The following is a 131389-nucleotide window of genomic DNA, read 5'->3' as shown; positions in this document are numbered from 1 at the left end:
GCCGTTTAAGATTACTAGATTACAGATGTGACATAATATCCAATAGCCTGAGTGTAGCCGTTTAAAATTACTAGATTACAGATGTGACATAATATCCGATAGTGTAGCCGTTTAAGATTACTAGATTACAGATGTGACATAATATCCGATAGTGTGGCCGTTTAAGATTACTAGATTACAGATGTGACATAATATCCGATAGTGTGGCCGTTTAAGATTACTAGATTACATACAGCTGTGACATAATAACCGATAGTGTGGCCGTTTAAAATTACTAGATTACAGATGTTACATAATATCCGATAGTGTAGCCGTTTAAGATTACTAGATTACAGATGTGACATAACATCCGATAGTGTAGCCGTTTAAAATTACTAGATTACAGATGTGACATAATATCCGATAGTGTAGCCGTTTAAGATTACTAGATTACAGATGTGACATAATATCCGATAGTGTGGCCGTTTAAGATTACTAGATTACAGATGTGACATAATATCCGATAGTAAAGCCGTTTAAAATTACTAGATTACAGATGTGACATAATATCCGATAGTGTAGCCGTTTAAGATTACTAGATTACAGATGTGACATAATATCCGATAGTGTAGCCGTTTAAGATTACTAGATTACAGATGTGACATAATATCCGATAGTGTGGCCGTTTAAAATTACTAGATTACAGATGTGACATAATATCCGATAGTGTAGCCGTTTAAGATTACTAGATTACAGATGTGACATAATATCCGATAGCCTGAGTGTAGCCGTTTAAAATTACTAGATTACAGATGTGACATAATATCCGATAGTGTAGCCGTTTAAAATTACTAGATTACAGATGTGACATAATATCCGATAGTGTAGCCGTTTAAGATTACTAGATTACAGATGTGACATAATATCCGATAGTGTGGCCGTTTAAGATTACTAGATTACATACAGCTGTGACATAATATCCGATAGTGTGGCCGTTTAAAAGTACTAGATTACAGATGTGACATAATATCCGATAGTGTAGCCGTTTAAGATTACTAGATTACAGATGTGACATAATATCGGATAGCCTGAGTGTAGCCGTTTAAAATTACTAGATTACAGATGTGACATAATATCCGATAGTGTAGCCGTTTAAGATTACTAGATTACAGATGTGACATAATATCCGATAGTGTGGCCGTTTAAGATTACTAGATTACAGATGTGACATAATATCCGATAGTGTGGCCGTTTAAGATTACTAGATTACAGATGTGACATAATATCCGATAGTGTAGCCGTTTAAGATTACTAGATTACAGATGTGACATAATATCCGATAGCCTGAGTGTAGCCGTTTAAAATTACTAGATTACAGATGTGACATAATATCCGATAGTGTAGCCGTTTAAAATTACTAGATTACAGATGTGACATAATATCCGATAGTGTGGCCGTTTAAGATTACTAGATTACATACAGCTGTGACATAATAACCGATAGTGTGGCCGTTTAAAATTACTAGATTACAGATGTTACATAATATCCGATAGTGTAGCCGTTTAAGATTACTAGATTACAGATGTGACATAATATCCGATAGTGTAGCCGTTTAAAATTACTAGATTACAGATGTGACATAATATCCGATAGTGTAGCCGTTTAAGATTACTAGATTACAGATGTGACATAATATCCGATAGTGTGGCCGTTTAAGATTACTAGATTACAGATGTGACATAATATCCGATAGTGTGGCCGTTTAAGATTACTAGATTACAGATGTGACATAATATCCGATAGTGTGGCCGTTTATAAGTACTAGATTACAGATGTGACATAATATCCGATAGTGTAGCCGTTTAAGATTACTAGATTACAGATGTGACATAATATCGGATAGCCTGAGTGTAGCCGTTTAAAATTACTAGATTACAGATGTGACATAATATCCGATAGTGTAGCCGTTTAAGATTACTAGATTACAGATGTGACATAATATCCGATAGTGTGGCCGTTTAAGATTACTAGATTACAGATGTGACATAATATCCGATAGTGTGGCCGTTTAAGATTACTAGATTACAGCTGTGACATAATATCCGATAGTGTGGCCGTTTAAGATTACTAGATTACATACAGCTGTGACATAATAACCGATAGTGTGGCCGTTTAAAATTACTAGATTACAGATGTTACATAATATCCGATAGTGTAGCCGTTTAAGATTACTAGATTACAGATGTGACATAATATCCGATAGTGTAGCCGTTTAAAATTACTAGATTACAGATGTGACATAATATCCGATAGTGTAGCCGTTTAAGATTACTAGATTACAGATGTGACATAATATCCGATAGTGTGGCCGTTTAAGATTACTAGATTACAGATGTGACATAATATCCGATAGTAAAGCCGTTTAAAATTACTAGATTACAGATGTGACATAATATCCGATAGTGTAGCCGTTTAAGATTACTAGATTACAGATGTGACATAATATCCGATAGTGTAGCCGTTTAAGATTACTAGATTACAGATGTGACATAATATCCGATAGTGTGGCCGTTTAAAATTACTAGATTACAGATGTGACATAATATCCGATAGCGTAGCCGTTTAAGATTACTAGATTACAGATGTGACATAATATCCGATAGCCTGAGTGTAGCCGTTTAAAATTACTAGATTACAGATGTGACATAATATCCGATAGTGTAGCCGTTTAAAATTACTAGATTACAGATGTGACATAATATCCGATAGTGTAGCCGTTTAAGATTACTAGATTACAGATGTGACATAATATCCGATAGTGTGGCCGTTTAAGATTACTAGATTACATACAGCTGTGACATAATATCCGATAGTGTGGCCGTTTAAAAGTACTAGATTACAGAGGTGACATAATATCCGATAGTGTAGCCGTTTAAGATTACTAGATTACAGATGTGACATAATATCGGATAGCCTGAGTGTAGCCGTTTAAAATTACTAGATTACAGATGTGACATAATATCCGATAGTGTAGCCGTTTAAGATTACTAGATTACAGATGTGACATAATATCCGATAGTGTGGCCGTTTAAGATTACTAGATTACAGATGTGACATAATATCCGATAGTGTGGCCGTTTAAGATTACTAGATTACAGCTGTGACATAATATCCGATAGTGTGGCCGTTTAAGATTACTAGATTACATACAGCTGTGACATAATAACCGATAGTGTGGCCGTTTAAAATTACTAGATTACAGATGTTACATAATATCCGATAGTGTAGCCGTTTAAGATTACTAGATTACAGATGTGACATAATATCCGATAGTGTAGCCGTTTAAAATTACTAGATTACAGATGTGACATAATATCCGATAGTGTAGCCGTTTAAGATTACTAGATTACAGATGTGACATAATATCCGATAGTGTGGCCGTTTAAGATTACTAGAATACAGATGTGACATAATATCCGATAGTAAAGCCGTTTAAAATTACTAGATTACAGATGTGACATAATATCCGATAGTGTAGCCGTTTAAGATTACTAGATTACAGATGTGACATAATATCCGATAGTGTAGCCGTTTAAGATTACTAGATTACAGATGTGACATAATATCCGATAGTGTGGCCGTTTAAAATTACTAGATTACAGATGTGACATAATATCCGATAGTGTAGCCGTTTAAGATTACTAGATTACAGATGTGACATAATATCCGATAGTGTGGCCGTTTAAGATTACTAGATTACATACAGCTGTGACATAATATCCGATAGTGTGGCCGTTTAAGATTACTAGATTACAGCTGTGACATAATATCCGATAGTGTGGCCGTTTAAGATTACTAGATTACATACAGCTGTGACATAATAACCGATAGTGTGGCCGTTTAAAATTACTAGATTACAGATGTTACATAATATCCGATAGTGTAGCCGTTTAAGATTACTAGATTACAGATGTGACATAATATCCGATAGTGTAGCCGTTTAAAATTACTAGATTACAGATGTGACATAATATCCGATAGTGTAGCCGTTTAAGATTACTAGATTACAGATGTGACATAATATCCGATAGTGTGGCCGTTTAAGATTACTAGATTACAGATGTGACATAATATCCGATAGTAAAGCCGTTTAAAATTACTAGATTACAGATGTGACATAATATCCGATAGTGTAGCCGTTTAAGATTACTAGATTACAGATGTGACATAATATCCGATAGTGTAGCCGTTTAAGATTACTAGATTACAGATGTGACATAATATCCGATAGTGTGGCCGTTTAAAATTACTAGATTACAGATGTGACATAATATCCGATAGCGTAGCCGTTTAAGATTACTAGATTACAGATGTGACATAATATCCGATAGCCTGAGTGTAGCCGTTTAAAATTACTAGATTACAGATGTGACATAATATCCGATAGTGTAGCCGTTTAAAATTACTAGATTACAGATGTGACATAATATCCGATAGTGTAGCCGTTTAAGATTACTAGATTACAGATGTGACATAATATCCGATAGTGTGGCCGTTTAAGATTACTAGATTACATACAGCTGTGACATAATATCCGATAGTGTGGCCGTTTAAAAGTACTAGATTACAGAGGTGACATAATATCCGATAGTGTAGCCGTTTAAGATTACTAGATTACAGATGTGACATAATATCGGATAGCCTGAGTGTAGCCGTTTAAAATTACTAGATTACAGATGTGACATAATATCCGATAGTGTAGCCGTTTAAGATTACTAGATTACAGATGTGACATAATATCCGATAGTGTGGCCGTTTAAGATTACTAGATTACAGATGTGACATAATATCCGATAGTGTGGCCGTTTAAGATTACTAGATTACAGCTGTGACATAATATCCGATAGTGTGGCCGTTTAAGATTACTAGATTACATACAGCTGTGACATAATAACCGATAGTGTGGCCGTTTAAAATTACTAGATTACAGATGTTACATAATATCCGATAGTGTAGCCGTTTAAGATTACTAGATTACAGATGTGACATAATATCCGATAGTGTAGCCGTTTAAAATTACTAGATTACAGATGTGACATAATATCCGATAGTGTAGCCGTTTAAGATTACTAGATTACAGATGTGACATAATATCCGATAGTGTGGCCGTTTAAGATTACTAGATTACAGATGTGACATAATATCCGATAGTAAAGCCGTTTAAAATTACTAGATTACAGATGTGACATAATATCCGATAGTGTAGCCGTTTAAGATTACTAGATTACAGATGTGACATAATATCCGATAGTGTAGCCGTTTAAGATTACTAGATTACAGATGTGACATAATATCCGATAGTGTGGCCGTTTAAAATTACTAGATTACAGATGTGACATAATATCCGATAGTGTAGCCGTTTAAGATTACTAGATTACAGATGTGACATAATATCCGATAGTGTGGCCGTTTAAGATTACTAGATTACATACAGCTGTGACATAATATCCGATAGTGTGGCCGTTTAAAAGTACTAGATTACAGATGTGACATAATATCCGATAGTGTAGCCGTTTAAGATTACTAGATTACAGATGTGACATAATATCCGATAGCCTGAGTGTAGCCGTTTAAAATTACTAGATTACAGATGTGACATAATATCCGATAGTGTAGCCGTTTAAGATTACTAGATTACAGATGTGACATAATATCCGATAGTGTGGCCGTTTAAGATTACTAGATTACAGATGTGACATAATATCCGATAGTGTGGCCGTTTAAGATTACTAGATTACAGCTGTGACATAATATCCGATAGTGTGGCCGTTTAAGATTACTAGATTACATACAGCTGTGACATAATAACCGATAGTGTGGCCGTTTAAAATTACTAGATTACAGATGTTACATAATATCCGATAGTGTAGCCGTTTAAGATTACTAGATTACAGATGTGACATAATATCCGATAGTGTAGCCGTTTAAAATTACTAGATTACAGATGTGACATAATATCCGATAGTGTAGCCGTTTAAGATTACTAGATTACAGATGTGACATAATATCCGATAGTGTGGCCGTTTAAAAGTACTAGATTACAGATGTGACATAATATCCGATAGTGTAGCCGTTTAAGATTACTAGATTACAGATGTGACATAATATCCGATAGTGTAGCCGTTTAAGATTACTAGATTACAGCTGTGACATAATATCCGATAGTGTGGCCGTTTAAGATTACTAGATTACATACAGCTGTGACATAATAACCGATAGTGTGGCCGTTTAAAATTACTAGATTACAGATGTTACATAATATCCGATAGTGTAGCCGTTTAAGATTACTAGATTACAGATGTGACATAATATCCGATAGTGTAGCCGTTTAAGATTACTAGATTACAGATGTGACATAATATCCGATAGTGTGGCCGTTTAAGATTACTAGATTACAGATGTGACATAATATCCGATAGTGTAGCCGTTTAAGATTACTAGATTACAGATGTGACATAATATCCGATAGTGTAGCCGTTTAAGATTACTAGATTACAGATGTGACATAATATCCGATAGCCTGAGTGTAGCCGTTTAAAATTACTAGATTACAGATGTGACATAATATCCGATAGTGTAGCCGTTTAAGATTACTAGATTACAGATGTGACATAATATCCGATAGTGTAGCCGTTTAAGATTACTAGATTACAGATGTGACATAATATCCGATAGTGTGGCCGTTTAAAAGTACTAGATTACAGATGTGACATAATATCCGATAGTGTAGCCGTTTAAGATTACTAGATTACAGATGTGACATAATATCCGATAGTGTGGCCGTTTAAGATTACTAGATTACAGCTGTGACATAATATCCGATAGTGTGGCCGTTTAAGATTACTAGATTACATACAGCTGTGACATAATAACCGATAGTGTGGCCGTTTAAAATTACTAGATTACAGATGTTACATAATATCCGATAGTGTAGCCGTTTAAGATTACTAGATTACAGATGTGACATAATATCCGATAGTGTAGCCGTTTAAAATTACTAGATTACAGATGTGACATAATATCCGATAGTGTAGCCGTTTAAGATTACTAGATTACAGATGTGACATAATATCCGATAGTGTGGCCGTTTAAGATTACTAGATTACAGATGTGACATAATATCCGATAGTGTGGCCGTTTAAAATTACTAGATTACAGATGTGACATAATATCCGATAGTGTAGCCGTTTAAGATTACTAGATTACAGATGTGACATAATATCCGATAGCGTGAGTGTAGCCGTTTAAAATTACTAGATTACAGATGTGACATAATATCCGATAGTGTAGCCGTTTAAGATTACTAGATTACAGATGTGACATAATATCCGATAGTGTAGCCGTTTAAGATTACTAGATTACAGATGTGACATAATATCCGATAGTGTGGCCGTTTAAAAGTACTAGATTACAGATGTGACATAATATCCGATAGTGTAGCCGTTTAAGATTACTAGATTACAGATGTGACATAATATCCGATAGTGTGGCCGTTTAAGATTACTAGATTACAGGTGTGACATAATATCCGATAGTGTAGCCGTTTAAGATTACTAGATTACAGATGTGACATAATATCCGATAGTGTAGCCGTTTAAGATTACTAGATTACAGATGTGACATAATATCCGATAGTGTAGCCGTTTAAGATTACTAGATTACAGATGTGACATAATATCCGATAGTGTGGCCGTTTAAAAGTACTAGATTACAGATGTGACATAATATCCGATAGTGTAGCCGTTTAAGATTACTAGATTACAGATGTGACATAATATCCGATAGCCTGAGTGTAGCCGTTTAAAATTACTAGATTACAGATGTGACATAATATCCGATAGTGTGGCCGTTTAAAAGTTCTAGATTACAGATGTGACATAATATCCGATAGTGTAGCCGTTTAAGATTACTAGATTACAGATGTGACATAATATCCGATAGCCTGAGTGTAGCCGTTTAAGATTACTAGATTACAGATGTGACATAATATCCGATAGTGTGGCCGTTTAAGATTACTAGATTACAGATGTGACATAATATCCGATAGTGTGGCCGTTTAAGATTACTAGATTACATACAGCTGTGACATAATATCCGATAGTGTGGCCGTTTAAAAGTACTAGATTACAGATGTGACATAATATCCGATAGTGTAGCCGTTTAAGATTACTAGATTACAGATGTGACATAATATCCGATAGCCTGAGTGTAGCCGTTTAAAATTACTAGATTACAGATGTGACATAATATCCGATAGTGTAGCCGTTTAAGATTACTAGATTACAGATGTGACATAATATCCGATAGCCTGAGTGTAGCCGTTTAAAATTACTAGATTACAGATGTGACATAATATCCGATAGTGTAGCCGTTTAAGATTACTAGATTACAGATGTGACATAATATCCGATAGTGTAGCCGTTTAAGATTACTAGATTACAGATGTGACATAATATCCGATAGTGTGGCCGTTTAAAAGTACTAGATTACAGATGTGACATAATATCCGATAGTGTAGCCGTTTAAGATTACTAGATTACAGATGTGACATAATATCCGATAGTGTGGCCGTTTAAGATTACTAGATTACAGCTGTGACATAATATCCGATAGTGTGGCCGTTTAAGATTACTAGATTACATACAGCTGTGACATAATAACCGATAGTGTAGCCGTTTAAGATTACTAGATTACAGATGTGACATAATATCCGATAGTGTGGCCGTTTAAAAGTACTAGATTACAGATGTGACATAATATCCGATAGTGTAGCCGTTTAAGATTACTAGATTACAGATGTGACATAATATCCGATAGCCTGAGTGTAGCCGTTTAAAATTACTAGATTACAGATGTGACATAATATCCGATAGTGTAGCCGTTTAAGATTACTAGATTACAGATGTGACATAATATCCGATAGTGTGGCCGTTTAAGATTACTAGATTACAGATGTGACATAATATCCGATAGTGTGGCCGTTTAAGATTACTAGATTACAGCTGTGACATAATATCCGATAGTGTGGCCGTTTAAGATTACTAGATTACATACAGCTGTGACATAATAACCGATAGTGTGGCCGTTTAAAATTACTAGATTACAGATGTTACATAATATCCGATAGTGTAGCCGTTTAAGATTACTAGATTACAGATGTGACATAATATCCGATAGTGTAGCCGTTTAAAATTACTAGATTACAGATGTGACATAATATCCGATAGTGTAGCCGTTTAAGATTACTAGATTACAGATGTGACATAATATCCGATAGTGTGGCCGTTTAAAAGTACTAGATTACAGATGTGACATAATATCCGATAGTGTAGCCGTTTAAGATTACTAGATTACAGATGTGACATAATATCCGATAGTGTAGCCGTTTAAGATTACTAGATTACAGCTGTGACATAATATCCGATAGTGTGGCCGTTTAAGATTACTAGATTACATACAGCTGTGACATAATAACCGATAGTGTGGCCGTTTAAAATTACTAGATTACAGATGTTACATAATATCCGATAGTGTAGCCGTTTAAGATTACTAGATTACAGATGTGACATAATATCCGATAGTGTAGCCGTTTAAGATTACTAGATTACAGATGTGACATAATATCCGATAGTGTGGCCGTTTAAGATTACTAGATTACAGATGTGACATAATATCCGATAGTGTAGCCGTTTAAGATTACTAGATTACAGATGTGACATAATATCCGATAGTGTAGCCGTTTAAGATTACTAGATTACAGATGTGACATAATATCCGATAGCCTGAGTGTAGCCGTTTAAAATTACTAGATTACAGATGTGACATAATATCCGATAGTGTAGCCGTTTAAGATTACTAGATTACAGATGTGACATAATATCCGATAGTGTAGCCGTTTAAGATTACTAGATTACAGATGTGACATAATATCCGATAGTGTGGCCGTTTAAAAGTACTAGATTACAGATGTGACATAATATCCGATAGTGTAGCCGTTTAAGATTACTAGATTACAGATGTGACATAATATCCGATAGTGTGGCCGTTTAAGATTACTAGATTACAGCTGTGACATAATATCCGATAGTGTGGCCGTTTAAGATTACTAGATTACATACAGCTGTGACATAATAACCGATAGTGTGGCCGTTTAAAATTACTAGATTACAGATGTTACATAATATCCGATAGTGTAGCCGTTTAAGATTACTAGATTACAGATGTGACATAATATCCGATAGTGTAGCCGTTTAAAATAACTAGATTACAGATGTGACATAATATCCGATAGTGTAGCCGTTTAAGATTACTAGATTACAGATGTGACATAATATCCGATAGTGTGGCCGTTTAAGATTACTAGATTACAGATGTGACATAATATCCGATAGTGTGGCCGTTTAAAATTACTAGATTACAGATGTGACATAATATCCGATAGTGTAGCCGTTTAAGATTACTAGATTACAGATGTGACATAATATCCGATAGCGTGAGTGTAGCCGTTTAAAATTACTAGATTACAGATGTGACATAATATCCGATAGTGTAGCCGTTTAAGATTACTAGATTACAGATGTGACATAATATCCGATAGTGTAGCCGTTTAAGATTACTAGATTACAGATGTGACATAATATCCGATAGTGTGGCCGTTTAAAAGTACTAGATTACAGATGTGACATAATATCCGATAGTGTAGCCGTTTAAGATTACTAGATTACAGATGTGACATAATATCCGATAGTGTGGCCGTTTAAGATTACTAGATTACAGGTGTGACATAATATCCGATAGTGTAGCCGTTTAAGATTACTAGATTACAGATGTGACATAATATCCGATAGTGTAGCCGTTTAAGATTACTAGATTACAGATGTGACATAATATCCGATAGTGTAGCCGTTTAAGATTACTAGATTACAGATGTGACATAATATCCGATAGTGTGGCCGTTTAAAAGTACTAGATTACAGATGTGACATAATATCCGATAGTGTAGCCGTTTAAGATTACTAGATTACAGATGTGACATAATATCCGATAGCCTGAGTGTAGCCGTTTAAAATTACTAGATTACAGATGTGACATAATATCCGATAGTGTGGCCGTTTAAAAGTTCTAGATTACAGATGTGACATAATATCCGATAGTGTAGCCGTTTAAGATTACTAGATTACAGATGTGACATAATATCCGATAGCCTGAGTGTAGCCGTTTAAGATTACTAGATTACAGATGTGACATAATATCCGATAGTGTGGCCGTTTAAGATTACTAGATTACAGATGTGACATAATATCCGATAGTGTGGCCGTTTAAGATTACTAGATTACATACAGCTGTGACATAATATCCGATAGTGTGGCCGTTTAAAAGTACTAGATTACAGATGTGACATAATATCCGATAGTGTAGCCGTTTAAGATTACTAGATTACAGATGTGACATAATATCCGATAGCCTGAGTGTAGCCGTTTAAAATTACTAGATTACAGATGTGACATAATATCCGATAGTGTAGCCGTTTAAGATTACTAGATTACAGATGTGACATAATATCCGATAGCCTGAGTGTAGCCGTTTAAAATTACTAGATTACAGATGTGACATAATATCCGATAGTGTAGCCGTTTAAGATTACTAGATTACAGATGTGACATAATATCCGATAGTGTAGCCGTTTAAGATTACTAGATTACAGATGTGACATAATATCCGATAGTGTGGCCGTTTAAAAAGTACTAGATTACAGATGTGACATAATATCCGATAGTGTAGCCGTTTAAGATTACTAGATTACAGATGTGACATAATATCCGATAGTGTGGCCGTTTAAGATTACTAGATTACAGCTGTGACATAATATCCGATAGTGTGGCCGTTTAAGATTACTAGATTACATACAGCTGTGACATAATAACCGATAGTGTAGCCGTTTAAGATTACTAGATTACAGATGTGACATAATATCCGATAGTGTGGCCGTTTAAAAGTACTAGATTACAGATGTGACATAATATCCGATAGTGTAGCCGTTTAAGATTACTAGATTACAGATGTGACATAATATCCGATAGTGTGGCCGTTTAAGATTACTAGATTACAGCTGTGACATAATATCCGATAGTGTGGCCGTTTAAGATTACTAGATTACATACAGCTGTGACATAATAACCGATAGTGTGGCCGTTTAAAATTACTAGATTACAGATGTTACATAATATCCGATAGTGTAGCCGTTTAAGATTACTAGATTACAGATGTGACATAATATCCGATAGTGTAGCCGTTTAAAATTACTAGATTACAGATGTGACATAATATCCGATAGTGTAGCCGTTTAAGATTACTAGATTACAGATGTGACATAATATCCGATAGTGTGGCCGTTTAAGATTACTAGATTACAGATGTGACATAATATCCGATAGTGTGGCCGTTTAAAATTACTAGATTACAGATGTGACATAATATCCGATAGTGTAGCCGTTTAAGATTACTAGATTACAGATGTGACATAATATCCGATAGCGTGAGTGTAGCCGTTTAAAATTACTAGATTACAGATGTGACATAATATCCGATAGTGTAGCCGTTTAAGATTACTAGATTACAGATGTGACATAATATCCGATAGTGTAGCCGTTTAAGATTACTAGATTACAGATGTGACATAATATCCGATAGTGTGGCCGTTTAAAAGTACTAGATTACAGATGTGACATAATATCCGATAGTGTAGCCGTTTAAGATTACTAGATTACAGATGTGACATAATATCCGATAGTGTGGCCGTTTAAGATTACTAGATTACAGCTGTGACATAATATCCGATAGTGTGGCCGTTTAAGATTACTAGATTACATACAGCTGTGACATAATAACCGATAGTGTGGCCGTTTAAAATTACTAGATTACAGATGTTACATAATATCCGATAGTGTAGCCGTTTAAGATTACTAGATTACAGATGTGACATAATATCCGATAGTGTAGCCGTTTAAAATTACTAGATTACAGATGTGACATAATATCCGATAGTGTAGCCGTTTAAGATTACTAGATTACAGATGTGACATAATATCCGATAGTGTGGCCGTTTAAGATTACTAGATTACAGATGTGACATAATATCCGATAGTGTGGCCGTTTAAAATTACTAGATTACAGATGTGACATAATATCCGATAGTGTAGCCGTTTAAGATTACTAGATTACAGATGTGACATAATATCCGATAGCGTGAGTGTAGCCGTTTAAAATTACTAGATTACAGATGTGACATAATATCCGATAGTGTAGCCGTTTAAGATTACTAGATTACAGATGTGACATAATATCCGATAGTGTAGCCGTTTAAGATTACTAGATTACAGATGTGACATAATATCCGATAGTGTGGCCGTTTAAAAGTACTAGATTACAGATGTGACATAATATCCGATAGTGTAGCCGTTTAAGATTACTAGATTACAGATGTGACATAATATCCGATAGTGTGGCCGTTTAAGATTACTAGATTACAGGTGTGACATAATATCCGATAGTGTAGCCGTTTAAGATTACTAGATTACAGATGTGACATAATATCCGATAGTGTAGCCGTTTAAGATTACTAGATTACAGATGTGACATAATATCCGATAGTGTAGCCGTTTAAGATGACTAGATTACAGATGTGACATAATATCCGATAGTGTGGCCGTTTAAAAGTACTAGATTACAGATGTGACATAATATCCGATAGTGTAGCCGTTTAAGATTACTAGATTACAGATGTGACATAATATCCGATAGCCTGAGTGTAGCCGTTTAAAATTACTAGATTACAGATGTGACATAATATCCGATAGTGTGGCCGTTTAAAAGTACTAGATTACAGATGTGACATAATATCCGATAGTGTAGCCGTTTAAGATTACTAGATTACAGATGTGACATAATATCCGATAGCCTGAGTGTAGCCGTTTAAAATTACTAGATTACAGATGTGACATAATATCCGATAGTGTAGCCGTTTAAAATTACTAGATTACAGATGTGACATAATATCCGATAGTGTAGCCGTTTAAGATTACTAGATTACAGATGTGACATAATATCCGATAGTGTGGCCGTTTAAGATTACTAGATTACATACAGCTGTGACATAATATCCGATAGTGTGGCCGTTTAAAAGTACTAGATTACAGATATGACATAATATCCGATAGTGTAGCCGTTTAAGATTCCTAGATTACAGATGTGACATAATATCCGATAGCCTGAGTGTAGCCGTTTAAAATTACTAGATTACAGATGTGACATAATATCCGATAGTGTAGCCGTTTAAGATTACTAGATTACAGATGTGACATAATATCCGATAGTGTGGCCGTTTAAGATTACTAGATTACAGCTGTGACATAATATCCGATAGTGTGGCCGTTTAAGATTACTAGATTACATACAGCTGTGACATAATAACCGATAGTGTGGCCGTTTAAAATTACTAGATTACAGATGTTACATAATATCCGATAGTGTAGCCGTTTAAGATTACTAGATTACAGATGTGACATAATATCCGATAGTGTAGCCGTTTAAAATTACTAGATTACAGATGTGACATAATATCCGATAGTGTAGCCGTTTAAGATTACTAGATTACAGATGTGACATAATATCCGATAGTGTAGCCGTTTAAGATTACTAGATTACAGATGTGACATAATATCCGATAGTGTAGCCGTTTAAAATTACTAGATTACAGATGTGACATAATATCCGATAGTGTAGCCATTTAAGATTACTAGATTACAGATGTGACATAATATCCGATAGTGTGGCCGTTTAAAATTACTAGATTACAGATGTGACATAATATCCGATAGTGTAGCCGTTTAAGATTACTAGATTACAGATGTGACATAATATCTGATAGTGTGGCCGTTTAAAAGTACTAGATTACAGATGTGACATAATATCCGATAGTGTAGCCGTTTAAGATTACTAGATTACAGATGTGACATAATATCCGATAGTGTGGCCGTTTAAGATTACTAGATTACAGGTGTGACATAATATCCGATAGTGTAGCCGTTTAAGATTACTAGATTACAGATGTGACATAATATCCGATAGTGTAGCCATTTAAGATTACTAGATTACAGATGTGACATAATATCCGATAGTGTAGCCGTTTAAGATTACTAGATTACAGATGTGACATAATATCCGATAGTGTGGCCGTTTAAAAGTACTAGATTACAGATGTGACATAATATCCGATAGTGTGGCCGTTTAAGATTACTAGATTACAGATGTGACATAATATCCGATAGCCTGAGTGTAGCCGTTTAAAATTACTAGATTACAGATGTGACATAATATCCGATAGTGTGGCCGTTTAAAAGTACTAGATTACAGATGTGACATAATATCCGATAGTGTAGCCGTTTAAGATTACTAGATTACAGATGTGACATAATATCCGATAGCCTGAGTGTAGCCGTTTAAAATTACTAGATTACAGATGTGACATAATATCCGATAGTGTAGCCGTTTAAAATTACTAGATTACAGATGTGACATAATATCCGATAGTGTAGCCGTTTAAGATTACTAGATTACAGATGTGACATAATATCCGATAGTGTGGCCGTTTAAGATTACTAGATTACATACAGCTGTGACATAATATCCGATAGTGTGGCCGTTTAAAAGTACTAGATTACAGATGTGACATAATATCCGATAGTGTAGCCGTTTAAGATTACTAGATTACAGATGTGACATAATATCCGATAGCCTGAGTGTAGCCGTTTAAAATTACTAGATTACAGATGTGACATAATATCCGATAGTGTAGCCGTTTAAGATTACTAGATTACAGATGTGACATAATATCCGATAGCCTGAGTGAAGCCGTTTAAAATTACTAGATTACAGATGTGACATAATATCCGATAGTGTAGCCGTTTAAGATTACTAGATTACAGATGTGACATAATATCCGATAGTGTAGCCGTTTAAGATTACTAGATTACAGATGTGACATAATATCCGATAGTGTGGCCGTTTAAAAGTACTAGATTACAGATGTGACATAATATCCGATAGTGTAGCCGTTTAAGATTACTAGATTACAGATGTGACATAATATCCGATAGTGTGGCCGTTTAAGATTACTAGATTACAGCTGTGACATAATATCCGATAGTGTGGCCGTTTAAGATTACTTGATTACATACAGCTGTGACATAATAACCGATAGTGTGGCCGTTTAAAATTACTAGATTACAGATGTTACATAATATCCGATAGTGTAGCCGTTTAAGATTACTAGATTACAGATGTGACATAATATCCGATAGTGTAGCCGTTTAAAATTACTAGATTACAGATGTGACATAATATCCGATAGTGTAGCCGTTTAAGATTACTAGATTACAGATGTGACATAATATCCGATAGTGTGGCCGTTTAAGATTACTAGATTACAGATGTGACATAATATCCGATAGTGTGGCCGTTTAAAATTACTAGATTACAGATGTGACATAATATCCGATAGTGTAGCCGTTTAAGATTACTAGATTACAGATGTGACATAATATCCGATAGCGTGAGTGTAGCCGTTTAAAATTACTAGATTACAGATGTGACATAATATCCGATAGTGTAGCCGTTTAAGATTACTAGATTACAGATGTGACATAATATCCGATAGTGTAGCCGTTTAAGATTACTAGATTACAGATGTGACATAATATCCGATAGTGTGGCCGTTTAAAAGTACTAGATTACAGATGTGACATAATATCCGATAGTGTAGCCGTTTAAGATTACTAGATTACAGATATGACATAATATCCGATAGTGTGGCCGTTTAAGATTACTAGATTACAGGTGTGACATAATATCCGATAGTGTAGCCGTTTAAGATTACTAGATTACAGATGTGACATAATATCCGATAGTGTAGCCGTTTAAGATTACTAGATTACAGATGTGACATAATATCCGATAGTGTAGCCGTTTAAGATTACTAGATTACAGATGTGACATAATATCCGATAGTGTGGCCGTTTAAAAGTACTAGATTACAGATGTGACATAATATCCGATAGTGTAGCCGTTTAAGATTACTAGATTACAGATGTGACATAATATCCGATAGCCTGAGTGTAGCCGTTTAAAATTACTAGATTACAGATGTGACATAATATCCGATAGTGTAGCCGTTTAAAATTACTAGATTACAGATGTGACATAATATCCGATAGTGTAGCCGTTTAAGATTACTAGATTACAGATGTGACATAATATCCGATAGTGTGGCCGTTTAAGATTACTAGATTACATACAGCTGTGACATAATATCCGATAGTGTGGCCGTTTAAAAGTACTAGATTACAGATGTGACATAATATCCGATAGTGTAGCCGTTTAAGATTACTAGATTACAGATGTGACATAATATCCGATAGCCTGAGTGTAGCCGTTTAAAATTACTAGATTACAGATGTGACATAATATCCGATAGTGTAGCCGTTTAAGATTACTAGATTACAGATGTGACATAATATCCGATAGTGTGGCCGTTTAAGATTACTAGATTACAGCTGTGACATAATATCCGATAGTGTGGCCGTTTAAGATTACTAGATTACATACAGCTGTGACATAATAACCGATAGTGTGGCCGTTTAAAATTACTAGATTACAGATGTTACATAATATCCGATAGTGTAGCCGTTTAAGATTACTAGATTACAGATGTGACATAATATCCGATAGTGTAGCCGTTTAAAATTACTAGATTACAGATGTGACATAATATCCGATAGTGTAGCCGTTTAAGATTACTAGATTACAGATGTGACATAATATCCGATAGTGTAGCCGTTTAAGATTACTAGATTACAGATGTGACATAATATCCGATAGTGTAGCCGTTTAAAATTACTAGATTACAGATGTGACATAATATCCGATAGTGTAGCCGTTTAAGATTACTAGATTACAGATGTGACATAATATCCGATAGTGTGGCCGTTTAAAAGTACTAGATTACAGATGTGACATAATATCCGATAGTGTAGCCGTTTAAGATTACTAGATTACAGATGTGACATAATATCCGATAGCCTGAGTGTAGCCGTTTAAAATTACTAGATTACAGATGTGACATAATATCCGATAGTGTAGCCGTTTAAAATTACTAGATTACAGATGTGACATAATATCCGATAGTGTAGCCGTTTAAGATTACTAGATTACAGATGTGACATAATATCCGATAGTGTGGCCGTTTAAGATTACTAGATTACATACAGCTGTGACATAATATCCGATAGTGTAGCCGTTTAAGATTACTAGATTACAGATGTGACATAATATCCGATAGCCTGAGTGTAGCCGTTTAAAATTACTAGATTACAGATGTGACATAATATCCGATAGTGTAGCCGTTTAAGATTACTAGATTACAGATGTGACATAATATCCGATAGTGTGGCCGTTTAAAATTACTAGATTACAGATGTGACATAATATCCGATAGTGTGGCCGTTTAAAATTACTAGATTACAGATGTGACATAATATCCGATAGTGTGGCCGTTTAAGATTACAACAACGTATTAAAAAAACAGGATGCGGTACAGTCGAGTCAGTCGGCAATAGTTTAACTATTTACGCGTCTCGCGCTTTACGATGACATTGACGCAATTACTCACTTTGGTTTCACTCTTTGCCGTCCAATTAAGTAGAGCTGCAGGATACTTGAATGCTCTTAAATTACTGGTCTGGCATTATACCGTCTGACATGTCATCTTATCAGACCCATTACAACGATTAACATATGTTTAATTAATACCACAGTCATCACAGTTCATAACACACAAGTAACAAACACGTGACCATGTTTGAATTCATGTTTTATTTCACAGCTGACATGTCTATACGTTATATATTGAAATATACGCTCAGTATTTATATATAAATCAATAAACTGCTTATCTGTGGTAATATTGACTAACTTATGAATAAGAAAATCATAAACTTAAAACCTCGCCCAGTAATAAGTAAAAGTTTGGCTAACTGTTAATTGAACATTGAGTTATAATTTGTGGGTGGCGTCTAAAATATGGGCGTGGTCATTTTTGTAACACGATGTTTTCGTAACTCCAACAACTCAGCATCTCTAACCACATTAATGCTAAATTATAAACATGATGTCAACTCGTACGCTGGTTACGTTATTGGGATTATAAACAGAGGCGGTGGCACGACATTTTGCATGAGGGACGAGATCTGAAATCTAGACCCTCTGAAACGCTATTTCCTGCATTTTGAGGGGGAAATTTTGCTGACACAAATGGTTTCAGCTTGATTGGAGGGGGGTGACGCCCCCAACATTTTTCGGGTGGGCGACTGCCCCCTATTCTGTTCCGCCGCCACTGATAAAAAACAAACGAAAACAATGCACAAAATGTTTGGCTGTATTAACATTGCGTGTGTGTACACCAGGACAGATTTCTAGCTATCCTGATTCTGCTGCCCTCTGCGGCGTATGTCGGAATGTCGGTAGAAGCTTTCTCATAATTGTTTGTAGCGTTGCTCATAAATTACAGGAAAATGTTAATTAATTTATTTATTATGTACAACCATAGAGCTAAAGCTCCATGCTAACGACATATTTACGTATGTTACAGTAGCGTATTTTAAGAAAAATCGCCAAATATTATTCAAAACTTCCATGAAAACCAATGGTAAAAACAAAAATGCAAAATCTCTATATTAGTCAGGGACACAATTTATTGCAAAATGAAAACATCCTGTGTACGAATATTTTCATAATGAGTAAAGTTTAATTATGGGGTATAAATAAATGTTATTTGTAATATTTGACCTTTGACATATAAAGTATTATTATACATCTGTAAGTTACAGCGTGCTGTAATTTTGTGGCATTGCACTGCGTATTTTCATCCTACCAGGAATTGGGAGGAAAAGATGTATAATAATAAGGTTAGGACGAGGATACCGCAAAGTATGCACTCAGACAGTACGCCGTCACATCGACATCCGCTGCGCGTCCGTCGATACTCCCGCTGTACTGTCTTCGTGAATACTTTTCGGTGTCCTCGTAAAAACCTGATAGTATGTGCCATATACTAAATGCAATTACGATATTCGCAAGATAACATTTTTGTTAATTGTGTCGAGAAGGTTGCGAAATAGTATTCGAAACCGCGTTGCATGACGGGATTTTAGGCTGTCCAAATTTTAAATAAATTACTCTCTGAACAGCGAATTCTAATACGTATACTCGTGAACGCCGTAACTACTAATTTCGATTTTTAGCTCATTTTACTACATATGTTAAAGACCAACACCTCTTTGAAACAGAAATAGAAATTGCAACTAATAGTCTAATTTAGTCCCACGGTTATTGCCATGTCGTTAAAATCGTCTAAAATAGCAATTTTCTTTTATTGATGATTTGAAAAGACTCTTTTTGAAGCTTGTTACACGTTACACGCCTTGAAGTAACGAGAATTGCTGCGACTTGATAATTCATCTAATGTGTATTTTTTTGACATCAGTTCACATGATCCAATGTTATCTACAAAATTGAAACTGATACATGTATGATGCGATAGACAGCGATGGGCACATTGTATCATACTGCCTTCAGTGAATGTCTGTAATATTGCACTGTTAGTCATCGCCAAACCATACTCGCCTTCTTGATGAAATAACGCGTATCTGTAACCACTAGAACGGAATACATCAGATTTGCCTGCAAGGCAAATATAACAAAAGATTAGATGTGGCGTCAATAGATCTTCTTACTTCGATATTTAAGATATGGGCAACTGGCGCCTCTACACCTTCGCTGTTGAAATATGGCCTACCGTAGTCATTACCCCGTGTTTTTTTAGTATAATTCCTGCCGGAGTGTCTAACCAGTGACTTTGAGGGTATGCATAGCCTCTACCTGATGGTATTCAAGATATGCCTTACCATAACCTCGATTATTCATTTGATACTGCCACCACAAATACATTAAAATAAAATATGAAACAATGTCAGGTATCAATATCACAAGCATAAGTAATGGTGAATACAATATATGACGCATAAAGAACTTTCGACTACGCGTGTGTAACATAAACCTCCGACTAGACATAGGTAACATAAACCTCCGACTACGCATATGTAACACAAACCTCCGACTACGCATATGTAACATAAACCTCCGACTACACATATGTAACTTAAACCTCCGACTACGGATATGTAACATAAACCTCCGACTACACATATGTAACATAAACCTTCGACTTCGCATGTGTAACATAAACCTCCGACTAGACATAGGTAACATAAACATCCGACTACGCATATGTAACATAAACATCCGACTACGCATATGTAACATAAACCTCCGACTAGACATAGGTAATATAAACCTCCGACTACACATATGTAACATAAACCTCCGACTAGACATAGGTAACATAAACCTCCGACTACGCATATGTAACACAACCCTCCGACTACGCATATGTAACATAAACCTGCGACTAGACATAGGTAACATAAACCTCCGACTACGCATATGTAACACAAACCTCCGACTACGCATATGTAACATAAACCTCCGACAACACATATGTAACATAAACATCCGACTACGCATATGTAACATAAACCTACGACTACGCATGTGTAACATAAACCTCCGACTAGACATAGGTAACATAAACATCCGACTACGCATATGTAACATAAACATCCGACTACGCATATGTAACATAAACCTCCGACTAGACATAGGTAACATAAACCTCCGACTACGCATATGTAACATAAACCTCCGACTACGCATATGTAACATAAACCTCCGACTACGCATATGTAACATAAACCTCCGACTACGCATATGTAACATAAACATCCGACTACGCATATGTAACATAAACCTCCGACTACGCATATGTAACATAAACCTCCGACTACGCATATGTAACATAAACCTCCGACTACGCATATGTAACATAAACCTCCGACTAGACATAGGTAACATAAACATCCGACTACGCATATGTAACATAAACATCCGACTACGCATATGTAACATAAACCTCCGACTAGACATAGGTAACATAAACCTCCGACTACGCATATGTAACATAAACCTCCGACTACGCATGTGTAACATAAACCTCCGACTAGACATAGGTAACATAAACATCCGACTACGCATATGTAACATAAACATCCGACTACGCATATGTAACATAAACCTCCGACTAGACATAGGTAACATAAACCTCCGACTACGCATATGTAACATAAACCTCCGACTACGCATGTGTAACATAAACCTCCGACTACGCATATGTAACATAAACCTCCGACTACGCATATGTAACATAAACATCCGACTACGCATATGTAACATAAACCTCCGACTACGCATATGTAACATAAACCTCCGACTACGCATATGTAACATAAACCTCCGACTACACATATGTAACATAAACCTCCGACTACGCATATGTAACATAAACCTCCGACTACAAATTGGAAACATAAACCTCCTACTACGCATATGTAACAGAAACCTCCGACTACGCATATGTAACATAAACCTCCGACTAGACATAGGAAACATAAACCTCCGACTACGCATATGTAACACAAACCTCCGACTACGCATATGTAACATAAACCTCCGACTAGACATAGGTAACACAAACCTCCGACTACGCATAGGTAACATAAACATCCGACTACGCATATGTAACATAAACATCCGACTACGCATATGTAACATAAACCTCCGACTAGACATAGGTAATATAAACCTCCGACTACACATATGTAACATAAACCTCCGACTAGACATAGGTAACATAAACCTCCGACTACGCATATGTAACACAACCCTCCGACTACGCATATGTAACATAAACCTGCGACTAGACATAGGTAACATAAACCTCCGACTACGCATATGTAACATAAACCTCCGACTACGCATATGTAACATAAACCTCCGACTAAAAATTGGAAACATAAACCTCCGACTACGCATATGTAACACAAACCTCCGACTACGCATATGTAACATAAACCTCCGACTAGACATAGGTAACATAAACCTCCGACTACGCATATGTAACACAAACCTCCGACTACGCATATGTAACATAAACCTCCGACTAGACATAGGTAACATAAACCTCCGACTACGCATATGTAACATTAATCTCCGACTAGACATAGGTAACATAAACCTCCGACTACGCATATGTAACATAAACCTCCGACTAGACATAGGTAACATAAACCTCCGACTACGCATATGTAACACAAACCTCCGACTACGCATATGTAACATAAACCTCCGACTAGACATAGGTAACACAAACCTCCGACTACGCATATGTAACATAAACCTCCGACTACAAATTGGAAACATAAACCTCCGACTACGCATATGTAACACAAACCTCCGACTACGCATATGTAACATAAACCTCCGACTAGACATAGGTAACATAAACCTCCGACTACGCATATGTAACACAAACCTCCGACTACGCATATGTAACATAAACCTCCGACTACAAATTGGAAACATAAACCTCCGACTACGCATATGTAACACAAACCTCCGACTACGCATATGTAACATAAACCTCCGACTAGACATAGGTAACATAAACCTCCGACTACGCATATGTAACATAAACCTCCGACTAGACATAGGTAACATAAACCTCCGACTACACATATGTAACATAAACCTCCGACTACACATATGTAACATAAACCTCCGACTACACATATGTAACATAAACCTCCGACTACGCGTGTGTAACATAAACCTCCGACTAGACATAGGTAACATAAACCTCCGACTACGCATATGTAACACAAACCTCCGACTACGCATATGTAACATAAACCTCCGACTACACATATGTAACATAAAACCTCCGACTACACATATGTAACATAAACCTCCGACTACGCATGTGTAACATAAACCTCCGACTAGACATAGGTAACATAAACATCCGACTACGCATATGTAACATAAACCTCCGACTAGACATAGGTAACATAAACCTCCGACTACGCATATGTAACATAAACCTCCAACTAGACATAGGTAACATAAACCTCCGACTACGCATATGTAACACAAACCTCCGACTACGCATATGTAACATAAACCTCCGACTACACATAGGAAACATAAACCTCCGACTACGCATATGTAACACAAACCTCCGACTACGCACATGTAACATAAACCTCCGACTAGACATAGGTAACATAAACCTCCGACTACGCATATGTAACATAAACCTCCGACTACACATAGGAAACATAAACCTCCGACTACGCATATGTAACACAACCCTCCGACTACGCATATGTAACATAAACCTGCGACTAGACATAGGTAACATAAACCTCCGACTACGCATATGTAACACAAACCTCCGACTACGGATATGTAACATAAACCTCCGACTACACATATGTAACATAAACCTCCGACTACGCATATGTAACATAAACCTCCGACTACGCATATGTAACATAAACCTCCGACTACGCATATGTAACATAAACCTCCGACTAGACATAGGTAACAAAAACCTCCGACTACGCATATGTAACATAAACCTCCGACTACACATAGGAAACATAAACCTCCGACTACGCATAAGTAACACAAACCTCCGACTACGCATATGAAACATAAACCTCCGACTAGACATTTTGTATGAAAACATTCTCTCCCATTCCGTTAATGTGTCCGTTTTGTATAAAACATTCTCTCCCATTCCGTTAATGTGTCCGTTTTGTATGAACACATTCTTTCCCATTCCGTTAATGTGTCCGTTTTGTATAAAAACATTCTCTCCCATTCCGTTAATGTGTCCGTTTAGCATGAAAACATTCTCTCCCATTCCGTTAATGTGTCCGTTTTGTATAAAACATTCTCTCACATTCCGTTAATGTGTCTGTTTTGTATGAAAACATTCTCACACATTCCGTTAATGTGTCTGTTTTGTATGAAAACATTCTCTCACATTCAGTTAATGTGTCCGTTTTGTATAAAACATTCTCTCCCATTCCGTTAATGTGTCCGTTTTGTATGAAAACATTCTCTCACATTCCGTTAATGTGTCCGTTTTGTATGAAAACATTCTCTCCCATTCCGTTAATGTGTCCGTTTTCTATGAAACATTCTCTCCCATACCGTTAATGTGTCCGTTTTGTATGAAAACTTTCTCTCCCATTCCGTTAATGTGTCCGTTTTGTATGAAAACATTCTTTCCTATTCCGTTAATGTTTCCGTTTTGTATGAAAACATTCTCTCCCATTCCGTTAATGTGTCCGTTTTGTATGAAAACATCCTCTCCCATTCCGTAAATGTGTCCCTTTTATATGAAAACATTCTCTCCCATTCCGTTAATGTGTCTGTTTTGTATGAAAACATTCTCCCACATTCCGTTAATGTGTCCGTTTTGTATGAAAACATTCTCCACATTCCGTTAATGTGTCCGTTTTGTATGAAAACATTCTCCCACATTCCGTTAATGTGTCCGTTTTGTATGAAAACATTCTTTTCCATTCCGTTAATGTGTCTGTTTTGTATGAAACATTCTCTCCCATTCCGTTAATGTGTCCGTTTTGTATGAAACATTCTCTCCCATTCCGTTAACGTGTCCGTTTTGTATGAAAACATTTTCTCCCATTCCGTTAATGTGTCCGTTTTGTATGAAAACATCCTCTCCCATTCCGTTAATGTGTCCGTTTTGTATGAAAACATTCTCTCCCATTCCGTTAATGTGTTCGTTTTGTATGAAAACATTCTCTCTCATTCCGTTAATGTTTCCGTTTTGTAGGAAAACATTCTCTCTCATTCCGTTAATGTTTCCGTTTTGTATGAAATACTTCTCTCCCATTCCGTTAATGTGTCCGTTTTGTATAAAACATTCTCTCCCATTCCGTTAATGTGTCCGTTTTGTATGAAAACTTTCTCTCCCATTCCGTTAATGTGTCTGATTCGTATGAAAACATCCTCTCCCATTCCGTTAATGTGTCCGTTTTGTATGAAAACATTCTCTCACATTCCGTTAATGTGTCCGTTTTGTATGAAAACATCCTCTCCCATTCCGTTAATGTGTCCGTTTTGTATGAAAACATTCTCTCCCATTCCGTTAATGTGTCCGTTTTGTATGAAAATGTTCTCTCCCATTCCGTTAATGTGTCCGTTTTGTATGAAAACATTCTCTCCCATTCCGTTAATGTGTTCGTTTTGTATGAAAACATTCTCTCCTATTCCGTTAATGTGTCCGTTTTGTATGAAAACATTCTGTCCCATTCCGTTAATGCGTCCGTTTTGTATGAAAACATTCTCTCCCATTCCGTTAATGTGTCCGTTTTATATGAAAACATTCTCTCCCATTCCGTTAATGTGTCCGTTTTGTATGAAAACATTCTCTCCCATTCCGTTAATGTGTCCGTTTTCTATGAAAACATTCTCTTCCATTCCGTTAATGTGTCCGTTTTGTATAAAACATTCTGTCCCATTCCGTTAATGTGTCCGTTTTGTATAAAAACATTCTCTCCCATTCCGTTAATGTGTCCGTTTTGTATAAAACATTCTCTCCCATTCCGTTAATGTGTCCGTTTTGTATAAAAACATTCTCTCCCATTCCGTTAATGTGTCCGTTGTGTATGAAACATTCTCTCCCATTCCGTTAATGTGTCCGTTTGTATGAAAACATTCTCTTCCATTCCGTTAATGTGTCCGTTTTGTATAAAACATTCTCTCCCATTCCGTTAATGTGTCCGTTTTGTATAAAATCATTCTCCGCCATTCCGTTAATGTGTCCGTTTTGTATGAAAACATTCTCTCCCATTCCGTTAATGTGTCCGTTTTGTATGAAAACATTCTCTCCCATTCCGTTAATGTGTCCGTTTTGTATAAAACATTCTCGACCACTCCGTTAATGCGTCCGTTTTATATGAAAACATTCTCTCCCATTCCGTCAATGTGTCCGTTTGTATGAAAACATTCTCTACCATTCCGTTAATGTGTCTGTTTTGTATGAAACATTCTCTCCCATTCACTCACATTCCGTTAATGTGTCCGTTTTGTATGGAAACATTCTCTCCCATTCCATTAATTTGTCCGTTTAGTATGAAAACATTCTCTCACATTCCGTTAATGTGTCTGTTTTGTATAAAAACATTCTCCCACATTCCGTTAATGTGTCCGTTTTGTATGAAAACATTCTGTCCCATTCCGTTAATGCGTCCGTTTTGTATGAAAACATTCTCTCCCATTCCGTTAATGTGTCCGCTTTATATGAAAACATTCTCTCCCATTCCGTTAATGTGTCCGTTTTGTATGAAAACATTCTCTCCCATTCCGTTAATGTGTCCGTTTTCTATGAAAACATTCTGTCACATTCCGTTAATGTGTCCGTTTTGTATAAAACATTCTCTTCCATTCCGTTAATGTGTCCGTTTTGTATAAAACATTCTCTCCCATTCCGTTAATGTGTCCGTTTTGTATAAAAACATTCTCTCCCATTCCGTTAATGTGTCCGTTTTGTATAAAACATTCTCTCCCATTCCGTTAATGTGTCCGTTTTGTATAAAAACATTCTCTCCCATTCCGTCAATGTGTCCGTTTTGTATAAAACATTCTCTCCCATTCCTTTAATGTGTCCGTTTGTATGAAAACATTCTCTTCCATTCCGTTAATGTGTCCGTTTTGTATAAAACATTCTCTCCCATTCCGTTAATGTGTCCGTTTTGTATAAAAACATTCTCTCCCATTCCGTTAATGTGTCCGTTTTCTATAAAACATTCTCTCCCATTCCGTTAATGTGTCCGTTTTGTATAAAAACATTCTCTCCCATTCCGTTAATGTGTCCGTTGTGTATGAAACATTCTCTCCCATTCCGTTAATGTGTCCGTTTGTATGAAAACATTCTCTTCCATTCCGTTAATGTGTCCGTTTTGTATAAAACATTCTCTCCCATTCCGTTAATGTGTCCGTTTTGTATAAAATCATTCTCCGCCATTCCGTTAATGTGTCCGTTTTGTATGAGAACATTCTCTCCCATTCCGTTAATGTGTCCGTTTTGTATGAAAACATTCTCTCCCATTCCGTTAATGTGTCCGTTTTGTATAAAACATTCTCGACCACTCCGTTAATGCGTCCGTTTTATATGAAAACATTCTCTCCCATTCCGTCAATGTGTCCGTTTGTATGAAAACATTCTCTACCATTCCGTTAATGTGTCTGTTTTGTATGAAACATTCTCTCCCATTCACTCACATTCCGTTAATGTGTCCGTTTTGTATGGAAACATTCTCTCCCATTCCATTAATTTGTCCGTTTAGTATGAAAACATTCTCTCACATTCCGTTAATGTGTCTGTTTTGTATGAAAACATTCTCCCACATTCCGTTAATGTGTCCGTTTTATATGAAAACATTCTCTCCCATTCCGTTAATGTGTCTGTTTTATATGAAAACATTCTTCCACATTCCGTTAATGTGTCCGTTTTGTATGAAAACATTTTTTCCCATTCCGTTAATGTGTCCGTTTTGTATGAAAACATTCTCTCCCATTCCGTTAATGTGTCTGCTTTGTATGAAAACATTCTCTCCCATTCCGTTAATGTGTCTGTTTTATATGAAAACATTCTTCCACATTCCGTTAATGTGTCCGTTTTGTATGAAAACATTTTTTCCCATTCCGTTAATGTGTCCGTTTTGTATGAAAACATTCTCACACATTCCGTTAATGTGTCCGTTTTATTTGAAAACATTCTCTCCCATTCCGTTAATGTGTCCGTTTTGAATGAACATTCTCTCACATTCCGTTAATGTGTCTGTTTTGAATGAAACATTCTCTCACATTCCGTTAATGTGTCCGTTTTGTATGAAAACATTCTCTCCCATTCCGTTAATGTGTCCGTTTTGTATGAAAACATTCTCTCCCATTCCGTTAATGTGTCCGTTTTGTATGAAAACATTCTCTCCTATTCCGTTAATGTGTCTGTTTTATATGAAAACATGCTCTCCTATTCCGTTAATGTGTCTGTTTTATATGAAAACATTCTCTCCCATTCCGTTAATGTGTCTGTTTTATATGAAAATATTCTCTCCCATTCCGTTAATGTGTCCGCTTTGTATGAAAACATTCTCTCCCATTCCGTTAATATGTCCGTTTTGTATAAAACATTCTCTCCCATTCCGTTAATGTGTCCGTTTTGTATGAAAACATTCTCTCCCATTCCGTTAATGTGTCTGTTTTATATGAAAACATTCTCTCCCATTCCGTTAATGTGTCTGTTTTATATGAAAACATTCTCTCCCATTCCGTAAATGTGTCTGTTTTATAAGAAAACATTCTCTCCCATTCCGTTAATGTGTCTGTTTTATATGAAAACATTCTCTCCCATTCCGTTAATGTGTCCGTTTTGCATGAAAACATTCTTTCCCATTCCGTTAATGCGTCCGTTTTGTATGAAAACATTCTCTCCCATTCCGTTAATGTGTCCGCTTTGTATGAAAACATTCTCTCCCATTCCGTAAATGTGTCCCTTTTATATGAAAACATTCTCTCCCATTCCGTTAATGTGTCTGTTTTGTATGAAAACATTCTCCCACATTCCGTTAATGTGTCCGTTTTGTATAAAACATTCTCCCACATTCCGTTAATGTGTCTGTTTTGTATGAAAACATTCTCTCACATTCCGTTAATGTGTCCGTTTTGTATGAAAACATTCTCTCCCATTCCGTTAATGTGTCCGCTTTGTATGAAAACATTCTCTCCCATTCCGTTAATATGTCCGTTTTGTATAAAACATTCTCTCCCATTCCGTAAATGTGTCCCTTTTATATGAAAACATTCTCTCCCATTCCGTTAATGTGTCTGTTTTGTATGAAAACATTCTCCCACATTCCGTTAATGTGTCCGTTTTGTATGAAAACATTCTCCCACATTCCGTTAATGTGTCCGTTTTGTATGAAAACATTCTCCCACATTCCGTCAATGTGTCAGTTTTGTATGAAAACATTCTTTCGCATTCCGTTAATGTGTCCGTTTTGTATAAAACATTCTCTCCCATTCCGTTAATGTGTCCGTTTTATATGAAAACATTCTGTCACATTCCGTTAATGTGTCCGTTTTGTATAAAACATTCTCTCCCATTCCGTTAATGTGTCCGTTTTGTATAAAACATTCTCTCCCATTCCGTTAATATGTCAATTTTGTATGAAACATTCTGTCACATTCCGTTAATATGTCAATTTTGTATGAAACATTCTCTCCCATTCCGTTAATGTGTCCGTTTTGTATGAAACATTCTCTCCCTTTCCGTTAATATGTCAATTTTGTATGAAACATTCTCTCCCATTCCGTTAATGTGTCCGTTTTGTATGAAAACATTCTCTCCCATTCCGTTAATGTGGCCGTTTTGTAAGAAACATTCTCTCCCATTCCGTTAATGTGTCCGTTTTGTATGAAACATTCTCTCCCATTCCGTTAATGTGTCTGTTTTGTATGAAACATTCTCTCCCATTCCGTTAATGTGGCCCATTAAACCATCATCAACGTCCCTTAAAAGCGTGCACAAGAAAAAGCCAAATGTTAGCATGTATCAATGCTGTCTTGGAACTTTGATACAAAGTGAACTTTCGTGTGTAGTGAGACTGAAGCCAATCTAGTTCTCATGAGATTACGGAGTTATATTCATGTATCAAATTTGCAAGATGTTCGAGATAGTGCCTAAGGGGATAGAATTGTAGAAAGAAGAATAGTGTGCATTATCTGATATTAATCGAATTACCTTATAGTAACGTCCAGATCTGTATAAACACATTAAAAGTATTAACTTATGATTATGATAAATACGCGAAAAACAAAGGTCAAATATAGCTGCAATTTACATACTACACGTTATTAGTACCATACTAGTATGTTATTTAAGTTTTAGAAGATAATGTATGCATCTAGTGTAACCTACCGATATCATCAAACAACAAATCTAAGTTATTTTTGACCAAATAGAATTACACCAATATATTACATAAACATCTTTATCATCGTTTTTTAACATATGATATAGATAAAAAGCAACTTTTTGAAGGCCAAGTTCAGAATGCCATTGTCGATCGGATCGCACAATATAACACACAATTGCTTAATGTTTATTCACCATAATATATCATACATATAATCTCATTTATACATTGAATCATTAACCATAACAATGAAATTAACTAATTAACATATGAACTATAATAACTGTTATTATCTACTCAGCCCAAGAATGATATAAGTGATTTGATAAATTATATAAATGATCATAGATTGGTTGTTATATATATGTGGTTACTTCCATTAATAAACATGAGTGATAAGGATTGAAAACAAATGTTTACAATCATAAAAGATAAGCTCGAAAATAAACTAAACCTGTAAAACCCATCAACATATCATTATTTTTAATAAATATGAGAGATAAGAATTGAAAACAAATGTTAACAATCAGAAAAAACGTAACCAAAAACATAAACTGGAATTGTAAAACCCATCACCAAGAATGTAATACCTTTGAATTATACATGTAAGAATAATCTATAATAAAACGAGAATGTAATACTACATTTCACATTAAATTGTTATGTAATAAACCATGTATCGCATTAGCAACAATAGAGGCAATAAACCTTGAACATGATACACCGTAATCAAATATGGAAAATAATTTCGATTTCAAAAAAAGTATTGATATCACGAAAGGGAACTTTTATGATAAGCACATTCAAATACAATTATTTTCTCAGATCAACAAGTATTTTAGCTATATAACGTTTTTCTGGGGGGGGGGCTGGTTTAATCAAACATCCGACTGATAATATCCCACTCTTATACGAAAAATATAATAAAACATACGCATTAATCCCCATTGACAGAGCTGTATATAGTTTTGAAATATTATTATAATGCATATATATTAATATTCACTGTCCGTTTGATTATTTGAAAATTATTAACGTTTATTTACCGGTACATGTTCCCGTACTTCCCAGTATCCAGCCGTCATTGCAGCTACAAACCCCATTCATACAAATGCCATTAACACAATCGCTGTCACCTGTGCAACCTGTACAAAAAAAACGAAATGATGTCATATATACGATTTAAAGTTAGTTTCATTGGAGATTCAGATAGTAAATAATTAAGCTTGCATTAGTTTTTAGCTTTTTTTTTTCAAATTGCTAAATAGTTGAATGAGTTGCAGAATACAATCCCAATAAATAGCAAAGGTAATGACACGAAGCGAATACAATTCCAATAGATGGAAAAGATAATGACACGAAGCGAATACAATTTCAATAGATGGCAAAGATAATGGCACGAAACGAATACAATTTCAATAGATGGCAAAGATAATGACACGAAACGAATACAATTTCAATAGATGGCAAAGATAATGGCACGAAACGAATACAATTTCAATAGATGGCAAAGATAATGACACGAAACGAATACAATTTCAATAGATGGCAAAGATAATGACACGAAACGAATACAATTTCAATAGATGGCAAAGATAATGACACGAAGTGAATACAATTCCAATAGATGGCAAAGATAATGACACGAAGTGAATACAATTTCAATAGATGGCAAAGATAATGACACGAAACGAATACAATTTCAATAGATGGCAAAGATAATGACACGAAGCGAATACAATTTCAATAGATGGCAAATATAATGACACGAAACGAATACAATTTCAATAGATGGCAAAGATAGTGACACGAAACGAATACAATTTCAATAGATGGCAAAGATAGTGACACGAAACGAATACAATTTCAATAGATGGCAAAGATAATGACACGAAACGAATACAATTTCAATAGATGGCAAAGATAATGACACAAAACGAATACAATTTCAATAGATGGCAAAGATAATGACACGAAGCGAATACAATTTCAATAGATGGCAAAAATAGTGACACGAAACGAATACAATTTCAATAGATGGCAAAGATAATGACACGAAACGAATACAATTTCAATAGATGGCAAAGATAATGACACGAAATGAATACAATTTCAATAGATGGCAAAGATAATGACACGAAGCGAATACAATTTCAATAGATGGCAAAGATAGTGACACGAAACGAATACAATTTCAATAGATGGCAAAGATAATGACACGAAACGAATACAATTTCAATAGATGGCAAAGATAATGGCACGAAACGAATACAATTTCAATAGATGGCAAAGATAATGACACGAAACGAATACAATTTCAATAGATGGCAAAGATAATGACACGAAGTGAATACAATTCCAATAGATGGCAAAGATAATGACACGAAGTGAATACAATTTCAATAGATGGCAAAGATAATGACACGAAACGAATACAATTTCAATAGATGGCAAAGATAATGACACGAAGCGAATACAATTTCAATAGATGGCAAAGATAATGGCACGAAACGAATACAATTTCAATAGATGGCAAAGATAATGACACGAAACGAATACAATTTCAATAGATGGCAAAGATAATGACACGAAGTGAATACAATTCCAATAGATGGCAAAGATAATGACACGAAACGAATACAATTTCAATAGATGGCAAAGATAATGACACGAAGCGAATACAATTTCAATAGATGGCAAATATAATGACACGAAACGAATACAATTTCAATAGATGGCAAAGATAGTGACACGAAACGAATACAATTTCAATAGATGGCAAAGATAGTGACACGAAACGAATACAATTTCAATAGATGGCAAAGATAATGACACGAAGTGAATACAATTTCAATAGATGGCAAAGATAATGACACGAAACGAATACAATTTCAATAGATGGCAAAGATAATGACACGAAGCGAATACAATTTCAATAGATGGCAAATATAATGACACGAAACGAATACAATTTCAATAGATGGCAAAGATAGTGACACGAAACGAATACAATTTCAATAGATGGCAAAGATAGTGACACGAAACGAATACAATTTCAATAGATGGCAAAGATAATGACACGAAACGAATACAATTTCAATAGATGGCAAAGATAATGACACAAAACGAATACAATTTCAATAGATGGCAAAGATAATGACACGAAGCGAATACAATTTCAATAGATGGCAAAAATAGTGACACGAAACGAATACAATTTCAATAGATGGCAAAGATAATGACACGAAACGAATACAATTTCAATAGATGGCAAAGATAATGACACGAAACGAATACAATTTCAATAGATGGCAAAGATAATGACACGAAGCGAATACAATTTCAATAGATGGCAAAGATAGTGACACGAAACGAATACAATTTCAATAGATGGCAAAGATAATGACACGAAACGAATACAATTTCAATAGATGGCAAAGATAATGACACGAAGCGAATACAATTTCAATAGATGGCAAAGATAGTGACACGAAACGAATACAATTTCAATAGATGGCAAAGATAATGACACGAAACGAATACAATTTCAATAAATGGCAAAGATAATGACACGAAACGAATACAATTTCAATAGATGGCAAAGATAATGACACGAAGTGAATAAAATTCCAATAGATGGCAAAGATAATGACACGAAACGAATACAATTTCAATAGATGGCATAGATAATGACACGAAACGAATACAATTTCAATAGATGGCAAAGATAATGACACGAAACGAATACAATTTCAATAGATGGCAAAGATAGTGACACGAAACGAATACAATTTCAATAGATGGCAAAGATAATGGCACGAAACGAATACAATTTCAATAGATGGCAAAGATAATGACACGAAACGAATACAATTTCAATAGATGGCAAAGATAATGGCACGAAACGAATACAATTTCAATAGATGGCAAAGATAATGACACGAAACGAATACAATTTCAATAGATGGCAAAGATAATGACACGAAACGAATACAATTTCAATAGATGGCAAAGATAATGACACGAAGTGAATACAATTCCAATAGATGGCAAAGATAATGACACGAAGTGAATACAATTTCAATAGATGGCAAAGATAATGACACGAAACGAATACAATTTCAATAGATGGCAAAGATAATGACACGAAGCGAATACAATTTCAATAGATGGCAAATATAATGACACGAAACGAATACAATTTCAATAGATGGCAAAGATAGTGACACGAAACGAATACAATTTCAATAGATGGCAAAGATAGTGACACGAAACGAATACAATTTCAATAGATGGCAAAGATAATGACACGAAACGAATACAATTTCAATAGATGGCAAAGATAATGACACAAAACGAATACAATTTCAATAGATGGCAAAGATAATGACACGAAGCGAATACAATTTCAATAGATGGCAAAAATAGTGACACGAAACGAATACAATTTCAATAGATGGCAAAGATAATGACACGAAACGAATACAATTTCAATAGATGGCAAAGATAATGACACGAAATGAATACAATTTCAATAGATGGCAAAGATAATGACACGAAGCGAATACAATTTCAATAGATGGCAAAGATAGTGACACGAAACGAATACAATTTCAATAGATGGCAAAGATAATGACACGAAACGAATACAATTTCAATAGATGGCAAAGATAATGGCACGAAACGAATACAATTTCAATAGATGGCAAAGATAATGACACGAAACGAATACAATTTCAATAGATGGCAAAGATAATGACACGAAGTGAATACAATTCCAATAGATGGCAAAGATAATGACACGAAGTGAATACAATTTCAATAGATGGCAAAGATAATGACACGAAACGAATACAATTTCAATAGATGGCAAAGATAATGACACGAAGCGAATACAATTTCAATAGATGGCAAAGATAATGGCACGAAACGAATACAATTTCAATAGATGGCAAAGATAATGACACGAAACGAATACAATTTCAATAGATGGCAAAGATAATGACACGAAGTGAATACAATTCCAATAGATGGCAAAGATAATGACACGAAACGAATACAATTTCAATAGATGGCAAAGATAATGACACGAAGCGAATACAATTTCAATAGATGGCAAATATAATGACACGAAACGAATACAATTTCAATAGATGGCAAAGATAGTGACACGAAACGAATACAATTTCAATAGATGGCAAAGATAGTGACACGAAACGAATACAATTTCAATAGATGGCAAAGATAATGACACGAAACGAATACAATTTCAATAGATGGCAAAGATAATGACACAAAACGAATACAATTTCAATAGATGGCAAAGATAATGACACGAAGCGAATACAATTTCAATAGATGGCAAAAATAGTGACACGAAACGAATACAATTTCAATAGATGGCAAAGATAATGACACGAAACGAATACAATTTCAATAGATGGCAAAGATAATGACACGAAACGAATACAATTTCAATAGATGGCAAAGATAATGACACGAAGTGAATACAATTTCAATAGATGGCAAAGATAATGACACGAAACGAATACAATTTCAATAGATGGCAAAGATAATGACACGAAGCGAATACAATTTCAATAGATGGCAAATATAATGACACGAAACGAATACAATTTCAATAGATGGCAAAGATAGTGACACGAAACGAATACAATTTCAATAGATGGCAAAGATAGTGACACGAAACGAATACAATTTCAATAGATGGCAAAGATAATGACACGAAACGAATACAATTTCAATAGATGGCAAAGATAATGACACAAAACGAATACAATTTCAATAGATGGCAAAGATAATGACACGAAGCGAATACAATTTCAATAGATGGCAAAAATAGTGACACGAAACGAATACAATTTCAATAGATGGCAAAGATAATGACACGAAACGAATACAATTTCAATAGATGGCAAAGATAATGACACGAAACGAATACAATTTCAATAGATGGCAAAGATAATGACACGAAGCGAATACAATTTCAATAGATGGCAAAGATAGTGACACGAAACGAATACAATTTCAATAGATGGCAAAGATAATGACACGAAACGAATACAATTTCAATAGATGGCAAAGATAATGACACGAAGCGAATACAATTTCAATAGATGGCAAAGATAGTGACACGAAACGAATACAATTTCAATAGATGGCAAAGATAATGACACGAAACGAATACAATTTCAATAAATGGCAAAGATAATGACACGAAACGAATACAATTTCAATAGATGGCAAAGATAATGACACGAAGTGAATAAAATTCCAATAGATGGCAAAGATAATGACACGAAACGAATACAATTTCAATAGATGGCATAGATAATGACACGAAACGAATACAATTTCAATAGATGGCAAAGATAATGACACGAAACGAATACAATTTCAATAGATGGCAAAGATAGTGACACGAAACGAATACAATTTCAATAGATGGCAAAGATAATGACACGAAACGAATACAATTTCAATAGATGGCAAAGATAATGACACGAAACGAATACAATTTCAATAGATGGCAAAGATAATGACACGAAACGAATACAATTTCAATAGATGGCAAAGATAATGACACGAAGCGAATACAATTTCAATAGATGGCAAAGATAATGACACGAAACGAATACAATTTCAATAAATGGCAAAGATAATGACACGAAACGAATACAATTTCAATAAATGGCAAAGATAATGACACGAAGTGAATACAATTCCAATAGATGGCAAAGATAATGACACGAAACGAATACAATTTCAATAGATGGCATAGATAATGACACGAAACGAATACAATTTCAATAGATGGCAAAGATAGTGACACGAAACGAATACAATTTCAATAGATGGCAAAGATAATGACACGAAACGAATACAATTTCAATAGATGGCAAAGATAATGACACAAAGCGAATACAATTTCAATAGATGGCAAAGATAGTGACACGAAACGAATACAATTTCAATAGATGGCAAAGATAATGACACGAAACGAATACAATTTCAATAGATGGCAAAGATAATGACACAAAGCGAATACAATTTCAATAGATGGCAAAGATAGTGACACGAAACGAATACAATTTCAATAGATGGCAAAGATAATGACACGAAACGAATACAATTTCAATAAATGGCAAAGATAATGACACGAAACGAATACAATTTCAATAGATGGCAAAGATAATGACACGAAGTGAATAAAATTCCAATAGATGGCAAAGATAATGACACGAAACGAATACAATTTCAATAGATGGCATAGATAATGACACGAAACGAATACAATTTCAATAGATGGCAAAGATAATGACACGAAACGAATACAATTTCAATAGATGGCAAAGATAGTGACACGAAACGAATACAATTTCAATAGATGGCAAAGATAGTGACACGAAACGAATACAATTTCAATAGATGGCAAAGATAGTGACACGAAACGAATACAATTTCAATAGATGGCAAAGATAATGACACGAAACGAATACAATTTCAATAGATGGCAAAGATAATGACACGAAACGAATACAATTTCAATAGATGGCAAAGATAATGACACGAAGCGAATACAATTTCAATAGATGGCAAAGATAGTGACACGAAACGAATACAATTTCAATAGATGGCAAAGATAATGACACGAAACGAATACAATTTCAATAAATGGCAAAGATAATGACACGAAACGAATACAATTTCAATAGATGGCAAAGATAATGACACGAAGTGAATACAATTCCAATAGATGGCAAAGATAATGACACGAAACGAATACAATTTCAATAGATGGCATAGATAATGACACGAAACGAATACAATTTCAATAGATGGCAAAGATAGTGACACGAAACGAATACAATTTCAATAGATGGCAAAGATAATGACACGAAACGAATACAATTTCAATAAATGGCAAAGATAATGACACGAAACGAATACAATTTCAATAGATGGCAAAGATAATGACACGAAGTGAATAAAATTCCAATAGATGGCAAAGATAATGACACGAAACGAATACAATTTCAATAGATGGCATAGATAATGACACGAAACGAATACAATTTCAATAGATGGCAAAGATAATGACACGAAACGAATACAATTTCAATAGATGGCAAAGATAGTGACACGAAACGAATACAATTTCAATAGATGGCAAAGATAGTGACACGAAACGAATACAATTTCAATAGATGGCAAAGATAATGACACGAAACGAATACAATTTCAATAGATGGCAAAGATAATGACACGAAACGAATACAATTTCAATAGATGGCAAAGATAATGACACGAAGCGAATACAATTTCAATAGATGGCAAAGATAGTGACACGAAACGAATACAATTTCAATAGATGGCAAAGATAATGACACGAAACGAATACAATTTCAATAAATGGCAAAGATAATGACACGAAACGAATACAATTTCAATAGATGGCAAAGATAATGACACGAAGTGAATACAATTCCAATAGATGGCAAAGATAATGACACGAAACGAATACAATTTCAATAGATGGCATAGATAATGACACGAAACGAATACAATTTCTATAGATGGCAAAGATAATGACACGAAACGAATACAATTTCAATAGATGGCAAAGATAGTGACACGAAACGAATACAATTTCAATAGATGGCAAAGATAATGACACAAAGCGAATACAATTTCAATAGATGGCAAATATAATGACACGAAACGAATAAAATTTCAATAGATGGCAAAGATAGTGACACGAAACGAATACAATTTCAATAGATGGCAAAGATAGTGACACGAAACGAATACAATTTCAATAGATGGCAAAGATAATGACACGAAACGAATACAATTTCAATAGATGGCAAAGATAATGACACAAAACGAATACAATTTCAATAGATGGCAAAGATAATGACACGAAGCGAATACAATTTCAATAGATGGCAAAAATAGTGACACGAAACGAATACAATTTCAATAGATGGCAAAGATAATGACACGAAACGAATACAATTTCAATAGATGGCAAAGATAGTGACACGAAACGAATACAATTTCAATAGATGGCAAAGATAGTGACACAAAACGAATACAATTTCAATAGATGGCAAAGATAATGACACGAAACGAATACAATTTCAATAGATGGCAAAGATAATGACACGAAACGAATACAATTTCAAAAATGGCAAAGATAGTGACACGAAACGAATACAATTTCAATAGATGGCATAGATAATGACACGAAACGAATACAATTTCAATAGATGGCAAAGATAATAACACGAAACGAATACAATTTCAATAAATAGCAAAGATAATGACACGAAACGAATACAATTTCAATAGATGGCATAGATAATGACACGAAGCAAATACAATTTCAATAGATGGCAAAGATAATGACACGAAACGAATACAATTTCAATAGATGGCAAAGATAGTGACACGAAACGAATACAATTTCAATAGATGGCAAAGATAGTGACACGAAACGAATACAATTTCAATAGATGGCAAAGATAATGACACGAAACGAATACAATTTCAATAGATGGCAAAGATAATGACACGAAACGAATACAATTTCAATAGATGGCAAAGATAATGACACGAAGCGAATACAATTTCAATAGATGGCAAAAATAGTGACACGAAACGAATACAATTTCAATAGATGGCAAAGATAATGACACGAAACGAAAACAATTTCAATAGATGGCAAAGATAATGACACGAAACGAATACAATTTCAATAGATGGCAAAGATAATGACACGAAGTGAATACAATTTCAATAGATGGCAAAGATAATGACACGAAACGAATACAATTTCAATAGATGGCAAAGATAATGACACGAAGCGAATACAATTTCAATAGATGGCAAATATAATGACACGAAACGAATACAATTTCAATAGATGGCAAAGATAGTGACACGAAACGAATACAATTTCAATAGATGGCAAAGATAGTGACACGAAACGAATACAATTTCAATAGATGGCAAAGATAATGACACGAAACGAATACAATTTCAATAGATGGCAAAGATAATGACACAAAACGAATACAATTTCAATAGATGGCAAAGATAGTGACACGAAACGAATACAATTTCAATAGATGGCAAAGATAATGACACGAAACGAATACAATTTCAATAGATGGCAAAGATAATGACACGAAGTGAATACAATTCCAATAGATGGCACAGATAATGACACGAAACGAATACAATTTCAATAGATGGCATAGATAATGACACGAAACGAATACAATTTCAATAGATGGCAAAGATAATGACACGAAACGAATACAATTTCAAAAATGGCAAAGATAGTGACACGAAACGAATACAATTTCAATAGATGGCATAGATAATGACACGAAACGAATACAATTTCAATAGATGGCAAAGATAATAACACGAAACGAATACAATTTCAATAAATAGCAAAGATAATGACACGAAACGAATACAATTTCAATAGATGGCATAGATAATGACACGAAGCAAATACAATTTCAATAGATGGCAAAGATAATGACACGAAACGAATACAATTTCAATAGATGGCAAAGATAGTGACACGAAACGAATACAATTTCAATAGATGGCAAAGATAGTGACACGAAACGAATACAATTTCAATAGATGGCAAAGATAATGACACGAAACGAATACAATTTCAATAGATGGCAAAGATAATGACACAAAACGAATACAATTTCAATAGATGGCAAAGATAATGACACGAAGCGAATACAATTTCAATAGATGGCAAAAATAGTGACACGAAACGAATACAATTTCAATAGATGGCAAAGATAATGACACGAAACGAATACAATTTCAATAGATGGCAAAGATAATGACACGAAACGAATACAATTTCAATAGATGGCAAAGATAATGACACGAAGTGAATACAATTTCAATAGATGGCAAAGATAATGACACGAAACGAATACAATTTCAATAGATGGCAAAGATAATGACACGAAGCGAATACAATTTCAATAGATGGCAAATATAATGACACGAAACGAATACAATTTCAATAGATGGCAAAGATAGTGACACGAAACGAATACAATTTCAATAGATGGCAAAGATAGTGACACGAAACGAATACAATTTCAATAGATGGCAAAGATAATGACACGAAACGAATACAATTTCAATAGATGGCAAAGATAATGACACAAAACGAATACAATTTCAATAGATGGCAAAGATAATGACACGAAACGAATACAATTTCAATAGATGGCAAAGATAATGACACAAAACGAATACAATTTCAATAGATGGCAAAGATAATGACACGAAACGAATACAATTTCAATAGATGGCAAAGATAATGACACGAAGCGAATACAATTTCAATAGATGGCAAAGATAGTGACACGAAACGAATACAATTTCAATAGATGGCAAAGATAATGACACGAAACGAATACAATTTCAATAGATGGCAAAGATAATGACACAAAACGAATACAATTTCAATAGATGGCAAAGATAATGACACGAAGCGAATACAATTTCAATAGATGGCAAAAATAGTGACACGAAACGAATACAATTTCAATAGATGGCAAAGATAATGACACGAAACGAAAACAATTTCAATAGATGGCAAAGATAATGACACGAAACGAATACAATTTCAATAGATGGCAAAGATAATGACACGAAGTGAATACAATTTCAATAGATGGCAAAGATAATGACACGAAACGAATACAATTTCAATAGATGGCAAAGATAATGACACGAAGCGAATACAATTTCAATAGATGGCAAATATAATGACACGAAACGAATACAATTTCAATAGATGGCAAAGATAGTGACACGAAACGAATACAATTTCAATAGATGGCAAAGATAGTGACACGAAACGAATACAATTTCAATAGATGGCAAAGATAATGACACGAAACGAATACAATTTCAATAGATGGCAAAGATAATGACACAAAACGAATACAATTTCAATAGATGGCAAAGATAGTGACACGAAACGAATACAATTCCAATAGATGGCAAAGATAATGACACGAAACGAATACAATTTCAATAGATGGCAAAGATAATGACACGAAGTGAATACAATTCCAATAGATGGCACAGATAATGACACGAAACGAATACAATTTCAATAGATGGCATAGATAATGACACGAAACGAATACAATTTCAATAGATGGCAAAGATAATGACACGAAACGAATACAATTTCAAAAATGGCAAAGATAGTGACACGAAACGAATACAATTTCAATAGATGGCATAGATAATGACACGAAACGAATACAATTTCAATAGATGGCAAAGATAATAACACGAAACGAATACAATTTCAATAAATAGCAAAGATAATGACACGAAACGAATACAATTTCAATAGATGGCATAGATAATGACACGAAGCAAATACAATTTCAATAGATGGCAAAGATAATGACACGAAACGAATACAATTTCAATAGATGGCAAAGATAGTGACACGAAGCGAATACAATTTCAATAGATGGCAAAGATAGTGACACGAAACGAATACAATTTCAATAGATGGCAAAGATAATGACACGAAACGAATACAATTTCAATAGATGGCAAAGATAATGACACAAAACGAATACAATTTCAATAGATGGCAAAGATAATGACACGAAGCGAATACAATTTCAATAGATGGCAAAAATAGTGACACGAAACGAATACAATTTCAATAGATGGCAAAGATAATGACACGAAACGAAAACAATTTCAATAGATGGCAAAGATAATGACACGAAACGAATACAATTTCAATAGATGGCAAAGATAATGACACGAAGTGAATACAATTTCAATAGATGGCAAAGATAATGACACGAAACGAATACAATTTCAATAGATGGCAAAGATAATGACACGAAGCGAATACAATTTCAATAGATGGCAAATATAATGACACGAAACGAATACAATTTCAATAGATGGCAAAGATAGTGACACGAAACGAATACAATTTCAATAGATGGCAAAGATAGTGACACGAAACGAATACAATTTCAATAGATGGCAAAGATAATGACACGAAACGAATACAATTTCAATAGATGGCAAAGATAATGACACAAAACGAATACAATTTCAATAGATGGCAAAGATAGTGACACGAAACGAATACAATTTCAATAGATGGCAAAGATAATGACACGAAACGAATACAATTTCAATAGATGGCAAAGTTAATGACACGAAGTGAATACAATTCCAATAGATGGCACAGATAATGACACGAAACGAATACAATTTCAATAGATGGCATAGATAATGACACGAAACGAATACAATTTCAATAGATGGCAAAGATAATGACACGAAACGAATACAATTTCAAAAATGGCAAAGATAGTGACACGAAACGAATACAATTTCAATAGATGGCATAGATAATGACACGAAACGAATACAATTTCAATAGATGGCAAAGATAATAACACGAAACGAATACAATTTCAATAAATAGCAAAGATAATGACACGAAACGAATACAATTTCAATAGATGGCATAGATAATGACACGAAGCAAATACAATTTCAATAGATGGCAAAGATAATGACACGAAACGAATACAATTTCAATAGATGGCAAAGATAGTGACACGAAACGAATACAATTTCAATAGATGGCAAAGATAGTGACACGAAACGAATACAATTTCAATAGATGGCAAAGATAATGACACGAAACGAATACAATTTCAATAGATGGCAAAGATAATGACACAAAACGAATACAATTTCAATAGATGGCAAAGATAATGACACGAAGCGAATACAATTTCAATAGATGGCAAAAATAGTGACACGAAACGAATACAATTTCAATAGATGGCAAAGATAATGACACGAAACGAATACAATTTCAATAGATGGCAAAGATAATGACACGAAACGAATACAATTTCAATAGATGGCAAAGATAATGACACGAAGTGAATACAATTTCAATAGATGGCAAAGATAATGACACGAAACGAATACAATTTCAATAGATGGCAAAGATAATGACACGAAGCGAATACAATTTCAATAGATGGCAAATATAATGACACGAAACGAATACAATTTCAATAGATGGCAAAGATAGTGACACGAAACGAATACAATTTCAATAGATGGCAAAGATAGTGACACGAAACGAATACAATTTCAATAGATGGCAAAGATAATGACACGAAACGAATACAATTTCAATAGATGGCAAAGATAATGACACAAAACGAATACAATTTCAATAGATGGCAAAGATAATGACACGAAGCGAATACAATTTCAATAGATGGCAAAAATAGTGACACGAAACGAATACAATTTCAATAGATGGCAAAGATAATGACACGAAACGAATACAATTTCAATAGATGGCAAAGATAATGACACGAAACGAATACAATTTCAATAGATGGCAAAGATAATGACACGAAGCGAATACAATTTCAATAGATGGCAAAGATAGTGACACGAAACGAATACAATTTCAATAGATGGCAAAGATAATGACACGAAACGAATACAATTTCAATAAATGGCAAAGATAATGACACGAAACGAATACAATTTCAATAGATGGCAAAGATAATGACACGAAGTGAATACAATTCCAATAGATGGCAAAGATAATGACACGAAACGAATACAATTTCAATAGATGGCATAGATAATGACACGAAACGAATACAATTTCAATAGATGGCAAAGATAATGACACGAAACGAATACAATTTCAATAGATGGCAAAGATAGTGACACGAAACGAATACAATTTCAATAGATGGCATAGATAATGACACGAAACGAATACAATTTCAAAAATGGCAAAGATAGTGACACGAAACGAATACAATTTCAATAGATGGCATAGATAATGACACGAAACGAATACAATTTCAATAGATGGCAAAGATAATAACACGAAACGAATACAATTTCAATAAATAGCAAAGATAATGACACGAAACGAATACAATTTCAATAGATGGCATAGATAATGACACGAAGCAAATACAATTTCAATAGATGGCAAAGATAATGACACGAAACGAATACAATTTCAATAGATGGCAAAGATAATGACACGAAGCGAATACAATTTCAATAGATGGCAAAGATAGTGACACGAAACGAATACAATTTCAATAGATGGCAAAGATAATGACACGAAACGAATACAATTTCAATAAATGGCAAAGATAATGACACGAAACGAATACAATTTCAATAGATGGCAAAGATAATGACACGAAGTGAATACAATTCCAATAGATGGCAAAGATAATGACACGAAACGAATACAATTTCAATAGATGGCATAGATAATGACACAAAACGAATACAATTTCAATAGATGGCAAAGATAATGACACGAAACGAATACAATTTCAAAAATGGCAAAGATAGTGACACGAAACGAATACAATTTCAATAGATGGCATAGATAATGACACGAAACGAATACAATTTCAATAGATGGCAAAGATAATAACACGAAACGAATACAATTTCAATAAATAGCAAAGATAATGACACGAAACGAATACAATTTCAATAGATGGCATAGATAATGACACGAAGCAAATACAATTTCAATAGATGGCAAAGATAATGACACGAAACGAATACAATTTCAATAGATGGCAAAGATAGTGACACGAAACGAATACAATTTCAATAGATGGCAAAGATAATGACACGAAGCGAATACAATTTCAATAGATGGCAAAGATAGTGGCACGAAGCGAATACAATTTCAATAGATGGCAAAGATAATGACACGAAGCGAATACAATTTCAATAGATGGCAAAGATAATGACACAAAGCGAATACAATTTCAATAAATAGCAAAGATAATGACACGAAGCGAATACAATTCCAATAGATGGCAAAGATAATGACACGAAGCGATTACGATTCCAATAGATGGCAAAGATAGTGGTACGAAACGAATACAGTTTCAATAGATGGCAAAGATAATGGCACGAATCGAATGCAATCCAAATTGATGGCAAAGATAATAACACGGAACGAATACAATTCCAATAGATGGCACATATAATATATTTAAAGCGCCATGGTCGTCGCGTGACGTGATTGATAAGGGTTCCATGCGATATACGTGACGCGTGTAATATGTATTGTATGTTTACACAAAATTCACGTGGCGATTTGACAATGATATCGTTGCCATCTGACAATCTATGAATTCATCCTGTCTTTGAATGATTGCATTCAACCTTACCTTGTGTACACACAGGAACATCGTCTGACCAATTACCATTCATACATGTTATAGTGTCATTACCTTCTATTACATAACCCGTATCGCATGTAAATGTGACAGGAGCACTATTAACATAAGGCGATTCCCCCGAGTGAGAACCATGTTCTGGGGTTTCTGGTTCTAGGCAGTTGATATCTACGCAAAAAGTGAAGAGTTCAGAAATTGACAATGAAGTGAAAAACAGTACTGAATGTGACAATTTAGCGAAATACTAGTCACTGGCCACTGAGATAGAATAAAGAGACACGCTTATTATAAGTTTATATAATCATCAATTCGGTTAAATTCAAATTCTTTACCTACAGTGAACAACATCTGATATGAAAAATTGATGGATAGTAATTTAAGTCTTTACTAACCACCAGCTTCAGAAGAATGTAATACCAGAACTTCATGTGCACTCATCTCACGATAAAACAATTTCAAATCACTCAAAGCAGTGTAAGCGGATTTAGTATCATTGGTGAAATCAGTGATATCAGCTGTGAGTCCAAAACCTACAGAAACAAATAATTTCAGTGTTTTCCCTATTTATACTGTAATGTCATATAACCGTTTGTTGTGTAGTGTGGCAAATTTAGAGTGTTAAAACATTTACACAATGTAGACTGATATAATGCGACTTACATTTAAACTGCCACGATAGAAGAAATGTAGACGTATCGGGAGTCTCTGATCTGGCAACTTCTACGCCATCAATATATGCTACAAGACGAGTGTATTGAACAAATGTAAACACGGCATGAAACCATACGTTGTCAGGATATTGTATGTCGACGAACCATGGAAAGTTGATCGCATTCTCGTTGACTTGGAAACGTAAATCAATATCGGAATTAGAATCAGAGAAAAGCACTACACCACGACCACTTCTTGAATGGGCACCAGATGAGAAATAATAACGTTCTCCGGTGTTCAAAGCTTGGTTAATTTTCAACCAAACAGATATACTTATTCCCTTTGTCGTCCCAGGGCAGTCAGCAATGCGACTCAGACACTCGCCTTCAAAGTTACCAAAGTTGACAACTGAATCACCATTAGACTGGTAGGCGCATCGATGGGGTGCATTGGTTGGTGCGTCCGTTAGTGTGGGTAGTCTGGCAGATAATTCGCCGGATCTGTCCCCAATAACAGAGTATACATTTGTCGAACATGGCGTGGTACAAGACAATGGGTCATTATCGTTTATGTCACACTTCCCGCTGAGATCCCAGTAATAATCAGGAACAAAATCTGCACATAAATTAAATACGTGTGTAGACCACATTAGTTAATCTGCACATAAATTAAATACATATGTAGACCACATTAGTCAATCTGCACATAAATTAAATACGTGTGAAGACCACTTTAGTCAATCTACACATAAATTAAATACCTATGAAGACCACATTAGTCAATCTGCACATATATTAAATACGTATGTAGACCACATTAGTCAATCTGCACATAAATCAAATACGTATGAAGACCACATTAGTCAATCTGCACATATATTAAATACGTATGTAGACCACATCAGTCAATTTGCACATAAATTAAATAGGTGTGTAGACCACATTAGTCAATCTGCAGATAAATTAAATAGGTGTGTAGACCACATTAGTCAATCTGCACATAAATTAAATAGATGTGTAGACCACATTAGTCAATCTGCACATAAATTAAATAGGTGTGTAGACCACATTAGTCAATCTGCACATAAATTAAATAGGTGTGTAGACCACATTAGTCAATCTGCACATATATTAAATACGTATGTAGACCACATTAGTGAATCTGCACATAAATCAAATACGTATGAAGACCACATTAGTCAATCTGCACATATATTAAATACGTATGTAGACCACATCAGTCAATTTGCACATAAATTAAATAGATGTGTAGACCACATTAGTCAATCTGCACATAAATTAAATAGGTATGTAGACCACATTAGTCAATCTGCACATAAATTAAATAGGTGTGTAGACCACATTAGTCAATCTGCATATATATTAAATACGTATACAGACCACATTAGTCAATCTGCAGATAAATTAAATAGGTGTGTAGACCATATTAGTCAATCTGCACATAAATTAAATAGGTGTGTAGACCACATTAGTCAATCTGCACATAAATTAAATACGTATGTAGGCCACATTAGTCAATCTGCACATAAATTAAATAGATGTGTAGACCACATTAGTCAATCTGCACATAAATTAAATAGGTGTGTAGACCACATTAGTCAATCTGCACATAAATTAAATAGGTGTGTAGACCACATTAGTCAATCTGCACATAAATTAAATACGTATGTAGACCACATTAGTCAATCTGCACATAAATTAAATAGATGTGTAGACCACATTAGTCAATCTGCACATAAATTAAATAGGTGTGTAGACCACATTAGTCAATCTGCACATAAATTAAATAGGTGTGTAGACCACATTAGTCAATCTGCACATAAATTAAATAGGTGTGTAGACCACATTAGTCAATCTGCACATAAATTAAATAGGTGTGTAGACCACATTAGTCAATCTGCACATAAATTAAATAGGTGTGTAGACCACATTAGTCAATCTGCACATAAATTAAATACGTATGTAGACCACATTAGTCAATCTGCACATAAATTAAATAGATGTGTAGACCACATTAGTCAATCTGCACATAAATTGAATAGGTGTGTAGATCACATTAGTCAATCTGCACATAAATTAAATAGGTGTGTAGACCACATTAGTCAATCTGCACATAAATTAAATAGGTGTGTAGACCACATTAGTCAATCTGCACATAAATTAAATACGTATGTAGACCACATTAGTCAATCTGCACATAAATTAAATAGGTGTGTAGACCACATTAGTCAATCTGCACATAAATTAAATAGGTGTGTAGACCACATTAGTCAATCTGCACATAAATTAAATACGTATGTAGACCACATTAGTCAATCTGCACATAAATTAAATAGGTGTGTAGACCACATTAGTCAATCTGCACATAAATTAAATAGGTGTGTAGACCACATTAGTCAATCTGCACATAAATTAAACAGGTGTGTAGACCACATTAGTCAATCTGCACATAAATTAAATAGGTGTGTAGACCACATTAGTCAATCTGCACATAAATTAAATAGGTGTGTAGACCACATTAGTCAATCTGCACATAAACTAAATAGGTGTGTAGACCACATTAGTCAATCTGCACATAAATTAAATAGGTGTGTAGACCACATTAGTCAATCTGCACATAAATTAAATAGGTGTGTAGACCACATTAGTCAATCTGCACATAAATTAAATAGGTGTGTAGACCACATTAGTCAATCTGCACATAAATTAAATAGGTGTGTAGACCACATTAGTCAATCTGCACATAAATTAAATACGTATGTAGACCACATTAGTCAATCTGCACATAAATTAAATAGATGTGTAGACCACATTAGTCAATCTGCACATAAATTAAATAGGTGTGTAGACCACATTAGTCAATCTGCACATAAATTAAATAGGTGTGTAGACCACATTAGTCAATCTGCACATAAATTAAATAGGTGTGTAGACCACATTAGTCAATCTGCACATAAATTAAATACGTATGTAGACCACATTAGTCAATCTGCACATAAATTAAATAGATGTGTAGACCACATTAGTCAATCTGCACATAAATTAAATAGGTGTGTAGACCAAATTAGTCAATCTGCACATAAATTAAATAGGTGTGTAGACCACATTAGTCAATCTGCACATAAATTAAATAGGTGTGTAGACCACATTAGTCAATCTGCACATAAATTAAATAGGTGTGTAGACCACATTAGTCAATCTGCACATAAACTAAATAGGTGTGTAGACCACATTAGTCAATCTGCACATAAATTAAATAGGTGTGTAGACCACATTAGTCAATCTGCACATAAATTAAATACGTATGTAGACCACATTAGTCAATCTGCACATAAATTAAATAGGTGTGTAGACCACATTAGTCAATCTGCACATAAATTAAATAGGTGTGTAGACCACATTAGTCAATCTGCACATAAATTAAATAGGTGTGTAGACCACATTAGTCAATCTGCACATAAATTAAATAGGTGTGTAGACCACATTAGTCAATCTGCACATAAATTAAATAGGTGTGTAGACCACATTAGTCAATCTGCACATAAATTAAATACGTATGTAGACCACATTAGTCAATCTGCACATAAATTAAATAGATGTGTAGACCACATTAGTCAATCTGCACATAAATTAAATAGGTGTGTAGACCACATTAGTCAATCTGCACATAAATTAAATAGGTGTGTAGACCACATTAGTCAATCTGCACATAAATTAAATAGGTGTGTAGACCACATTAGTCAATCTGCACATAAATTAAATACGTATGTAGACCACATTAGTCAATCTGCACATAAATTAAATAGATGTGTAGACCACATTAGTCAATCTGCACATAAATTAAATAGGTGTGTAGACCAAATTAGTCAATCTGCACATAAATTAAATAGGTGTGTAGACCACATTAGTCAATCTGCACATAAATTAAATAGGTGTGTAGACCACATTAGTCAATCTGCACATAAATTAAATAGGTGTGTAGACCACATTAGTCAATCTGCACATAAACTAAATAGGTGTGTAGACCACATTAGTCAATCTGCACATAAATTAAATAGGTGTGTAGACCACATTAGTCAATCTGCACATAAATTAAATACGTATGTAGACCACATTAGTCAATCTGCACATAAATTAAATAGGTGTGTAGACCACATTAGTCAATCTGCACATAAATTAAATAGGTGTGTAGACCACATTAGTCAATCTGCACATAAATTAAATAGGTGTGTAGACCACATTAGTCAATCTGCACATAAATTAAATAGGTGTGTAGACCACATTAGTCAATCTGCACATAAATTAAATAGGTGTGTAGACCACATTAGTCAATCTACACATAAACTAAATAGGTGTGTAGACCACATTAGTCAATCTGCATATATATTTAATACGTATGCAGACCACATTAGTCAATGTGTATATATATATTAAATACGTATGCAGACCACATTAGTCAATTCGCAGATAAATTAAATATGTATGTAGACAACATTGGTCTATCTGCACATACATTAAATACGTATGTAGACCACATTAGTCAATCTGCACATAAATTAAATAGGTGTGTAGACCACATGAGTCAATTTGCACATAAATTAAATACGTATGCAGACCACATTAGTCAATCTGCACATAAATTAAATAGGTGTGTAGACCACATTAGTCAATCTGCATATATATTAAATACGTATGTAGACCACATTAGTCAATCTGCACATAAATTAAATAGGTGTGTAGACCACATTAGTCAATCTGCACATAAATTAAATACGTATGTAGACCACATTAGTCAATTTGCACATAAATTAAATACGTATGTAGACCACATTAGTCAATCTGCACATAAATTAAATAGGTGTGTAGACCACATTAGTCAATCTGCACATAAATTAAATAGGTGTGTAGACCACATTAGTCAATTTGCACATAAATTAAATACGTATGCAGACCGCATTAGTCAATCTGCACATAAATTAAATAGGTGTGTAGACCACATTAGTCAATCTGCACATAAATTAAATAGGTGTGTAGACCACATTAGTCAATCTGCACATAAATTAAATACGTATGTAGACCACATTAGTCAATCTGCACATAAATTAAATTCTGTGTAGACCACATTAGTCAATCTGCACATAAATTAAATACGTATGTAGACCACATTAGTCAATTTACACATAAATTAAATACGTATGTAGACCACATTAGTCAATCTGCACATAAATTAAATACCTATGAAGACCACATTAGTCAATCTGCACATAAATTAAATACGTGTGTAGACCACATTAGTCAATCTGCACATAAATTAAATACGTATGTAGTCCACATTAGTCAATTTACACATAAATTAAATAGGTGTGTAGACCACATTAGTCAATCTGCACATAAATTAAATAGGTGTGTAGACCACATTAGTCAATCTGCACATAAATTAAATAGGTGTGTAGACCACATTAGTCAATCTGCACATAAATTAAATAGGTGTGTAGACCACATTAGTCAATCTGCACATAAACTAAATAGGTGTGTAGACCACATTAGTCAATCTGCATATATATTAAATACGTATGCAGACCACATTAGTCAATGTGTATATATATTAAATACGTATGTAGACCACATTAGTCAATCTGCACATAAATTAAATACGTATGTAGACCACATTAGTCAATCTGCACATAAATTAAATAGGTGTGTAGACCACATTAGTCAATCTGCACATAAATTAAATAGGTGTGTAGACCACATTAGTCAATCTGCATATATATTAAATACGTATGCAGACCACATTAGTCAATCTGCACATAAATTAAATAGGTGTGTAGACCACATTAGTCAATCTGCACATAAATTAAATAGGTGTGTAGACCACATTAGTCAATCTGCATATATATTAAATACGTATGCAGACCACATTAGTCAATTCGCAGATAAATTAAATATGTATGTAGACCACATTGGTCAATCTGCACATACATTAAATACGTATGTAGACCACATTAGTCAATCTGCACATAAATTAAATAGGTGTGTACACCACATTAGTCAATCTGCACATAAATTAAATAGGTGTGTAGACCACATTAGTCAATTTGCACATAAATTAAATACGTATGCAGACCACATTAGTCAATCTGCACATAAATTAAATAGGTGTGTAGACCACATTAGTCAATCTGCATATATATTAAATACGTATGTAGACCACATTAGTCAATCTGCACATAAATTAAATAGGTGTGTAGACCACATTAGTCAATCTGCACATAAATTAAATACGTATGTAGACCACATTAGTCAATTTGCACATAAATTAAATACGTATGTAGACCACATTAGTCAATCTGCACATAAATTAAATAGGTGTGTAGACCACATTAGTCAATCTGCATATATATTAAATACGTATGTAGACCACATTAGTCAATCTGCACATAAATTAAATAGGTGTGTAGACCACATTAGTCAATCTGCACATAAATTAAATACGTATGTAGACCACATTAGTCAATTTGCACATAAATTAAATAGGTATGTAGACCACATTAGTCAATCTGCACATAAATTAAATAGGTGTGTAGACCACATTAGTCAATTTGCACATAAATTAAATACGTATGCAGACCGCATTAGTCAATCTGTACATAAATTAAATAGGTGTGTAGACCACATTAGTCAATCTGCACATAAATTAAATAGGTGTGTAGACCACATTAGTCAATCTGCACATAAATTAAATAGGTGTGTAGACCACATTAGTCAATCTGCACATAAATTAAATACGTATGTAGACCACATTAGTCAATTTGCACATAAATTAAATACGTATGTAGACCACATTAGTCAATCTGCACATAAATTAAATAGGTGTGTAGACCACATTAGTCAATCTGCACATAAATTAAATAGGTGTGTAGACCACATTAGTCAATTTGCACATAAATTAAATACGTATGCAGACCGCATTAGTCAATCTGCACATAAATTAAATAGGTGTGTAGACCACATTAGTCAATCTGCACATAAATTAAATAGGTGTGTAGACCACATTAGTCAATCTGCACATAAATTAAATACGTATGTAGACCACATTAGTCAATCTGCACATAAATTAAATTCTGTGTAGACCACATTAGTCAATCTGCACATAAATTAAATACGTATGTAGACCACATTAGTCAATTTACACATAAATTAAATACGTATGTAGACCACATTAGTCAATCTGCACATAAATTAAATACCTATGAAGACCACATTAGTCAATCTGCACATAAATTAAATACGTGTGTAGACCACATTAGTCAATCTGCACATAAATTAAATACGTATGTAGTCCACATTAGTCAATTTACACATAAATTAAATAGGTGTGTAGACCACATTAGTCAATCTGCACATAAATTAAATAGGTGTGTAGACCACATTAGTCAATCTGCACATAAATTAAATAGGTGTGTAGACCACATTAGTCAATCTGCACATAAATTAAATAGGTGTGTAGACCACATTAGTCAATCTGCACATAAACTAAATAGGTGTGTAGACCACATTAGTCAATCTGCATATATATTAAATACGTATGCAGACCACATTAGTCAATGTGTATATATATTAAATACGTATGTAGACCACATTAGTCAATCTGCACATAAATTAAATACGTATGTAGACCACATTAGTCAATCTGCACATAAATTAAATAGGTGTGTAGACCACATTAGTCAATCTGCACATAAATTAAATAGGTGTGTAGACCACATTAGTCAATCTGCATATATATTAAATACGTATGCAGACCACATTAGTCAATCTGCACATAAATTAAATAGGTGTGTAGACCACATTAGTCAATCTGCACATAAATTAAATAGGTGTGTAGACCACATTAGTCAATCTGCATATATATTAAATACGTATGCAGACCACATTAGTCAATTCGCAGATAAATTAAATATGTATGTAGACCACATTGGTCAATCTGCACATACATTAAATACGTATGTAGACCACATTAGTCAATCTGCACATAAATTAAATAGGTGTGTACACCACATTAGTCAATCTGCACATAAATTAAATAGGTGTGTAGACCACATTAGTCAATTTGCACATAAATTAAATACGTATGCAGACCACATTAGTCAATCTGCACATAAATTAAATAGGTGTGTAGACCACATTAGTCAATCTGCATATATATTAAATACGTATGTAGACCACATTAGTCAATCTGCACATAAATTAAATAGGTGTGTAGACCACATTAGTCAATCTGCACATAAATTAAATACGTATGTAGACCACATTAGTCAATTTGCACATAAATTAAATACGTATGTAGACCACATTAGTCAATCTGCACATAAATTAAATAGGTGTGTAGACCACATTAGTCAATCTGCATATATATTAAATACGTATGTAGACCACATTAGTCAATCTGCACATAAATTAAATAGGTGTGTAGACCACATTAGTCAATCTGCACATAAATTAAATACGTATGTAGACCACATTAGTCAATTTGCACATAAATTAAATAGGTATGTAGACCACATTAGTCAATCTGCACATAAATTAAATAGGTGTGTAGACCACATTAGTCAATTTGCACATAAATTAAATACGTATGCAGACCGCATTAGTCAATCTGTACATAAATTAAATAGGTGTGTAGACCACATTAGTCAATCTGCACATAAATTAAATAGGTGTGTAGACCACATTAGTCAATCTGCACATAAATTAAATAGGTGTGTAGACCACATTAGTCAATCTGCATATATATTAAATACGTATACAGACCACATTAGTCAATCTGCAGATAAATTAAATAGGTGTGTAGACCATATTAGTCAATCTGCACATAAATTAAATAGGTGTGTAGACCACATTAGTCAATCTGCACATAAATTAAATACGTATGTAGGCCACATTAGTCAATCTGCACATAAATTAAATAGATGTGTAGACCACATTAGTCAATCTGCACATAAATTAAATAGGTGTGTAGACCACATTAGTCAATCTGCACATAAATTAAATAGGTGTGTAGACCACATTAGTCAATCTGCACATAAATTAAATACGTATGTAGACCACATTAGTCAATCTGCACATAAATTAAATACGTATGTAGACCACATTAGTCAATCTGCACATAAATTAAATTCTGTGTAGACCACATTAGTCAATCTGCACATAAATTAAATACGTATGTAGACCACATTCGTCAATTTACACATAAATTAAATACGTATGTAGACCACATTAGTCAATCTGCACATAAATTAAATACCTATGAAGACCACATTAGTCATTCTGCACATAAATTAAATACGTGTGTAGACCACATTAGTCAATCTACACATACATTAAATACCTATGAAGACCACATTAGTCAATCTACACATAAATTAAATACGTGTGTAGACCACATTAGTCAATCTACACATAAATTAAATACGTGTGTAGACCACATTAGTCAATCTGCACATAAATTAAATACCTATGTAGACCACATTAGTCAATCTGCACATAAATTGAATACTTATGAAGACCACATTAGTCAATCTGCACATAAATTAAATACGTGTGTAGACCACATTAGTCAATCTGCACATAAATTAAATACCTATGTAGACCACATTAGTCAATCTGCACATAAATTGAATACGTATGAAGACCACATTAGTCTTTGCCCATATATCGATATATAATTGATACCTACTTGTTTTACATTAATCAATCAGTCGCACTGTAATCGTAAAATAATTTATTTGGTGTTTATGTATGTGTTTCTATTAACTTCACATAAAACCATGCGTAATTATGCAGATCAGTTCATATTATTTGACATTTTTACAGTTTTAATATGAATAGGCAAACAAGTGATACACAAAAGCAAGTTGATTATTGTTAATTATTTTTTTATTTTTCTTATTTGCGAAGATCTGAGTGGCGGCGGAACAGGGGGCGGAGGGGACCCCCTTGAAAAAATGTTGGGGGCGTAGCCCCTCTAAAATCAAGCTGAAAACCCTTTGTGTCTACAAAATTTCCCCCCTCAAAATGCAGGAAATAGCGTTTCAGGTTGGTATAGAATCCCATGTTTTAAGGGGGCATGCCCTCGGACACCCTAGCAGCAGAGCAGGTGAGCAGATCCCCCCCCCCAATGCAAATTGTCACGCTGCCGCATCAGAAGATATTAAACGCGGGGAGGGATGGTGGTACTCTGGATAGTGTATGTAATAATATTACCAAGAATGTTAAACTATCATTTTTGGTACTTGTATGTAACAACTGTATAACCAAAATTAATACTTAATATTCACAATCATATATACAATGAGATGACCTACCACCAACCGTTGCATATGTCATCACTGTGTCGTATGGTTGACCTGAAAGATTTGGAAATAGAATATTACATTAAAATCACGTACATCGCTTTGTGTCACCATGAGTCTATGGGTATACGTGTACGACACCCGCTGCGCTCCAAAAATGCATTATGAAAATAAAGATATATTATATTATTGTTCGATACACCATACTGTAGATCATATCGGATTATCGTTTATCATAACTAAATCATAATCATGTTGTGTTTGCAGGACAATACTCACAAATACATTAAATTTCCACCAAAACTTTCAAACGTTAAACGATTGAAATAAGAGGTGTACTGAGTTTATACCTTGACATTTTGGAAGATATCCACTCCAAAGTCCATTATCACAAAGTATCACAGTATTGCCAACCAGGCTGTAATCAGCATTACATTCGAATTCAACTGAAGATCCATGTATGTATAGAGGAGACCCGACTTGGTTACCGTTGTCGGGGCTACCGGGGTCACCACAGTTTACTGAAAAGATGACATGGAAGAGTAATGGTAGTTTTCTTCTCAAACATTTACATATTAACATCTTTATATGATATCGATTAGTGTAATCAAGTATATGCAATGCTCACCTTCTGCAACTGATCCGTAGTTATAGCATAGGAAAGATGAGTTTAGATTAGTTAAAAACTGTTGTTAATAAAATAAGATTCATGATGAGGTAATGAGCTAATGATGGGGTTCAACGGTGATTGCGATATGACTTATCACAAGCAACGAACGAGTCCATTCTGCAAAAATCTGAGTACACCACCTTGACACAAAAACACGTAAATAGCACTAACTCTTTTTTAGACAGAATGATACACGATTTGTATATTTCGATATAATACCCAATAAACGTGCTCATAAGTATACATTGTTGGACTAAATAGTTTTCCCGCAATGTTTTAAAAGTCCTAAACACTAAACCCTTCACTGACGAAGTATAAAATCTTTAAAACACGTCATCCCAATAAAATATGAATGCGAGGCTTTTTACATTGTAAGCATCGAGGCGTGTTATTTTGTAATATTATTTCATAGTTACTTTACGTGTTCTTACTTTCCTATGTTCTACCTACACATTTAAACATTAACTTCTATGCTATTGATAACAATTATTGCTCGAAACGTCTAGCTATTTTTAATAGTCACTAAGGACAATGATTACCAAATATCATCTACTATATAGAGTGTCATTTAAGACGACACGTATCAAAACGATAGAGTTGTATTTTATCAAAATAATTTCAGATATTATATCAAATTTACGATTAATTCTGTGTTATAAGTGTCCTTCAGAATAATATTAAATTGCACTTTTTTATTTTCTATTTTTATATATTCGTAACTATTTTAGCAGGCAAAACATCCACCTAAAGGAGCATCCTATACAACCAATCAATACATAACAGAACAACATTACTCTACAAAACAACAATAAGTCATAACATAACCAAAAAGAAATACTGCTATAAATAAGATGAACAATTTGTTTTTAAAAGTAGAGACTGTATCGGTAAAATCTCCCGAATTATTAACAATGCTATTAAACATTCGTGTAGTAAAAAAAAAAGATATATTTCTGATATTATTACCGGAAATGCATGATTTAAAATACACGTTCTTTCTGAGAACTCGGCTATGTCTAGAACATGTCTACGGGATTCAAGATTGTAACAAGTTTTGTGCCAGTGATATTACTTTGACACACTTGGTACGTACTCTAGGATAACATTCTGCCCCTAGGCAGGTTCTATTTCATCCTTCATCTATTACATATGGCCAGTTAGACCGACCGGTACCCACAACAAACAAAAGAACAAACTGACTTGAATTGGAATTACTGAAAACTTACTTCCTATTTCACAATTGTAGAGATCATTAACTTGCTGACTGGACAACATTTGGTTGTATATCTTTACATCACTAAAAGCAGCGTAACTGTAATAATCAGATGACTCAATCCAGTTTGCACTTGCACCAATTGAAACGCCTAGAAATATATGCATTAAATTGCTAACTATTAGACAGGATTATCATTACACGCTGTATATTACTTCGACAAACGTAGAAATATATAGGTATGTTAGGATTATCATTACACGCTGTATATTACTTCGACAAACGTAGAAATATATAGGTATGTTAGGATTATCATTACACGCTGTATATTACTTCGACAAACGTAGCAATATATAGGTGTGCTAGGATTATCATTACACGCTGTATATTACTTCGGCAAACGTAGAAATATATAGGTATGTTAGGATTATCATTACACGCTGTATATTACTTCGACAAACGTAGAAATATATAGGTATGTTAGGATTATCATTACACGTTGTATATTACTTGGGCAAACGTAGAAATATATAGGTATGTTAGGATTATCATTACACGTTGTATATTACTTTGACAAACGTAGAAATATATAGGTATGTTAGGATTATCATTACACGCTGTATATTACTTCGACAAACGTAGCAATATATAGGTGTGCTAGGATTATCATTACACGCTGTATATTACTTCGGCAAACGTAGAAATATATAGGTATGTTAGGATTATCATTACACGCTGTATATTACTTCGACAAACGTAGAAATATATAGGTGTGCTAGGATTATCATTACACGCTGTATATTACTTCGACAAACGTAGAAATATAAAGGTATGTTAGGATTATCATTACACGCTGTATATTACTTCGACAAACGTAGAAATATAAAGGTATGTTAGGATTGTCATTACACGCTGTATATTACTTCGACAAACGCAGAAATATAAAGGTATGTTAGGATTATCATTACACGTTGTATATTACTTTGACAAACGTAGAAATATATAGGTGTGCTAGGATTATCATTACACGCTGTATATTACTTCGACAAACGTAGAAATATAAAGGTATGTTAGGATTATCATTACACGCTGTATATTACTTCGACAAACGTAGAAATATAAAGGTATGTTAGGATTGTCATTACACGCTGTATATTACTTCGACAAACGTAGAAATATAAAGGTATGTTAGGATTGTCATAACACGCTGTATATTACTTCGACAAACGTAGAAATATATAGGTGTGCTAGGATTATCATTACACGTTGTATATTACTTCGACAAACGTAGAAATATATAGGTATGTTAGGATTATCATTACACGCTGTATATTACTTCGACAAACGTAGAAATATAAAGTTGTGTTAGGATTATCATTACACGCTGTATATTACTTCGGCAAACGTAGAAATATATAGGTATGTTAGGATTATCATTACACGCTGTATATTACTTCGACAAACGTAGAAATATAAAGTTGTGTTAGGATTATCAATACACGCTGTATATTACTTCGGCAAACGTAGAAATATATAGGTATGTTAGGATTATCATTACACGCTGTATACGACTTCGACAAACGTAGAAATATATAGGTATGTTAGGATTATCATTACACGCTGTATATTACTTCGACAAACGTAAATATATATAGGTGTGCTAGGATTATCATTACACGCTGTATATTACTTCGACAAACGTAGAAATATAAAGGTATGTTAGGATTGTCATTACACGCTGTATATTACTTCGACAAACGTAGAAATATATAGGTGTGCTAGGATTATCATTACACGCTGTATATTACTTCGACAAACGTAGAAATATATAGGTGTGCTAGGTTTATCATTACACGCTGTATATTACTTGGGCAAACGTAGAAATATATAGGTGTGCTATGATTATCATCACACGTTGTATATTACTTGGGCAAACGTATAAATATATAGGTGTGCTAGGATTATCATTACACGTTGTATATTACTTCGACAAACGTAGAAATATATAGGTATGTTAGGATTATCATTACACGCTGTATATTACTTCGACAAACGTAGAAATATATAGGTGTGCTAGGATTATCATTACACGCTGTATATTACTTCGACAAACGTAGAAATATAAAGGTATGTTAGGATTATCATTACACGCTGTATATTACTTCGACAAACGTAGAAATATAAAGGTATGTTAGGATTGTCATTACACGCTGTATATTACTTCGACAAACGCAGAAATATAAAGGTATGTTAGGATTATCATTACACGTTGTATATTACTTTGACAAACGTAGAAATATATAGGTGTGCTAGGATTATCATTACACGCTGTATATTACTTCGACAAACGTAGAAATATAAAGGTATGTTAGGATTATCATTACACGCTGTATATTACTTCGACAAACGTAGAAATATAAAGGTATGTTAGGATTGTCATTACACGCTGTATATTACTTCGACAAACGTAGAAATATAAAGGTATGTTAGGATTGTCATAACACGCTGTATATTACTTCGACAAACGTAGAAATATATAGGTGTGCTAGGATTATCATTACACGTTGTATATTACTTCGACAAACGTAGAAATATATAGGTATGTTAGGATTATCATTACACGCTGTATATTACTTCGACAAACGTAGAAATATAAAGTTGTGTTAGGATTATCATTACACGCTGTATATTACTTCGGCAAACGTAGAAATATATAGGTATGTTAGGATTATCATTACACGCTGTATATTACTTCGACAAACGTAGAAATATAAAGTTGTGTTAGGATTATCAATACACGCTGTATATTACTTCGGCAAACGTAGAAATATATAGGTATGTTAGGATTATCATTACACGCTGTATACGACTTCGACAAACGTAGAAATATATAGGTATGTTAGGATTATCATTACACGCTGTATATTACTTCGACAAACGTAAATATATATAGGTGTGCTAGGATTATCATTACACGCTGTATATTACTTCGACAAACGTAGAAATATAAAGGTATGTTAGGATTGTCATTACACGCTGTATATTACTTCGACAAACGTAGAAATATATAGGTGTGCTAGGATTATCATTACACGCTGTATATTACTTCGACAAACGTAGAAATATATAGGTGTGCTAGGTTTATCATTACACGCTGTATATTACTTGGGCAAACGTAGAAATATATAGGTGTGCTATGATTATCATCACACGTTGTATATTACTTGGGCAAACGTATAAATATATAGGTGTGCTAGGATTATCATTACACGTTGTATATTACTTCGACAAACGTAGAAATATATAGGTATGTTAGGATTATCATTACACGCTGTATATTACTTCGACAAACGTAGAAATATAAAGTTGTGTTAGGATTATCATTACACGCTGTATATTACTTCGGCAAACGTAGAAATATATAGGTGTGCTAGGATTATCATCACACGTTGTATATTACTTGGGCAAACGTATACATATATAGGTGTGCTAGGATTATCATTACACGCTGTATATTACTTCGACAAACGTAGAAATATATAGGTATGTTAGGATTATCATTACACGCTGTATATTACTTCGACAAACGTAGAAATATAAAGTTGTGTTAGGATTATCAATACACGCTGTATATTACTTCGACAAACGTAGAAATATATAGGTGTGCTAGGATTATCATCACACGTTGTATATTACTTGGGCAAACGTATAAATATATAGGTGTGCTAGGATTATCATTACACGTTGTATATTACTTCGACAAACGTAGAAATATATAGGTATGTTAGGATTATCATTACACGCTGTATATTACTTCGACAAACGTAGAAATATAAAGTTGTGTTAGGATTATCATTACACGCTGTATATTACTTCGGCAAACGTAGAAATATATAGGTGTGCTAGGATTATCATCACACGTTGTATATTACTTCGACAAACGTAGAAATATATAGGTATGTTAGGATTATCATTACACGCTGTATATTACTTCGACAAACGTAGAAATATAAAGGTATGTTAGGATTGTCATTACACGCTGTATATTACTTCGACAAACGTAGAAATATATAGGTGTGCTAGGATTATCATTACACGCTGTATATTACTTCGACAAACGTAGAAATATAAAGTTGTGTTAGGATTATCATTACACGCTGTATATTACTTCGACAAACGTAGAAATATAAAGTTGTGTTAGGATTGTCATTACACGCTGTATATTACTTCGACAAACGTAGAAATATAAAGTTGTGTTAGGATTATCATTACACGCTGTATATTACTTCGGCAAACGTAGAAATATATAGGTGTGCTAGGATTATCATCACACGTTGTATATTACTTCGACAAACGTAGAAATATATAGGTATGTTAGGATTATCATTACACGCTGTATATTACTTCGACAAACGTAGAAATATAAAGGTATGTTAGGATTGTCATTACACGCTGTATATTACTTCGACAAACGTAGAAATATATAGGTGTGCTAGGATTATCATTACACGCTGTATATTACTTCGACAAACGTAGAAATATAAAGTTGTGTTAGGATTATCATTACACGCTGTATATTACTTCGACAAACGTAGAAATATAAAGTTGTGTTAGGATTGTCATTACACGCTGTATATTACTTCGACAAACGTAGAAATATAAAGTTGTGTTAGGATTATCATTACACGCTGTATATTACTTCGACAAACGTAGAAATATATAGGTGTGCTAGGATTATCATTACACGCTGTATATTACTTCGACAAACGTAGAAATATAAAGTTGTGTTAGGATTGTCATTACACGCTGTATATTACTTCGACAAACGTAGAAATATATAGGTGTGCTAGGATTATCATTACACGCTGTATACGACTTCGACAAACGTAGAAATATATATGTATGTTAGGATTATCATTACACGCTGTATATTACTTGGGCAAACGTAGAAATATATAGGTGTGCTATGATTATCATCACACGTTGTATATTACTTGGGCAAACGTAGAAATATATAGGTGTGCTAGGATTGCCATTACACGCTGTATATTACTTCGACAAACGTATAAATATATAGGTGTGCTAGGATTATCATTACACATTGTATATTACTTGGGCAAACGTATAAATATATAGGTGTGCTAGGATTGTCATTACACGCTGTATATTACTTCGACAAACGTAGAAATATATAGGTGTGCTAGGATTATCATTACACGCTGTATATTACTTCGACAAACGTAAAAATATATAGGTGTGCTAGGATTATCATTACACGCTGTATATTACTTCGACAAACGTAAAAATATATAGGTGTGATAGGATTATCATTACACGCTGTATATTACTTCGACAAACGTAGAAATATATAGGTATGTTAGGATTATCATTACACGCTGTATATTACTTCGACAAACGTAAAAATATATAGGTGTGCTAGGTTTATCATTACACGCTGTATATTACTTCGACAAACGTAAAAATATATAGGTGTGCTAGGTTTATCATTACACGCTGTATATTACTTGGGCAAACTTAGAAATATATAGGTGTGCTAGGATTGCCATTACACGCTGTATATTACTTCGACAAACGTATAAATATATAGGTGTGCTAGGATTATCATTACACATTGTATATTACTTGGGCAAACGTATAAATATATAGGTGTGCTAGGATTGTCATTACACGCTGTATATTACTTCGACAAACGTAGAAATATATAGGTGTGCTAGGATTATCATTACACGTTGTATATTACTTCGACAAACGTAGAAATATATAGGTGTTCTAGGATTATCATCACTCGCTGTATATTACTTCGACAAACGTAGAAATATATAGGTATGTTGGGATTATCATTACACGCTCTATATTACTTCGACAAACGTAGAAATATATAGGTATGTTAGGATTATCATTACACGCTGTATATTACTTCGACAAACGTAGAAATATATAGGTGTGCTATGATTATCATTACACGCTGTATATTACTTCGACAAACGTAGAAATATATAGGTGTGCTAGGATTATCATTACACGCTGTATATTACTTCGACAAACGTACTATATAGATATGTTAGGATTATCATTACACGCTGTATATTACTTCGACAACCGTAGAAATATATAGGTGTGCTAGGATTATCATTACACGCTGTATATTACTTCGACAACCGTAGAAATATATAGGTGTGCTAGGATTATCATAACACGCTGTATATTACTTGGGCAAACGTAGAAATATATAGGTATGTTAGGATTATCATAACACGCTGTATATTACTTGGGCAAACGTAGAAATATATAGGTGTGCTAGGATTATCATTACACGCTGTATACGACTTCGACAAACGTAGAAATATATAGGTGTGTAGGATTATCATCACACGTTGTATATTACTTGGGCAAACGTAGAAATATATAGGTGTGCTAGGATTGCCATTACACGCTGTATATTACTTCGACAAACGTATAAATATATAGGTGTGCTAGGATTATCATTACACATTGTATATTACTTGGGCAAACGTATAAATATATAGGTGTGCTAGGATTGTCATTACACGCTGTATATTACTTCGACAAACGTAGAAATATATAGGTGTGCTAGGATTATCATTACACGTTGTATATTACTTCGACAAACGTAGAAATATATAGGTGTTCTAGGATTATCATCACTCGCTGTATATTACTTCGACAAACGTAGAAATATATAGGTATGTTGGGATTATCATTACACGCTCTATATTACTTCGACAAACGTTGAAATATATAGGTATGTTAGGATTATCATTACACGCTGTATATTACTTCGACAAACGTAGAAATATATAGGTGTGCTATGATTATCATTACACGCTGTATATTACTTCGACAAACGTAGAAATATATAGGTGTGCTAGGATTATCATTACACGCTGTATATTACTTCGACAAACGTACTATATAGATATGTTAGGATTATCATTACACGCTGTATATTACTTCGACAACCGTAGAAATATATAGGTGTGCTAGGATTATCATTACACGCTGTATATTACTTCGACAACCGTAGAAATATATAGGTGTGCTAGGATTATCATAACACGCTGTATATTACTTGGGCAAACGTAGAAATATATAGGTATGTTAGGATTATCATAACACGCTGTATATTACTTGGGCAAACGTAGAAATATATAGGTGTGCTAGGATTATCATCACACGCTGTATATTACTTCGACAAACGTAGAAATATATAGTTGTGCTAGGATTATCATTACACTGTATAGGTATGATAACATTACACGCTGTATATTATTTGGGCAAACGTAGAAATATATAGGTTTGTTAGGATTATCATTACACGCTGTATATTACTTGGGGAAACGTAGAAATATATAGGTATGTTAGGATTATCATTACACGCTGTATATTACTTCGACAAACGTAGAAATATATAGGTGTGCTAGGATTATCATTACACTGTATAGGTATGATAACATTACACGCTGTATATTACTTGGGCAAACGTAGAAATATATAGATATGTTAGGATTATCATTACACACTGTATATTACTTCGATAAACGTAGAAATATATAGGTGTGCTAGGATTATCATTACACGCTGTATATTACTTCGGCAAACATAGAAATATATAGGTATGTTAGGATTATCATTACACGCTGTATATTACTTCGATAAACGTAGAAATATATAGGTATGCTAGGATTATCAATACACGCTGTATATTACTTCGATAAACGTAGAAATATATAGGTATGCTAGGATTGTCATTACACGCTGTATATTACTTCGGCAAACATAGAAATATATAGGCATGTTAGGATTATCATTACACACTGTATATTACTTCGATAAACGTAGAAATATATAGGTGTGCTAGGATTATCATTACACGCTGTATATTACTTCGGCAAACATAGAAATATATAGGTATGTTAGGATTATCATTACACGCTGTATATTACTTCGACAAACGTAGAAATATAAAGTTGTGTTAGGATTATCATTACACGCTGTATATTACTTCGGCAAACGTAGAAATATATAGGTGTGCTAGGATTATCATTACACGCTGTATATTACTTCGACAAACGTAGAAATATATAGGTGTGCTAGGATTATCATTACACGCTGTATACGACTTCGACAAACGTAGAAATATATAGGTGTGTAGGATTATCATCACACGTTGTATATTACTTGGGCAAACGTAGAAATATATAGGTGTGCTAGGATTGCCATTACACGCTGTATATTACTTCGACAAACGTATAAATATATAGGTGTGCTAGGATTATCATTACACATTGTATATTACTTGGGCAAACGTATAAATATATAGGTGTGCTAGGATTGTCATTACACGCTGTATATTACTTCGACAAACGTAGAAATATATAGGTGTGCTAGGATTATCATTACACGTTGTATATTACTTCGACAAACGTAGAAATATATAGGTGTTCTAGGATTATCATCACTCGCTGTATATTACTTCGACAAACGTAGAAATATATAGGTATGTTGGGATTATCATTACACGCTCTATATTACTTCGACAAACGTAGAAATATATAGGTATGTTAGGATTATCATTACACGCTGTATATTACTTCGACAAACGTAGAAATATATAGGTGTGCTATGATTATCATTACACGCTGTATATTACTTCGACAAACGTAGAAATATATAGGTGTGCTAGGATTATCATTACACGCTGTATATTACTTCGACAAACGTACTATATAGATATGTTAGGATTATCATTACACGCTGTATATTACTTCGACAACCGTAGAAATATATAGGTGTGCTAGGATTATCATTACACGCTGTATATTACTTCGACAACCGTAGAAATATATAGGTGTGCTAGGATTATCATAACACGCTGTATATTACTTGGGCAAACGTAGAAATATATAGGTATGTTAGGATTATCATAACACGCTGTATATTACTTGGGCAAACGTAGAAATATATAGGTGTGCTAGGATTATCATCACACGCTGTATATTACTTCGACAAACGTAGAAATATATAGTTGTGCTAGGATTATCATTACACTGTATAGGTATGATAACATTACACGCTGTATATTATTTGGGCAAACGTAGAAATATATAGGTTTGTTAGGATTATCATTACACGCTGTATATTACTTGGGGAAACGTAGAAATATATAGGTATGTTAGGATTATCATTACACGCTGTATATTACTTCGACAAACGTAGAAATATATAGGTGTGCTAGGATTATCATTACACTGTATAGGTATGATAACATTACACGCTGTATATTACTTGGGCAAACGTAGAAATATATAGATATGTTAGGATTATCATTACACACTGTATATTACTTCGATAAACGTAGAAATATATAGGTGTGCTAGGATTATCATTACACGCTGTATATTACTTCGGCAAACATAGAAATATATAGGTATGTTAGGATTATCATTACACGCTGTATATTACTTCGATAAACGTAGAAATATATAGGTATGCTAGGATTATCAATACACGCTGTATATTACTTCGATAAACGTAGAAATATATAGGTATGCTAGGATTGTCATTACACGCTGTATATTACTTCGGCAAACATAGAAATATATAGGCATGTTAGGATTATCATTACACACTGTATATTACTTCGATAAACGTAGAAATATATAGGTGTGCTAGGATTATCATTACACGCTGTATATTACTTCGGCAAACATAGAAATATATAGGTATGTTAGGATTATCATTACACGCTGTATATTACTTCGACAAACGTAGAAATATAAAGTTGTGTTAGGATTATCATTACACGCTGTATATTACTTCGGCAAACGTAGAAATATATAGGTGTGCTAGGATTATCATTACACGCTGTATATTACTTCGACAAACGTAGAAATATATAGGTGCGCTAGGATTATCATTACACGCTGTATATTACTTCGACAAACGTCGAAATATAAAGTTGTGTTAGGATTATCATTACACGCTGTATATTACTTCGATAAACGTAGAAATATATGGGTGTGCTAGGATTATCATTACACGCTGTATATTACTTCGGCAAACATAGAAATATATAGGTATGTTAGGATTATCATTACACGTTGTATATTACTTCGACAAACGTAGAAATATATAGGTGTGCGTCAAACATGTTAATGAACAATTAGCTTTATTTGCTAACAACAATACAGTTTATGACACAACTTGTAATGTGTATTTTGTAAGTCAACATTATATTGTCAGCGTGTTATTTATTCAGAAAGAAATTGTAAACAGAATGTTTAATTTTGTATCCGAAATATAATTAATTTAGAGTTAATGGTAAAATACTACATTAAAAAATATTTACCTGTTTCTGAGTTGGATGTTGCATAGGGATCAACTGTGGCATAGTGATGACTACTTTCATGTGATCCATCGATGTAAATTGTAATTACGTCATCTATCTTAAAAGTGAAGACTGCCTGGAACCATTGGTTGTCTGGATACTCCGCAGATACCACCCATACATTGGTGCCAGACTGGGCTCTGAAGTACAAGGGGCTCACAGTGGAATCCGTGTATACATAGAGACCACGACCGACTAAAGTCTGGCCACCGGAAGTAAAATGGGATCTGGTACCGGTATTGGAAGATTTGTCTATCTTTAACCACATACTGAGCGTAATGCCATCAGGGCAAAGGTCAATACGAGAGATACAATCGGTTTCGAAAGATTCAAAAAGAACATTGTTGTCACCGGCGAAACTAATAGCACACTGATGAGGAGAATTGGTAGGGGCGTCTGTGAGCACTGATTGTGAAAGCCTCGCTGTCCCTACCTGTCCCCCAATATTTCCATAGATAACATTATCATTGCAACCTGTTACACACGTCATAGGTTCAGCGTCATCGCTTGTACACTTGCCACTCATATCCCAGTAGTAATCGGGTTGTAAACCTAAACAAAACATGTATAATATATTCATGTTCATTTCCTTCGAACATTATCATGAATTATATGGCAGGATAAGTCCACTTTACTTGGATTTTATAATGGAAACCTTTCAAGGTAAATCAAATTGTAGTTTCATGAGTGTTGTTTAAGGTTGTTTTGTCGTTGAATTATATTGCTATTGACATTTATGTTCTGTTATAAATATTTTACAATGTCACTATTCTCATCGATTACCCCCCCCCCCCTTTCAAAAATAGTTTTTGATTGGAGCCAATTCGTGTAAACTTCCCAGATTCGGGTCACGATTTTAAAACATACTGTAAATTGTACACTGTTTTGATATGACAACCATGTCCCTGTGCACAATCGCTGAATGATTGACGACAGTGGCGGATCCAGAGAGGGGGACAGGGGGCCATGGACCCCTCCAAACGCATGAAAATGCATCTGGATTACGCATAACATCGTCCGAATCGCACGGCCCCGTGTATTCGACCTGTAGGCCTAGACCCCCCAATACATTTTGCTGGATCCGCCCCTGATTGACGAGGTCTCGCACGTACAACCCCACTGAACTCATAAAGACCATGTTTCTGTATACAATTACTGCACTGATAACGAGCATGCCACTGTGTAGAACCACTGAATTAATGATACGCACCTGCGCATTGAGCAAATGTTAGTCCAACTGTAATATAATTGAAAATGAAATGAACTCATTATTTTGGGGTTTTAAGTATATAGTTTCATTGAGATATGTAATGCATGTCTTACCTATTTATAATACGAAACTAAGTCAAATACAAACACATATTCATAAATGATGTCGTGTGTGCATCATTATCGACAAATGTAAACAATCGTGTCATCTCAAGTTCTTCCAGGTTTTTGTTTATCATTTACAATTATACCTGTGCAGACAGGAATGTTGTCTAACCATACGCCCTCTATACAAGTTATTACGTCAGTCCCTTCCAGTGTGTACCCTGTATCACATGTGAACATAACACTGGTACCATTTCGTAAAGATGGAATTCCAACTTGCATGCCATTACTTGGTACTCCAGGATCAATACAATCAAATCCTGCGAAATAAATAAATCTTGACTATATTATGGGGATATTGGAAAAAGACAAAACTTGGCACATCTGTAATAAGTATGGAATGGGAAGAACAAGGTTACATAAGACGTGCAGGTTATTGTGATATCAGCATTACTTACGCTTGTGAAGATACTTAGAGCTTTTCAAATAAAAACTACAGACGACTACTGGGTTTACCATAGGCGTAGTATATAATGAAGATGATCAAAGAAATATATGCGACAGAGATTGGTGGATATTAGGAGGAAAAACAAGTTGGAGTAGTTCGGTCACCAATATAGAAAAAGAAATACTTTGATAAGAACAATAATGGAAAGAATTGGATTGGATTGGGGAAAATCCGAGGGCATGGACGGATAACAGTAGTAAAGAGCTGATCGAGGTGGCTTATGACAAAGATTTGTGGAAAAGCAATGTTTATACTTAGATGTACGCACTGTCATTTCAGTTGGGGGAACTGAGTAGACGCATCTTACATGTTTTCTATACTATCCTAAACTATTTCCTGATAATGTGATGTATTCAGATTAAAGCCGACAATTGGTGTTGTTTTCGACTCTACGTACATACGTAAATGTAGTTAGGTCGATTTCAAAACAGATGAAAGCTTTCTACCCATGCGTATAGACCACAATTTCTTGATTTATCGTTGAGGCATACTCGATACATGTACATCAGTGTGAATATTTGCATTGAAAACAAATCTATAATTATGGAAATATAATTGAACATTTAAAGACTTTAATAGCGCCCTCGTCCGCTTAGAAGCTGATTAGTTCCCTATAAACACTGTGTTGTATACATACCACCAGTTTCTGCCGAGTGTAACCTTTGAACCTCATCTGATGTAAATTCTCGGTAAAATAATTTCAGGTCGCTAATTGCAGCATAGCCAGATATAGTATTCACCATGAAATCACTGGTGTCTGACATGAGGCCAAAATCTGCGGGTAACAGAATGATGTTATTCCAAATGCATCTCCTTTTTTCATCTCAGAAAAAAGACAGATTGAGCACAAACGCTATTAAGAGCAAATAGAATTTTAATTTGAAAACTAAATACTTTTTTAGGACTGAACACTGATACGTGGTATACTGTAATGTCATATGACCGTTTGTTGTGTAGTATGGCAAATTTAGAGCGTTAAAACATTTACACAATGTAGACTGATATAATGCGACTTACATTTATACTGCCACGATAGAAGAAATGTAGACGTATCGGGAGTCTCTGATCTGGCAACTTCTACGCCATCAATATATGCTACAAGACGAGTGTATTGAACAAATGTAAACACGGCATGAAACCATACATTGTCAGGAAATGGTATGTCGACGAACCATGGAAAGTTGATCGCATCCTCGTTGACTTGAAAACGTAAATCAATATCGGAATTGGAATCAGAGAAAAGCGCCACACCACGACCACTCCTTGAATGGGCGCCAGATGAGAAATAATAACGCTCTCCTGTGTTCAAAGCTTGGTTAATTTTCAACCAAACAGATATACTTATTCCCTTTGTCGTCCCAGGGCAGTCAGCAATGCGACTCAGACACTCGCCTTCAAAGTTACCAAAGTTGACAACTGAATCACCATTAGACTGGTAAGCACATCGATGAGGTGAGTTGGTTGGCGCTTCTGTCAGAGCCGCCTGCGATGTGAATAGCTCGCCGTTGAGATCACCAACAACAGAGTACACTTTACCGTCAGCACAGCTAAAACTACACAATGTTGGGTCGTTGTCGTTGATGCTACATTTACCACTTAAATCCCAATAATAATCAGGAACAAAACCTATATATAAGGAACATACAACTGTTTATGATTTTATATTTTAATTACCAGAAACTACAAGGTGTTCTCGTGACGGTTATACATCAGATTGCCACATCTGTTCGAAATTAGAGTCCTTTTCCACAGTCTTCATTTTATGACACACAACACGAAAATGGACATAATTCTGAAACGCGCATATATTCAGGTTAAATGCGCAATTCTGGAATTCTAGACTGTTAAGACTCTGTAACTCAATTGATTTATCGGACATTATATTATAATAAAATTTCATTCTCATATCATACAGTGTGCATAATTCTGATAGATATACAAGATAATTAATGGCATTATAAGATAATTGAAAAAATATACACAAAACAAAGACAAATCGTGAAAGAATTAATGTTGAATGAATTAACGTAAAATCGGAATATATGTAATCTGCATTGTACATAGTGAAATACGGAATAATGTGAATACAAACATATTTTTGTTTCTATTCATTGACGTCACAGTTCGGTTTAGTTCAATTACTTAAGTTTCAATTAATGTAATGAATAAAAGTTTAATTACCCCTCGATAGATAAGTAGTTTTGTATACATTTACACGAACAAATATTATATAGTACAAATGTGTCGTACAATGATGTTGTTTAGATTTTCTGTAATTATTAATGTGTAAAACATTACCTCCACTGTTTGCAAATGCCATAATGCCATCTTTCTGCTGTCCTGCGATCAAGATAATACTAACACGTCAATAATAACATGTATTCAATTTGAAATAAAACATTATACACACATGACTCACGTTACATCCCGTGAAAAATGCGTGTTTTTATGTTATATAAAGTCTAATAATATGCAAGCCATACACACTATATAAATCAAACATTTTATATTAATATATGTGCATGCAAATTACAATTACTTTAGCGAAAGTACATATATTTCCATAGATTATATAACCTGTATCATTATTATACATATTATACACAATATGCTGTGCACTCATGGCAAATCGTCGGTATGTTAACACATCAGTGGGCACATGATGTTTGTAGCCACTGAAATGTTTCTTTAAAATGACGCTAACATAATATATGCATTTTACCTTGACACTGTGGAAGTTCAGTATCCCACTTTCTGTTCGAGCAGGTGAGCTGAGAAACACCAATAAGTTCGTACCCCAAGTCACATTTAAACTCCACAGTAGATCCGTGGACGAATGAGGACACGCCGACTTGGTATCCATTGTCTGGACTCCCGGGGTCAAGACAATCAACTAATTCAAGATTCAAATAAACGTGATGTTAATTAGTCAAATTGTTATGTTAATTAGCAAATCTGTGATGTTATAATTAAATAAATTGTTATGTTAATAAGTAAATTTGTGATGTTTATTTGTCAAATTGTGACGTGCAGACATTCCTAACTATTTAAATGTTAGTATGGTTATTATACATTGTAAATGTGTTCTTAAATGTTTATTATGTATACCATAGACGAAGAGACTTGTATAATTACCTGAAGTGACTACAATCCACGATGCAGTGAAAAAACAACGTATGCATTAGTAGCTCATTAACATAGCTAACCCAGTGAACAATGTATATATTAGTGACAACTTGTTACCGTATTGTACAACGTTATATTGTTCCATTATTTAGCTAAAGAGATCATTCCTTTGACTTATAAAAGTTGGTCGAATCGGATTAGAATTACCGGCTAAATAACAAAGGGCATATAGGATATAAAAACATCTTGTCAAGAATGTTCAGAAATTCATGTGCGAAAATGGTGCATGATCGGCATTGTCGCTAGTTCGTTGAAATATAGTAACATTTCTTCTTCCATCTACGTCATGTGCGTTTTAGTCATGGACTTTGAATACGAAATCTAAAACGCGCACTACACTGCGGGTAAAATGTGACCCCTCAAATATATTAGAATGTCAGTTTACACAAATAAAATCCCAAATCTAATTGGAAATGTATTTATGATTATCACACTAGTAGGTGTTTAAAAAACATGGCTCTTCGTAGTATAATCTAAGAAACGATGGGATAATTGGAAATTTACACACTATATAAGTCACTATTTGGTATTTGCTAAAAAAACGTGACATAAAGAGCTATTTCGTAGTATATTTCTCTCTATTACGCCCGGTTATTATCTCCTACCTAATATGCTAATTACGCCCGGTTATTATCTCCTACCTAATATGCTAATTCTCACCAGAAAGGTCTTATATGCGCTACCAAATACATTCACTTGCCATTTATAATGTGTGGTTAGGATATTTGATAAAAGATGTTAAACAAAGATATATATATTCCTGAATTATTCTGCATACACGATGTATGGACAGGATAACATTGACTGAACTATGAACTATTTGTACTTACTGTCAGCTTCACAGCTGTACAATTCCTCAATTTGTGATGAAGTCAGCAGTTGGTGAAAGACCTTGACGTCGCTTATTGCAGCATAGCTGTAATACTCAGTTGATTGAAGCCAGTTAGCAGAAGCACTGGCAGCAACCCCTGGAAATAAACACATATGTAATATTCAGTTGATTGAAGCCAGTTACCAGAGGCACTGGCAGCAACCCCTGGAAATAAACACATATGTAATACTCAGTTGATTGAAGCCAGTTAGCAGAAGCACTGGCAGCAACCCCTGGAAATAAACACATATGTAATATTCAGTTGATTGAAGCCAGTTACCAGAGGCACTGGCAGCAACCCCTGGAAATAAACACATATGTAATACTCAGTTGATTGAAGTCAGTTAGCAGAAGCACTGGCAGCAACCCCCGGAAAATAAACACATATGTAATACTCAGTTGATTGTAGCCAGTTAGCAGAAGCACTGGCAGCAACCCCTGGAAATAAACACATATGTAATACTCAGTTGATTGAAGTCAGTTAGCAGAAGCACCTGCAGCAACCTCTGGAAATAAACACATATGTAATACTCAGTTGATTGAAGTCAGTTAGCAGAAGCACTGGCAGCAACCTCTGGAAATAAACACATATGTAATACTCAGTTGATTGAAGTCAGTTAGCAGAAGCACTGGCAGCAACCTCTGGAAATAAACACATATGTAATACTCAGTTGATTGAAGTCAGTTAGCAGAAGCACTGGCAGCAACCCCTGGAAATAAACACATATGTAATACTCAGTTGATTGAAGTCAGTTAGCAGAAGCACTGGCAGCAACCTCTGGAAATAAACACATATGTAATACTCAGTTGATTGAAGCCTGTTAGCAGAAGCACTGGCAGCAACCTCTGGAAATAAACACATATGTAATACTCAGTTGATTGAAGTCAGTTAGCAGAAGCACTGGCAGCAACCCCTGGAAATAAACACATATGTAATACTCAGTTGATTGAAGTCAGTTAGCAGAAGCACTGGCAGCAACCTCTGGAAATAAACACATATGTAATACTCAGTTGATTGAAGTCAGTTAGCAGAAGCACTGGCAGCAACCCCCGGAAAATAAACACATATGTAATACTCAGTTGATTGAAGCCTGTTAGCAGAAGCACTGGCAGCAACCCCTGGAAATTAACACATATGTAATACTCAGTTGATTGAAGTCAGTTAGCAGAAGCACCTGCAGCATACTTCTGGAAATAAACACGTATGTAATACTCAGTTGATTGAAGTCAGTTAGCAGAAGCACTGGCAGCAACCCCTGGAAATAAACACATATGTAATACTCAGTTGATTGAAGTCAGTTAGCAGAAGCACTGGCAGCAACCTCTGGAAATAAACACATATGTAATACTCAGTTGATTGAAGCCAGTTAGCAGAAGCACTGGCAGCAACCCCCGGAAAATAAACACATATGTAATACTCAGTTGATTGAAGCCTGTTAGCAGAAGCACTGGCAGCAACCCCTGGAAATAAACACATATGTAATATTCAGTTGATTGAAGCCAGTTACCAGAGGCACTGGCAGCAACCCCTGGAAATAAACACATATGTAATACTCAGTTGATTGAAGTCAGTTAGCAGAAGCACTGGCAGCAACCCCCGGAAAATAAACACATATGTAATACTCAGTTGATTGTAGCCAGTTAGCAGAAGCACTGGCAGCAACCCCTGGAAATAAACACATATGTAATACTCAGTTGATTGAAGTCAGTTAGCAGAAGCACCTGCAGCAACCTCTGGAAATAAACACATATGTAATACTCAGTTGATTGAAGTCAGTTAGCAGAAGCACTGGCAGCAACCTCTGGAAATAAACACATATGTAATACTCAGTTGATTGAAGTCAGTTAGCAGAAGCACTGGCAGCAACCTCTGGAAATAAACACATATGTAATACTCAGTTGATTGAAGTCAGTTAGCAGAAGCACTGGCAGCAACCCCTGGAAATAAACACATATGTAATACTCAGTTGATTGAAGTCAGTTAGCAGAAGCACTGGCAGCAACCTCTGGAAATAAACACATATGTAATACTCAGTTGATTGAAGCCTGTTAGCAGAAGCACTGGCAGCAACCTCTGGAAATAAACACATATGTAATACTCAGTTGATTGAAGTCAGTTAGCAGAAGCACTGGCAGCAACCCCTGGAAATAAACACATATGTAATACTCAGTTGATTGAAGTCAGTTAGCAGAAGCACTGGCAGCAACCTCTGGAAATAAACACATATGTAATACTCAGTTGATTGAAGTCAGTTAGCAGAAGCACTGGCAGCAACCCCCGGAAAATAAACACATATGTAATACTCAGTTGATTGAAGCCTGTTAGCAGAAGCACTGGCAGCAACCCCTGGAAATAAACACATATGTAATACTCAGTTGATTGAAGTCAGTTAGCAGAAGCACCTGCAGCATACTTCTGGAAATAAACACGTATGTAATACTCAGTTGATTGAAGTCAGTTAGCAGAAGCACTGGCAGCAACCCCTGGAAATAAACACATATGTAATACTCAGTTGATTGAAGTCAGTTAGCAGAAGCACTGGCAGCAACCTCTGGAAATAAACACATATGTAATACTCAGTTGATTGAAGCCAGTTAGCAGAAGCACTGGCAGCAACACCCGGAAAATAAACACATATGTAATACTCAGTTGATTGAAGCCTGTTAGCAGAAGCACTGGCAGCAACCCCTGGAAATAAACACATATGTAATACTCAGTTGATTGAAGTCAGTTAGCAGAAGCACCTGCAGCATACTTCTGGAAATAAACACGTATGTAATACTCAGTTGATTGAAGCCTGTTAGCAGAAGCACTGGCAGCAACCCCTGGAAATAAACACATATGTAATACTCAGTTGATTGAAGTCAGTTAGCAGAAGCACCTGCAGCATACTTCTGGAAATAAACACGTATGTAATACTCAGTTGATTGAAGCCAGTTAGAAAGAAGCACCTGCAGCAACTTCTGGAAATAAACACGTATGTAATACTCAGTTGATTGAAGTCAGTTAGCAGAAGCACCTGCAGCATACTTCTGGAAATAAACACGTATGTAATACTCAGTTGATTGAAGCCAGTTAGAAAGAAGCACCTGCAGCAACTTCTGGAAATAAACACGTATGTAATACTCAGTTGATTGATGCCAGTTAGCAGAAGCCCTGCAGCAACCCCTGGAAATAAACACATATGTAAAACTCAGTTGATTGTAGCCAGTTAACAGAAGCACCTGCAGCAACCCCTGGAAATAAACACATATGTAATACTCAGTTGATTGAAGCCAGTTAGCAGAAGCACCTGCAGCAACCCCTGGAAATAAACACATATGTAATACTCAGTTGATTGAAGCCAGTTAGCAGAAGCACCTGCAGCAACCCCTGGAAATAAACACATATGTAATACTCAGTTGATTGAAGTCAGTTAGCAGAAGCCCTGCAGCAACCCCTGGAAATAAACACATATGTAATATTCAGTTGATTGAAGCCAGTTACCAGAGGCACTGGCAGCAACCCCTGGAAATAAACACATATGTAATACTCAGTTGATTGAAGCCAGTTAGCAGAAGCACTGGCAGCAACCCCTGGAAATAAACACATATGTAATATTCAGTTGATTGAAGCCAGTTACCAGAGGCACTGGCAGCAACCCCTGGAAATAAACACATATGTAATACTCAGTTGATTGAAGTCAGTTAGCAGAAGCACTGGCAGCAACCCCCGGAAAATAAACACATATGTAATACTCAGTTGATTGTAGCCAGTTAGCAGAAGCACTGGCAGCAACCCCTGGAAATAAACACATATGTAATACTCAGTTGATTGAAGTCAGTTAGCAGAAGCACCTGCAGCAACCTCTGGAAATAAACACATATGTAATACTCAGTTGATTGAAGTCAGTTAGCAGAAGCACTGGCAGCAACCTCTGGAAATAAACACATATGTAATACTCAGTTGATTGAAGTCAGTTAGCAGAAGCACTGGCAGCAACCTCTGGAAATAAACACATATGTAATACTCAGTTGATTGAAGTCAGTTAGCAGAAGCACTGGCAGCAACCCCTGGAAATAAACACATATGTAATACTCAGTTGATTGAAGTCAGTTAGCAGAAGCACTGGCAGCAACCTCTGGAAATAAACACATATGTAATACTCAGTTGATTGAAGCCTGTTAGCAGAAGCACTGGCAGCAACCTCTGGAAATAAACACATATGTAATACTCAGTTGATTGAAGTCAGTTAGCAGAAGCACTGGCAGCAACCCCTGGAAATAAACACATATGTAATACTCAGTTGATTGAAGTCAGTTAGCAGAAGCACTGGCAGCAACCTCTGGAAATAAACACATATGTAATACTCAGTTGATTGAAGTCAGTTAGCAGAAGCACTGGCAGCAACCCCCGGAAAATAAACACATATGTAATACTCAGTTGATTGAAGCCTGTTAGCAGAAGCACTGGCAGCAACCCCTGGAAATTAACACATATGTAATACTCAGTTGATTGAAGTCAGTTAGCAGAAGCACCTGCAGCATACTTCTGGAAATAAACACGTATGTAATACTCAGTTGATTGAAGTCAGTTAGCAGAAGCACTGGCAGCAACCCCTGGAAATAAACACATATGTAATACTCAGTTGATTGAAGTCAGTTAGCAGAAGCACTGGCAGCAACCTCTGGAAATAAACACATATGTAATACTCAGTTGATTGAAGCCAGTTAGCAGAAGCACTGGCAGCAACCCCCGGAAAATAAACACATATGTAATACTCAGTTGATTGAAGCCTGTTAGCAGAAGCACTGGCAGCAACCCCTGGAAATAAACACATATGTAATATTCAGTTGATTGAAGCCAGTTACCAGAGGCACTGGCAGCAACCCCTGGAAATAAACACATATGTAATACTCAGTTGATTGAAGTCAGTTAGCAGAAGCACTGGCAGCAACCCCCGGAAAATAAACACATATGTAATACTCAGTTGATTGTAGCCAGTTAGCAGAAGCACTGGCAGCAACCCCTGGAAATAAACACATATGTAATACTCAGTTGATTGAAGTCAGTTAGCAGAAGCACCTGCAGCAACCTCTGGAAATAAACACATATGTAATACTCAGTTGATTGAAGTCAGTTAGCAGAAGCACTGGCAGCAACCCCTGGAAATAAACACATATGTAATACTCAGTTGATTGAAGTCAGTTAGCAGAAGCACCTGCAGCAACCTCTGGAAATAAACACATATGTAATACTCAGTTGATTGAAGTCAGTTAGCAGAAGCACTGGCAGCAACCTCTGGAAATAAACACATATGTAATACTCAGTTGATTGAAGTCAGTTAGCAGAAGCACTGGCAGCAACCTCTGGAAATAAACACATATGTAATACTCAGTTGATTGAAGTCAGTTAGCAGAAGCACTGGCAGCAACCCCTGGAAATAAACACATATGTAATACTCAGTTGATTGAAGTCAGTTAGCAGAAGCACTGGCAGCAACCTCTGGAAATAAACACATATGTAATACTCAGTTGATTGAAGCCTGTTAGCAGAAGCACTGGCAGCAACCTCTGGAAATAAACACATATGTAATACTCAGTTGATTGAAGTCAGTTAGCAGAAGCACTGGCAGCAACCCCTGGAAATAAACACATATGTAATACTCAGTTGATTGAAGTCAGTTAGCAGAAGCACTGGCAGCAACCTCTGGAAATAAACACATATGTAATACTCAGTTGATTGAAGTCAGTTAGCAGAAGCACTGGCAGCAACCCCCGGAAAATAAACACATATGTAATACTCAGTTGATTGAAGCCTGTTAGCAGAAGCACTGGCAGCAACCCCTGGAAATTAACACATATGTAATACTCAGTTGATTGAAGTCAGTTAGCAGAAGCACCTGCAGCATACTTCTGGAAATAAACACGTATGTAATACTCAGTTGATTGAAGTCAGTTAGCAGAAGCACTGGCAGCAACCCCTGGAAATAAACACATATGTAATACTCAGTTGATTGAAGTCAGTTAGCAGAAGCACTGGCAGCAACCTCTGGAAATAAACACATATGTAATACTCAGTTGATTGAAGCCAGTTAGCAGAAGCACTGGCAGCAACCCCCGGAAAATAAACACATATGTAATACTCAGTTGATTGAAGCCTGTTAGCAGAAGCACTGGCAGCAACCCCTGGAAATAAACACATATGTAATATTCAGTTGATTGAAGCCAGTTACCAGAGGCACTGGCAGCAACCCCTGGAAATAAACACATATGTAATACTCAGTTGATTGAAGTCAGTTAGCAGAAGCACTGGCAGCAACCCCCGGAAAATAAACACATATGTAATACTCAGTTGATTGTAGCCAGTTAGCAGAAGCACTGGCAGCAACCCCTGGAAATAAACACATATGTAATACTCAGTTGATTGAAGTCAGTTAGCAGAAGCACTGGCAGCAACCCCTGGAAATAAACACATATGTAATACTCAGTTGATTGAAGTCAGTTAGCAGAAGCACTGGCAGCAACCTCTGGAAATAAACACATATGTAATACTCAGTTGATTGAAGCCTGTTAGCAGAAGCACTGGCAGCAACCTCTGGAAATAAACACATATGTAATACTCAGTTGATTGAAGTCAGTTAGCAGAAGCACTGGCAGCAACCCCTGGAAATAAACACATATGTAATACTCAGTTGATTGAAGTCAGTTAGCAGAAGCACTGGCAGCAACCTCTGGAAATAAACACATATGTAATACTCAGTTGATTGAAGTCAGTTAGCAGAAGCACTGGCAGCAACCCCCGGAAAATAAACACATATGTAATACTCAGTTGATTGAAGCCTGTTAGCAGAAGCACTGGCAGCAACCCCTGGAAATAAACACATATGTAATACTCAGTTGATTGAAGTCAGTTAGCAGAAGCACCTGCAGCATACTTCTGGAAATAAACACGTATGTAATACTCAGTTGATTGAAGTCAGTTAGCAGAAGCACTGGCAGCAACCCCTGGAAATAAACACATATGTAATACTCAGTTGATTGAAGTCAGTTAGCAGAAGCACTGGCAGCAACCTCTGGAAATAAACACATATGTAATACTCAGTTGATTGAAGCCAGTTAGCAGAAGCACTGGCAGCAACACCCGGAAAATAAACACATATGTAATACTCAGTTGATTGAAGCCTGTTAGCAGAAGCACTGGCAGCAACCCCTGGAAATAAACACATATGTAATACTCAGTTGATTGAAGTCAGTTAGCAGAAGCACCTGCAGCATACTTCTGGAAATAAACACGTATGTAATACTCAGTTGATTGAAGCCTGTTAGCAGAAGCACTGGCAGCAACCCCTGGAAATAAACACATATGTAATACTCAGTTGATTGAAGTCAGTTAGCAGAAGCACCTGCAGCATACTTCTGGAAATAAACACGTATGTAATACTCAGTTGATTGAAGCCAGTTAGAAAGAAGCACCTGCAGCAACTTCTGGAAATAAACACGTATGTAATACTCAGTTGATTGAAGTCAGTTAGCAGAAGCACCTGCAGCATACTTCTGGAAATAAACACGTATGTAATACTCAGTTGATTGAAGCCAGTTAGAAAGAAGCACCTGCAGCAACTTCTGGAAATAAACACGTATGTAATACTCAGTTGATTGATGCCAGTTAGCAGAAGCCCTGCAGCAACCCCTGGAAATAAACACATATGTAATACTCAGTTGATTGTAGCCAGTTAACAGAAGCACCTGCAGCAACCCCTGGAAATAAACACATATGTAATACTCAGTTGATTGAAGCCAGTTAGCAGAAGCACCTGCAGCAACCCCTGGAAATAAACACATATGTAATACTCAGTTGATTGAAGCCAGTTAGCAGAAGCACCTGCAGCAACCCCTGGAAATAAACACATATGTAATACTCAGTTGATTGAAGTCAGTTAGCAGAAGCCCTGCAGCAACCCCTGGAAATAAACACATATGTAATACTCAGTTGATTGAAGCCAGTTAGCAGAAGCACTGGCAGCAACCCCTGGAAATAAACACATATGTAATACTCAGTTGATTGAAGTCAGTTAGCAGAAGCACCTGCAGAAACCCCTGGAAATAAACACATATGTAATACTCAGTTGATTGAAGCCAGTTAGCAGAAGCACCTGCAGCAACCTCTGGAAATAAACACATATGTAATACTCAGTTGATTGAAGCCAGTTAGCAGAAGCACCTGCAGCAACCTCTGGAAATAAACACATATGTAATACTCAGTTGATTGAAGTCAGTTAGCAGAAGCACTGGCAGCAACCTCTGGAAATAAACACATATGTAATACTCAGTTGATTGAAGTCAGTTAGCAGAAGCACTGGCAGCAACCCCTGGAAATAAACACATATGTAATACTCAGTTGATTGAAGTCAGTTAGCAGAAGCACTGGCAGCAACCTCTGGAAATAAACACATATGTAATACTCAGTTGATTGAAGCCTGTTAGCAGAAGCACTGGCAGCAACCTCTGGAAATAAACACATATGTAATACTCAGTTGATTGAAGTCAGTTAGCAGAAGCACTGGCAGCAACCCCTGGAAATAAACACATATGTAATACTCAGTTGATTGAAGCCTGTTAGCAGAAGCACTGGCAGCAACCCCTGGAAATTAACACATATGTAATACTCAGTTGATTGAAGTCAGTTAGCAGAAGCACTGGCAGCAACCCCTGGAAATAAACACATATGTAATACTCAGTTGATTGAAGCCTGTTAGCAGAAGCACTGGCAGCAACCTCTGGAAATAAACACATATGTAATACTCAGTTGATTGAAGCCAGTTAGCAGAAGCACTGGCAGCAACCCCCGGAAAATAAACACATATGTAATACTCAGTTGATTGAAGCCTGTTAGCAGAAGCACTGGCAGCAACCCCTGGAAATAAACACATATGTAATATTCAGTTGATTGAAGCCAGTTAAGAGAGGCACTGGCAGCAACCCCTGGAAATAAACACATATGTAATACTCAGTTGATTGAAGTCAGTTAGCAGAAGCACTGGCAGCAACCCCCGGAAAATAAACACATATGTAATACTCAGTTGATTGTAGCCAGTTAGCAGAAGCACTGGCAGCAACCCCTGGAAATAAACACATATGTAATAATCAGTTGATTGAAGTCAGTTAGCAGAAGCACCTGCAGCAACCTCTGGAAATAAACACATATGTAATACTCAGTTGATTGAAGTCAGTTAGCAGAAGCACTGGCAGCAACCTCTGGAAATAAACACATATGTAATACTCAGTTGATTGAAGTCAGTTAGCAGAAGCACTGGCAGCAACCTCTGGAAATAAACACATATGTAATACTCAGTTGATTGAAGTCAGTTAGCAGAAGCACTGGCAGCAACCCCTGGAAATAAACACATATGTAATACTCAGTTGATTGAAGTCAGTTAGCAGAAGCACTGGCAGCAACCTCTGGAAATAAACACATATGTAATACTCAGTTGATTGAAGCCTGTTAGCAGAAGCACTGGCAGCAACCTCTGGAAATAAACACATATGTAATACTCAGTTGATTGAAGTCAGTTAGCAGAAGCACTGGCAGCAACCCCTGGAAATAAACACATATGTAATACTCAGTTGATTGAAGTCAGTTAGCAGAAGCACTGGCAGCAACCTCTGGAAATAAACACATATGTAATACTCAGTTGATTGAAGTCAGTTAGCAGAAGCACTGGCAGCAACCCCCGGAAAATAAACACATATGTAATACTCAGTTGATTGAAGCCTGTTAGCAGAAGCACTGGCAGCAACCCCTGGAAATAAACACATATGTAATACTCAGTTGATTGAAGTCAGTTAGCAGAAGCACCTGCAGCATACTTCTGGAAATAAACACGTATGTAATACTCAGTTGATTGAAGTCAGTTAGCAGAAGCACTGGCAGCAACCCCTGGAAATAAACACATATGTAATACTCAGTTGATTGAAGTCAGTTAGCAGAAGCACTGGCAGCAACCCCTGGAAATAAACACATATGTAATACTCAGTTGATTGAAGCCAGTTAGCAGAAGCACTGGCAGCAACCCCCGGAAAATAAACACATATGTAATACTCAGTTGATTGAAGCCTGTTAGCAGAAGCACTGGCAGCAACCCCTGGAAATAAACACATATGTAATACTCAGTTGATTGAAGTCAGTTAGCAGAAGCACCTGCAGCATACTTCTGGAAATAAACACGTATGTAATACTCAGTTGATTGAAGCCTGTTAGCAGAAGCACTGGCAGCAACCCCTGGAAATAAACACATATGTAATACTCAGTTGATTGAAGTCAGTTAGCAGAAGCACCTGCAGCATACTTCTGGAAATAAACACGTATGTAATACTCAGTTGATTGAAGCCAGTTAGAAAGAAGCACCTGCAGCAACTTCTGGAAATAAACACGTATGTAATACTCAGTTGATTGAAGTCAGTTAGCAGAAGCACCTGCAGCATACTTCTGGAAATAAACACGTATGTAATACTCAGTTGATTGAAGCCAGTTAGAAAGAAGCACCTGCAGCAACTTCTGGAAATAAACACCTATGTAATACTCAGTTGATTGATGCCAGTTAGCAGAAGCCCTGCAGCAACCCCTGGAAATAAACACATATGTAATACTCAGTTGATTGTAGCCAGTTAACAGAAGCACCTGCAGCAACCCCTGGAAATAAACACATATGTAATACTCAGTTGATTGAAGCCAGTTAGCAGAAGCACCTGCAGCAACCCCTGGAAATAAACACATATGTAATACTCAGTTGATTGAAGCCAGTTAGCAGAAGCACCTGCAGCAACCCCTGGAAATAAACACATATGTAATACTCAGTTGATTGAAGTCAGTTAGCAGAAGCCCTGCAGCAACCCCTGGAAATAAACACATATGTAATACTCAGTTGATTGAAGCCAGTTAGCAGAAGCACTGGCAGCAACCCCTGGAAATAAACACATATGTAATACTCAGTTGATTGAAGTCAGTTAGCAGAAGCACCTGCAGAAACCCCTGGAAATAAACACATATGTAATACTCAGTTGATTGAAGCCAGTTAGCAGAAGCACCTGCAGCAACCTCTGGAAATAAACACATATGTAATACTCAGTTGATTGAAGCCAGTTAGCAGAAGCACCTGCAGCAACCTCTGGAAATAAACACATATGTAATACTCAGTTGATTGAAGCCAGTTAGCAGAAGCACCTGCAGCAACCTCTGGAAATAAACACATATGTAATACTCAGTTGATTGAAGCCAGTTAGCAGAAGCACCTGCAGCAACCTCTGGAAATAAACACATATGTAATACTCAGTTGATTGAAGCCAGTTAGCAGAAGCACTGGCAGCAACCCCTGGAAATAAACACATATGTAATACTCAGTTGATTGAAGCCAGTTAGCAGAAGCACTGGCAGCAACCCCTGGAAATAAACACATATGTAATACTCAGTTGATTGAAGCCAGTTAGCAGAAGCACCTGCAGCAACCTCTGGAAATAAACACATATGTAATACTCAGTTGATTGAAAGCAGTTAGCAGAAGCACTGGCAGCAACCCCTGGAAATAAACACATATGTAATACTCAGTTGATTGAAGTCAGTTAGCAGAAGCACCTGCAGCAACCCCTGGAAATAAACACGTATGTAATATCACAGTTGGGTAGCATGGAAAAGACATGTATACAAGCGCATTATTGTTGTATTATGACATTGCGTATACATCACCTTCGTTTTTCATTATACGGGAAACTAAACAGCTTGAAAAAGCTACCTTAGTTATTATTGATATTTTTAGTGTATTGTTTTGTTTCTACAATCGTTTCAAAATGTGAAAAGTTGAAATAGTCACCAAATGTAATATTTTAGAATACAATTACATCTAATTATAAATACAGTGTTGACAAAATTCAGCTGCCTTGTTATTGAATGTATATAAGCTTAGAGATATAACCAAGAAACTGACAAATAAAAAAATACTATGTGTTTCTTTTCAACTTGTCTTTATTATTGAGCAGCATTTCATGTTTCACATATTTCTATTCAGATTGTATATTGAGATTGATGGAGTTTCATTAATACACTTCCGTTTTGATATATTTGTATTGGTGGAATGGTGCGTGTAATTAACTAATATATCATGCACATTTTACTGACAAGTTTTCATAGGATGTTATTCATACTTACATGCAACTGAATTAACAAAAATGTACGTACCTGTTTCTGAGTTGGATGTTGCATAGGGATCAACTGTGGCATAGTGATGACTACTTTCATGTGATCCATCGATGTAAATTGTAATTACGTCATCTATCTTAAAAGTGAAGACTGCCTGGAACCATTGGTTGTCTGGATACTCCGCAGATACCATCCATGCATTGGTGCCAGACTGGGCTCTGAAGTACAAGGGGCTCACAGTGGAATCCGTGTATACATAGAGACCACGACCGACTAAAGTCTGTCCACCGGAAGTAAAATGGGATCTGGTACCGGTATTGGAAGATTTGTCTATCTTTAACCACATACTGAGCGTAATACCATTGGGGCAAAGGTCAACACGAGAGAGACAATCGGTGTCGAAATTACCAAAGTACACATAATTGTTTCCTTGGAAATCCAGCGCACAGAGATGGGGTGAATTGGGTGGAGCTTCGGTCACCTGTGATTGCGCTAAACCTGATGTTCCAGCTCGACCTCCCAGATTTGCATAAATGTTGTTACTATTACAGCCACTGCTGCACGCACCTGGATCGGCATCCCCGCTTGCGCATTTACCACTGAAATCCCAATAGTAATCAGGTGCAAACCCTGCAAAGGGAGAACAATAAGTGAACCATTTATTTCATGGCATTCTTTCATTGTCTTTCTTCAGCAGTGCGACATCTGTGGCTCCATGAGAATAACTATGAGTTCAAATTAGAAAGGTGGTAAAGGTCTGACTGGCGCTCCAAAACACGTGGGTAAAATATCGGTAACGCTTTGGCGAAATTTGAAACAGCAACTAATAATCTTCAACCTGGTATTCTTTATAGATTTAATTTTTCATTCTGTTCGTCTATTTTTTCGAGTTTAAAAAATGTGAGCTGGCTGGAGCCTTCATCCCTTGTCTATTTCTTACACGAGATAACAGCCGATAGCCCCCCCCCCCCCCACTCATAGAGACTGCGTACAGTTGATTATAGTTCCTGGGCTCCATGTGGACTAACATTACAGGAAATTATGCTAATATATTAGATTACTGTATAGTGGCTTTAACATAGATTTACGGTAATAAACTAATAATAAACTTATAATAAGTGAATCGTATATGTATAATGTAATTACTGTATAGGATCACCCACCTGCACAGTTAGTAAAGTCGCCGGTTGTACATAACACTGTGAAATAAAACATAAGACAATATTTTATTAAGTCAATCTGTAGGTTATACACCAAACGTGGATGGCACTGTGCCACACGTAAAACACTTCGTGTCGCTGATAAACTACACCCAACGTGGATGGCAATATGACACACATAAAACACTTCGTGTCGCTGATAAACCACACCCAACGTGGATGGCACTATGCCACACGTAAAACACTTCGTGTCACTGATAAACTACACCCAACGTGGATGGCAATATGACACACATAAAACACTTCGTGTCGCTGATAAACCACACCCAACGTGGATGGCACTATGCCACACGTAAAACACTTCGTGTCGCTGATAAACCACACCCAACGTGGATGGCACTATGCCACACGTAAAACACTTCGTGTCGCTGATAAACCACACCCAACGTGGATGGCACTATGCCACACGTAAAACACTTCGTGTCGCTGATAAACTACACCCAAAGTGGATGGCACTATGCTACACATAAAACACTTTGTGTCGCTGATAAACCACACCCAAAGTGGATGACACTATGCCACACGTAAAACACTTCGTGTCGCTGATAAACCACACCCAACGTGGATGGCACTATGCCACACGTAAAACACTTTGTGTCGCTGATAAACCACACCCAATGTGGATGACACTATGCCACACATAAAACACTTTGTGTCGCTGATAAACCACACCCAAAGTGGATGGCACTATGCCACACGTAAAACACTTCGTGTCGCTGATAAACCACACCCAACGTGGATGGCACTATGCCACATGTAAAACACTTTGTGTCACTGATAAACCACACCCAATGTGGATGACACTATGCCACACATAAAACACTTTGTGTCGCTGATAAACCACACCCAAAGTGGATGGCACTATGCCACACATAAAACACTTTGTGTCGCTGATAAACTACACCCAAAGTGGATGGCACTATGCCACACATAAAACACTTTGTGTCGCTGATAAACTACACCCAAAGTGGATGGCACTATGCCACACATAAAACACTTTGTGTCGCTGATAAACTACACCCAAAGTGGATGGCACTATGCCACACATAAAACACTTTGTGTCGCTGATAAACTACACCCAAAGTGGATGGCACTATGCCACACATAAAACACTTTGTGTCGCTGTTAAACCACACCCAATGTGGTTGACACTATGCCACACATAAAACACTTTGTGTCGCTGATAAACTACACCCAAAGTGGATGGCACTATGCCACACATAAAACACTTTGTGTCGCTGATAAACCACACCCAAAGTGGATGGCACTATGCCACACGTAAAACACTTCGTGTCGCTGATAAACCACACCCAACGTGGATGGCACTATGCCACACGTAAAACACTTTGTGTCGCTGATAAACCACACCCAATGTGGATGACACTATGCCACACGTAAAACACTTCATGTCGCTGATAAACCACACCCAACGTGGGTGACACTATGCCACACGTAAAACACTTCGTGTCGCTGATAAACCACACCCAACGTGGATGGCACTATGCCACACGTAAAACACTTCGTGTCGCTGATAAACCACACCCAACGTGGATGGCACTATGCCACACGTAAAACACTTTGTGTCGCTGATAAACCACACCCAATGTGGATGGCACTATGCCACACGTAAAACACTTCGTGTCGCTGATAAACTACACCCAACGTGGTTGGCAATATGCCACACGTAAAACACTTCGTGTCGCTGATAAACCACATCCAACGTGGATGGCACTGTGCCACACGTAAAACACTTTGTGTCGCTGATAAACCACACCCAATGTGGATGGCACTATGCCACACATAAAACACTTCGTGTCATGGAAAAACTACACCCAACGTGGATGGCAATATGCCACACGTAAAACACTTCGTGTCGCTGATAAACCACATCCAACGTGGATGGCACTGTGCCACACGTAAACCACTTTGTGTCGCTGATAAACCACACCCAATGTGGATGGCACTATGCCACACGTAAAACACTTCGTGTCGCTGATAAACTACACCCAACGTGGATGGCAATATGCCACACGTAAAACACTTCGTGTCGCTGATAAACTACACCCAACGTGGATGGCAATATGCCACACGTAAAACACTTCGTGTCGCTGATAAACCACACCCAACGTGGATGGCACTATGCCACACGTTAAACACTTCGTGTCGCTGATAAACTACACCCAAAGTGGATGACACTATGCCACACGTTAAACACTTCGTGTCGCTGATAAACTACACCCAAAGTGGATGACACTATGTCGCAATTTCGTACACTGTTTTCAACGTGTTAGCATTGAAATGTAATTTGTTAACCTACTTTCAATGGCAACGTTTTATTTCCGAGTTTGCCTAGGTTTAAATGTACTTCTTCATATTTAGAAATACTTAGGCTGGAAAAACTGAATACAACATTGTATGATAAATGGAGAACACATGCAGATTTATCACATTCAAACAATTATCTTGTCAGCAAACGAGTCATGTTTTCGCACGTTAAGTTGTGATACGAATCATGATCATAACTGTCTCGCATTTTCAAAACATTTGTATTAAGATTTAATGCACTGTCAATCACCCAGTAACAAGCGTGTAAAACGTGAATTAAACTCCCTTAAGTCACCTGCGTTCGTAGAGAGTAGTAATACAATCCTCGTAACGTGTGTATCAAACCTTATTGTATACATGTATGCATCAATGGATTCCTAATGGATATGGAAATATTATGTTGCCTGTTAATTTACACGTTTTAAATTTTAGAAGTAGAATTCACTATCAACGTTATTCTCCAAATCAATCAATACGTGAATGACAGTCAATCAAGGTGTAGTGAATTACAACTATAATATTATAGTAACCATGTAATAATGTGTTCGTAAAGTATGTACGACTTAAATGAGACGTTACTAATAACAGTATTAATCACAATAACTCCATGGTAACTCATTTATCTATCACGCTATTCAATCACTTCGTAAAGCAGTCGATGTGGACTCAAATAATAGTTCTTGTTTCTACTTGCCATAACTAAAAGCATATCTCTTTTATACCATTCGTCGTTAAACAGCGCAAGAACATACTATTTATTGGAAAGTTTAATGGAAAAAACAGATTATAAGTCTGCAACAGTGATCGATGAAAACTTTCCTCACAGAGATTTTCATCAGCATGGGTCGACTGGAATGAATTTTAAAAAAAATTCTTTTTTTTTTGCAGTTTGGTTAGGATTGAAACCAATGTATAAGGGTTTTATTTTCAATTTGTATTTTGCATAGTGTTTGGTACGTTATAAAGTAGGAAGCTTATTTACTTTACGTCGTTATTTTGAGAAAGTGTCAGAGTAGGTCAGATAAGACCGGATGTGTTGCGTTGTAAGACAGTTTGCTCAAATAAAATACAACAAAATAAAATATTTGCTTTTACAATTACATTACTAAAAATAAAAAAATAAATGTTTTTTTTTATTATTTTCAAGCAGAGCGTCTCTTTGAAAATAACTGGTAGTTTTTAATAGCGACGGTGAAATTAAATGAAATGAACACATACTTACAAGTGGGTTAACCCTCCCTATACATCAATGCAAGAATTCCCCGAGGGACGTTTTGAACTCTCATAAAATGAAACCGACATTGCAGCTTTATAGTTTAAAGAGTACCGATACATGCATTGAGAAATGTGAATTAATGGCATTGACAATTGTTTACAAGATTTATTATGGTATGTGTCGCTTGATTCAAGGTTATTGCCACACAGGTATATGAGTATAAACGTCGATCGATATTCCAAGTGTTTATTAAAAGATTGTTGAATAGGATCACGCTCAGGATGTTACAGATTGACGAAATGTCAATCATTTAGGTTGGTTCAGGTTTTGATACATGTATATAAAAATATCAGTAATTTAGACCACACCAGTAGTTCTGTTATTAGATATTTCACTTATTGTAATATGAACGAATAGGCGGTCATAGACTGTGTGATTTCCAAGATTTCCAAATTGTTTAATCCATGTTCAGAGGCAAGATCTGCTCATTAAAAGCGCGACTTTACTAAAAGGTTCGGGGCATTCCCCCTTAAAAATTATATACCCCTGTAACGCTATTTCCTGCATTTTGAAGTGCAAATTTTGCTGACACAAAGTGTTCAGCTTGATTTTGAAGGGGCGAGAATTCAGCTTGCCTTCTCAGATTGAATAGTTCCCTATTTCTGTTGAAAACAACAATTCTCAGTTAACATGTGACTACTTTATGAACAATGAATAAAAAATTGAATTAAATTTTATGTAGATTGTAATTGTTCATTTAAATTCTATTTACCACACCGTTTTAAAGACGTTCATGCCGAATTTAAGATTATATGTCATGTATGCCATACTTTCATGTTATGTGTTCATATCATCAGAAAATAACAAATAAAATTTGGGGTACGTCATTCGATGTTTGTTTTTTTAGATACAAGAGTAAAACATATCGTTGGAAATGGCCAAAAAATTGTAATTTTTACACGGGTTACTATGGTGAGATTATTTATTCATATCTCAATTATTTGGTCGTTTACATGGGACGAAAGTTCGTATATTATTATTGATATAAAATTTAAAAATCAGTTCAAAAAAAAATACATATAATTTAGTGAGTTTTACTCACGATGATGAAGTGGTACTAGTTTTCCGCAATATACAAAAATGAGAGTTTATCTCCCATAATGCATTGCAAATATGTGCAGCAACGTGTTCAGTAGTTCAGAATTTGAATTCGGCTAAAGCTGTGTTAATTGTACGTACATGCGAAGTACCGAGTCGTCGATTAATTGAGGTTCGAATATAATTAACTAATAATTAACGTAATCGGCACAATATAATATCATTTACAAATAATAGAATAGTGCTAAAATCACAAAGATTAATGTCTTCTTTATTAAAATTGCGAGAAATAGTGCATTCTCGTTTATTTAATGAAATAAATAGAAAAATCTGTTTTGTGTAAATTTAATTTATGTTCCTAATCGTTTCTTTGATCGATGGTTGAGCCATTAACATTGCATACATCCTAGCAATTTGGCGTATACGCTTGTTACTATAGTTACACAATGTGATATATTATGTCGAATTCCATGTCATCAGCAACGATGTTTAACTTGATATATACTGTCCGTTGATTATATAACTTGTTCTATACTGTCCGTTGATTATATAACTTATTATATACTGTCCGTTGATTATATAACTTGTTCTATACAGTCCGTTGATTATATAACTTGTTCTATACTGTCCGTTGATTATATAACTTGTTATATACTGTTCGTTGATTATATAATTTGTTCTATACTGTCCGTTGATTATATAACTTGTTATATACTATCCGTTGATTACATAATTTGTTATATACTGTCCGTTGATTATATAACTTGTTATATACTGTCCGTTGATTATATAACTTGTTATATACTGTCCGTTGATTATATAACTTGTTATATACTGTCCGTTGATTATATAACTTGTTCTATACTGTCCGTTGATTACATAACTTGTTATATACTGTCCGTTGATTATATAACTTGTTCTATACTGTCCGTCGATTATATAACTTGTTCTATACTGTCCGTTGATTATATAACTTGTTATATACTGTCCGTTGATTATATAACTTGTTCTATACTGTCCGTTGATTATATAACTTGTTATATACTGTCCGTTGATTATATAACTTGTTCTATACTGTCCGTTGATTACATAACTTGTTCTATACTGTCCGTTGATTATATAACTTGTTATATACTGTCCGTTGATTATATAACTTGTTATATACTGTCCGTTGATTACATAACTTGTTCTATACTGTCCGTTGATTATATAACTTGTTCTATACTGTCCGTTGATTATATAACTTGTTATATACTGTCCGTTGATTATATAACTTGTTATATACTGTCCGTTGATTATATAACTTGTTATATACTGTCCGTTGATTATATAACTTGTTCTATATTGTCCGTTGATTATATAACTTGTTATATACTGTCCGTTGATTATATAACTTGTTCTATACTGTCCGTTGATTATATAACTTGTTCTATACTGTCCGTTGATTATATAACTTGTTATATACTATCCGTTGATTACATAATTTGTTATATACTGTCCGTTGATTATATAACTTGTTATATACTGTCCGTTGATTATATAACTTGTTATATACTGTCCGTTGATTATATAACTTGTTATATACTGTCCGTTGATTATATAACTTGTTCTATACTGTCCGTTGATTACATAACTTGTTATATACTGTCCGTTGATTATATAACTTGTTCTATACTGTCCGTCGATTATATAACTTGTTCTATACTGTCCGTTGATTATATAACTTGTTATATACTGTCCGTTGATTATATAACTTGTTCTATACTGTCCGTTGATTATATAACTTGTTATATACTGTCCGTTGATTATATAACTTGTTCTATACTGTCCGTTGATTATATAACTTGTTATATACTGTCCGTTGATTATATAACTTGTTCTATACTGTCCGTTGATTATATAACTTGTTCTATACTGTCCGTTGATTATATAACTTGTTCTATACTGTCCGTTGATTATATAATTTGTTCTATACTGTCCGTTGATTATATAACTTGTTATATACTGTCCGTTGATTATATAACTTGTTCTATACTGTCCGTTGATTACATAACTTGTTCTATACTGTCCGTTGATTATATAACTTGTTATATACTGTCCGTTGATTATATAACTTGTTATATACTGTCCGTTGATTACATAACTTGTTCTATACTGTCCGTTGATTATATAACTTGTTCTATACTGTCCGTTGATTATATAACTTGTTATATACTGTCCGTTGATTATATAACTTGTTATATACTGTCCGTTGATTATATAACTTGTTATATACTGTCCGTTGATTATATAACTTGTTCTATATTGTCCGTTGATTATATAACTTGTTATATACTGTCCGTTGATTATATAACTTGTTCTATACTGTCCGTTGATTATATAACTTGTTCTATACTGTCCGTTGATTATATAACTTGTTATATACTGTCCGTTGATTATATAACTTGTTATATACTGTCCGTTGATTATATAACTTGTTCTATACTGTCCGTTGATTATATAACTTGTTCTATACTGTCCGTTGATTATATAACTTGTTCTATACTGTCCGTTGATTATATAACTTGTTCTATACTGTCCGTTGATTATATAACTTGTTCTATACTGTCCGTTGATTATATAACTTGTTATATACTGTCCGTTGATTATATAACTTGTACATATATTTAGTGAAATTACTCACATATGTCTAAAAAGAAACACTCTGAGATAGAATTATCCGCCCCCTGGAAATTTAAATGGCTGTAACTGCACATACTTATTGGATGTACTTGACATATACTTTACACCCACTGATTTATGACTGTATACATGTTCGTATTGCTCTCTCTCACTCACTCACTCACTCACTCACTCACTCACTTACTCACACACTCACTTCCTTAAAAGAAGACTATGTATGTTACAATTGCACAATACTCACCGTCACTGGTAGCTACGAGTGTAACGACAACGACATAAACTCGGTTCAGTAATACGCTCATCTTGGCAAATAACTGGTTTGACGAGAACAGCGTATACAGTTTGTAGAGCGAGGTGTACGTGGCAGTTCAAGTTTGTGCTGCGCTCGACCACGTATCTTTCAGTTTATATGAACACAATATTTGACGACTACAATTTAACGCACACACCAAGTTCCAAATTGCCTTCAAGCATACATCATTAAGTGGCCAGTAACACTGATACGGATGTTATCGGCGATCACGTGATGAGTTAGCGGACCCCTTAAAGTTGTACGTACATCTGCAGGTAATTGGTGGCAGAACAATGAAATAATTAATTGCGCTTAGACCAACCAATCCACGCAACAATTCACATATTACTTTTGACACTTCTTTTTGTCATAAATCATTCTAAGAGTGTTTGAAAACACCCACCACTTCATTATTGTGTATAATTAAATCAACGAGGGACCGAAACATTAATTTCTTTTGAAACGCGCTGATTTCTATACAGCTTTAAAAACAGTTACTGCCAGAAAATAAGCAGGAAGTCGGCGATGAAGAGGAAATGCCGCAGTACGTGATTCATTGTGTATGTCCCTCTAGCAGTGTTACCATAGTGATACGACCATGTGACCACAATTGCAGCTATATTCGAATGAGTGGATATATGCTTATATATTACCGCGTGTGTATAATAATGGGAAACCCGATTTCCGTTTATACGAATAATTATTCACTCTTTATTCGGGTAAATTGTAATTTATATGTAATTTATATTATACCAAATACTTTTTGAAACGCAGTTTCTCGCCCCGTTGGCTATTATCACAGATTTTTTGTTATCGGAGTGACTTATATTCTGAATGTTAGTCCGAGCGTCTCCAAAAATTGAAAAAAATATCTTCTACGATTTTTATATTACAACAGTAAAATTCGAAAATAAAAATTATACTTGCAAGACAATACACTAAAATTGTAGAACAATCCTAATGATTGGTCAAAGTGAGAGTCATGGCATATTTTTCACATAATAGTCAAACACCGATAAGCATCATGATATACATGGTTGATATGGGACAGAATCATCTCTAGATGTAGAGTCAATATACACATCACATATATTGGCGCAGATTTGAAAACGGAATTCACTTTATAATCTTCTGTTTTCGAACACTCTGGAAAACGATAACCTGCAAATATTTTGAAATTGATGTAGCACAACTATTGTACTAGTAAAGGGTTCCCCATTTGAAAAATGGAGTGGATTGTTCAAAACAGCGTTGAGAATAAGAGAAACAAAGAAAACATTCCTGGTGATTGCATACACAAATATAACTCGAAGAAATGTAAATACAAAATTAATGTTAGTGAATACAATTGTCCCATATTTACTAATATTGAAAGACGACAGTTTTGAACTCAAAATCTATTTCATTGTGATGTCCGAATGTAGTTAAATGAATAGAATAAATGTTCATTAAGGCCAAAGAAAATAATGTTATCTGTCGTATAGATTATATTAATTTCTGTTGATACTATTTAATTACTTGAATTTTGAAATTCTGTGACACTGTCATTTAAATCCAAAGTCAACGGATTGGAAATGTTAAACTGTCATTTTCGCGAATGTCACTGATCGCAAAAAAACGCCCATCATGGAGTTTCTGGTATATAGTGATAAATATTTACATATAATAGTTTGACCAGTCAGTAAAAACAAGTAAAATAACGTTGCTGTTATGAAATTAAAATGTTGTAGCGTGACATTTATTCATCAGTTAGTTTTAAAATATTCCCAAATCTTATTTGAATGACATTTCTGCAACAGATGTCAGTATATTCCGTATATGGGAACACTGACATTAATTAATAATTTGACCTCTGTATGTCTTGCCCTTATAGTTGTATCAGTATATATTAAATATGTTATTAACATATCTGTTAAAGAGGAATGCAATTGAGACATCTATTGAATGATATCATAAATTATATGGTCTCTCGTTCTTCACATTCAAAAGCACGCGCAGTTGAAGGTAAATATTTTGACCAGAAACTGGTTTGTACAACTAATAGTACGATTTCTATAATTAAAGTTTTCCCTGCAATCGTCACTGAAAACAAAAAGTTGGAAAGCCCAATACGCATTTAAATACGCCTGTAATTCGCACTAACACGGGTTTAAATTAATTGTTTTTGCGATGTAATATAATGTGAGTCTTTCCCCGGAATTCCTTCTGTCAGTTTGTTTGTGCGCGTGCGCGGAGTTTATGAGTGTTTATTTTGTGTGTACTACGACACAGCAGACAAGGAATAACAAACCATATAAAGCTAAGGCCTATGCCGACACTCGCAACATAGCACACAAGGTTTACGGGCTACACGCACACTCGCAACACAGCAGGCATGGGATAAGGGCTATACTGACACTCGCAACACAGCAGGCATTGGATAACGGTTAATGTTGTGCTGACAGTTGTAACTTAAATCCACGCAGTGCAAGCGTTCATTGTCTGAAAAACTGACTGTATAAATATATAAACCTATTATAGCAAAAAATAAAATTCTATACCGCGGATGGATAATTAAAAGCATTTTTTATGAGGTTCACTTTCCGAGCTAGATTGGTCGTATTAAAATCCATTGGGGAATTTACTGCTTTTCATATTTAGTAAAAGGGAATTTTAAGACGGCATTAATATCCATTTGACATGCATTGCTGGCTTTACAGTGTCAGAATTGTTTAGTGGATATAGGCATTGAAGTGTATCGATGCAAAGTTACAAGGAGACAGAGGAAGTTCCACTAGGGATAGGAAGGAAACAGACGAGAGTTCAATATTATTCGAGACGATAAGGAAACAGACGAGAGTTCAATATTATTCGAGACGATATGGAAACAGACGAGAGTTCAATATTATTCGAGACGATGTATATGATTTTTTTTTTATTTTATCATGCAGCTAATTCATTGGTTGAAGACTCCAAAGCCTTAGCCAATCTCGTTTTCATAAGTTTTGGCGCATATACGCAATAGTACCCCAAAATTAGTCTTCAATATTGTGTTCAAAATCCAGACTACGAAGGTCTTTTATTCAGCAGTTGTTTTACCTAAAAATTATTTGTAATTATCGAATTATTTATTAATGGCTGGCGCTCGAAGAAACGAAACGGAAACGCAAACAATTTCAGGGACTATGCTGTGCTAGCTAACTTTACAGGAATGGTCATAGTTGAGACACATGTGACTTGCTTTATTTAAACTTGGGAACTAGAACAGCGATTGGCCAGTTGAAGACAGCCATCGTGCGAGCAGTGCGTATCAACCCCAAGTATAAGCAGCATTACCAGCGCCTGGGGTAAAGCAACATAGACTGCAAATTAAACTATGCGTAGTTACAACATTAATTTGATTGGCCGAAACTCTCCAAATCGCAATAGCCGTGTCGTCATGAAAACAGTAATTGATAAGAAACTCAATTAGCGTTTCTGTGACAATTCCTATACAATGGGATCCCTGGAACAGAGATATATAAATAAATCGCAGTTAAGTAATGCAACACGTGCCATTAATTTGCTGCGTAACTTGTCTTCTTTTTGATGCGAGCATCAGCCACTATGCACGTGCATGCTTCATTAGCTATTGTCTGTTATTAATATATTAGTATTTAAATGTAAACCTAAGTAAATAAATGTGTCATGCGTATATCGGTATTTTAAATTTAGGGCAATTCAATATAGCGCCCTCACACGGCGAAGAAGAAAATATGCCCAAATGCGATGTATGAGGGCTCCTTTCAGTGGTATTGCACAGCCACCTGTGGATTATGGATCGAGGAATCAAGTCAAGACATTTTGAGACGTTTTTTCTGTGAATCATTGCCAAATGTCACGTTTGTTTGTTTGTTTGTTTGTTTGTTCACTAGTAAGTTGAACGAAGTGTATAGTGGTAACGGGTAATAGTTTTCCCTAACTTGATCAGTCAAGTCAAACCTTTCGAGATGTATTTATACTGGCGATTGTGTTAAGTTTTCATTTCGCTTCTTTTTAATTCAAGTATATCGTGTAAATAAACTTGAAAATACCACGGGAATGCTGGGGGTGGGCGGGGGCAAGCCGAGAGAGTCTTGTGACATGCACAGAAAAACGAGTACAGCTGCTAAAATCTTAGACATAGTAGGTTTAACTCAAATTATAAATCTAATACTATATTAGCGGTCTATTTTTTTACTATAGTTGGTAAATAATGAATCTATAATTTCTTCACATGACGATCATATTCTAGTCGCGTTAACGTAGTGTGGTATAATAGCAGTGCTCATGGCTCAAGATATTATACAAAGTACACCTGCGTATGGCTGTGGTAGAGGTGACGTTTGCATTGGAAATAATAATTATTGAAAACACGCTCTATTGTTTCTTAGTAATAATGCCGTGACAGTAACACGCACATAGTGTGAACCTTCCGATATGCACATATATCAATTTCGGTGACCTGGTAATTTCGAAGCCCCAAACTCTCAGGCTGGACAGGTTTATATGGAGAGTAGGGGCGTTACTCAGTCAGGAAACTCTCCGTCGGTTAAAAGGTGGGTATCCAATTTTGAAAATTGTGGTTTTGTTCAAGACATGTTGGGTGGATGGCAACATTTTCCCGAATACACCGGGGGATGCTTATCTCACTATTTCTGGTATTCTGGAAATTCGACACACGTGAAAAGTCAAAAACCCGTTCCTGACGACAAGTTGGAAACGTTTGACGTCCAATGAGCGCAAAACAGACTGACATATATTCAATTGATTTACGTTTTATTAGGTTTCTAATAGTACAAAAATAATTACACGCCAATTAAAATAAAACACTATTTGCCATTTATTAAGTAAGCACACTCTAGATTTTTTAAATAATGAATTCTGTATAAAAATGAAGTATTTTGAAAACAATGATATACCGTTGCTTTGTGCAAGTAGCAGTAATCAAGCCAGTCTACTGACTATAACATAACATAGCAACGGACAATGTGTCCAAACAAAAAATATTTACATTGTTTTTATATTACGTCATAACAAGTGTTGAAGCTGTGGATTTATTACGTCATGATAAGTGTTGGTACTGTAGATTTATTACGTCATGATAAGTGTTGGTACTGTAGATTTGTTACGTCATAATAAGTGTTGGTACTGTAGATTTATTACGTCATAATAAGTGTTGGTACTGTAGATTTATTACGTCATAATAAGTGTTGTACTGTAGATTTATTACGTCATAATAAGTGTTGGTACTGTAGATTTATTACGTCATGATAAATGTTGGTACTGTAGATTTATTACGTCATAATAAGTGTTGGTGATGTAGATTTATTACGTCATAATAAGTGTTGGTACTGTAGATTTATTACGTCATAATAAGTGTTGGTACTGTAGATTTCAATTCACTCAACGTGCATACAAACTTAAGGCGTTGCTACACTCTTTACGAGTTTCAATATAAACAGCGTTCAAAAAACAACGACTATGATCTAACATATAATACATTATTTACATTTTATAAAAACTACGATTGTGTTCAATTAAGTTTAGAGCAAGTTGACATAATTAGTTATAATAAATTGCATAATTTAAAAAAATAATTTATGGTTGGAGTGATTAATGTTTCATTATCGGATTTAATGTTCAACCAGGCACAGAGGGCGCATTCTTTTTAGAAACAGTTCTACTGATCTTCCGAACCGCTGCTAGAATCATTGCTTATGACACTTTCATGACTTGGATCATCAACTACTTCAATGTCGTTCTTGTTCATCGAATCATTTTCTGTTCTTTTACTTGCTTCGTTTGGATGTCTTGATTTAACATGTCTGTCTAAATCTCTCCTGCGAACAAGGACCTTACCGCAGTATTCACATCTATATGGCGTATCGCCTTCTGCGTGCAAACGGATATGCTTGTTGAGGTTACTCGGGTCGCCGAACGGTCGCAGACATACTTTGCATTTCAGAGGTTTGTAACCAGTGTGCGTGCGAAGATGAATTTTCAGTCCGTATTTACGTGAATACAGTTTACCACAGTAGATACATAGGTGGCCCTTTTTCTTCCCGCCGAGGGATTGTTGGAGGGTCGGTGGTTCGTTTAAATGTATAGGTTGGGTGTGCATGGCAATTTCGCGGTCGATGTTCGGGAGTTTGAATGGGGAAAATTCTTCCGTTGGTGCTGTGAAAGAGAATGGTTCTGGATATTTCATGACATTAGGATACGGTAGCTTATAAGGAAGGAAGTGCGAACTGTTGCTGATATAGTCGTTACCCCCGTGATGCATGCCGGGTAACATAGAGTTATAAGTCCGCAGGGATTGGGTATGCATCTCGTACGTCTGTGGGTACAGGTGGTAGGCATGGTGATAATCCGAATAATGTGCATGCTCGACGCTGCGATCCAATCCTCCGGCGGCGGCCAGGGACAGGTTTGTGTGCAAATGTGGCGTCTGACTGTAGATTGGACAACAACTTTTCTCGAATGGTTTATGCTGGGATTGCATGTGATGGTATGGGATAAGAGTTCCCATGCCCGGGTAGGATAGGGATTTTTCAAGCGGGAACGCTGGAGTTGTGGAAAACAATTTCCTCATTTCCCCGGTGCCATGGAGACCATTACTGAGATGAGGATGCCCGGGAAGACTGGCACAACTCGTGACGATCGGTGTTGTTATTGTAACAGGATGATGGTCGATTTTCCTGATAATTGCCCTGTCACTGTCCGTCCGGTTGTTATCTTTAGGCGTGGATGACGAGGTGTGCGGCTTGAACGCCGATGCCACGTTCGAGCTAAACAAAGTATTAAAATGAGGTGTAATCTGGGGACTACCATGGCGACGGGTAATCAAAGTATCTTCTTTCTTGCTTCCATGGTTTTCACTGGCTGTACCCATGCTGTTCAGTCGACTCTGTGCTGCGGTGGATACGAAGGGCGAACTTTCGCTTGCTCTTGGTGACCTCTGATTAGTTCTCGTTTCTCGTTTGGAACACTTGAAATGCAGATGCGACTTTAATGTGTTGGGATGGCGAAACACTTTCCAACAATGATTACACACGTATCGCTGATCACCTGGGGAGAGAAAAACACAAAGCTTTAGCTGTGGAAGTTACGTACGAATTACATAAAATAATACTAGTATACCGTGGTTTGTTTTCACCAGAATAACGAACGAACTACGTCGTGAACCGAGTACATCAACAAACACGGTGATTAATAAAGAAACTATAAAATTTAGCAGTAAAATTCATAATTGTTCACACCGGTTTATCGGATCCGCTGGTTATGGGCCGGTGATAACTGGTCGTCGAGAGTTAAATGACAACCAGCGGTCGATTTGAATTGAACGCATTCATATATAAAAGTGCAGCCTGTTTTGAAAATTAAGTTCTCATACAAAATATCGATATTCACTGCCCTATACCAGACTGTAAACAAAATCTTTTACTTCAGTTTCCTTGTTAATAAATTAGTTGCGTGGAGTTGGAAATAAACCTGTGCTATTATGGTTCGTTCAATACACAGAGCTGTAAATTTGCATTCTTCAAAGTCTTGACAAAATATTGTTTAATTTGATAACGTAACGATCCATCAATTCCTGGACAAAAATACGTTCGAATGAAGGTGCACTCGAGAATATTTTTTCTCATTTGTCTTCAATTTCAAAAGATACTTGAAAATAATTCGTAAAACGGAAAAAGGAGCTAAAATATGGTATAATGGACGTGTGAACTACACAGGTGTCAAAATAAAATTACTTGGTGCAGCATTGATAGTTGCTGCCCTGGCGCTCTATAGACAATTCGACACTAATTAAGTTTCTATTTGTAAGCCGTGTAACGTACAATTGATTCGCCTGCTTGTTTTGTATCCAACGCGGCAAATTATCGACCAAATTTTCTATCGTATTAAAATAAAACTGGTATCAATTTTGTGCAATCACTTTTCGGTGACGTCCACGTGTTTTCTTTTTAATTAACTTGTATAGGGTTACGCGGAAAGATTATACTGGATATGTTAATTTGTTACATTTGTTCATTTCTGACTTCTGAATATGTTGAATACATCACGAGTAATTTACTACCAGAGTAAAACAAATGAACACTTTTATGACGTTATACGTTACAATTGGTGTAGTTTACACTCTTTGGATTTATTTTGTTTTTACGACTCAACTCCACCAGCTTAAAGGGTAAAGATGACTGTCTATAAATACACTGTTGAATCGAATGAGCTTGTGGACATTGAGGTTAACAACATTAGTTGTAATTTCATTTATTAATTCAAAATCAGCGTATGTCTGAACTTTGTATTTAATGGTCAATATTCAATATATTCGATTAAATATTAACCAATTAGGTGAATATTTGTAAAGACTAAGCAGAAAGATATACGAATCATGGGAAAGTATTGGCGGACGGACTTTAGCCTAATAATGTTGAATGTTTGTTAATTTGATTAGCTCTCTTCATAGCTCTGAATGAACTCTTTATTCAAAAATACAAATCGTGACCCACTAAAATACGGCGCTTGAGGAGGAGGTACTTTGGGTGCAGGGGCGGATACAGGATTTGTTTATGGGGGGGGGGGTCCAAACTTTAAAATCGCCAGACTAAGTTAATGATTTTGTTATATTATACAAAAGCAAATTGAATATTTTTTTCAATGGGGTCCCGGACCCCAAGACCACCCTTGATGTCCAGTGGTCAAAAGTTGCAAGCGTTCATTGAGTATCAACAACATCATAGGGCTAAACATTTAATGTGGAAACGGTGTATTTAGGGTGGAGCCAACATAAGGAGAACCGCTGGTTTCTTTTCTAAAAAGACGTGTTACGGACATGTCCATGTTAAGTCCCAACAAGACACGAGTTACGTATTTGCTTCACGGATTTGTCACAAATGGTGGCAGCATACATAGCGTTCACACAACAAGCAGTTCAAAACAGGGTTCGTTTATGGGACGAAACACGTCCTTGGTGTCAGAAAGTCATCAAGTCAGTGCGACAGTCAAACACAATAGTGATATCCACGTTATTATCGTAAAGTTAAACCAATGTCATCTCTGACCGACGGATCTCACAATACACCATGTACCTTCCCTTCCGTTTGACGCGTTCATCCGTGTGAGTCTGTGAACAAAAGATTAGAGACAACTCTCCTTGTGGGATAATAGAAAACGAACATACGTTGGCGTCGTTTCCCCTCCCCGTTTCAGTTTTACTGCGTGGTCTCCGTGCCTGTCGCTATAGTTCGCATTGAACAAGCATTACAGAGAACGAATGACACAAACAAGATATCAACGTGTTCGACCACCTCCTGTCTGCTCTCGCTACAGAATGATTCTGTCCATGTATCACTTGGTGTTAACGACAGTGTTCATATTCAATGCAATCGTCGACGAATAACTGTTTAACAAGGAGAGAACGAAGTTGAACTTGCTCACTAGTCAGCCAATATTCAGTAATTTATGTTGTAAATCGCAAGACGTTTAATAGTTGTAACTAAATCAAGTACATGCATATGCTTCGATTTTTTTTTTAAATTTAGGCTAGAATAATAAATTTTCATTCATAACGTCAGGACCACAAAATTAAATGAGTGTTGTATTTAGTACGTTGAGAGGGTAAACAGAAATAAAATTGACAGGTTTATCGTGACGAGGTTGTAGGGATATCGGTGTCCTTATCGCGTGCATCACACGCTCTCCGTTCGCGTGCATTCATAATTAAATCAAACTGAGAGTGGAGTGATTAACGAAGAACGCGCCTAATTATAATTTGCATAAAGTACGCTGGCGGGGAGTCCCGTGTGAACGTATCTAGGTTAACGGTAACCGTGATTGAAGCGAAGAGGTGGAAATAACGCATGTCGGGAAAAACGGCGCGGGATTGCCAAATCAAGTCAGACACACAGTTGTAAAAGGTGACATGGCAGTTCTAAACTAACTAGCAATGGGCCTTCTCAGTCAGAACTTTGTCCTAAAATTTTAGATTCGTCATTTGGACTGAAAATCAGCCAGCTATAAAATGAGACCACCTGCAACAATTCCAAGTATTTGGCGACAATGACCTTGGACGCTAGATCAGTCAATAAACAATTAACGGTAATCATCTGGGATTAGTCTAACTTAATTTCGTTAAAATGTATCATTTCATGATCTTCCACTGACGTTTCTATGGAAAGTAGATTATCTTAACACGATTAACTGAAATCCAAATAAGCATGTGTACTTGTGATGACATCAGGTCGTTGTATGTATTCTACTCTATTATTGCAACATAAAGGACAATTTAATATAAGCTTTTAAAGTGGTAGTTTATTTACTGTGAAAGGTTGTTACAGTTGTTTCTTAAATACAGTTTTGTAGAATTCTGTTCCAAAATCTGTAGTCGACATATGATTTAACGTTATCTAACGCCCGAGATACACTAAAGAATGATATTATTTAAATATTTAACAGGTTTCTGGAATCGACGCAAATTTGCCTTCGACATATGATTTTACGTGACTGTGAATTTAGGGGCTGTTCACGATGGGTGCATGGCAATAACGCCCGAGGCACGAGACGAATAATATTGTTGAAATATTTAACATGTCTCTGGAGTGCGTTGACAATGCAAAGCGATAACGTGGATATGGTGTTCGAAGTGAATACGGAAAACAAGCAGCCTTGAAGAAGAATGGCCAGAAACGAGACTTATAAAAAAAGATTAATAATAGCACATGGCGTATAATGGATTGGGGGATTATAATGTCGCATGAGAATGATAACGATCTTTGACTGGTTTTCATTACACCATCTATGTACATGGTCTGTGTATATCCACACTGTGTGCACGGAACACATTATTCATATTAACCTATTGCTTGGAGAAATCGGGGCAAAGTGCAAAGTAACGAACGCTTAGATGGTTAGGTTGTATCACTATACCAAAATGCCTCTACGTTAAAAATACGTAACTAAGCAAAGTATGTTAATGTTTTATTAGTTCGAAAAAATATTTCAGTTGATTCATGTTTATTTAGTCGCAAAATATCGATTTCTTGACGATTTGTGAAACGAAAAAAATGCCCACTTTGAATGAATGTATGAACAAAATTTGAAATTTAATCACGACTTTTATAAAGTTATTTAGTAAACAAAGCTTTGTCTTTGAGTGCATACTACTAAATCCAATTATGTAAATAGATTGTAAGTCACACAATGCATTAGACGAGTGTTACTAGAGGTAATTGGCTTTTCGAATTCGACCCCTCTTCATGTAATAAAAACAAAGCCACTCTAATGAGTTTCTTAATTAAAGATTAGTGGAAATTTAAACAGCTTAGACACCTGTCAATGCGATTAATCTTTATCGTGTACTGGAGTGTCTCTTGAAATGATGACCATGCTGTTGTCAAACCACAGAACATCCAAGTTAATTTGTTAATTGCAAGGTTAGTTACGTTGCGTAGATTGACAGGTAGCAGACACGTTGTCAAAGCTTGCTACTACAAACTAAGTATCAAAGTTAAAAAAATAAAAAAAATGAGAATAAGTACACCAGAAAGCTTAAGTAAATCACCTGTTTGCTAGATGTAAGGTACCTAGCAGATAACTCCCTTATCGTAACCAACTGAATGCCACCTTCCTCCCACAAACCTTTCGTCAAGTCAACTGAGATATGGTGTGGGAAATGTTTATTTTATGAGGGTTGGTGAGACACCCCGTGAAATCGTTCTCGCTTTGTTCTATCTTAAATTTTCCCACTCTTCTGCGAAGCGTGTGCAAAGCCCAGCTTCACCATATTGGTAATTTGAGGGTGAATAGAGACGGCATCGGGTCTTCTTTACAAAGAATGTCAGTCATTCTATATTGACAGTATTTCATAAAATGTTCCCACCGATTATTGTCGGCGTCCAGTCAAACGCGATATTTAGTGAGAGCGTAGGGCTGTGAAGACGGATGGCACGCAGTATGAACGGGGGTAATGTTTGAATATTCGTATTGTTATAAGTGCTGGGAATTGCCCTGTCAGTAAATATACACGGACATTTGGGGTGACTTAAACTGTTGTCTTTTCCTTTTCTTCAATAAAATCGTCTTTTACCAAACAATGAATGGTATTCTAGTCGGCAATTACTGACAAACAACGTCCCAATGACAGCTACCAATTGTACCTAAAACGCCATCATTGCATGTAATACCCCTCTTGTCATTTTCAATGTACAATGTATCAATTTGGGATAGTTGAGATACTTTTCCTTTTTCTGCCCAAGTAGCGACAACAATAGAATAAAATTCCTCTATTCAAACATCCCACATTTTACCCACGCTAGGCCCAGTCCAATCATCCGAAGAAACACTCATTTTCAAGCACATGTTTGCACAGAACTGTGCATGATAGGGTAAAAAAAGGTCTTAACAGGTGTGTTTTTTTAAAACTGTACATGACAAATATTCGAGTAGTAAACAAAACTAGTGGAAAGTATGCACAAGTTGCTTTTGAGGCAAATACCAGGTAACTGATTCTGGCAGGGCAAATTTCCTGTTCAAGAAAAGTTTGTTCTGAAGTTTAGCAGCATAAAATGGTTAACATTCATAGAATAACAAGACCACAACGTCACGACGTAGACAGGGGCGTAAATATGCGATGATGGGTATCTTAAACGCGTAAAAGACGGTTGCTAAGTTTACTTTACGTGGTCTAAAAAGCCAGTAAATGGCGTGTGACTAGGCCCTGTTGTCATTGTGCAGAGATACTTAACGACGAAATTGAAGGGTGGGTCTGCGCAATTTGTTTGACATTGAACATCACTTAGTTACATATAGTACACTATATAGGTATGTAGAAAATCGATGGGAAACTGTAGTCTTCTTAAACTGTAGAACTGCATAGATTTTGTCAAGAATATACAATATGTTCATCGTCGCGTACATAGAGATCTATAATTTAACTAAAACCAAGTAGTATTAGAAATAAACGTTTAGTAATCGTTTGGAGTTCCAAACGACACTATTCTCACTTTCAAAAAATTATTCTTGATTTTGTTATAAATATGTTCCTCAATGTAAATCCAGCGTTTTTTTGTTTTTGTTTTTGTGTTATTAGGTTCTGATATCTTCTAATTCTATGATAACATGCACTTAATGGATCTTTCAATTAGTAAATTAAACGAATGAACTATATTGACAGATATACTTACATCGAATCGTGATAAGTGAAACCGTTACCTATACATCCACTATCAACTGGCACAGATTTCTTATAAGTCGATACATTAAAATAAACCCGCAAGTATTCATTAAATTTATTTGCTAAAGCAGGTATTGTCACGTGTCTTGTTCACCGAGAACAAGTCTGCACTGCGTGTGTTAAAAAAGAAACGAACATCGAACTATTGTGAATAAAGAACAACAGCTTACACCCATGTCCATTTCACATCGGGGCTACTTGAGTACGTTTCCTAATACGCTTGTTTGTCGACGTTTTGGAGCATAAAAGATATAATAAATCGATTTTCTGGAAGAGGTAGAGGCGTAATTGTTTGGTCGAATTTAAACGAAGTTCAGTTATACACTCCACAATGTGGATATATCTGATCAAGTGAAGGCTGGCACGTGTACTCCACTATTTTCTCTAGTGAATTTTGAAATCAAATAAATGGTACAAAAATCGAAAAATGCGTGGGCCGTATTTAAAATAAAGATTAGGATGATGAACTTGTGTGTTTTTGTTTAATCTCAAAGAGTTTTTTCACCTATGAAATGCAGAATATGTCGAGGTTTACTTGTAAATTTAATTAATGTATTTATGTAATCGACTATTCCCCCACTCAATGGAGTTCACAGCACGCCAAGTGATCTCAACGAAAGTTTCAGAAATTGTAGTTAAAACATATATAATGGAATATATTCCTAGAGGTTTGTTTGTAGTAACATGCCAAACATTACAGAATGCAAGAACCACTATACTTTCGAGAGATAAAAACGCATGCGAACAAATGTTGTTGCTGTCATTGTATCTTCTGATAGTAACTTTATGAATAATCGGAAACATATGCGCACGCGCGAAATCTTCTGAAGACCAACGTTCTTTCTTTATTCTCACCAGCAGTGTTAGCGCACACCCAAAATTGCAACATATTTTTCAAATAATAGTATTGCACAAAAATAGATAAATGTGGGCAGACGCTGAAATGGCTTTGCTTCTACTTTTGTGTTATGCGATCCACTGAAAATACACGAAAATCAATCAGACTTCCAGGAAGGCAAAACAATGGTTAACGATTACATAGATAGTTGGAATTTCTTACAACAGCCGATAAACAGACTATCGATTATTTAAAATACTTTACAAATAATTACAATAAAACGTATGAGAATTTACCAACGTTTATTTACAGGTGCTACGCGTATACTCTGCAAACACTCTGGTCGAAAATTCTCACAAAGCCGCACACATTTCGTATAATGATTTTTTTCTTCGATCATTGTCTGTTTATTTTAAAGTTTACAAGTATATTTTTTTTGAAAAACGGAAACATAATGTAAAATGGTCAAAGGCAATATTGACATAGCAATATATAAGGTTTTATATACGTGATTAAAAACAGTTTACTTTTAACAATTGATACTTTAGCGTAGAATCAATAAACAGTGTCAGCTGAAAGTGTATTGAAGCGTTCGGCCAGCCAGGATTCCCAACTTTGTGTTTGCATTATTATACAGTTCAGACACACCACGGTTTCATGTGAAAACTAAGATCATATATTGTCATGTTCTTCACCATATCATCATATTACCATGTGACCACATGTATTATCACATCGTTACTTGCACCGCTATATCGTCACATCACCACATACACCGCTATATCGTCACATCACCACATACACCGCTATATCGTCACATCACCACATACACCGCTATATCTTCACATCACCACATACACCGCTATATCATCACATCACCACATACACCGCCATATTTCCATATGTACGATGTATCGCCACATACAACGGCGTATTGTCACGGGTATCACCGTGTCGCCACATATGCTCTTACATATCTTTTTTGGAAATGTGCAAGCTTTTTTTGTTTTGTTTTTTTGATTTTTAAATGCCATTCCAAATGTAATGTTTCGTTTATTCGTTGATTAGTGCTGTCAGTGATTTCGGTATCGATCACACCAGGTAACAGACAGAATGATTCTACCACACTAGGCAACAGACAGAATGATTCTACCACACTAGGCAACAGACAGAATGATTCTACCACACTAGGTAACAGACAGAATGATTCTACCACACTAGGCAACAGACAGAATGATTCTACCACACTAGGCAACAGACAGAATGATTCTACCACACTAGTAAACAGACAGAATGATTGTACCACACTAGGCAGCAGATAGATGATTCTACCACACTAGAAAATTAACAGAATGATTCTACCACACTAAGCAACAGACATAATGATTCTACCACACCAGGCAACAGACAGAATGATTCTACCACACTAGTAAACAGACAGAATGATTGTACCACACTAGGCAGCAGATAGATGATTCTACCACACTAGAAAATTAACAGAATGATTCTACCACACTAAGCAACAGACAGAATGATTCTACCACACCAGGCAACAGACAGAATGATTCTACCACACTAGGCAACAGACAGAATGATTCTACCACACCAGGCAACAGACAGAATGATTCTACCACACTAGGTAACAGAAAGAATGATGCTACCACACTAGGCAACAGACAGAATAATTCTGCCACACTAGGTAACAGACAGAATAATTGTACCACACTAGGCAGCAGATAGATGATTCTACCACACTAGAAAATTAACAGAATGATTCTACCACACTAAGCAACAGACAGAATGATTCTACCACACCAGGCAACAGACAGAATGATTCTACCACACTAGGAAACAGACAGAATAATTCTGCCACACTAGGTAACAGGCAGAATTATTCTACCACACTAGGAAACAGACAAAATAATTCTGCCACACTAGGTAACAGAAAGAATGATGCTACCACACTAGGCAACAGACAGAATAATTCTGCCACACTAGGTAACAGACAGAATGATTCTACCACACTAGGAAACAGACAGAATGATTCTACCACACTAGGCAGCAGATAGATGATTCTACCACACTAGGAAACAGACAGAATAATTCTGCCACACTAGGTAACAGGCAGAATTATTCTACCACACTAGGTAACAGAAAGAATGATGCTACCACACTAGGCAACAGACAGAATAATTCTGCCACACTAGGTAACAGACAGAATGATTCTACCACACTAGGAAACAGACAGAATGATTCTACCACTCTAGGAAACAGACAGAATGATTCTACCACACTAGGTAACAGACAGAATGATTCTACCACACTAGGAAACAGGCAGAATTATTCTACCCCGCAATATCTTGTATTATTAAATCATAGAATAGTCGCTATCAGCTATTAATACAAATAATGTGCCGATAGAAAAACAAATTTGATCAGTGCGACAGTGTATATTTATAACAAAACAGCATCAAACACGGTCAGCCCCATCCACGCCAGTCTCATGATGTTCCTACTTTGTAAAAAAATGTATGAAGTCTGAAGTCCGAGGAGTTACGTCGAACTTATTTATTTGTTTACCCATGTGCTAATTACAAACATAAACCTAGAGGGCGCTGCTCTGATAAATGAGGCTAATGGATAGAAATAATTGCATCGGTGATAGACAGTTAGACACGCGGTCATACAGATGGTAATATTAGGGGACAAGCAAGCGGATGTACGGGTAACAAACAATCCTGGAAAAATGTGCCAACACAATAAAAAATGCCACACACATATATGAAACCAACTTCAATCTCGCACTTCGCCAAAACAATGCGGCACATAACATAAAATAACGACCATTTGGGTAACCGGCACCGCAAAAATGAAATGCGATAGCTAACCCTTCAATGCCATGGTTCATAGCTAAAGTTAACGCCACAAGTGTCTTTTTTCCTTTTCATTCTTGTAACTCTCGTGCATCTATCTGTTGTTGGTTTAATATTCCTTGTTTGGTCAAATAATTGTCACTGCGTCAAAGGGTTTAACACTCATGATTTTATTTAAGAACGGTTCACAGGGGTACACATATTTCCCTTCGTTCGCACTCTGTGTGTCGGTGGCCTCACCGTCTAACATCGTCCTGGTGACATATCGTATGCTGTAACCGTGTGTTCTTTTGGCTCTATAATTTTGTATTAACTAGCAGCCGGGGGTTATCTATGACACAGAACATTGTTATATTGTGGGAACCTCAAAACGTGTTGTTACGACTTTACTGTTGCCTTGTCTCCTGTGGGGAGACCTCTAGAGCGCGCACGTCAGCCGATCGCCCTCACGTTATGAACAAAACAAAGCTTGGCTATTTTAGTCCACGTGCGTGGTTTATCTAGACGACATTCACTATTTACGCGGATGTACAGTTATCGGTTCAATGCCCGATGTTGGTTTCCATTGATAGCGGAAACACGGCGAGATCTCTGGGTTGTGGTGCTGCGTGTGTCACCCGTACACGGCGAGATCTCTGGGTTGTGGTGCTGCGTGTGTCACCCGCACACGGCGAGATCTCTGGGTTGTGGTGCTGCGTGTGTCACCCGTACACGGCGAGATCTCTGGGTTGTGGTGCTGCGTGTGTCAACCGTACACGGCGAGATCTCTGGGTTGTGGTGCTGCGTGTGTCACCCGTACACGGCGAGATCTCTCGGTTGTGGTGCTGCGTGTGTCACCGTACACGGCGAGATCTCTCGGTTGTGGTGATGCGTGTGTCAGTAGTACACGGCGAGATCTCTCGGTTGTGGTGCTGCGTGTGTCACCCGTACACGGCGAGATCTCTCGGTTGTGGTGCTGCGTGTGTCACCCGTACACGGCGAGATCTCTCGGTTGTGGTGCTGCGTGTGTCAGTAGTACACGGCGAGATCTCTCGGTTGTGGTGCTGCGTGTGTCACCCGTACACGGCGAGATCTCTCGGTTGTGGTGCAGCGTGTGTCACCCGAACACGACGAGATCTCTCGGTTGTGGTGCTTCGTGTGTCACCCATACACTACAAGACCTCTCGGTTGTGGTGCTATGTGTGACACCCGGGGTGTGATACCGTACACTACGAGATAGTAGTTCGAGCTGCTCCCGGTTTAATATAAAAAACTTCAGTCAGCCGTTAAGATATATCCTGACTTAGCAAGTGGTATACATCAACAACGAAATGACACAGTCAGTCATACAAAAACAGTCACCGTGGTAAAAGCGCGACTTAGGTTTGGAGACGACTTTTCATTCTCAATCGTGCCGGGACCCGGTGAAGTATGTATAACATTTTCACGTGAATAGTTGTCTAACCATCGTTGGTTAGATACTTGAAGAGTGTATTGGTAAATTGTTCAATGTAATAGCTCTTAATGGCTAAATTGTTCATAACGAGGGATCGTCAATTTCTAGGACATTTTCAAGTTGGGTGTCAATTTTAATTTCTTATATTTATTTTGGATCTTCTTCTGTTTTCATTCCCAGTATTCACCGGTTCTGACGCCATGATAACGAGTTCACAACAAAATATCACGTCTGCGAACAAAACCCATTCGATCGATGTCGTACAAGTTTGTATATAGAGATGTAATTGCTACATACAATAATGAATCGATCAATCGATTGACTGCTTGGACTGAAAGATTCCGGTAGTTTACTATGCACCGTTTATATAAAAGTGGAAATGTTTTTAACTCTATTTTTAGTAAATGAACAAATTAAAATACACCATACAGCTATAGTACGCGTAGTATATGACCGCAGCGCCAAAATAAAACCATGGTTCGCGGCTGTTTGTTGCGATGTCGTTTAGAGGTATAATAGTAAATCTCTGACTACTGCCTTCACAGAGTACAACTTTAAAAACATCTATAGCATATGTAAGAGTAATACTGATAAAAGCAGACAGTGGGTTAGATTAGCTATCATGATATCATGGACACATCAATAGCGGGGTTTCTATCCAAGTTAAACACATAAAAAACACAATACAGACGAGAAAATAAGTTAAGAAGCTTTGCACTTCTAAAACGGTGAGTTTAATAGAATTAGCTAATCTGATTTGCACATTAGAATAACTGTAATTGGCTTTGAAGTATTAGCCGTAAATGGTTGGTGGTGTGACGGTAATGGAGATAATATTTAGACTTCTGAAACAACATCATATACATATAATAAAGTCAAGTATATAATAAGGTTTTATCGACAATTGCTTCCATTTGTATTTTTATCTGAGTGTGCAGCATCTGACAACTCGTTCATAGCTGTTTTTCAACATTTCCCCCATATTTTGAGATGAAAATGTGGTATCGAATGAATACACACGTGGTGATATGTAATGCATAATAACGCACAGATATTTGGAAAGTGAATATTGGGTCGACAGTGCGGTTTTCATATGTGTAGAATGAAACTTCTCAACATTTTTTACCATTTTTAATATGTTTTGGATTAGAAAAAACGAACAAAAATTAAAAGCACATTTTATACTCAATAAGCAATGTTATTTCGAAAAGAGAAAGATGTCTTACCTTGTATGTTTTCTTTCGACAAACAGGGTATTCCCATATTTTTCCCCAACTCAACACTGTACCAAACTAGGAGTTCCTCCCCCTTCAATATAGTGCGGACTGTTCGGAAGAAAATGCGACCGTCTTCTCTACGGGTTGCTTCAACGTTTTGTTCGTGGCGGTGACGCGCTGTACTGATAAACCTCATCCACCGCATGGAGTAGTCATCTGATCCACTAACACTCCTCATTCGACCATCTTTGTATTTAACCTGTCAGCGAAACATTGCATTCGTTATGTTAATCTTAATGAAAGGCCAAATGAAGCGAAACCTACAGTAAGGGTTTAAAACCCCAATGGGATACGCCCCTCTTATCTGACCAACAAGATGACTGACCGAGTCAAAGCCAGTAAACCAAAGGGGAATACAACAGAGGAAGATTATGGTAATGATACACTTGGGTCTAAATGTGCATAATAAGCATAGTGTTTTTTTCAACGCAATGGTTAATTCACTATATTCACCCCGTCACTCCAGGTCTATATACGTAATCGTTTGTGCCGATTTTACAATATGTTGGTACTCCAAATACTTTACTTCATGATAATTACATAACACTATTTATACACTTCATCGCGTAATGACCAATGTAGAGCGTAAGAGTATATTTGCGTTGATTGAAACAACAGAACGCACGTACTATTGTTGATTACAGGACACGCACACATGGTCCAGCATAGAGGGTGGGGGATAGCAAATTAACTACGACACAGACATGCATAGCCATTGTGAATCATTCTAGCTAATTTAGGCACATCGAATAGAATAGACAAGCTGCAAGTCTAATTAAGTATTGGCAAAGTTGATTTGTAAAAAAAGTTGAAAGGACAATAGATAAAGCAAACATGCCTATGTAGCGTGTATGTGTGCTACCTTGGTGAGACGGTAGTTGCATGAAGAAATGCACAGATGAAGCATTGACGTTGGCTGTCAGGTCTTGCTGTAGTCATTCATTTCGTTTCCCCCTTCATCAATACATGTGACAGGCCTGAACGGAACTCGGTCGATACAACGTTATAAACACACACATAACATAATTAAGAATGTCTTGTCAGTATGATGGAATAACAACTCGCATGTATCGACTGGAGTTGAATGACAGCTTCTTTATGTCTTCTAAGACATCTTCCACCACATCTACCCGTTCCTTGGACTCCTAACTACGCGAGGTTCGTCGCGTCTTTTTAACACTTCGACGGAAAACAATTTTGTTTCATTTTATTTGTACTTCGCCCTTCAATTGTGTTATGCTGGCGGGTGTTTCGTTAAGGATGTTCAGAGTGTAGTTAATCAACGAGTGACTACGTGGCAGCTAGAGCAGAAGTATAGTAAGCAAACACAAAATGTGAAACGACTCGAGATACCAGTAACAAATTCGCAGTTCAAAGTTACGAAACGACCAGGAAAATGCAACAAGTGGGAATTAGTGTCACGTGATGCGAAATCGATAGGAATCTGGTTCACGTGATACGATGCGTAACACATGGCAACGAAAAGTAAAACGAATATACGTATATAGAATAAGCAATGTATATGCGTGTACTTTGGTAGCGTCCGCTAATAAAATAAATCAACGTATATAGAATGTGAGTTTCTTATTTGATGTCGTCTCCTGATAAAATATTATTACTTATAACACAAATGACAGTGTACACAGAGTATGTCTAAGTGATAGTGAAGACTGCCACAGAATCTGTTAGTGGATAAGACTGAATACTTGAAGAGGTTTATAGATTATCGATTGGAAATTTAATAAACTGTATATATGTTGTGGGAAAGGTGAATTTCATTCAATGTCGTGATGTGTATTACCGAAGATCTGATTCTAAATTAAATCATACAAGTGTTTGTGTTTGCCTCTACTGTAGTTAGTCTTCACTGCGAACAAAAAAGTAACTTTTTGATTGACGGCTTGACAAAAGTAATTGCTTTACCTGAGCAGCCTGTCAGAATAAAGTAGGCGTCCCTTATAGAAACTATACTCGGGACCATTATATTGATGAAATGTAGCAACTTGTTGCGCGTACTCGCCGTAGCAACAGAAATGTAGCATGGCTCGAGTGGACAATGTACTTTGCAATATCCTCTAAATTGATTCGTTCCATCGAATTTGTTCATATCACCCTTTATTTGTTTCTTTCACAGAGAGAAGAGGGATTTGTTTTTAGAAAAGCTTTTTGTGGGTCCTTTCAATGCGTACAACAAGTCGACCTTCCAGCTGTGTTTCGTTTTCGTGCATTCTTCCCAAATGAAATGATCTACATGTTCCGGTGAAGTGACACTTTTGTGCGTTCCTGTGTTGCATGTCAAGTTTAATTGACATAAATAGAGTTAGTTGAAGCATGCGTGCGCAACATCAAAATTTCAAAACCTTTCAAATTTTAAAACGAATCTTTTCTGATCAAAATAACAAGCAAAAACTATAATAACATATTATAAAATTAACGAGGTTGGGCACCTATCGGCAATCGACTGATCTCCATCGTTCTGTTTACATAACACTTTATCAAAATGTTATTTGACAGAATTTTATGACCACGTTTTCTATTTATTTCTTATTACATTTTAACCTTGACCTTTGTTGCAGGGTGACACGGACACAGGAGTACGATTGTTACCATTTCAAGGGTGTAATACGTCTGAATTCCGAATTGAGAATTATGCTCTACATATCCTGGGATACCCGGGAATTCGGTGTTCACGCGGCGATAGTTACCTATTTATTATTGCTCCTCGATACACAGTTTCAAGTATCCTGATTTCACGTTTCATCAACATACGAGTATTTTAAACGTTGTCATGTTTATTTTAATTTCTTAAATAATTGTCACTTTTTAAGTAAAAATCCAGCCAATGGTGAGCACTCAAATATTACAGATGTTAAACTTCGTAGTCGGTGAGAGATGGTTCTTATCGCCAGAGAAGGTGGTACCAATAAAGAAGCACAATGACATATTCATCCAAGCGCAGTAATGGTGTACCTAAGCATAGATGCATGGTTGGTTGGAACGTTGGTGGTTTGTTCATCATGAAAACAGCGATTCCATGTGTACCAGCACGTAGATCACCGAAAATAGTATTTATGGCATTCTGATTTTAAGTGCATGGTTTCAAGAAGGCCTAGTGACAAAGGTCAGTAGCGTACTGGGGTAGCGTGTCAGTATGTCCCGAGTTTAAATGATGCTCTACCTAGAGCACCTGAAGGCGAAAGACTTTGTCCAGAGAAAGTGAGTCACACTCTAAATGGTGAGGCCAAAATCACTGTAACCCTGGGTGAGTGAGTCACACACTAAATGGTGAAGCCAAAACCACTGTAACCCTGGGTGAGTGAGTCACACACTAAATGGTGAGGCCAAAATCACTGTAACTCTGGGTGAATGAGTCACATACTAAATGGTGAGGCCAAAATCACTGTAACCCTGGGTGAGTGAGTCACATACTAAATGGTGAGGCCAAAACCACTGTAACCCTGGGTGAGTGAGTCACACACTAAATGGTGAGGCAAAAATCACTGTAACCCTGGGTGAGTGAGTCACATACTAAATGGTGAGGCCAAAATCACTGTAACCCTGGGTGAGTGAGTCACACACTAAATGGTGACGCCAAAATCACTGTAACCCTGGGTGAGTGAGACACACACTAAATGGTGAGGCCAAAATCACTGTAACTGGGTGAGTGAGACACACACTAAATGGTGAGGCCAAAATCACTCTAACCTAAGTGAGTGAGCCACACACTAAATGGTGAGGCCAAAATCACTGTAATCCTGGGTGAGTGAGACACACACTAAATGGTGAGGCCAAAACCACTGTAGCTCTGGGTGAGTGAGACACACACTAAATGGTGAGGCCAAAATCACTGTAACTCTGGGTGAGTGAGACACACACTAAATGGTGAGGCCAAAATCACTGTAACCCTGGGTGAGTGAGACACACACTAAATGGTGAGGCCGATACAACTGTAACCCTGGGTGAGTGAGACACACACTAAATGGTGAGGCCAAAATCACTGTAACCCTGGGTGAGTGAGACACACACTAAATGGTGAGGCCAAAATCACTGTAACCCTGGGTGAGTGAGACACACACTAAATGGTGAGGCCAAAATCACTGTAACTCTGGGTGAGTGAGACACACACTAAATGGCGAGGCCAAAATCACTGTAACTCTGGATGAGTGAGACACACACTAAATGGTGAGGCAAAAATCATTGTAATCCTGGGTGAGTGAGTCACATACTAAATAGTGAGGCCAAAACCACTGTAGCTCTGGGTGAGTGAGACACACACTAAATGGTGAAGCCAAAATCACTGTAACTCTGGGTGAGTGAGACACACACTAAATGGTGAGGCAAAAATCACTGTAATCCTGGGTGAGTGAGTCACATACTAAATAGTGAGGCCAAAATCACTGTAACCCTGGGTGAGTGAGACACACACTAAATGGTGAAGCCAAAATCACTGTAACTCTGGGTGAGTGAGACACATACTAAATGGTGAGGCAAAAATCACTGTAATCCTGGGTGAGTGAGTCACATACTAAATAGTGAGGCAAAACCACTGTAGCTCTGGGTGAGTGAGACACACACTAAATGGTGAGGCCAAAATCACTGTAACCCTGGGTGAGTGAGACACACACTAAATGGTGAGGCCAAAATCACTGTAATCCTGGGTGAATGAGTCACATACTAAATGGTGAGGCCAAAATCACTGTAACCCTGGGTGAGTGAGACACACACTAAATGGTGAGGCCAAAATCACTGTAACCCTGGGTGAGTGAGTCACATACTAAATGGTGAGGCCAAAATCACTGTAATCCTGGGTGAGTGAGTCACACACTAAATAGTGAGGCCAAAATTACTGTAACCCTGGGTGAGTGAGTCACACACTAAATGGTGAAGTCAAAACCACTGTAACCCTGGGTGAGTGAGTCACAAACTAAATGGTGAGGCCAAAATCACTGTAACCCTGGGTGAGTGAGCTACACACTAAATGGTGAGGCAAAAATCACTGTACCCCTGGGTGAGTGAGTCACACAATAAGTGGTGAGCCCAAAACCACGGTAACCCTGGGTGAGTGAGCCACAGACTAAATGTGAGGCCAACATTACTGTAACCCTGGGTGAGTGAGTCACACACTAAATGGTTAGGCCAAACCACTGTAACCCTGGGTGAGTGAGACACACACTAAATGGTGAGGCCGAAACAACTGTAACCCTGGGCGAGTGAGTCACATACTAAATGGTGAGGCAAAAATCACTGTAACCCTGGGTGAGTGAGTCACACACTAAATGGTGAGGCTAAAACAATTGTAGCTCTGGGTGAGTGAGACACACACTAAATGGTGAGGCAACAATCACTGTACCCCTGGGTGAGTAAGTCACACAATAAGTGGTGAGCCCAAAACCACGGTAACCCTGGGTGAGTGAGCCACAGACTAAATGTGAGGCCAACATTACTGTAACCCTGGGTGAGTGAGTCACACACTAAATGGTTAGGCCAAACCACTGTAACCCTGGGTGAGTGAGACACACACTAAATGGTGAGGCAAAAATCACTGTAACCCTGGGTGAGTGAGACACACACTAAATGGTGAGGCCGAAACAACTGTAACCCTGGGCAAGTGAGTCACATACTAAATGGTGAGGCAAAAATCACTGTAACCCTGGGTGAGTGAGTCACATACTAAATGGTGAGGCTAAAACCATTGTAGCTCTGGGTGAGTGAGACACACACTAAATGGTGAAGCAAACATCACTGTAATAGTGGGTGAGTGAGTCACACACTAAATAGTGAGACCAAAACCACTGTAGCTCTGAGTGAGTGAGACACACACTAAATGGTGAGGCAAAAATCACTGTAACCCTGGGTGAGTGAGTCACATACTAAATGGTGAGGCTAAAACCATTGTAGCTCTGGGTGAGTGAGACACACACTAAATGGTGAGGCAAAAATCACTGTAATCCTGGGTGAGTGAGTCACATACTATATGGTGAGGCCAAAATCACTGTAACCCTGGGTGAGTGAGACACACACTAAATGGTGAGGCCAAAATCACTGTAACCCTGGGTGAGTGAGACACACACTAAATGGTGAGGCCGAAACAACTGTAACCCTGGGTGAGTGAGTCACACACTAAATGGTGAGGCTAAAACCATTGTAGCTCTGGGTGAGTGAGACACACACTAAATTGTGAGGCAAAAATCACTGTAATCCTGAGTGAGTGAGTCACATACTAAATGGTGAGGCAAAAATCACTGTAACCCTGGGTGAGTGAGTCACACACTATATGGTGAGGCCAAAATCACTGTAACCCTGGGTGAGTGAGTCACATACTAAATGGTGAGGCAAAAATCACTGTAACCCTGGGTGAGTGAGACACACACTAAATGGTGAGGCTAAAACCATTGTAGCTCTGGGTGAGTGAGACACACACTAAATGGTGAGGCAAAAATCACTGTAACCCTGGGTGAGTGAGTCACATACTAAATGGTGAGGCTAAAACCATTGTAGCTCTGGGTGAGTGAGACACACACTAAATGGTGAGGCAAAAATCACTGCAATCCTGAGTGAGTGAGTCACACACTAAATGGTGAGGCCAAAATCACTGTAACCCTGGGTGAGTGAGACACACACTAAATGGTGAGGCCAAAATCACTGTAACCCTGGGTGAGTGAGACACACACTAAATGGTGAGGCCAAAATCACTGTAACTCTGGGTGAGTGAGACACACACTTAATGGTGAGGCCAAAATCACTGTAACCCTGGGTGAGTGAGTCACACACTAAATGGTGAGGCCAAAATCACTGTAACCCTGGGTGAGTGAGACACACACTAAATGGTGAGGCCAAAATCACTGTAACCCTGGGTGAGTGAGACACACACTAAATGGTGAGGCCAAAATCACTGTAACCCTGGGTGAGTGAGACACACACTAAATGGTGAGGCCAAAATCACTGTAACTCTGGGTGAGTGAGACACACACTAAATGGTGAGGCCAAAATCACTGTAACTCTGGGTGAGTGAGACACACACTAAATGGTGAGGCCAAAATCACTGTAACCCTGGGTGAGTGAGACACACACTAAATGGTGAGGCCAAAATCACTGTAACTCTGGCCAATCCTAATACATACGGATGCGACTTTTGGGAAACGTCGATTATACATGTCAGGACCGCAGGTGCTTGGTTTATTCTCAGATATAAATCGCGAGATTTCCCAGCAGTCCTGTCATGTATCTCATAACACGGAATGTAGATTCTTGCACTGTGTGTTTACTGTGTGCTAGATTTTGACAGTGACTTTAACTGACCAGAAACTTTAGGGACGGCATTTGATACCAATGTAGTACATGCTTGGAATGGATGGTCGCCAACAATGATACATATTATGGTCTTAAAAACAGACAGCAAAGAATACATAGCACTTACAATTCTAACGCAATTATAGCAGCAATGTCCGAAACTGTATACTGTACATAGTTAGAAACTCAAAATATATATGTGAACGAGATAAATATTATTTTAATATATGTTTGGTGTGCCTGACTTCTTATGATGAGGTATCAGACAACCGAGATTAGTTTAATTTGATTTGATGACAGCAAAGAATGTCAGATCATAGTGTGTATCACAGAGTGACATGCACTGTATTGACAATGTGTACAACCTATAGTAATTTATTACATTTTGAGGCGGTCTCTGACACAGCCGCCGAGTACAATGCATACACGACCAATGTCACTGTTAATATGGTGATTAACAAATTAATGGCATGAAAACTGTCTGTTTCCATGTTTGTCTTGACTGTCGCGTGTTAGTGGATTCAATGGAACAGAAGAAATGGTGAATAAAAACCATTGGAAGTAAGACGGCAAAATCGAATGTATGACAATGAACACGCGGGCTCCGTACCACAACAGTCTTCTTTCATGGAGCACAAAGGGTGTGTAACAAATTCTGAACAATGCTACTAGACCATCGGCCGAGAATTAAACCCAGATGGAAACAGATATTTATAGACATCATCCGTAACGAAAAGTTATATATTATCTATAATCGGCACAGTGCTAGGTAGTGAATATTGTTAAGTGTTCGAACTCTGTTGCAATGAAAGTTAGTATTGGCTCCAAGACAAGTTAATTAAATAGTATATGACTTTTCATAGGTTGTACGAGGGTTGACAGTTACGAGTTGCGCTCCGTGACACACTTTGGAGCATGTTAATTTGGAATCCCATTTATTTGGAAGAAGTACCAATGACAACATACTGGCTTGTACATCTAGTGACATTATAGTATGTGAAATCAAATGAATGCACGTATTTTTGTCCAGACCCGTTGTATGTTATCCCAGCAATAGGAATTTAAAAGATGGTCAAGTTCTTCAGAATAATGTTTTTAATTTAAATGCAGAACATTTTTTTTTCATTATAAATAACATTATAAAATTACAACTCGAACTATTCTGCCGTAAAAAATAATCTTCACAAAGGAAATTGTTGGCGTTTTATTGTCTTCGACATTTCACAAAAAATGTCATTGTCATCCTGGATGGTCGCAGATAATATGACCCATTATTATTTATATGATCATACATCTAGTTCCCACATATATCATTCTGTTGCTGAACTTGAACTTAATAAATCAAATTGAGCTTATTTTACACCGACACGAGCAAGGCGACGGACATGTTTTTTCAACGTTTCGATCAGTAGTCAACATCCTCACTATGGGGATTGTTTGGTGCTCTGTTGCACATATTTGCATATGACGAACATGAGCGTGGCCGCGACTCTAGGACATTTACACTCTAATTGTTATCAACCAATGAGACCACTGCGTTGTGGGTATCTTGCGTAACTCGTCAGTATACAGTGAAACAGGACGCATATTACAACAGTGATTTCATTTCTTTCTACATCTTTTGTTTTCAAATATGTTATCTGACTTTTATTCTATGCAGACGGTCGCATTACAATGTAAACTTGTCCCAGTGTCTACTGCGATCTTACTGTAAGCGGAAGTGGAAACAACGCTGAAAACCGTGGTTGATAAGGGTATTTATTCACTTTTACTGGTTCGATGGGGCAAAATTGGCGAACAAAGCCAGACAAGTCCCTTCTCACGCGGTCTAGTCATTCGGAAGGATCGCTAGTATGAAGTAGGTGTATGAAGTCGAGTATCTGAACAACCAAGACAACCGCCCGTTTAGCGGTGCGGAAACTGTGCATACATTGAACACGTTCTATGCACCTGACACGTACTAATATATGCATTGGTAGTACAGCAGACTAACTTTGTACCAACACAATTTGTTCCCACATTAATGCGTCGACTGGTACTGAATTAATCATTAGTGGACTGCATTTAATGCGTCACATACGGCATAGAAAGAAAGAAATGTTGTGTTTGCACCATATAATTTTGTACTGTTCGCACCATATAATTTTGTAGTTTTTGTACCATATAATGTTGTAGTGTTTGCACCATATAATTTTGTAGTTTTTGTACCATATGATGTTGTTGCGTTCGCACCATATAATTTTGTAGTGTTTGCATCATATAATTTTGTAGTATTTGTACCATATAATGTAGCGTTCGCACCATATAATGTTGTAGTGTTTGTACCATATGATGTTGTAGCGTTCGCACTATATAATGTTGTAGTGTTTGCACCATATGATGTTGTAGCGTTCGCACTATATAATTTTGTAGTGTTTGTACCATATGATGTTGTAGCGTTCGCACCATATAATTTCGTAGTATTTGTACCATATGATGTTGTAGCGTTCGCACCATATAATTTTGTAGTGTTTGTACCATATGATGTTGTAGCGTTCGCACCATATAATTTTGTAGTATTTGTACCATATGATGTTGTAGCGTTCGCACCATATAATTTTGTAGTATTTCTACCATATGATGTTGTAGCGTTCGCACCATATAATTTTGTAGTGTTTGTATCATATGATGTTGTAGCGTTCGCACCATATAATTTTGTAGTGTTTGTACCATATGATGTTGTAGCGTTCGCACCATATAATTTTGTAGTATTTGTACCATATGATGTTGTAACGTTCGCACCATATAATTTTGTAGCTGTTTGTACCATATAATGCTGTAATGTTTGTACCATATGATGTTGTAGTATTTGTACCATATGATGTTGTAGTATTTATACCATATGATGTTGTAGTGTTTGTATGATATAATGCTGTAATGTTTGTACCATATGATGTTGTAGCGTTTGCACCATATAATTTTGTAGTATTTGTACCATATGATGTTGTAGCATATGCCCCATAAATTTTTGTAGTGTTTGTACCATATAATGCTGTAATGTTTGTACCATATGATGTAGCGTTTGCACCATATAATTTTGTAGTGTTTGTACCATATGATGTTGTAGTGTTTGCACTATATAATTTTGTAGTGTTTGCACCATATGATGTTGTGTTCGCACCATATAATGTTAGTGTTTGTGCCATATAATGTTGTAGTGTTTGCACAATATAATGTTAGTGTTTGTGCCATATAATGTTGTAGTGTTTGCACAATATAATGTTAGTGTTTGTACCATATAACGTTGTAGTGTTCGCACCATATAATGTTAGTGTCTGCACAATATAATGTTAGTGTTTGCACATATAATGTTGTAGTGTTTGCACAATATAATGGTAGTGTTTGTACAATATAATGTTGTAGTGTTCGCACTATATAATGTAGTAGTGTTTGCACAATATAATGTTGTAGTGTTCGCACCATATAATGTTGTAGTGTTTGTACCATATAAGGTTGTAGTGTTTGCACAATATAATGTTAGTGTTTGTACCATATAAGATTGTAGTGTTTGTAACATACAATGTTGTAGTGTTCGCACCATATAATGAAGTAGTGTTTGTACCATATAAGGTTGTAGTGTTTGCACAATATAATGTTAGTGTTTGTACCATATAAGGTTGTAGTGTTTGTAACATACAATGTTGTAGTGTTTGTACTATATAATGTTGTAGTGTTTGTACTATATAATGTTGTAGTGTTTGTACTATATAATGCTGTCGTGTTTGCACCGTATAATGTTGTAATGTTTGCACCATATAATGTTACAGTGTTTGTACCATATCATGTTGAATTGTTTGCGCCATCTAATGTTAGTGTTTGCACAATGTAATGTTGCAGTGTTCATACGTTATAGTGTTTGCACCATATAATGTTGTAGTGTTTGTACCATATAATGTTGTAGTGTTTGTACCATATAATGTTGTAATGTTTGCGCCATCTAATGTTAGTGTTTGCACAATATAATGTTGCAGTGTTTGTACCATATAGTGTTTGCACCATATGATGTTGTAGTGTTTGCACCATATAATGTTGTAATGTTTGCACCATATAATGTTACAGTGTTTGTACCATATCATGTTGTATTGTTTGCGCCATCTAATGTTAGTGTTTGCACAATGTAATGTTGCAGTGTTCATACGATATAGTGTTTGCACCAAATAATGTTGTAGTGTTTGTACCATATAATGTTGTAGTGTTTGTACTATATAATGTTGTAATGTTTGCGCCATTTAATGTTAGTGTTTGCACAATGTAATATTGCAGTGTTTGTACCATATAATTTTGTAGTGTTTGTACCATATGATGTTGTAGTGTTTGCACCATATAATGTTGTAGTGTTTGTACCATATAAAGTTGTTGTGTTTGCACCATATAATGTTGTAGTGTTTGTACCATATAATGTTGTAGTGTTTGTACCATATAATGTTGTTGTGTTTGTACCATATAATGTTGTAGTGTTTGCACCATATAATGTTGTAGTGTTTGCACAATATAATGTTGTAGTGTTTGTACCATATAATGTTGTAGTGTTTGTACCATATAATGTTGTAGTGTTTGCACAATATAATGTTGTAGTGTTTGTACCATATAATGTTGTAGTGTTTGTACCATATAATGTTGTAGTGTTTGTACCATATAATGTTGTAGTGTTTGCACAATATAATGTTGTAGTGTTTGTACCATATAATGTAGTGTTTGCACCATATAATGTTGTAGTGTTTGCACCATATAATGTTGTAGTGTTTGCACCATATAATGTTGTAGTGTTTGCACAATATAATGTTGTAGTGTTTGTACCATATAATGTTGTAGTGTTTGTACCATATGATGTTGTAGTGTTTGCACCATATGATGTTGTAGTGTTTGTACCATATAATGTTGTAGTGTTTGCACCATATTATGTTGTAGTGTTTGCACCATATAATGTTGTAGTGTTTGCACAATATAATGTTGTAGTGTTTGTACCATATAATGTTGTAGTGTTTGTACCATATAATGTTGTAGTGTTTGCACCATATGATGTTGTAGTGTTTGCACCATATAATGTTGTAGTGTTTGTACCATACAATGTTGTAGTGTTTGTACCATATAATGTTGTAGTGTTTGCACCATATAATGTTGTAGTGTTTGCACCATATAATGTTGTAGTGTTTGCACAATATAATGTTGTAGTGTTTGTACCATATAATGTTGTAGTGTTTGTACCATATAATGTTGTAGTGTTTGTACCATATAATGTTGTAGTGTTTGCACCATATAATGTTGTAGTGTTTGCACAATATAATGTTGTAGTGTTTGTACCATATAATGTTGTAGTGTTTGTACCACATAATGGTGTAGTGTTTGTAACATATAATGTTGTAGCGTTCGCATAATGTAATGTTGCAAAGTTCGTACGATATAGTGTTGTTGAATTTGTATCATATAATGTAGTGTTCGCACCATATAATGCTGTAGTGTTTTAATATAATGTTGTAGTGTTTTTAGCATGTAATGTTGTAGTTTTTGTAACATATAATTGTGTAGTGTTTGTACTATATAATGTTGTAGTGTTTGTAACATATAATGTTGCAGTGTTTGCACCATATAATGTTGTAGTGTTTGTACCATATAATGTTGTAGTGTTTGTACCATATAATGTTGCAGTGTTTGTACCATCTAATGTTGCAGTGTTTGTAGCATATAAGCACCATACCATATATGGTATTTACTCGTATAGTGTGTGAGTGTATTCGGTGTTCGTCGGTTGCATGTTTTCATTTATAGGGAAAAATACCAAAATATGAGCTGTATACACTCAGTGTGTCATACTATTGAGAGACTTGCGAGATAGAAAATAAACTTTGAAATTGAAAATCGAACATAGAAATAGAATATTCATATAATTCATATAGACTGCACAGTAAATTAAAAGAGCAAACACATTTTAAGTAGATACTTGAAAACATCAGTGATGTTCGTTTGAAGACAGACGTGGGTGTGGTTGATGGAGATGACGAAAAAACGGAAAAATACAATTATTAAAACTATACCTCTAGCATAAACGGAGACACCCTCGAGTCTTTCAAGCTTTTGCCAAGTGTGAATTCGCCCTGGTAAGGTCCAAACTCTACGTTGTTTGGGATTTCAGTGGACGTCCAGACGCTCGTTTCAATATCGCAGCTATCGCGATGGTGCTCTGTAGTCCGGGTGGTTGCTGCCGCTGCCGGCGACGGGCCCCAAATCGTCGTCTTAAACATTGCAACTCAACAAAAGTATTGGTCTTTCCTTCGGTCGGTGTGCGATCCGGGAGTTGAAGCCAAATGACTCGCATTTTGGCTGCGTTACCGTTTTTCTAGGCAAGTTACACGACGGTCTGTGAGAACGACTCGGCTGCTAAACAGCTGTGGAACCACACTTCAATAGGGTAGCCCTCCCTTCGTCCGACTCCATGCAAACGCGGCGTTGACAAAAACCTCCATGTACGTACTACGCATGCGCGGAACATTCACAACGGCTATGAACAGCGCTTCGATCGAGCTTTCTTTCTTTCACAAACAAGATTCGCCCTACAGCTTAAAGATAAAAACGAGTTTATAATTGCCTTTCGATTTACTCTTGCTACTGACAACCCTGCTTACTGCTTTCTTACTTTCATGATTAATACAATAAAATTCGGACGTCACAAAACGAAACTTGTGGAAGCAATTCAACGTGGTACTATTATGTCGGTTTTTGAGC

The 131389-nt window shown here is 36.0% G+C and overlaps 2 protein-coding genes across 2 annotated transcripts; both read right to left on the bottom strand.

Moving 5' to 3' along the window:
* Positions 1-20478: 20478 nt before the first annotated feature.
* Positions 20479-74941, bottom strand: LOC102800450 (CUB and sushi domain-containing protein 1-like). The gene is made up of 14 exons (XM_085505556.1): positions 74920-74941; positions 73639-74247; positions 73259-73396; positions 72260-72433; positions 72010-72036; positions 70761-71351; positions 60384-60521; positions 58838-59008; positions 58500-58541; positions 48122-48727; positions 47854-47991; positions 47453-47629; positions 32168-32266; positions 20479-20832 (listed from the first exon to the last, which is right to left on the bottom strand). The coding sequence occupies exons 1-14, from the start codon at positions 74939-74941 to the stop codon at positions 20558-20560; spliced, it is 3207 nt and encodes a 1068-aa protein (XP_085361682.1). The 3' UTR covers positions 20479-20557.
* A 28422-nt stretch (positions 74942-103363) lies between these two features.
* LOC100377590 (PR domain zinc finger protein 13-like) lies at positions 103364-130923 on the bottom strand. Its single transcript, XM_002740012.2, has 3 exons — positions 130702-130923; positions 117290-117539; positions 103364-104751 (listed from the first exon to the last, which is right to left on the bottom strand). Exons 1-3 carry the CDS (start codon positions 130906-130908, stop codon positions 103364-103366), a joined length of 1845 nt encoding a protein of 614 aa, XP_002740058.2. The 5' UTR covers positions 130909-130923.
* Positions 130924-131389: the final 466 nt, after the last annotated feature.

This window comes from Saccoglossus kowalevskii, chromosome 11 (assembly GCF_978046115.1).
Source record: "Saccoglossus kowalevskii chromosome 11, keSacKowa6.1, whole genome shotgun sequence".
Taxonomy (NCBI): Eukaryota; Metazoa; Hemichordata; class Enteropneusta; family Harrimaniidae; genus Saccoglossus; species Saccoglossus kowalevskii.
Note: the sequence above shows the minus strand (reverse complement) of the source record. Positions and strands in the feature narration are given on the sequence as shown.

Excerpts from the sequence above, each read along its gene's own strand:
- LOC100377590 (XM_002740012.2), bottom strand. The coding sequence starts at position 130,908 with ATGTTTAAGACGACGATTTGGGGCCCGTCGCCGGCAGCGGCAGCAACC. Across the intron at positions 117,540-130,701 it reads TGTCTCCGTTTATGCTAGAG|GTTAAATACAAAGATGGTCG; the intron begins GTATAGTTTTAA and ends TTTCGCTGACAG. Across the intron at positions 104,752-117,289 it reads GTCGAAAGAAAACATACAAG|GTGATCAGCGATACGTGTGT; the intron begins GTAAGACATCTT and ends TTCTCTCCCCAG.
- LOC102800450 (XM_085505556.1), bottom strand. The coding sequence starts at position 74,941 with ATGGCATTTGCAAACAGTGGAG. Across the intron at positions 60,522-70,760 it reads AACATCCAACTCAGAAACAG|GCGTTTCAATTGGTGCAAGT; the intron begins GTAAATATTTTT and ends ATATATTTCTAG. Across the intron at positions 20,833-32,167 it reads AAGTACGGGAACATGTACCG|GCAAATCTGATGTATTCCGT; the intron begins GTAAATAAACGT and ends TTTGCCTTGCAG.